Source organism: Saccostrea echinata, unplaced genomic scaffold, assembly GCF_033153115.1.
Source record: "Saccostrea echinata isolate AGI-Se365-2 ecotype Australia unplaced genomic scaffold, CSIRO_AGI_Sech_v1 ptg000043l, whole genome shotgun sequence".
Classification (NCBI taxonomy): Eukaryota; Metazoa; Mollusca; class Bivalvia; order Ostreida; family Ostreidae; genus Saccostrea; species Saccostrea echinata.
This window is the reverse complement of record NW_026889792.1, coordinates 3,623,461-3,767,639: the sequence shown is the minus strand read 5'-3', so window position 1 is coordinate 3,767,639 and position 144,179 is coordinate 3,623,461. Positions and strand designations below refer to the sequence as shown.

General features: G+C 33.5%; 1 long non-coding RNA gene, 1 other non-coding gene and 1 pseudogene across 2 annotated transcripts; all 3 read right to left on the bottom strand.

Moving 5' to 3' along the window:
* Nucleotides 1-68,748: 68,748 nt before the first annotated feature.
* Nucleotides 68,749-120,024, bottom strand: LOC133201231 (uncharacterized; annotated as a pseudogene).
* On the bottom strand, nt 92,879-92,952 carry Trnas-acu (transfer RNA serine (anticodon ACU)). Its single transcript has one exon. It is a non-coding gene; the product is annotated as a tRNA-Ser (tRNA).
* Nucleotides 94,007-96,213, bottom strand: LOC133201376 (uncharacterized). The gene is made up of 2 exons (XR_009723080.1): nt 95,639-96,213; nt 94,007-94,407 (listed from the first exon to the last, which is right to left on the bottom strand). It is a non-coding gene; the product is annotated as an uncharacterized LOC133201376 (long non-coding RNA).
* Nucleotides 120,025-144,179: the final 24,155 nt, after the last annotated feature.

The window sequence follows — 144,179 nt, the reverse complement described above, 5'->3', positions numbered from 1 at the left end:
AGTATTAATTAACTTAAAGTAACGCCATCTGGTTGTAAAATTACTCCTCATCGGAAAAGTTTCAAGAATACTAAAGCAAAAAAAAAAAAAAAAAAAAACCCACATGTTATATAAATACATGTATATCTGAGATCTAAGGCCACATATTCAGTAAAAATATGAGTAGTTACAGAGATGAATTTTAATTCCATATTAGTTCGCCGAAGACATTAGACGTACAAAGATTTTGATTGGCTAAAAATTTGTTTCTAAAATTACATCAGAAAAATATTGTAGTGTTTTTATGGAAAATGAGAGGTGAACAAATTTTATTTATTCACTGCAATATTTAAACACTGGAATTAAATTTTCAAACCCACTCATTTTTTAATTTTGCTCTCTGCCCGGGATTAGCACATATACCATTTGATGGTTGAATTCGACTTTTCCACTCGTCGAGCTGAGTTTTGACGTTGTTTACGGAGATAAAAGAAAATAAAGACAAGCATGCCATATATGGTTGTGTGGATAAATTATCGTAGAAGACATAGGTATAAACAGTTTGCCAGTGCCTGTCCTCTGAAATTGTAAATGAGTGCAATTCTGAGGGAGGGGGTGCCCCGTGTAATTCGGAGTTGGATACCTTGTGTTATTATTATACTATGGGTTAAAAGATTTATAAACAAGTGCCTGTGCAAAAACTATATGCCCCCGAATCTTCAATTACGGGGGCATAGCAACATTTCCACAATGGTCTAGAAGTGGAGATAATGAAGATTTACTATTCCACAAGAAATGTAAAGAAAAATAACAAGACTGTTCCAAGGAACGCTTGTGTCGCCTGCTTTGTAGCTTCATTAAAGGTGTACTAAATAAATCTAAGAGTGGTTAGCTTTTGATTTACTATAAGCATGATGGACTGATAGTTCATGCATTTGCCTGCAGAGAGAGATAGTATAAAACTGCGATAGAATCTGATCCCTTAGTGCCGCTCTGCTCTGCAGGCAACACAAAAAATACACGAAGCTATCAAAGGCCTTTGGATCGCTTAAATTCAAGTGGCAAAACAGGGGGTATACAAAAAAGGGGGGTATACAAAGATAAAGGAGTCGCCCGCGTGGCGCAGTGGTTAGAGCGTTTGCTCTAGAGTCGCCGTGTAAGGAGTTGATCCTTAGGTCGTGGGTTCGATTTCCATTGTGGAACGTGGACACCGGTCCTTCGGATGAGACCTTAAAAACCAAGGTCCGTAGGTGCTGGCACGAAAAAGATCCCTCACTGCTCTCAACGGCCCTGAATGTCGAGTATAAGTCTAAGTTTTGGTGTCTCCATATGAGTGGAAAAATGTTAAACAACATGCAAACAAACATACTGAATTCCTCAACTAGGGTACCCACTTTCGGCAATTAAATATACTTATTATAAATGAAATGATTTACAATTATACTAGTGCTTTCTATTCATATCTATTCACATATAAGAAATCTACATTAGTACCACATTCATTCCGAAATTCCGTATACTTCTTTAGATATGCTGATCATGAAATCAATTCCAAAATTAACCTATTTTTCTTTACTCGAAAATAGCTTGGTCATTCACGGGTATGCTGACGGTGTACACATTGCAGCAAAGAGTTGCAAAGTATTTGCATTAACTATCATTATTTCTTAAGATTTTTTTTAAACTCAAGGTCGTAGGATTAAGTCTTTATTAATTTCTTTTGAGTTAAAGCATTATGACCGTCTTCTTTGGGTTAAAATGCTGTTCAAGGCAAGGGAGATGTAATTTTCGTACGTCTTACATGTAACAATATTTCAAGATTTTCTTTAAAAATTCGACAAAACGAACAAGTGAAAAATGCAATAAATGAAACAGTAAAACTGATTTAAACTTTATAGCCACTATTATAATTTTTTTTCTAAAATTTTAATAGCTAAAAATATATGTTCTTTTTTTTGCATGCTAACATTGAAATGTGTGTTTATTCTTTTTTTCCCCATTGTTTATTACCGTTCACGGTAGCTCAGTCAGTAGAGCACTCGCTCCGTGATCGGAAGGTCGTGAGTTCGAATCTCGACCGCGACTGACCTAAGTCAATAAAAATAGGTAGCAACTGCTTCTTCGCCATGCGCTGGGCACTTTGAAGTGAAAGTTGCGGTGCCTTCGGATGAGACCTTAAAAACTGAGGCCCCGTGTCACGGCAGGCGTTGTCACGCCCAATGGCCCTGAGTGCCGAGTAAAGGTCAACATTTGAAGCCCTTCACCGGTATATGGCGACGTCTCAATATGAGTGAAAAATTCTTGAATGGGACGTAAAACAACATACAATCAATCAATCCTTCGTTTATTTGGTAGGGTTAGTGTCTGTGATGTACAAAGCCAAGAACTACAGGACGGCGTGATAGGCGTACATGTCAGTTTACTGCTTAAAATTGTTGCTAAAGACGGCAAATCTTTTTGTAGTTTACTGCAGTTTACTGCTTAAAATTGTTGCTAAAGACGGCAAATCTTTTTGAAAAAGCTATACTTGTAAAACATTTGCCTCAACAGCTGTACAGTCATGTTGTTTACTAGCGTAAACAAGCTATGATTGAACGACATTCCCCCGGAATGTATTGTATACTTTTTAGATTTTTAAAAGTTGAACCGCTAAAAATGTTGCTGGTAACTTGTTAAGACTCTTTGATTAATTCAGATAAAGTTTTGTAGGGACTGAGTGCTAAAGTTATGTTTTGAGAGTATAGAATTGATTCCGGAAAAAAATCGTCCCGTGAGTCCGGCTTTACAATTTGTGTAAATGATCAGTTTCGAGGAAAGAAAAATGGATAAATTTTGGAATTGATTTCATCATATCTTAGGAAGTATACGAAATTTCGGAATGATCTTTGGTAGTAATGTAGTTTGTATATTTATAAGAGATTTGAATAGAATGTGTAATTCAAAATGATTTGATTTATAAATATTCGATTGGCAAAATTGGTTATCCTATGTGAGGAGTTCCATACCTTTATTTTTTTATACCCCCAGTTCTGTCAGTTGGATTAAAGCAATCTAAAGGCCTGTAATCATACATAAGTCCATGTGTAAAAGTGACAAAAAATATGTACATGAATTAATGTACATAACAAGAGATTATAACTTGACAAGAGATTCCTTTTTGAGATTATGTCCTGCTCTTTCATGTCTTTGATCTCAAAATTATGCATCGTAATTGTTAGTAAAAGCGTGTCTTGAACCAGGGATTAGTTGCTACAGGGGATGTGAATGCAGATCCGCGTTATTATTATTTTTCAAATAAATATTTTGATTCGATTTCAGCAATTATGAAGGCGTTGGCAAAGGAATGTGAATTGTGTGCACCATCTTAAAGAACTTTGATTTAGAAATATTCCGTTTATCAATTTTACAAGTGAATAAGGAGATTAATATTATGACCTACAAGAATCGCTGACAGAATTTTCTTCCAGGATATAAAATCGTGTAAAAAAATGCTATTAATGATAATAGTAAAACGTTTCATTAAAAAATACATCCGTCTAAATGTCAATCAACATTTACAAAAAATTGAAAAATATGAACACTTCCATCAAAAACTTGTTAATTTCACAGCTGGATGAAGGGCAAGATCATGAAGTATATTTTAAGACTGGATAAAACCCACGTTTTTTTCTGCCTGCTACATAATGAGCCGTATCAGTCTTGTAAATGTCGTGGGATCTGATGATCATAAAGTTAATGGTGGGTACGTATACAGAGAAAATATCAAGCAAAGAGACTTCCGAAAAACCGCAGAGATTTCGAACAAGCAGCCGTCTGGCTAGAAAATCTGTCGCCTTTAAAAACAATGAGCTGTATACTGGTACCCACGTATATCTTTTTGAATATTAATGTGGTTTAATGTTGTGCTGTCCCTGACTTTAGATTATTAACTTTTTAAAACACGATTTAAGTATTTGTACTTCAGGATAAAGATTGGAAAGAAAATGCTCACAGCACAGAAAAGCGACACATTATCACACGACATGACATTTTCTATAATCGCCCCTACTAACATAGCTAGGAATTTTCAAATTATTTCAGTTTATAAACATCTTTTTAAAAATATTTTTGAAATACAAAATCTTTACTTAAATTTATGTTAAGAAAGGTGAGAAATCAATAGTTAAACAACCCTGAAAACTGTCCTAAATTACTAGTGCAGAAAAGGTTTTATCAGTACATACATTGTGGCAAATATTTAGTGCAAAACGAGAAATCCTTTTTATCTATAATTAATCACTTAACAAAAAAAAGTTTTCGAGGACAGTGCTATGTTTGTGTACAAAATAATTAGGACACAAAAGGGAATAATTGATATAGTTTAAGAACTAGACTGTAAACTGAAAGAAAATAGGCCATTCAATTATCTGGTATTTAAAATTGTCTAAAATTATATTCTTACGAGTTATGAAGGCTATAGACAGATAACAGAGGTCACAGGCAAAGCAGTATTCTTCCTACGAACAAAGACGTATTCGTAACCTGACCAGCAATACAAGATTTTATCTGTACTTAATCACGTAATATTTATATTTAAAATGTGTAAAAATTCTTTCCAGGTGGTTTGTAATGGTTGGAAATATATACAAATATCGGTGTGGGAGGCGAGTTACCAAATTTCCGAACAGAACATAAATTTTCCCCAAATTTAAATAAATAAAAAAGAAACTATGTAGATCGTGGGTCGATTTGTTAGCGCTAATATATGGGATTGTCCTTCGAAGCCTGGGCTTGGGGAAACAGGGTGATCTTTGTTTCTCCCCCCATTATTGGGGATCATTATCGGAGGGTAAAACTCCCCGACCCGGTGGGCCGTGCAGCAGGTACCCGATACACATTGTTTACAAATAAAAGCACTTGTATTATTTTTTGAAATTGAACCTGGTGAATTTCTTTAATTACGCAATTTCTATTAAATAACAATTTACTTGTTTACTCTTCGCTGGAAATTTGATGTTGGGTTTGCAATCTATACTTTACGGTGGTTACTTGACTGAATTAAATACAAAACGCACTGCAGGCGTTCATTGATTCCGTCACAAAAATCAAATTGCTCTCTAAAATAACCCTCAAGAGGTTATAAATGTTTAGTTTGGTCCCTTTTTGTTACAGTTCATTAATACAAAATATGTTTCATGTTTTGTATATTTACAGAGCTCTTTTAAAAGCTTCATGTAAAATGTGAATTTCTTGTTATTAACTTAAACATTTTTATATATTTATATATTATTTAACAAATATATATGTATCATTTAAAGGTTGCTCTTATACGTGTAGCTATAAATGTAGTATATAATGATTTGAAGATGTAAGTAATACAAAATATATTTACATTTTACATGTACATAATTATGCGTTCATTCAACATTTTCAATCAATGGTTGTCTTCAACTGGGTTAAAAATAATTGTTCTTTTAAATACAGATTTTTTTAAGTATTGGTTTTTAGTTTTTTTTTTATATTTTATATTTTTATTTTAGGTTTGACGTGAGTTAAGTATTTATATCTAAAGCCCCAATTAATCATGATGTTTAAAATGTTCTGTTTTTATTTACTTTTAATGATAAATATAATCATCACATTTATATGAAAAACTTGGGAAGAAGAAACCCAACAGCAATGGATATCACAATGTATATAAATAAAAATAGAATTTAGTAAGCTAGCAATAATATGATATATGAATTGTCTTTCTCTTTTGCAGAGTTTCTTAGCATGACTGTCTGACGAGATAAATAGAAGTCTGAAAAGTCGAACTTCGGAACATGTCATGAAAACCAAGTTTTCCTGTGGCAATGGCTGGAACGCGTGACTGGGAAACCAATAGACAAAATGATCTCTTCTTTTATCTTCCAACCTCTAAGAGTCACGAAATCTAATTTAAAAATATAACAAAGAGAAGTAATTCAAAGAATGAATTGCAGAGTAATCGGAAAATTGGCCACGGGGTGGGGGTGGGGTGGGGGTAAGGAGGGTGAAGATGACGTTGAAAAGGGTGGGTTGGAGGTATTCAACAGTCCGCCCATATTGATAATGTGTACATGTACATATTGTAATTCTTTATATATGTTTGTGTAACGTACATTTTGAATTAAACTTCCAGAAACAGCTCATAGTAAACTAGGTGTTTCCTGGTCCGAAATATCTGACGTTTTCCAGGCCTTTTTTTAACGATTATGATATTTGACGTGCACAGTTTGGAAAACGTCAGATATTTCGGACTAGGTGACCACTCTCTAAAATCACATCCGTCGTTGGGTCGCATATATCACAGTGAAAATCACGTGCTCGAGAATTAGTGTTTTTGTTATAATTCATTATTATTAAATGTAGATATTTAGTATTAAGTAGATCTAGAACTATTAGTTTAAGAGAGATGTTTGAGAGATTGATTGTATGTTGTTTAACGTCTCTCTCGAGAATTTTTCACTCATATGGAGACGCCACCACTTGCCGGTGGAGGGCTACAAATTTTGACCTATACTCGGCACTCAGGGCCATTTAGCAGTGAGGGATCTTTTTCGTGTCAGCACCTACTGCGGCACGGGACCTCGGTTTATACGGTCTCATATGCATTCGAAGGACCGGTCTCCACGTCCCGCAGTGGGATTCGAACCTGTGATTCGAATAATAAGGATCAACTCCTTACTCCATGACTTTAGAGCAGACGCTCTACCCACTGCGCCACGCAGGCGACTATGTGTTTGAGAGAGGAACAAACGACAACTCTGCAAAAGAGATTGTTTAAATTTCAGATTGTATGGTAACTTCATACATTTTCTAAGTACAGTGTCCTGAGCTGATAAACATGTGATATGTATGCTAGTTATTGAAACTCTGTCTCTCAAATTCAAAGGACAAGTTTCAGATTAAATTTTTGAGGTTATTTTTTGCAAAGAAGGGTAAAGGTCAAGTGGACTGTCACGCTAGTATTATATCATGGCAAACAGTGCACATAAAAATGGCACAGACTTGCATCTAAAATGACAAAAATACATGTAAGCTGTATACATGTATCGACTCTATGAACTTTTCTGAAAAGTAGATCAAAGGTCAAGTTCAAAGGTCACAAAGTGGGTAACCCTGATACTTTACAACAGCCATAGTGAAAACCTACATACATGTGCAAAATCCATACCTCTTACAGTTCTCAAGATATAAGGTGTGATAAAAGGACAAACAGACAGACAGACGTCGGGTAAAGTTATCCCTAGCTATAGGTGTCGCTCTGCTCTGCAGGCGACACAATTACACTGAATGTATATAAATGAATATTAAAACACCCTTTCACTGTGCGTTATTACGCCCTTATTGGCTTCGTAATTCATTTTTTACTACGGTTATTCATAATATACCCCCCTTTTCCGCCTTACTTCGCCTTTTTTTTTTATTTTGCATTATATTTATTTCCCCATAAATTGACCCTTATAGGCTTTCGTACAAGTCATCTGCGAGAGATCCTGCGGACAAAAGTGGATAAACGATAAGAATGTACCCAAAGGCTCCTTTTTTCGTTCGGGGTGACTGTCGCGGAAGCTCACTCGATAGAGCGCTCCATCCGTGATTACAAGGTCGATGGTTCAAACCCCTGCTCGACTGACCTAACTCGATAAAAAATACATTGTATAGGTAACAACTGTTCCTTCGCCAAGCTCACGCACTTTGAAGTGAAAGTTTTGGTTCTTTCGGTTGAGACCTTAACAATCGAGGCCCCGTGGCAGGCTTTGGCACAATAAAGATCCCTCACTGTTCAATGGCCCTGTGTGCCGAGTATAGGACTAAATTTAAGCCCTTCACCGGTATATGGTAACGTCTCTATATAAAGGAAAACTTTTGTAAAGGGATGTAAAACAACAACCAATTATTCAATCCTTCGGTGACATGATTGGGAAAAATATGAACAAGCCATTTTACATAATTAAGGAAAAAACCCCCAGAGGAAATAACTTAAAGAAATACAAAAAGTCGTTCTGCCACATTTAAACATTCATAATGTCACTGTGATAGAATCCAGTGCAAAGTATTTGTTGAGCATCGCCTCTCAAATTTCCTTAAGTTAAGGTCATTCTTGAAGTGCACAGCTACTTATATTAGATTGATGTTTACATGGTATAAAAAAGTTTTACCAAATTAAGGAAAAAGAAAAAACTCCGAAAAATCTATGTACCAAAGACCGCATTTCGCACAGTATAATATTCAGCCGGCCTCTTCTCCCTTCCCGCCCATCGGATATTAGGAAAACGCAGAATAAAATCGTCAATGATTGCAGTACATGTATGATGGACTTCTGTTTCAATAACGTTGTACCACGCATACAAATTTCGTTATTTAATAGAAATTAAAAAAAAATACCGTATATATGCGTGGGAGGATCTTTCACACAATTGGAGGTATAAGCTTACACGAGGCATGCGGGATTGTGGCTTTAGTCTTGTATTCTGATTTATATCTCGGTATTGTTAATTAAAAAAGAGAACACAGTAATGCTATCTTTCGTGGCTTGTAATTCCACTTTAGGAAAGGGGCTATTTTATGTATCAAGACATCTGAATTTATACATTATTTCGGGCACAATGAGCAACTCTCGATAAATTTTTAAGGATTCACCATAGTTTCACTACTGTATAATATTTTCATGTAAACTTGAATTTGATTCGTCGAAAAACATTTGTCAAAAACACTGTTATCTTCTGAATATTTTTAAAAGTCGTTTATATACTGATTTTTACTGGAAAATCAAAATAAGTATAGACGACTATAATTTGCAAATAAACATCAGTAAACGACACATAATCCAAGAAATATTGACTGCACAAAAACTATGCGAGTACGATTTACTTTAATTTGTTTTTGTATATAAAATTCAGTATAATGTAATAATTATACTGCATGTAGTTGAGGGTAACAATCAAATTTTGTCACCCTTCGAAACCCATTGTCAACCTCGGATGCACCTCCATTGACAGAGGTTTTCTTGGGCTGAAATTTTTCAATGTTACCCTCTACTATGTGCATTATTTGTACAATACATGACTTTTACAGGAGTTTTGGTGATGATTATGAGAAACATGTATGGCTATTTCCAAATGAAAATGAGTCAATTCTGAAAAAAAAAGATTTAAGTGAATTCAAATCCAAACATTGTCAATAACCCTTTCGATAATACTGTATATAGTTGTTATATTTTTTTTGTTTACATATTGTGTGTGTGTTGTCTACACATAAGACATGAGGAAGAATGCTGCCCTATATAACATAAGAAGGAGTCGAACATTTCCATCTTCTTATGTCTCTTGTTGACTGGCGACATCTACCTTTTATACTTTATCAATATGTAGATATTAAAACTCAAACATTGCACTATTTGAATTGCTGAATTGCTGATCTACATGAACATAAGATATATGATACATGAACATAATATATAAGATAATTTGCAGCTGCTCTGAGCATTAGAGCGTCATTAGAGGATCTATTTAGCTTCTTCGGTAAAAGGGAAATAACTATTGGTAATGTTTTATTTTTTCCTTCATGTTGGGTGTAGGAATTTGAAGATAAATGATTATCTGCATAAATCAGTTCAGTGAAATGGTACACTGTACTCCGGAGAGTGGGATGGACCACATCGTCTCAAGCCACGGTTAGTGGTCCGCTCATAGCTCTCTGCTACTCCAAAATGGGAGAGGGTCGTCCATTTTGGCCGTGGTTTGCGACAATGGATGGGCACTATAAAGGCAAATAGTGACTCCGTAGAATAATGAACCCTGGTCATTATTCGATGTCGAAAATGACCCCTTTGCTCGACCCTTAAAAGCTGCATGCTCCACATCAAGAAAAAGACCCCCTGTAGAGGAGATTATTTTTCTCTTGAGCTAAAAAAAATGTAAGAATTATAAAGCATGAGGCCCGTGGGCTAAAATACTCACTTGGGCTAAATTTAATTTATTCTTTGTATAGTCATCCTTCCGAGTGATGTGTCGAATTAGATAATCTGTCTTTTATGATAAATTGACATTATCTATACCAATTAACACTACGTGGAGATTCTTCTATATTAATTTGACAAATGTATCGCATATTCATGAATAAGAAGTTTTCAAATAAGAATTTCAACTTTCGCATATAAATCACAAGTTTACGAACATAAAAAATATTTAATATAAATAAGATTTAGAATAATAACAACGAGTTTTTGAATATGAATATGAAGTATTTAAATATTAATAACAAGATTTTAAATGCAAAAAAAGTTTAATCTTCTAAAACACAAAATTTGTATTTAATAATTTAACGTTTTACACGTCATTACTTTTTTTTTTAAAACCCATATTACCTATTAATTCGTACGAATGAAGAACTTATTTGACCGAACAATGATCTTATTTGTCTACACAATTTCTGATTCTTCCGAACAAATATATATATTTTTCATCTGAACCTCTACGGCGCCGTACGATTGCATCATATTCAGCATTTATAAAAGTTATGGTCTTCATGGATTTTGTAAATTTGCTAAGGTTATCAAGATTCTTAAATTACAAAATATATTTCTTTACAACATAAAAAATGGAAAAAATAAACGTTATTAAAAACAAAGTCATCATAACGACCAAAGAATTTTCGAAATGCTGACTTCCATCATGGCTGTTGAAAGCCCTGTAACATAAACTTAATTTTTAGCATCCTGCTTCTGTTTAAAAGATTATTGTACTCAAAGCATGCTCTAGCGCGCCGTATAAAGACCATATGCAGGTAATTAGTAAGTGCATGGAGTATATCTATACTTATAAATTAATAAAATTTGCAAATAAACTCCGAAATGGGCGCACTAGAGTTCCTACTTATTCCCCTAACAATGCACTAGATACAAGATGATGTCCGTAAACTATATTTAGATTTCACTCGAATACTAAGTATCGTACATTAAATTAAAAGTCTACTTTCATTTTCTATAAACAGCCATGAAATAGCAAAAACGTTAACGTGAGTACGGTGCCGTTTCCGGTTGGCGGATCTAAGTTACTGACAATATTTAATGAAACTGACAACAAGCAATCGTTTATTTATTTCATAAAAAGTCATCACTGAATTATTCAAACAAAACTTGATTTAAATGATATAAAAAAATAAGTTGTGTTAACCGATTAAAAAGGGAAATGTGGAAATTATTTTCGTCATTCACCGGTCTTAATATTGACGGAAGCTTCTAGAACATCATATAGCACCGAGCCCGATGTTAAAAAGAAAAACGAGGCGATTATAGCTGCATTTTTTTTTTATAAATAAAAAGCTTTTGTGTGAATGGTCATTGAAATAACGGTAAATCATTGATAACACTATAAGTTGTGAATATATTTATATATCGAAAGGCTATTACATATACATGTATACGTAGTAGGTTTTCCTAATAAATTTATCGGTAAAATTTGTATATATTCGATACGGAGAGCATCGTGGAAGCGAACCCGAAGTACAATTTGTACTTCGTAATAAACTGCTTACATGAAAAGAGAAAATTAATGAAGAAGGTATTGTTCAAATACAATTAAAGATGTAAATTTTTGTGCATTAATCAGTACATTTGTTTTTTTCTTCTGAATACTGTCTTTTGTATCAAATACTCGGCCTATTCATAGGGCGTTACAGCCTAATTTTTACACAGGTACTTGGGTATTGGTTTATAAATATGTATGTACTTTATTGATATGTAAAAAAAAATAAAGTACATTTTTTACATATCAATAAGGTACAAACATATTTATAAACCAAGACCCAAGTACCTATGAATTTTATCCCCCCCCCAAAAAAAATCAATTTATCAGTAAAATGTGCTTATTTGCTGCTTTTATCCTTGACGGAAATGAAACAAAAGCATCTGAAGTACAATATCCATAACATAGTATAACAGGTTTCACAATAAACAGAAAAACGTAAAAGTTTTTACAAAAGAGGGGGTTGGTGGGGACGTACATCAACTTCATGCGGGATTTTGAACAAATTTAAGTCCTGCTATAAGCCTGTAAGCTGTCAGTAGAAACTACAATATATTTTCTGTCGGTAGTGGTATAAATTCAATTCCCCGCGCTTGCGCGGGATTTCCTCTTGTCACTATATAAATAAGGAGGAGTTGTGACAGTATACATAATTGTCGGTTTGTACATATTGTCGTCGGCGACAATATGTACCTACCCTCACTGCACATATCGTCGTCCATCGGTACATATTATCAGCGGCGACAATATGTACCTAGACGAGCCTTTTTTCCTCCTGCATAATGTACAGTAACGCATTGGCACATTTTGTCGTCGGCGACAATATGTACTGTGAAAATTTGCACAATTTGTCGCCGATATATTGTTTTGAAGAGTATTTACTAAGGTCAACATGAAGAGAGAGAGAGAGAGAGAGAGAGAGAGAGAGAGAGAGAGATTCACACACATACATGTACACAGACACAGAAGGATAGACAAAGTGTATGGCAGATAAACTAGTAAACAATTTGTATTTATTTATTTAGCATTACTCGCAATATTGAAGCGAGAAAAGTTTTTGGTCGGAAAATTGTCTCCAGGATTGGTGTACACCACTAAGATTTGCAAGATATCGTAATTTTTGATATATCTGATAAATCAGCCCATTTTTTTGGTTATAATATACTTTGAATGTTGATTTTTTTGTTCTCTGGAAAATATTTTTGCTTATTTTTGTACATGTGCTGATATAATTGGGGTTGGGATCGACATTAGCTCACATGAGCTGAAAGCTAAAATGAGCTTTTCTGATCATGTTTTGTCTGTCGTCCGTCTGACCGTCCGTATGTAATCTTTTCACATCAGCTTCTTCTCAACAACTACTTGGCAAATTTCAACCAATCTTGCCACAGAGCATCCGTGGATAAAGGGGATTCAAGTTTGTTCCAATGGAGGGCCATGCCCTCTTTCAAGGGAAGTAGTTAAGAATAAATAAAAATTTAGTGACATGTTTTAAAACTCTTCTCAAGAACCACTGATTGAGAAAAGTTGAAATTTACATTATAAAGTGTAGAATCAGTTTTATTGAGATCATGTCTCTAGGGAGAAGGGTGGGACTACAATAGGCGATAATTTTTTTTTCATAGAATGTAACGGAAAAATTCTTTCGAAATCTTCTCAAGAACGACTGGGCCAGAATAAATATTCGTATGAAAGCTTTCAACTTTGTAGGTGCTGGCAGGAAAAAGATCCCTCACTGCTCAATGGCTCTGAGTGCCGAGTATAGGTCTAAATTTGCAGCCATCCACCGGCAAGTGGTGGCGTTACCACATGAGTGAAACATTTTCGTACGGGACGTTAACGGTACATATATCATGATCATGATTTGAACAAAAGTGATCTTGTTAATGTTTGTTTGTTGTTTAAAGTCTGTGACAGTACATATTGTGGTTCTGCACATACCGTCTTCCATGGATACATACTGGTATTGTCACTGGCGACAATATGTACCGAGAGGATCCTTTTATTCCTCCTGCATAATGGACGACAAAATGTGCAGTCACGTATCGGCACATTTTGTCGGTGACAATATGTACTGCGAAAATTTGCACTTTTTGTCGCCGATATATTGTGTTAAAGAATATTTACTAAGGTCGTGGAGAGAGAGAGAGAGAGAGAGAGAGAGAGAGAGAGAGAGAGAGAGAGAGAGATTTACACACCCTCACACACATACACACAGATAGACAGAGGGATAGACAAAGTGTATAACAGATAAATAAGTAAACAAGTAGTATTTATTTAGCATAACTCGCATACTTTAAGGAGAGAAGATTTTGGTCAGAAAACTGTGTTTAGGATTGGTGTACATCACTATGATACGTCAAGATGCCGTAGATATCTGAGAAATCAGCCTATTCTTTTTTCTCGTTATATATACGTGTACTTGGAAATTGAAATAAAGTTTTTGTTAGGTAGTAATGATTATCTGGAAATTATTTTTTGCTTTATTCTTATACATGTGCCGATATAATTAGGGTTGGAGTCGAGATTTTAGCTCAACAGAGCCGAAAGCTCAAGTGGTTTTTCTAATCACATTTTGTCTATCGGACCTTTGTCTGGTAAACTTTTCACATTTTCATCTTCTTCTCAACAACTACTTGGCCAATTTTAACCATGCACACTTGCCACAAAGCATCTGTGGATAAAGGGAATTCAAGTTTGTTCAAATGGAGGGCCATTCCCCCTTGTAAAGGAAGCGGTTGAGAATTAAAGAAAATTTAGTGAAATCTTTTAAAAATCGTCTCAAGAATCACTGCGTGAGAAAAGTTGAAACTTATGTGAAAACTTCATAATAAAGTGTAGAATCAGTTTTATCGGATCACGTCCCTAAGGGGAAGGGTGGGGCAGTTTTTCATGGTATATAAAGGGTAAATTCTTTCAAAATTTTCTGAAGAACTTGCTACTGGGTCAGAAGAGATAATAACATCATCATCATGATATTTATATGAAAGTTCATTACACAGGGTACGTTTAATTTTGTAGGTGCTGGCACGAAAAAGATCCCCCACTGCTCAATGGCTAGGGTGGGGCCACAATGGGCAATCAAAGTTTTACATAGGAATATACAGGATTGATTGTATGCTGTTTTAGTCCCATTCGAGAATTTTTCACCTCTATAGAGACGTCAACGTATGCCGGTGAAAAGCTTCAAATTTAGACCTATACTCGGCATTCAGGGCCATTGAGCAGTGAGCGTTCTTTATGTGCCAACGCCTAACGTGACACGGGACCTCGGTTTTTAAGGTCTTATCCCAAAGACCGTAGTGTCGGGCGCTTGGTGAAGGAACATTCACTACCTATGTTTACGTCTTCGGTCTGACGCGGAGCGGCGAACGAGAATCAAACCCGGGCCTCCCGATCACGAAGCGAGCGCCCTATCACTAGGCTACCGTGACCGGTAGGAAAGTTCTTTTAAAATCTTCTTTAAAAAAAAAGCAATGACTAGCCAGTGTGGTTTACACACCAATAATATTCACCAAAAAAAAAATAATTAAGCAGCAACATCTTTGGGGCCGCAATATGTGCAGTGGGGGTAAGACACAAAATGTCGCCAGCGACAATATGTACATGTGTAACTTTTTCAGCCGGCGACAATATGTACCAATGGACGACAAGATGTGCATTGAGGGTAGGAACATACTGTCGCCGACAATATGTACAAAACGACAATATGTACCGTCACAAGCCTCCCTGACGTATAACACATGGCCGCAGGAACCGGGGATGGGGTTGGTAAACATAAAATATGTATAATAACAGATAAGATAACAGACAGAATACAACATATAATGAAGAGCAATTCTTCCATTTAGTACATTGGTGGTGTTTTGAGTTTCATATGTAGACATAGGCTTACTTATCTTGATTTAAGATATATCTGTACTCTTAATTGATACAACTTAATGTGCAATCATATGCATTACTATAACTAATATTATACATATAACTGAACACATAAAAAATGTCTGATACATCAACAAGAGGCAGCAAGAGTCGGTGCTAAAGGATATACAGAAATCCACTTCTGCCTCATGTAGAATAAACAGATACATAATCTATGGAAAAGAGTATTAAAAAAATTAATAATAATAATAATAATAATAATAATAATAATAATAATAATAAATTGTATGTTGAATGGCATATGTAAATTATATTAAACTGCAATGGACAGCAAGAGTCAGTGCTGAATTATAGTATTATTATTTTAATTAATCCACTTCTGCTCAATGCAGAGTATACATGTACAATAACATACGCATATTAACAACATAACATACTGTAGTATAGGTATTAAATCAAAGTACATGTAAATGAAAGTCAAGATCAACATGTGACTTTGAATTTGTCTAACTACACATGACTTATAAATTCACACAAATTGCATATATATATATATATATATATATATATATATATATATATATATATATATATATATATATATATATATATATGATAGTATACCATAGAAAATAAAGCTACAAAATGGATGTGCACGTTTAATAATTACATGTCCTCCCCCCCCCCCCCTTGAAATTACATCCTACGGACCTCTACCTGTAAACCACAAACATTCAGTTCTCAGAAGCTTATTTATGTTCGAGTCTTTTTTCCCAAAGATGGTGTTAAAACACGTGAAAGGCAAAAAAAAAAGAGAGAAAAAAAATACGGACAGCACCTGCTACTTTACTACTATCTCGACTAACCGAAAAACGCAGGTGCATATTTTGACAAATGTTGACAAGCAAAGAAGGTTATTTTTTTGTTAAGTGCAACCAGTTTGAAACTTCTGAGGTTAGTAATACCAGTAAACGATTATCTGTCAGTTAGGATACGTCTGCAGTTATCTGGCCAAACCTTTCAGACACACTGTAGAGGTATGGATCTACACCTGTAGTGCCACGGCATGGAAGCTAGGTACACTAAAACGTAATGAAATACATCAATGAAAAGTGTAATTTCTCAGTCAAACCTAGTCTATTCACAATTGGTGACCATGACTCTGTACCGCATTTGCTAAAGAAGGAATAATACAAAGTTCAATCTCCGTAAAAATAAAAGTCAGCAAAAATTCTGAAATTCTCAGACATTCTAAAATTCTTGAAGTAATGTGCTGAAAGCTTTTAATTTCCTCCACTGTATTGCGTCGCACAGTGGGGTCGGTGCATGGCGTAAGAACGGGGGGGGGGGGGACACGGAGGGTGCACAAAAATTAATTATAAATTTGCCGATATATAGAATATTATAGAAAACATAGCTACTAATGCTTGTGACCCCTGAATAATAACGTCTGATGACCTTTATTTTGCTTGTCAAGGAATTTTGGTAGTTGATAGTGCCTCCCCCCAACTGAAAATGTATGGTTGTACCCCCTCAAAGTGAAATTGCTTCCTACGGGCCTGCAGTGTGTTGAACAGACGTAGCAGAGACTGCTTCCCCTTCCTGACAATGTAACTGAGCAGTCACTTTCATGATAAAGTTTAACTCTTGCTGGAGCGTTGTAGATCCGTGAAGTTACCGTTCCTGGTGGAAAGATACTGGCTGGTTCCAGTATAAAATCCTCTGAATCCGAGAAATAGGGGTGGGGGGTGGGTGGGGGTGCCTTTGCCGTCCCCAGTGTTCCTCTCGTCTTGTAGAAACGAATCTCATTGCAGGCAGATGACGGACCACTGAGTTACAACTTGCTGGAACATGTATTTTTTGCGCTTGGGGTAGTTTCTTTATCTATATCAGGGGTTGTGACGGTACATTTGTCGTTCTGTACATATTATCGTCGATGACAATATTTACCTACCCTCACTGCACATATTGTCGTCCATCGGTATATATTGTCGCCGGCGACAATATGTACCTAGACGAGCCTATTTTTCTCCTGCATAATGGACTAGAAAATATACAGTCACGCATCGGCACATTTTGTCGTCGGCGACAATATGTACTGTGGGTATTTGCACATTTTGTCGCTGATATACTGTGTTGAAGAATATTTACTAAGGTCGTGAAGAGAGAGAGAGAGAAAGAGAGACATTCACACAAATACACAGACAGACCGAAGGAGAGACAAAGTGTATGGCAGATGAATAAATAGTAAGATTTTGGTCAGAAAATTGTGTCCAGGATTGGTGTACATCAGTATATATATATAAATCAGCTTTTTTTCTCGCTACATGTACATATACTTGATGATTGAATGTAATTTTTTCTGTTCAGTAGTAATGATTATCTGGAAATTATTTTTGCGTTATTATTATACATGTGCCGATATAATTAGTGTTGGGGTTGAGATTTTTAGATCACCTGAGCTGAAAGCTCAAGTCAATTTCTGATCACATTTTGTCTGTCGTCCGTCCGTCTGTAAACTTTTCACATTTTCAGTTTCTTCTCAAGAACTACCCGTCTAATTTCAACCAAACCTGTCAGAAAGCATCCGTGGATAAAGGGGATTCAAGTCTGTTCAAATGAAAAACCATGCTCTCTTCAAGGGAAGAAGTTAAGAATTAGTGAAATTTAGTGACATCTTTAAAAAAATCTTACCAACCAATGTGTCATAAAAGTTTAAACTCATGTGAAAGCTTTATTATTATGTATTGATTCAGTTTTATTCAGATTTAGACCCTCTGGGGAAGGATGGGGCTACAATAGGTGATCAAAATTTTTCATAGAATGTGTAGGAAAAAATTCTTTCAAAATCTTCTCAAGAACTACAGGGTCATGTGAAAGCTTCATTACATAGTGTATACGTTCAGTTTTGTAGGTACTGGCACGAAAAAGATCCCTCACTGCTCAACGTCCCTGAGTGCCGAACACAGGTCTAAATTTGCAGACCTCAAACGGCAAGTGGTGGCGTCTCCTTTTGAGTGAAAATTCTCGAGAGGGACAAACAAACAAAAACAAAATTAATTTTGTTCAAATCATGACCCCCAGGGGTAGGGTGGGGCCACAATGGGTGGTCAAAGTTTTACATAGGAATATATATGAAAAGTTCTTTGAAAATATTCTGAAAACAGTAAAGCAGTAATTAGTCATATAAATATGGAAGCATCGCCATGCATTGTCAAGCGACATGTTCTGATGGACGACAATATGCGCAGAGAGGGTAGGTACATATTGTCGCCGGCGACAATATGAACAGGACGACAAAATGTACCGTCACAATTACGCTGCATGAAATAGCTTAGTACGAGACACGTCAGTGTGATTTATAAATTACATTCACAAAACTACCAAAAACAAAAAAAAAATCTTTAAGCTACAACATCTGTGGGATAACAACATGTGCAGTGATGGTAACTCACATAATGTCGCCAGCGACAATATGTACATATGTAACTTTTCAGCCGGCAACAATATGTACCGATGGACGACAATAGTGCAGTGAAGGTAGGTGCATATTGTCCCGACGACAATATGTATAAAACGACAAAATGTACCGTCCCAGGGGTGGTCGATTAACTGTTGCCCCGCAGCACGTTGTGTACCAGCTCAGTACCGGCAAGAGCAAGTTAAGCCGTAGTCAGACAGGCGTTTTGACACGGTACATTGTATGTGCTAAGCCTCCTCCCTTGACGCATATTTAATTATGTTGATAGTGTAGTTTCCATGAGAAACGTTACGAAAACTAATAACTTTCATCTTAACGCTTGTAAGCAGGCACGCTCCATATCACAAGCCCGTTTTTTTTTTTTTTTAAATTTTCTTCAATTATCAATTAGTTGTTTTTTTTTATGGTGATCGAAACGCCATGTTATAAAACACCTAGGATAATTCTGAATAACTACTTTGCATATTTCCAAGTAAACTTAATATGTTCAAGTCTGTGTTTTAAAATGGAAGAAACAGGTTCCATAATCTCTTTTTCAAACTCACTTTCTTTTATTTATTTTCTTAAATTTCAAGAGACATTCTTGACACTCGGCAAGCCGTTAATTAAATAAAGGAACTCGAGTTTGAAGGAAACTCGCACTGGTTTTGAAAACTTTTAAGAACAATCTATTACATATCTTAAAAAAGGCAAAGTATTTTATTGATGATGAGAAATGGATTTATATTTTTTTTTAAAAATTAAGTACCCTTTATATATTTAGGGATATTGTTTTATGGACATTGAGAAAATGATATTTTATAAAGGTTTATATTGAGATACTGAATATCATATTTAATTTTTAACATAGGGTACTAGGCATTTACTCCACAAAAAATCTTAATTAGATATTAAGAAATCACTGTTGTTTACGTAAGCGGAAAAATACATTCAAAATATGAATTCAATCTACATTTTGTATTTGTCTTGACCTTGAACTTTTTTTAAAAATCCATACTATGTGAGAACAGTAAAAAACTATGTGTTTATTATTCTATGGATTTAAAAGAAAATATCATAGAAATATATATTATCTGTACATAAGGCGTATTATTCTTTTTGGTCCACATGCATCAATTCGGACCTTCTCTTCCTTCTTACTTATTTTCTACTGAATTGAAATTCTGTTTAATTGTTTATTAATTAGTTAAGATAATATACTAAGAGAAAAGAGAGATTATATTCATACCTCAGATGACAAGAAACTATATTTTCATGGTTTTGTATTTAAAGACAGTTAACTCCACATTTATAAAGCTGTAAATATTTTCTTCTTTTTCTCGATTATCTTTCTTTGAAAAGGAATAAAGTATAGTCATTTAGTGTGCAGAATTATTCAAAGATTAATATCATTACCTAATTTTAATTTGAATTGCTGATTAGAAAATCATATTAATGGGTTTCTGAATTATTGTACTGTAGCGGAGTTACATAAGTATTATTTTTCACTCTTTGACTATTATCACTTTTTTAATATGCACCAACTATTTATGCTTCCCCTATCCTAGGAAAAAGAAATTATCTATCTTTTCAACATTTTTTTTTCTTCTGTACTCATAACTGTTCCATAATTGTAAATCACACTAACCGCTGACCGTACAAAAATTAAATCGGTATTTGAAACAAAAGAGTTTAATTTATGATTCATTTTTAAAGTGAGAAGATGGTTATTTATGGTACAAAGAATATGGTTATTGGTTATTTATGGTATACAGTATATGGTTATAATACATTATGTTAGAATTAAGTACCATAGATTCATGTCACCTTATCTATAGTGGCAAGTTTTGAGGAGGGGGGGGGGGTTATGGGGTTGTAACTCACTCTCTAAATATGCTAGCCTATAGAAAAAAATCCCTTTCTGGCAATGTATGTCTTTCCTATACACAAATTAAGCGTTCTTGCTGTGTGAGACAAGGATTTGAAATTTAAAAGGGTTATTAGGAAAAAAGTGAAAAAGAATCTCTTAAAAATATTTTTTCTTTCATCGGAAATCCTCCTTATAAGGCGTCTATTTACATAATGCATATGTGCATGGTAAATTGGTAATGCAAATTATAGATGTATCTATAATGATCAAGGAAGGGGAGTATATTGCCAGTAATATATATGTGATATATAGAGTATCTTTTAACGAGTGTATCTTCAGATATCAGACGAGGGGGCTTGTTAAAAGTTAAAAGGTACTCTATATGTTTTGTATCATTGTTCTCAGGTATTGAGTTACCCATGATCTATCAATTTCACGTTAATAGCACGTGATTCAACTATATTCTCATGCACTGAGTTAGCCATGATCTAATCAAAATTTCATCATACCATTTTATATAACCAATGAAAAAAGAGCACGTGATTCGAAAAGTATAGCGCGCTGTATTTCTTGAACTTTCTACTTCGTCCATTCATATTCTGAACGCAATGGATGACGGTTGTGATGTTATGCTTTCACAATTCTTATAGACATGGAAACGAAATTATGAAGGAAAATTCCTTAGATCAGTTAGGAAACCAGATGAATGTTGAAGATTCTTTGGGAAGTATGACGTTTGATCTACCGGAACTAAAAATTGAACCTATTATGGATTTCGATATAGGAGATATTTTAGACATGATGGAGACTGTGTTGAGTGCGTTAATTTCACCAGTCCTGAGGTCGACACGAAGACGAAAAATGAAAGGTTTGTACAAGTGTCCGTTCATGAAATTCAGCGTTTGATAGACTCTCAAAAATATCCTAACACTCGTAAATATACCAATGGCAATTTAAACGTTCAAACTAATCAAGGAGTGGGGTGCGGCACGGGAAAATGTCCACTTTTGATCGAGATGAACAGCGATTCTCTAAATTACTGAATGCAGCTATTTGTGTTGGAATTAGAAAACAAGGAATGTCCACCTGGTTTGTTACGCTTCAAGTTTATGAGAGACGAAAACATTCATTTATAAAAATGCGCTTGTGTGAATTTCATTTTGGATTTAAAAATTGACGTGCAAAATTTAGAATTTTTTATGTAGACCTAAGGAAAGGTATACCTTCACTATGTTTAAATGTGTTTGTAACTTTGTATTTTGCTTATAAAGTCAGCTACTTTGTTTATATTCTTTTTCTTTATCAATGTAAGGTCAAAGGTCATTGGAATTGTTGCATCATTACCCTGGCGTGTTCTATCTTGATAGAGCATGGCTGTTAGAGCACAATTAGGCATGGTATTTCAAAAATAAAAAAAAAATAACCAGTGGACATCAAAGGAAAAACACCGCAACAATGATACAAATATATACAAGAAATCAGGAGACGCAGTTATCTCAAGGCCTTCACCGAACCTCCCCAACCCGGGATTAACGCGTATCACATATCATTTCTGAAGGTTTCATTATACAAGAGGCCCAAGGACCTTAACGGTCACCTGAGTATAATGTAATGATCCGTAAATTAAAATAAAATAAGCTGATAAACGAAGCTCTGTTGTCCAAAAGCAAGAGAAATAGGATTATCAGGGATCAGCAAAATATGAATTTAGTACTTAGTAACAAACCTTAAAGTTGATCTATTTATTTGCCTGTACTTAGCACCATTTGTCACTATCCTCATGCAGACTAAATTAAACAGCAGTTCTCGAACACTATTAGTTAACACATAATATAAGTCATATACGGTACCAAATTTGATGCACCAGATGCGCATTTCGACAAATTGTGTCTCTTCAGTGATGCTCAAGCCGAAACGTTGGAAATTCAAAATATTTAAATAAAAAAGACTTGGAAGAGCTGAAAAAGGTGCCAAAGACAAGAGCCAAATACCTCGAAGGATCAGAGCTATGCATGAGGGAGATAATCCTTAATTTTGAAATACATTTTGAAAATTTTACCACAGAAATTAAATATATATCCGTATTTTCAAGCTAGTATCGAAGTACTAGGTTACTGGGCTGTAGAGACCCTTGGGGACTAACAGTCCACCAGCAGAGGCCTCGACCCAGGGGTCATAATATAAATCATATACGGTACCAATTTTGATGCACCAGATGCGCATATCGACAAATTGTGTCTCTTCAGTGATGCTCAAGCCGAAACGTTGGAAATCCAAAATATTTGAATAAAAAAACTTGGAAGAGCTGAGAAAGGTTTTTTCACATTATATTTCAATATAACCTGGTAATAAAAAAACTTCACTGAGAATGCTACAAATTTCACAATTCTGGAAGAGGTATCCTTGATCATCAGAACCATGCATTTAGTTTATCTGCTAAATACCCAAATAATTAATACAATTTCACTATATACTAATAATCAATAGAGCCACGCCCTAACACCAGAACCCCTGACCCATGGGCAAAGATATTCACAATTTTGGAAGAGGTGTCCTTGCTCGTCATAACTATATACTTGGTTTTTCTGCTAAATACCCAGAAGCAGAGAAGAATATTTTTAAAGAATTTATGCATTTTCACTATATGATCAATAGAACCCAGCCCTGAAACCACAACCCCTCACACTTAGGCCAAGATATTCTCAATTTTGGAAGAGGCGCCTTTGTTCATCGTAACTATATACTTAGTTTATCTGCTTAATACCAAGAAGCAGAAAAGAAGATTTTCAAAGAATAATGCATTTTCACTACATAATGATAAGAGCTCCTCCCCTTCTCACAGAATCCCTCATCCTGGGGCCACAAATTTCACAATTTATGAAGAGGCACTCTTGGTCATGATAACCATGCGCCTAGTTTATCTGCTTTATAAGCATGGGAGTGAAGAAGATTTTTATAGAATTTATGCATTTTCACTGTATGATTAATAGAGCCTAGCTCTAATACCAGAACCCTCACCAAGCTGCCAAGATATTCACAATTTTGGAAAAGGCCCCCTTGGTCATCATAACCATACACCTAGTTTATCTGCTTTATATACTGGGGAAGAGAAGAAGATTCTAAAAGAATTTATGCATTTTCACTATATAATCAATAGAACCTCACCCGAACTCTAGAACCCCTGTCAATGGGGCCATAAATTTCACTATTTTGGTAAAGGGCTCAATGCTCATTACAATCATGCTAACAGTTTGACTGCTTGAAGTTCAGGAGTAAAGAAAAATATTTTTAAAGATTGCACATATTTTAATGGTTTACCCCTAAGCCCAGGAGGCAGGGACCGTGATATTTACAATTTTTGTTCCCCTTTACTCATAGATGTTCTATGCCAAAACTGGTTGAAATTAGTCCAGCAGTTGCAGAAAAAAGCTGAAAATGTTCAAATGTTAACGCACGACACACGACGACGGACGAAAACGGATAGCAATAGGTCACCTGAGTGACTCTAGTCTACTCTGACTCTGAGTGATTTCTATGGGGGTCATTTTTCAACGTGAGTGGAGTCGTACAATTACCGGCCTGGAAGGATTTTCTACGGTCGAAAAATGACCCTACCGACCGGGGGTCATTTTTCTATGTAGAAATTTGATCCCCAGTCAATATTCTACGGAAGTCACTTTTCGTCGTTACACCGTCATTTTAAGGTATGTCACCCGTCAGCTTTTTAGAAAAGTTCAGTCAGAACCTTTAACTTCAAAACTATTTATTACAATTCAATTTTTATAACATATTTGAATTACACAATGCAAATCATTCAACATTCAATTAAAAATCTGCTCACAAATTCATAAAGAAGCAAGATTTGTTAGGGACTTTTTCTTCTGGTAGAAAGATATTTAGAAGAAAATTCTTCAAATCTCCACATTTGTTAAATTTCATATCTTGGAACTTTAGCCCCACATGTTTTTACTTAAAGAATATTTTCCCTTATGATATACTAGGAATATTAAATATAGGTCTCAATTTATATTTTTAGAATAAATTTTACACATTCACTCAACAGACTTTGCCAGGAAATGAAGATATATCAAAGAAGTCAAGATAAAATTTACACGTGTTTTGCCTGAAAGTTGCACTTTTTGACCAATATCTCAAAATTTACATCACTGACCCCAACTTTTTCTTTCATTATTTTAAATAATACGATACTTCCAACCGATCAGCACTTAAGTCATAAAAAGTTTGATAGAAGAGAATATTTTATTGCCTATTTAGGTAATTTATACCCAAATATGATACTTTTTAGTGAAAAAAGGTCAGACAATAATTTATGCGCATTAATTTGCATGATTTGTTCAATGATAAATATAATTCAATTTATTTACGTAAAATAAGATTATATTAATATTGCCAAAATTACATGTGATAAAATATGATAAAGATTAAAGTGATTAACCAAAGAGAATTTCAGTGCAAAAAGGTCAACTTAATTGTACCCTAGCTCGGTAAGATGCACACTGACCCCCCACTTTCTTTGCGATTTTGAGTCATGCTATAGGAGTACTTATCTAATATAAAGAATAAAAAAAAATCCTTGATATAACTAATTTCACGAGTGACATACCTTAACACCAATGTTCTAAGTAAATATTGAATGAGAAAAATTCTAAACTTCTTTTCCAACGTCCACGTCAATCACACTAAAATGTCACCGTTAACTCTTTTTTATCACTGGAAACTCCGAAACAGACTGTTTATTGTTGTTATTGTGGACCGTCAGAATTTCCTCGTAAACAATGCACGCAAAAATATATACAGCTTCTTAAGACTAATGCTCCCTTTAAGCAGCCAAGAATTCGTCATGTGCTACGTAGTTGTTGATTAAATGTATTTGCCCTACATACGGCTTGTACGGTGAGAAAATGTACCATAGTCTCCATGCTTGCTCTATACGGATACATACATACATGCTGCTTTATCTCTAGTTGTGTAGATACATTGCATTTATAACTGATTTAAATAAAAGAAAATAGAGATATCGAATTAAAACAATTTATTAAAAAGAAACAAATATCTAGAGCCGTACAAGCATGTGCCACGAGACCCCGTAAAGCTTGGATGGCTTGTCAACTTGTTCCTGTACGATTCTCTGAGAGTTATTTTATAAACTTAAATAGAATTAAATTTAGCACGGAGCTCGTTTCTCTTCATACCAAATGACAAGATTTCATATGTTAGAAATTATCTCATTCAAACTTTTTCATCTTTCAATATTTTTAGCTATCCAAAAAATAAGTTCATGACCTGTTGCCCTAAATATAGCGGCCAGCCCCTTTTTCTTGAGATTACATGTATCTGAGAGCTTTCCTAAGTACACACAACTTTTGTTCTATATGTCTTACCAAATTTTTATCAGTTTAAAAATTAAACAAAAAGCAGCAAAATTTCATGGAAAAAAACTCTTAGAATTAGCCTTCACATAGCTTCCGAACTTAAAAAAGCCTTTAATTTTAATGTCTTGTACAACTACAATGTATTAGTAACAAGTTCTCCAATATTCATATAAATATCCTATAATATAATAAATGTCTTTCCTGAGATTTCTGTTGAACAAAAGACCTCCCAAATATCAATGAAAGGACAATAATTGATAAGGTATATATATATATATAAATAAAAAATAACCTTTTTATGCAATTATACATTGTATCTTCCCTGGAGGTTTCATAGCAATCAGATAAAAGGTCTCCGAGAAATCGCCTGCAAAAATCAGCATGGAAAAAATAAAATAATAAGAAACAGTAGAATAACAGAAGGGTCTTCCGAAGAAAGATCGGGAGACCCCAATAAAAATAGTGGAAAAGTAACCTAAGAATAAAAAGAAAATGATCATAAATGTTCAAAATAACACTCCTTCTGTGCAACTAAATAATTATTCCACGAAAAGATTCTTGGTATTGATGTCCTACTAATGGCACCTTCACAGTAGATGAAATAGCCACTACAATTATATTCAAACACCCTTTTAGAAGTACATTTATAAACATGCTTCAAAGATATACATGTATATGTTCATCATGGTTTCTTGGCATGCTTCTATTGGAAAACAAGTATAAGTAAGCAATAAAAGCCCTTTGACCTCATTTTGATTTAATCATTCCAAAAGATTTCAACTACATGTTTTAATTCTAGGCCCCTTTGTAGCAAATGTCTGTACTTATTTACATGTTCATTTATGACTGGTGACTTGGTGATTTACATGCAATCCTTTGAATGAAATGTTGTAAGCGCTGCATCCAAGTGGTTGCTATTTTGATAATTATAAGATTTTCAGTACTCTGAAAAGCAGTAACCTACTTCTACATATCAATCATATGATCATCTGAGAATCTGGAATGAAATATAACTGTATTTAAGAAGACAATAACATGAATTCATACTTTAATGAGTTTACACTGAGCAAGAACATGTACACGTGCTTCCGATTTCAGAAAAATTGTACAATTCTGCAAATTAATACACTGTCATCACTATTTGATAAGAACAGGAAAAATAACAAATTGATGCAATAATGACACATATATATTCCCTCTTCATTATCTATGGATGATTATGAAATATCTATGTAATTACATGAATGAAATAACTTTTTCAATAAAAATGGAACTCGTAAATTTACTTACATTGTCATAGGCCATTTGCAAAATACATGTAATTTTGTTAAATACATTCTGATTGTACACACAAGTACTCTGAAGTTGATATGAAAAAGGTGCTTGAGTTTATGATTGACCATGTTGGAGGACCTGGTTTTGGATACCAGGTCTTCCAACAAGCTATTGGAATTTTCATGGGTACCAATTGCACCCTGTTATTAGCAGACCTATTTTGTATTCATATAAAGCAGAATTTATTCAATTCGAGTTCGAGAATTTTTCACCCATAAAGAGGCGTCACCATATATTGGTGAAGAGCTTCAAATTTATACCTTTACTCGGCACTCAGGGCCATTGAGCGGTGAGGGTTCTTTATCGTGCCAACGCCTACCGTGAAAGGGGGCCTCGGTTTTTAAGGTCTCATCTGAAAGACCCGCAACTTTCACTCCAAAGTGCCGAGCGCTTGGCGAAGGAACAGTTGCTACCCATTTTTTTTTTTATCGATTTAGGTCAGTTGCGGCCGTGATTCGAACACAAGACCTTTCGATCACGGAGCGAGCGCTTTACCGACTGAGCTACAGTGACTGTCAAAAAGGTTATATAAATGTGAACAAATGAACAATACTGACAATACACAATAATGAATGGTTTGAATTTGAGTAGAGTTATTCACACAAACTTATAAATATATGCTGTTAGCTAAATACAAATGTACTTGATATAAAAGAGGGAAAAACATACAATATTGATATAATTTGATTTGAGGTGTTTTCGTGTTTTTTCTAAATATAAGGAAAAACAGCTTGTAGATAGGATGTTGTTGCGGAATCCTTGTTTCCATGGATAACATTTATTGGGTAACCTGTCTCCTTCTTCTGCCGGGCCATTGATATTGACATATCTGGTTCCATACCTTTGCTTGATCCATCCAGCTTTCTTGAACATTTACGATCTGGTATAAGATTTGATGGATGGCACGGATCTTCTAAGCAAGAACTGAATTACTTTTTCTGATTCTTTCCCATTGATGCATAATCTGAAACCATGTGTTCATGGAACTTCATTCACAGAAGATAACTTGTTGAGAGTTATGAACATGTGTCCTCATTAAAACCATACAATCTAAAATCTATCCACATTATACAAAAAATATATAAATATATACAAATTATATTTATACAAACTATACAAATATTATAGCATTCATCATCACTTAATGGGGAAAAAATAAATGCAAACTGTACTTTAGAGAGCTCACCTGTATTACTGTCATAGTTCCAACCTGCACCAGCTGTCGATCTCTACAAGTGCCCATCAAAGGTTACTTCAATCTTCAAAAGATACAAAATACATACTTATATGTAACAGCTAGTTCATGTACTTATTTTTAGAGAACCAAAATTTTCCACTGGGCAGGACAATCAACCAAGCTTAGCAGTCAGCAGATCAGTCAATATTTTTGCTATTAATGTTCTTAGTGGAACATACATAGCCAGTCAGAGAGCATATAAATAAATCAGGAAGAAGTTTTGAAAAAAAGGCGTGATACTAACGCCAAGATCTAGAGTTCCTGACTTTAAAACCCCCCTCCCATTTGTCCCACTTTTAATTCTTTTTCAGATGATTAAATTTATTAAAAGTTTATGATAAAAAAAAAATCATTGAAATCTATATAGGGGGAAATCCACTTGCAGCATATTTAACAAAACTTTGTTTGTTTGTAAAAGGGTTTAAACATTTGTTTCCTGCATTCATGATTGATATTTGGATTCTATCCAGGCTTTTTTTTTTGTGAAAACCAATTTTCAGTGAGGAATAACACTAACTGTCAATCATTAATTGAAACTATTTCATGATAATGATAAAATTGCTTTTCTGATTGCATGAAAGAAAGCAAAAGGTTTTTTTTTTGAAAAAAAAAATTAAAAAGGCATGCAGTTTGATGACAGTTTTTTCTGCATCGTGGATATTTGTCTCACCCTGATCTTTTTATTACTTTAATATCGCAGCTGTATCAGTGAGTTCATTAACAACTGTCAATAATTGTGATGGAATTCACGATTATAAACTACAAATACACAAAATTAAATACTGTATACAGGGTTATTTTCGCCCCGTTTTATTTTAGCCGGTTCACACTTGCAAGCGATTATGCCCAGTTTTTTTTATTTTAAAGTCACCCAATCACAGTTCTGTTTAGGAAATTATACTGTGTTCTTTGGATTCGCCCCGTTTTAAATTCGCCCATCCCTGAGTAGGACAAAAAGGCGAAAATAAACCGGGGGCGAAAATATCCTTGTATACAGTATATAATTACCTGATGTTAACCATATCAAATGCTCCGTGACTTTCTTCCCTGTTCGGAATGCATCGAGTTTAGCAGGATGCTTGGATAAAGTCTATTCTTTCTTTTTTCCTCGATGTCATTTATAATATGTTTAAGTGAGTGGTAAAGTGCATAGTGTACAATACATCTGATTCTTTGCTCCGATTTCCTGCTGACTGTCCGTGCAACTCGCCCAGATTCGTTTTGAAAATAAATTATTCCTCATAAAATTATTGTCTTCAATAGTGCATCACGCTCATCGTCTTGAAAATGTCCGTTAAATTCTTAAGACTCCTACGCTTTTGGTTATACGATTTTCTACCGAAAATGTCCCTTGTTTGTTCCTAATATCAAGTTAGACGGACAAAAATTCGTTTGCAAATGAATGCTTATCGCATTGCTATTTCAAATTTTGCCGATTTTAAAGGATTTCGCGATTCGTAAGAGTAATTTTCCTGTAAACGCAAACTTTACCTTAAACTAATTTTGACTACAGAATGTTCCGTTTACCTGATCAATACATAGGGCGCAAGGGCGGGTGTGAAGGGTCAACAGGGGATGCTTACTCCTACTAGGTACCTCATCCCACCTCTTGAATATCTTGGGGTCGGTGTTTTATGTTCATTTGACAAATTTGTATTGTTTGTTGTTTTTTAAGTGAATCACTGTTCGTTATCTTCACCTTCGAAGTGCCCGCGCTTATACACATTCACAAATGTTAAAATTAGCAAGACAAACTTGACAATTGAATAAGATTTAATAGTGTAAATTATATTGAGATATAATTTAAAGATGGTTTAAAGACTGGTAGCTTAAAGAAGACCTAAGGACAGCTAAAAAGAAATTTGGATAATAAGCACTTAAATATTGCTTAATGGTCGCTTAAAGAAATTAACCTCTTTAGGCCACCTTAGAGTCGTCTTTAAGTGAATGCAAAAGATAGTTTTTCGTCCTGTGCAGATTCTGTACCGCAGACTTCTATGTCTGTGTTAGATGTGGCACCAATCTGCTACTTACGAACATTTTCATAATCATCTTCAATTTTGTATGGTAACTCAGGTACATTTTGATTTATATATGCCTGTGTATTTTCATAAACTTCTTCAAGATCCTGTTCTCTTAACGTAAGAATTTCTTCTGGAATTGAATCATACTTTTCGCATTCAACTCCATATCCTGTGATCTGTTTTTCCTCTTTTTTTACTGGAGTATAAAAAAAAGATGACGAACACTGTGAATTGACTGGTTCATATGACTCGAGTTCATTATCTGATTTAACGTCATTTGATTTTTTCCGATGATAAATGAATAGAGTAAATGCTATAATACACACTAAAGCAATTGTGGCAATTGTAGATGCAATTGTCAAATTTTCCGAAGATAGCTCTACATTTGAGTCATGAGTAGCATTCTGACTGCTTTCCTGTGTTCCACTGTAGCCTGTAAAAGACAATCAGCTCTTTCAAAGCTTTAATCAGCACATATATATATATATATATATATATATATATATATATATATATATATATATATATATATATATATATATATATATATATATATATATATATATATATATATATATATATATATATATATATATATATATATATATATATATTAAAACCATTTTATAATAGTTTAGAAAGAGTATACAATAATAAAAGTATATATATATATATATATATATATATATATATATATATATATATATATATATATATATATATATATATATATATATATATATATATATATATATATATATATATATATATATATATATTAAATGCAAATGAATATGATTAAGTTTGAAAATTTGAAATTCAAAATGTCGTCCTTGCTTTTTTAGAATCAGATTTTAACCCCCCCCCCCCTTAAATCTTGTTTATAATTTTGTATATCTTGTTAGTAGAGCTTAAAGAAGAGGTATACATGTCGTATTAAGGTTAATTTAAGTAATAAAGAACCTGTTTGAAATATGCATCCGGAAGCATGATCGCAGATATCAACGTTGCAATTGCACAGTGATTGGCATTGTTCACCGTAGTTGGGATATCTGCATGGCGAAGAACAGTTGCTCCCATAAAAGCCAATTCTGCACACTGAAAATGAAAATAAAAGGAGCTTTAGTTTAATATTTCATTTATTCTTTCATTAAGACTTTCTTTATTTTTGCTTTAACACTGTGTTAATAGAGAAAAATATTTTACTTTGACAGGTTTATAAATTTTCGTCCCAAAAGAAATCGAAACAGCAATTCTTTATCTCTTCTCTGAAAAAGAGAGACAGAGATATGATTTGTTATTAATATCATACTAAGTATTTGTTGATGAAATATAACAACTTTATTTAGAAAATGTATATCATCTTCGATCTCCATTTATTCCGATTCAGCATCTGCAGCATCTATTTACTAATTCACAATTATATGAAAACGTGTACCCTTACTAAGCCCCCCCCCCCCAAATAAAATTAATAAAATAAAATTCAACGAAGATTAATATTAAATATTTGTTAACATATAGAAATAATTAACTCTATTTCCAAAAACATTTTTCTTACACTTTTGTTATGTAATTCAACATTTTAAAAAATATTTTTTTTTCTAGATCTCTTACACACAAATATACACGCATAAAAAGGAAGCAAAACCAACGCATATTGAATTGCTATCAATAGACTCTCTCTCTCTCTCACACACACAAACAGAAAGATAAACTTTTACTTGTAGCTAATGATGTGATACTTCATTATCAGATAAATCTTTTTACATAAAAATATCGTCGCCCGCTGGCGCAGTGGTTAGAGCATTCGCTCTAGAGTCGCGGAGTAAGGAGTTGAACCTTTATTTCGCGGGTTCGAATACCACTGTGGGATGTGGAGACCGGTCCTTGGGATGAGACCGTAAAAACCGAGGTCCCGTGTCGCAGTAGGTGCTGGCACGAAAAATATCCTTTACTGCTTAATGGCCCTGAGTGCCGAGTATAGGTCAAAATTGGCAGCTCTGTAGCAACCGCTTATGATTTAAAAAAAAAAAAGCCGCTTAATGATAAAAATATCATTAAGGTTGCAATTGCAACGCTTAATGCTATAAATTCTTGCATTAATAGTTGACATTCTTAACCGCTAATGCTAAATCGACGCTTAATGATAGAATTTTATCATTAAGCGTCAAAAATGCAGTGCAACCCCAACGCTTAATGAAACAAGGAAATATCGACATAATCGACTGCTAATGATACAAACTTAGGTATCATTAAGGTTGCAGTTGCACCCTTAATGATAAAAATTTACCCCCCCCCCCCTCCCCCCCACCCCCCTCCCCCCCACCAAAAATAAAAACCCAAACAAACGGGGACTGGAAGTGAAATACATGTTATTTTGTGTGAATTTGTATTTTTTTGTCTATCAAATTTTATTTCTGAGAGATCTTTACTGGTGAGATATTTAAACCAATATCAGCCATCCCCCTCTTTATCTGCTATGACCAAATACGGTGGGTATTATATATATTTCAGTCCGAGTGAATTTCCTTGCGAATTTTCGCACATCATATGATGTCATTTCAGAATGAAATTTACAATTTAAATACTTCAAATAAGATTAGAATGCATAGTATTGGAAAATATAGTTTACCGACGCTAATACAATTCTGCTAAATGCAAAAAATTACTATGCATGGCCTTGCAACATTCAGACTAAAACGGGTTAATCACTTTCAATTTTTATTGAAACTAAAGTTTTTAACCTCAGATTAATTTTTGACGTATCATGCAAACGAAAGACCGCTATCCATTCGACAACCGAAGATTGTTTAGAATGTGCATCAAAAGAGGAGAGGGGAGGGGGTGGGCGGGAAATAAATCATAAAAGGATTCATATACATTCACTATAAACCATAGTATCAACAAACACTCTGCATAAAGGAAATGTATGTATAATGTGCTATAGAATAAAGAGCAGGATGTATCCTAGTGTCTTAGGGTCAGGCAATCAAAAAGTATGTTCTGCTTTTATGGTAAAATAAATAACGGCACCACAAAGCGGAGCATCCTTTGTGAAAGAGCATATCTATTAGAACAAGAAAACATTCGACAGCGATCCCGATGCAAATTACTTCACTTTCATTTCGCACTCAAGGACAAACTAACGTTAACCCACACACACACCCAATACAAAAAATACTATAGTTAACTATACTTTACTATAGTTAACTATAGTGGTAACTTTGACACTATGAAAACTAAAGTTAACTATAGTGATAACTTTTACAATTTGCTTTACTGTAGTGATAACCATGAATCCTTTGATTTACTATAGTGATAACTATGAAAACTTTGATTTACTATAGAGATAACTCTAAAAACTTTGATCTGCTATAGTAATAACTATGAAAACTTTGACGTACTATAGTGATAACTTTGACACTATGAAAACTTTGATATACTATAGTGTTCACTATGAAAACTTTGATTTATTAAAGTTATCAATCAAATATACTTTATTTCATTGTATTTAAGGTAATTCTTTACGTCTTGTTTACATACTTTAACATTAAATTATCTTATTTACTAATATAAAAAAGGCCAACTTAAATATTCAATCTAGAAATGTAATCCAGTAGAAGTCTTTGAAAACCATAATTTTTCTTCAAAAAGTATAAAATTAAAAATAGAATTGAGTGCTAAAAATGAATTGCATGCAAAGTGCATGAAATTATTTAAAATAGAAGACATCAATAGATATCCATCGTAAATTGAGATAATCTGCAAAGCTGGAAAATACCAAATATTAGGAAATTAATTAACTTCTACATGTATCACAGAAAATTATATACAGTAGTAAAAAATGTTAAACTTTCAATTTCTTGAGGCTTTATGTCTAAAACCTTTATAAACCATAATGCTGACTTTGAAACTTTGATTTAAAATAGTGTAAACGTTGACACTTTGATTTGCTATAGTGATCGGTATGAAAACTTTGATTTACTATAGTTTTCAATATGAAAACTTTGATTTACTATAGTGATTACTTAAAAAACTTTGATTTAATATAGTGATAACTTTGACACTATGAAAACTTTTATTTACTATAGTGATAACTTCGACACTAGGAAAACTTTACTATAGTGATAACTTTGACACTATAGTGTTAACTTTGAAAACTTTGACTTACTAAAGTGATAACTTTGAAACTTTGATTTACTATAATTTTTTTGTAAGGGACATACACACACAAGCGCGTTACTATATCCCCTCCAAATCCGTTGCGATGGGATAAATATGGAGATAATGAATAGAAATCAAGCTCAAAAGTCCATGTAATGATGCAAATTGGAAGCAGAGGAAACACGCACTTCTAAAAGCATCAGAGATGGGATCAGGTGCCATGGAGGAGTAGGCATCCCGTGTCGACCGGTCACTCATTGTCAGAATCGGGCAAACAGATCTAGAAAAAAATCCATAGACAATACAGTGTGTAAATAATGACCTAACAATTAGTATGAAAAGCGTCAGTCAACATTCGACTTAATGATGGATTATACTTGTTTTTGTTTGTTTGTTTGTTGTTTCACGACCCTCTCGAAAATTTTTCACTCATATGGAGACGACATCACTGCCGGTGGAGGGCTGCAAATATATACATATATTCGAATTCGGTACTCAGATCCATTGAGCAGTGCGGGTTCTTTTTCTCGCCAACATCTGCGACACAGGACCTCTGTTTATACGGTCTCATCCGAATGACCGGTCTCCACGTCCCGCTGTGAATTCAAACACGCGACCTAAGGATCATCTCCTTACTCCGCGACTCAAGAGCAGACACTCTAATCATGGCGCCACGTATGATTGTATATGTTAATAAGGTCATTGTATCGACCATAGAACTTGCGAAAAGTTGACTTCAAACGAGATTGTTGATGTCCTTGTTTCATTAACTTGTTTGTCAATAGCTTGCCTCTTTTTTGTCTTTATCAATGTTATACAAATTGAATGGAAATTATTTATCACCATTTATAAAACTATGGAACAATCAAGGTCTCTTATTTCAAATATATGCAGATTAATTATACAGTTTAGGAAACTGACAATACAAACTATAACGTCACTTATTTTCTTACTCTGGAATCTTTATCAAGTTCAGCAATGTATGGCATGCAATTGACTTATTGTTTTAAAAACAAATAAAAGTAGTTCTTCAGATATTGTTTAGTAATAACGATTAACTAGTAAGGTTTTACTTTTAAACAGCCGATGAATTTATCAAACATGTAATATTTACCAATCTTTAATATAATTATTTTTACGATGTGGCATTCATTAATAGTTGTGGATATAATATTTTTATTTATATATGATGTCGACTGGTCACTCATTGTTAGAATCGGACAAACAGAAAAAAAAATTCAAAGACAATACAGTGTGTAAATAATGACATTTGGTACATTTCAAACAACAAATCACGTGTGACTGTCATAGAGTGACTGTTCCGGTGCGAGCTACTTCAATAATCATAAGGTGAGAGGGCCCGGGTTCTAATCCCCGTTTGTTCGTCATGTTTTCTCGCTTCCTGTTACAAGCTCTTAAGACAAAGTTTATGTGTTTTTGTCCGTCTGTTAAATACTTAAGACGGATATCAGCAGAAGACGTTTCATATAAGAGTGTTACTAAATACGCGATTCCAATATGCGTGTGTATCATCTCGCAAATAAAATGTTTCTCTAAAAAAGTGATAAACCAGTTAGTTAGTTACATGTAGTTAGTTAGTTGGTAATTATTTAGGGTTATATTGCCCCCACATGAAAATTTCACGTTTACAGTATGTTATTCATCAATCACAGACCAAAAAAAAAAAAAAAAAAAAAAAAAAAAAAAAAAAAAAAAAAAAAAAAAAAAAACTACACGTGTCTTTTATATGAGTACATTTTAAAGGGCATAAACAATGTTGAAATATATGAGTTTAATATTTACACCTTCATGCATGTTCAATATTCTTTTGTCAATTAAAAAAAAACAAACAAACTTTTTCTTCAGTGTAGAGTGGACCCTTAACAATTCAAAATTTCATATTTTACATGAATTTTAGAGCGACTCTTAGGGATTTACCCGGCGTCTGTCCGTCTGTCTGTCTGACTGTCTGTCAGACCTTGTATGTTGAGAAATTTATGAGATATTGATTTGATTTTTGCTGGTACTTTGGCTTTTGTAAAATATCAGAATTACTGACCTTGACATTTGTATCTGACCTTTGACCTATTTTTGTTTGTAGAAAATGGTGCTGATATGCAGCATTTTGTTTAGATTTGTTAGGTAAGTCACTGCTCTTTAGAATGTGTACTGTTTGTCATAATAACAGCGTTAAGGTTACAGACCACTTGACCCTGACCTTTGACATATTTTTCATAAATACTCCAGTGGATAAATTTAACTGATGTCTTCTGAATATAAAAGGCAGTGCTTCAATATTTAGCATATGTTGTGAGCTTAAGACATTGTACTTTTAAATTGTATGATATAAATTTACCGCAAAAACTGAAATTTAAGTACTAGAAGATATACAGAAATGGATCTTTGTACACTGACAATTGCAAAAAGAAAAAAAAAATGAAATCTTTCTCGTAACCAATCGAATCAAACACCTTTGGATAAAGTAAGCCATTATTATTTCTAGTAATTTCGGTTTTATTATTCGTTTTAGTTTTGAGGGTGGAGGAACCATGTTTCCATTTGATTGTCTTATTTTCTGATAAATGCTTTTCTATCGCATTTTTTTCTTTGCAGATAAATGGAAATATATGTAAGCAGCTGGCAACTCCTAGCTTTCTTTTAAATTTACTGATGCTACACTAGGGGACACATGTTCTTTAAAAACTTCTATAGTTGAAATATTTGAGAAATACTGTGGCCATTTTTTTTTCTTTGGAGCCGGGGGAGTGGTGCTGGTGATGGAGAGGTGGGGGCTGGATAATTTTCTTTTGTGAAATTCTTTTATTTTGCGATTTAGACAACTCTGTTCTCTCAATATTGATTTCAATTCAAGTACTTTCTCAAATGACAAGAGAATTTTTTTATCAGCACTTTTCATAGCGCTATTGAATTGTAGTAGGGTGTTACGGGGCTTTGTTGTGAATTTATCGATTACTATACATTCTATGCTTATAATCAATCATATAAATTGGTTCTAGTGTTTTAAGATAAAACTTTTAGAAAATATTTCTCCAAATTATTCAAATACATTCGAGCCCATCCCTACACTCCCTTTCCAAAGGACAAGCACAATTATACAATTTTGGTCCCTTATTTGATATAAAAAAATCAAAACATCTTGTTAAATTGTGATACCTTGCAGTTTAGAATTTAAATGAACTTATTTTGATTCAAAGCGAATAAATGGAATCTACAACACTGTGCCAAAGTATGAAATTTTTGCAAAATTCCTCCATTCTGATGTAACTTCATCAAATTTGAGATACTTTTCGCATTGGGAAACATGGTGCACAAGCTTGTCTATTTGAGATTTTCATACACAAAATGCATCTGATACATGTACTAGTGCATAAAATATATAGATCTGGGTGATAGACAAGCTTGTGCTCTGTATTTTCTTCTTTAAAAATGCGCTGTAAAATTTATGAAATTTGCTTAAAAATGAGATTTGGAAATTGTCATATTTTGTGACCAATCTTCCTATGACTCTCATGTATCCCATATCCTAGAATCAATACTCATTATGTAACAGGGATGACAACAAGTTTTAAATGATGGACTATTGCTAAAAAGATCCTAAACCATGGGCCAAAAATGGGTCTTACCCTATCTTGTCCTTTGACATCGAATAGTGACCGGAATAAGTTAACACTCTCTCTTTCAAATATCCAGAGCTTTAAGAAGTTCTCTAGATTAGAAAATTTCAGTAATTATTATATTCAGTAGCACAATGGCAAAAACGATCTAGCAACTGATAGTGTATTGCAGTGAAAACTGTCTAATCCGTCACTTATGCAATCCGTTTCACTGTGAATTCAAAACCTTATTTAAATTCCCATTTTACAGTTTTTTTTATGTCTCTTACACTGTTAAATCCAATACCCTCTCTATTCCGACACAAATGTCAGATTAGACAAGTTTCAGTGCACTTTTGTTAGGTTTACCTTGATGAGTTATAGATCAAGTTAGCATTTCGGTCCGCTTCATTGATTTTTGACGGAATTCTGGCATTTTCAATTTTTAACGGGAACCAGATTACACTTGCCGGTAGAGAACTAGTATTTCTAATTCCATACTTTCAGAATGCTTGTTCAGATTCACATTGGTTGTTGGGAATATTTAAAATATTCAAAACTGACATATCATTTTGTAAGAATTTCCTTCTTAAATAGGGATCTATAAGTTGGATTACCACTTGTAGAATTAAATCCAAGTTCCTCTTAAATACAATTAGAATAATGAGTCTTAGAAACAATACAATGTTGTTACATGCTTTGTCAGCTTAGAGCAGTACATACTGATCGTTTACATGTAGTTTATCTAATTCTTTTTTTCACTTCTGAATTATTGAACACAGAAGGATAGATGGTTTTCATATTGCTCCTCAATCGCTTAACGAGGTTCGCTCCTGAGCTTTTGAGCAGATTTTTATCTTAACCTATATTTCAAAAATTCTGCATAATGTTTTAATTCTTACAATAAATTTGGATTCTACAATGCCAATTTAACTATATTCAGTTAAAACTCCATGATTAAATTGCATACCAAAAGTATTAAGTGAGGAACTATATTTTGTGGCGGAAGGTTTTCTTAGAAGAAAATGATCATTTTTTCTCTTTCGAAGTATTCAAAGTATGTTAAGTTTGGATTCCTATTTTTACACGCAGTCTGCACACATAGTTATTTTGTGCAGTGGACTGTTTTATACTGGTCCTAAATTATCTATTAAATATACTGTCATGAATTCTATCATCATATTTGATAAATATAGCAAATATTTTGTGAAAATGAAGAAAAAAAATAGCCCTAATTTAAGCTTAAAATTAGCACTATTTTAGTTATATCTAAAAATTAACATCACAGACCCTCACTTTTAATTTTCTTTTCTGAATATATACGATACATTTAACCATTCTTCTTAAATTCAGTAAAATGTCATTACTTTCAAATGATTTTTTTGCTTGTTAAATTTTTAATGCCAGATAAATGAAAATGTTTTAGTGCAAAAAGGTCAAATAATTGAACATGCGGAGTAATTTGAAAATTTCTTCATTGTCACAAATTTTAATGTGTCTATTTCAGATGAAATAAGACTGTTTTTGTTCCCATAATTTATTTGAACAAAAAATATTGGAGGAAAAACTTTAAAATTTGATTTATGTGTAAGACGTATTTACAGTGCAAAAAGGTCAAACTAAATGATCTGTAGTGCCAAAAGAAGCGCATTGACCCCCATTTTTTGTTTTGATTTTTAAATAAAGCTGTGTGTATAAATTCTAAAAATATACTTGATAAAAAATTCTCATTACTTTTGATGGCAGGATCCAACCTCTTTAATGCGAGATTTTAACATAAATCTGATACATTTAATCCATTCTGACAAAGTGTCAAGGTCTTTTTCACGTCTGGTCCCTCGCCTGGTGTGATTGTGCAAAGAATTCATAATATCTATGAAATTATTACGCCAGTCGAAAGATCGGGTTCCCTAAATTCTGGCTTGTTTAAAATTAGTGATTTGAGGTCCTCATTATTGAGTTTATTTACGTCACAAGTAATATAATGTGTCCAGCAGGAATATAGTTGTAGGGTGAAAAAGAACATGAACACGATGGAGGATTACTTTGCTCAATATCCACGCTCTGTAAAATTTTCTTGTAATTAAAATGTTTGAAAACAATAGTCAGTGTATATTTGTAGGAAATACTGGGTGTACTCCAAGTAAGAAAAGTTTACGAACTACAGTCAAATCGTTATCTCGAACTAGATGGGACTGAAAAACATCGAGATAACGAGGTTAAACTGCATAAAGAAAGATAGAGTAGTTGGAACTTCAAGTGACTTCGACATATCCATGCCATGGAATACGATTATTCGTGTTCGAGATAATGAAATTCAACGATATTTAAGGTATTCTTTAAATATATACAAACTTATAAAAATATGTTCAAAATCTACTTACATGTACCTTTAGCAAGCACTTGAATAAACTTAAAAAAAATTGAAATATCCGGAAAAAATAAAAGTTTTCCAAAAGGTCCGAGATCAATGGTCTAAAATAGTAGTGCTAAGGTGTTTGAAATTATATTCCAAGTGTGAAATATTCATGCCGCTCTTTAAATATATATGATTGTAGGAAGTAATCGAAAGTTATAACTTATGTGGTTTTCAAATGTGCAGGAAAATGTAAATATACCATACGGTGATCAAGTTCTAAAATCCTTTTGTCGTGTTAGATTAAAAAAAATCAATTGAATAAAGTAATAAAGTATTATTTACTATATTGTGAATTATTTTTTCTTAAAAAGGTTATATAATTTTCTTCGTTATTTACACACTGAATTGTCGACTGACTATATATATATATATATATAGTTCAATTATATAAATCTAAACTAAAATGCGCCAATTAGAAAATTAAAATTACGCATTTCTCTATTAAAAAAATCTTTTTTGGCATTCAAACCCAGTATTTTTACGATAATGGATAGGGCTATTGCCATAATTGTTACAGGTAACAGAAATCGAGAAACATGGGACAAGCGAAGAAGGAGTATCATAATATGATCACTTTGGTGTACTAGTATTATATAAGAGTTGCTGATTTCTTTATAGGATCTTAATAGGACAAACAGAGACGTAATATAAACCATATTTTGATTCATTCTAAATTGATTGGAGAACATACGGTTACTAAGAGTTAGATTTCGTCCTTTTAACAATCGAATATTAATCGTTATCTCATAATTGCATCACATATATCCTTAGAATAATCTAAGAGAGAGAGAGAGAGAGAGAGAGAGAGAGAGAGAGAGATGATCACAGTAGGGAGTTTAAATTTAGAATTCATAAAAAAAATTGATTCTATAACTGTTTCATTATGAAGAAATCCAAAACCCTATGAAGGAAAAAAAATTCGAACAGGAATGTAAATATAAATTTAATTCTGAATTTAGCCCAAGTTCGTCCTTGGGACGAGATTGCGCAATGCACTGCTTCCGTGAAGCATTGTTAAAAATGTATATGTGATGGGAAATCGTTCGAAAGTCCGGAAATCAACAAAAAAATATTCATGGAACAAACAAATGCACCATGGACTTAATTAGTAAAGCTTGTATTCAAAGCATCGCAGGTTTGTGTATTTTTTCTTCAACAGCTGTGACATTAATTCCCGTACTAACAACAAAAGAAAGTATTTTATTATATAAATAGATGACATGGGGTTGGAAAAGGATTCTTCAAATATATCCATAATTGAAATTTACATTCATTCAATTTTTTTGTTCAACCTTTTTTTTTAAACCAACAGTGGTCGTCAGAAAATATGTTTAATATCCTGTGAGATAACAAATAAAGATAAGCTATAAACCATATCAAAATGTTCTGCATCTTACTCTTATCTGTAGATGTATTTTCATGTTTTTCCCCATTGCTACCATGTCTTCCTCTGTTAGATCTACAAACTCCATGAATGAAAATGTAATTATGTCATTAAATCTTTTGAGTCTGTAGCATTTATCTGGTTGTTCTTTTTTGTTGTTGTTTAACATCCCTCTCGAGAATTTTTCACTCATATGGAGACATTACCACTTGCCGGTGGAGGGACAGGGCTTCAAATTTAGACCTATACTCGGCACTTAGGGCCATTGAGCAGCGAGGGATCTTTTTCATGTTAGCACCTACTGCGACACTTGACCTGGTCTGTGGCGGTACATATTGTCGACCACCGGTACGTATTGTCGTCGGCTGAAAAGTTACACATGTACATATTGACGCCTGCGAAATTATGTGCCTACCCTCACTGCACATATTGTCGTCCTACAGTTAGAGTTGTCTATGGATTTTTTTTGTAGTTTTGTGAATTGTATTGGTGTGTAAATCACACAGTCAGGTCTCTTAGGCTATTTCATGCAGCCCAATTGTGAGGGTACATTTTGTCGTCCCTCGGTATACATTGTTACAGGCTCTAGTCGCCGGCGACAGGATTTGCGTGCCCTTACTGCACATATTGAGATAAAAATGATGAAATGGATGGTGATGATGAGGAAAGTAAAGGAGGCTAGGTTGAAATAGTACATATATGTACAGATATCATTCATTGTAATATTTATCCGAATGCATCCATGTATTAAGGGTCCTCCACACCCCGTGACTTGTGACGTATATGGAGAAAAAATACTTTTACTTCCGGTTTTATATAGTTTGTGCACTGACGATTTGACTGGCACCGCCTGTAAGAGAGTCTTATAAACGCTTTTGATATAAAGGTTTTGTCAAGGAAGAGTATGTAGTCAACCGAGAGCGACACCCTGATCATAATGAACACATGGAATGATCACGGCGTGACCGAAAGAAGAAAAAATGTCGATTTTTTCAATAAAAAACAGCAGACGTTTGAGTTTTTGTAGCATAATGATTCGTAAATAACAGGTATATCTACTCGAAAACGTTTAAGTTTACTTATACTTACAGGCTAATAAATCCATTGCGATATCGTCAACAAGGTCTGTAACAGACTGTTTTGAAAAGTTGATATTATTGCACACTGATTTGTGCGTTTCAATAATGCCTATCTTATTGTGTGTTTATAAATATTGATAAAGTGTGCATTTTATATCTGTCCTGTTCAGTTGTGAATAACGAGTTACTGAGTACATGTATGATGACGAATGCGGAGACTTGCCAAAGTTTTTGAGTCCTGGGTAACAGGAAAGATAACTCTAAAACGGAACTTTGATACCACAGATTTTGAAAATAATTTTTCTAAATCAATAAATTTGATTTTAATTCAATTTTTTTGTTGTAATTTATTTCATTAATGTTTTTTCTATACTATCAGGAGTCTTCCATAATTTTTTCTCAATGTATTTTAGAGTAAGTGAGTTATATTTATTTTTTATAACTTTTATTAATTTTTTTTAAAAAATATGTTCACTGATAAAATCAAGTTTTTGTAGTTGTTTTCTGGGCTTAATAATATATTCCAGGAAAACACAAAATTTGTTGTGCTTCGTGGGGAAAAAATCTTAAAACTTATGACATTAATTTTTTAAAAAATCAGTATAAATTATATTTCAATTCTAGGCCAGTTTTTAAAGGTTGATATGCTTGTTAAAAGTAATGCTCAGAAATATGAGGATATAAGTTGGGGGTGTGTGGAGGACCCTTAATTCAACTTTAAAATGAATACACTGATATCCAGTCAACTAAAAGTTTTAATCAATTTCATATTGAAGATATTGATATTATCTATATTATCTATAGAAGCGATTTTTAAACAAGAGGCTCATGGGCCACAACGCTCACCTTAGACAGTTTGGCTCTGCTGTTTTGCATAAGATTTTTTCCAGTATAGATGTATTCGAATGTAAAATTTTGATTGCCTTTTATGACCCCACCCTAAACACGGGGCCGTGAATCGAACAAAATTGACTATACTCTACCAGAGGGTGTTTCCACTTTAATATGATTCATCATGGCTTTTGCTGTTCTTAAGAAGAGGAGTATGGAAGATTTTTCTCTATGTAATCCCTAGTGTGGCCCCTGATCTATGAGGACAATGTTCAGAACAACTTACAACCTAAACTACCCAAGTAAGTTTCCCAAGTTTCATCTCTTCTCGTCCAATGGTTCTTAAAAAATTTTTAAAAGATTTTTCTTTGCATTTCAATATAAAACTTTGATTCCCTATAATGGCCCACCATACCATGATCTGAACAATTTACAATCATTGTACATGTACCCTAAGAAACTTCTAACTAAGTGTCTACTTTTCTTGTCCAGTAGTTTTTGAGAAGAAAAATTTGAACGATATTTCCTATACATTTCAATGTTAAACTTTCATCCCCTATATTGTGGCTTCACCCTAGTCCCTGCTGTCATGATTTGAACAATTTACATTCTACGCTATCTCAGGAAGCATTCAATCAAATTTCATCTTTTTTGATCCAGAAGATCTTCAGAAGATTTTGAAATGTTTTTCTACATATTTCAACATAAAACTTTGATTCCTTATTGTGGTCACACCCTACTCGGGGCCATGATTTGAACAATTTCAAATTAACACTACCTAAGGTAGCTTCCACATAAGTTTCAGCTTTTCTGGCCTAATGGTTCTTGAGAAGATTTTATAATGATCCTACCTTATTTCTGCTTTTTCTAGATTATCTCCCCTTGGAGGGGGCTTGGCCATTCATTTTTATGATTTAGGATTCCCTTTATCGAGGGATGCTTTGTACCAACTTTGGTTAAAATTTGTCCCCTGGTTCTTTAGAAGGAGTGAAAATTGTGAAAAGTTTACAGACGGACGGACGGACAGATGGACACCTGACCACGGGTGATCAGAAAAGCTCACTTAAGCTTTTAGATCAGGTGAGCTAAAATGTCGACCCCTTACCAAAATAATATCTGTACATGTATAAGAAAAACCCAATAAATGTTTCGTAGATATTTATTACTACTGAAGACAAATTGTAACAGCTTAATACATATAATTAGAAAAAACACCGATCCTGGACACAATTTTCTGACCAAAAAGTATTGCGATGACGACTGGTCAAAGCTTAAGATAACAAACAGCGATATCTAAAAAAAAAAAAAATCTATAATCTGTCTGTCTGTCCCCCTCCATGTGTGTGTGTGTTAGTGTGTGTGGGTGTGTGTGTGTTTTGAGTTAAGTATTCATATCTAAAGTCCTTGTGAAATTAAATTATGATGTTTAAAATGTTCTGTTTTTATGTACTTTTAATGATAAATATAATCATCACATTTATATGAAAAATTTGGGAAGAAGAAACCCAACAACAATGGATATCACAATGTATAAATAAAGATAAAATTTAGTAAGCTAGCAATTGAAAAGTTGAACTTCGGAACGTGTGATGAAAACCATTTTTTCTGTGGCAATGGCTGGAACGCATGACTGGGAACCCAATAGACAAAATACTCTCCTCTTTTATTTTCCAATCTCTAGGAGTCACGAAATTTACTTTTAAAATATAACAAAAAGAAGTACTAGTAATTCAAAGAATGAATTGCAGAGTAATCGGAAAATGGGCTGCGGGGTGGGGGTAAGGGTAAGGAGGGTGAAGATGAGGTTGAAAAGGGTGGGTTGGAGGTATTCAACAGTCCGCCCATATTGATAATGCATACATGCAATTTTTTAATATATGTGTAACGTACATTTTGAATTAAACTTCCAGAAACAGCTCAAAGTAAATTAGGTGTTCCCTAGTCCGAAATATCCAGGCTTTCTTTAACGATTTTGATATTTGACGTGCACAGTCTGGAAAACGTCAGATATTTCGGACCATGTGTTTCCAAGCACATCACCACTCGACTGATAGAATCACATCCGCCTTTGGGTCGCGTATATTACAGCGAAATCACGAGAAATATTTTTTTGTTATAATTCATTATTCCTCGGCTAATTTTGCCCTTTAAGGTAGATAATTTAGTATTAAGTAGATCTAGAGCTATTAGTTTAAGAGAGGTGTTTGAGATAGGAACAAACGTCAACTCTACAAAAGAGTTTATTTAAATTTCAACTGCAGTTTGTGTTGTAACTTCCTAGAGTTTCTAAGTACAGTGCCCTGAGCTCATAAACTTGTGATGTGAATGCTAGTTATTTAAACTCTGCCTGTTAAAATTCAAACGACAAGTGTCAGATTAAACTTTCGAGTTTAGCCATTGTGAAAAGCTATATATATGTGCAAAATCCATACCACTTACAGTTCTCAAGATATAAGGTGTAATAGAAGGACAAACAGACATACAGACGCTGCGGGGTTAAGTGATCCCTAAGTGTCGCTCTGCTCTGCAGGCGACACAATTACACTGAATGTATATACATGTATATGAATATTAAAACACCCTTTCACTTTGCGTTATTACGCCTTTATTTGCGTTATAATTCCCTTTTCACTCCGGTTACTCATTAAATACACCCTTTTCCGCCTTACTATGCATTTTTATTTTGCATTATATTCTTTTCCCCATAAATTGATCCTTATAGGCTTTCGTACAAATCATCTGCGAGAGATTCTGCGGACAAAAGTAGATAAATGATAAGAATATAACCAAAGGCTCCTTATTTCGTTCGGGTTGACTGTCGCGTAGCTCACTCGGTAGAGCGCGCCCTCCGTGACTACAAGGTCGATGGTGCAAACCCCGGCTCAACTGACCTCACTCGATAAAAAATACGTTGTATAGGTAGCAACTGATCCTTCGCCAAGCTCACGGCACTTTGAAGTGAATGTTTCGGGTCTTTCGGATGAGACCTTAACAACCGAGGCCCCGTGGCAGGCTTAGGCACAATAAAGATCCCTCACTGCTCAATGGCCCTGTGTGCCGAGTACAGGACTAAATTTGAAGCCCTTCACCGGTACATGGTGACTTCTCTATATAAAGGAAAATTTTTCTAAAGGGATGTAAAACAAGAAACAATAATCAATCCTTCGAGTGACATTAGGAAAAATTAAGAACAAGCCATTTTACATATTTAGGGAAGATACAGAGGTTATAACTTAAAGAAATACAAGAAGTCGTTCTGCTACATTTAAACATTCTTAATGTCACTGTGATAAAATCCAGTGCAAAGTCTTTGTTGAGCATCAAATTTTGTAAAGCTAAGGTCATTCTTGAAGAACACAGCTACACTGTACTAATATGACAGATTGATGTTTACATGCTATGAAAAAGTTCAAATTAAGAAAAGAAAAACAACTCTGAATAAACTTTGTACCAGATCATTAAAGAATGCATTTCGCTCAAGTCTAAAATTCAGCCCCTTCTTCCACCCCGCCCATCAAACATTAGGAAAACGCAGAATAAAATCGTCAATGATTGCAGTACATGTATGATGGACTTCTGTTTCAATAATGTTCTAACACGCATACAAATTTTGTTATTTAATAGAAATAAAAAATATGTGTGTGGGAGGATCTTTCACACAATTGGAAGTATTAGCTTACACGAGGGATGCGGGATTGTGGATTTAGTCGTATATTCTGATTTGTATCTTGGTATTGTTAATTAAAAAACACTGTTATGCTATCTTTCTTGGGTTGTAATTCCACTTTAGGAAAGGGGCTATTTTATGTATTTAGGCATCTGAATTTTACACACATTATTTCGGGCACAATGAGCAACTCTCGATAAATTTTTAAAGCATTCGCTGTAGTTTCACTACTGTATAATATTTTCATGTAAACTTCAATTTTATTCGTCGAAAAACGTTTGTTAAAAACACTGTTATCTTCTGAATGATGAAACCATGCATTCCAGCGCAATAGAACTTAAGTCGTTTACTGATATTTTTTTTTACTGAAAATCAAAATATATGTACACGACTATAATTTGCAAATAAAAATCAGCAAACGACACATAACCCCCCCCCCCCAAAAAAAAAAAATTAAAAAAAATTAAAAAAATACGGACAAGTTCAAGTTCATTTATTCACCAAAAACCATCTGAAATATACCTTAATTTGTTTTTGTAAATAGCAATCAGAATAAAATTATAATTATACTGCATGTAGTTGAGGGTAACAATCAACATTTGTCACCTTTCGAAACCCTTTGTCAACCTCGGATGCGCCTCCATTGACAAAGGTTTTCTTTGGGTGAAAATTTTCAATGTTACCCTCAACTATGTGCAGTATATATACAAAATACATGAATTTTACAGGAGTTTTGGTGATGATAATGAGAAACATGTATGGCTATTTCCAAATGAAAATGAGTCAATTCTGAAAAAAAAAGCTTTAAGTGAATTCAAATCTAAACATTGTCGATAACCCTTAAAATAAAACTGTATATAATTGTTACAGTAATTTTTTAAAAATATTTTGTATGTATGTGTTGTCTACGTAAGACATGAGGAAGAATGCTGCCTATATACATGTAACATAAGAAGGAGTCATATTTTTCTTCTAATATCTCCTGTTGACTGGCGACATCTATCTGTTATGCTTTATATATATATATATATATATATATATATATAGATACACTAAACGTATATATATATATATATATATATATATATATATATATATATATATATATATATATATATATATATATATATATATATATATATATATATATATATATATATATTCTAACATTGCACTATTTTTATATTTTATTGCAATTGCTGTGAGAGCATCTATTTATCTTCGATAAATGATCTACAGAAATGGTGCAATGTAGGTAGTAGAGTTGGATGGGCCAGTGTAAAGGCACATAATGACTCCGTAGAATAATGACCCCGGTAATTATTCGATTTCGAAAATGACCTTTTTGAGCGACCCTTAAAAGCTGTATGCCCTACGTCAAGAAAAAGACCCCCTCCCCATAGAGAAGCAAGGTTATTTTTCTTTTGAGCTAAAATAAATTACGTATTAAATAGCATGAGGCCCGTGGACCAAAATGCTCGCCTGGGCTACATTTAATTTAATCTTTAAATAGCCCCCTTTCTGAGTGATATGTCGAATAAAATAATCTGTCTTTTATGATAAATGTGTCATTAAATAACTTTTTACTCCTGCAAAATGGACAAAAAAAAGTACAGTAACGCATCGGCACATTTTGTCGTCGGCGACAATATGTACTGTGAAAATTTGCACAATTTGTCGCCGATATATTGTTTTGAAGAATATTTACTAAGGTCATGAAAAGAGAGAGAGAGAGAGAGAGAGAGAGAGAGAGAGAGAGAGAGAGAGAGATTCACACACATACATGTACATACACAGAAGGATCTATAGACAAAATGTATGGCAGGTAAACTGATAAACAATTTGTATTTATTTATTTAGGATTACATGTACTCGCAATATTGTAGTAAGAAAAGTTTTTGGTCGGAAAATTGTGTCCAGGATTAGTGTATACCACTGATTTGCAAGATACCTTAATGGCTGATATATATCTGTTAAATCGGCCTATTGTTTTTTCTCGTTATAATATACTTTAATTTGAGACTGAATGTTAATTTTTTTTGTTCAGTCGTAAAGAATATCTGGAAAATATTTTTGCGCTATTCTTATACATGTGCCGATATAATTAGGATCGACATTTTAGCTCACCTGAGCTGAAAGCTCATATGAGCTTTTCTGATCAGTTTTGTCTGTCGTCTGTCTGACCGTCCGTATGTAAACTGTTCACATTATCAACTTCTTCTCAACAACTACTGGAGTAAATTCAACCAATCTTGCCACCCTTGATAAAGGGGATTCAGGTTTATTCAAATGGAGGGCCATGCCCTCTTTCAAGGGAAGAAGTTAGGGATAAATGAAAATTTAGTGACATGTTTTAAACATCTTCTCTAGAACCACTGCGTGAGAAAAGTTGAAACTTACGTGAAAGCTTCATTATAAAGTGTAGAATCAGTTTTATTGAGATCATGTCCCTGGGGGGAAGGGTAGGACAACAATAGGCGATCATATTTTTTCATAGGGAAAATTCTTTCAAAATCTTCTTTTCAAGAATGACTGGGTCAGAATAGATATTTCTATGAAAGATTCACTACATAGTGTACATTCAACTTTGTCGGTGCTAGGTCTAAATTTGCAGCCCTCCACCGGCAAGTGGTAGCGTTACCATATGAGTGAAAAATTTTCAAAACAACAAATTTGATCTTGTTTATGTTTATTGTTTAACGTCTGCGACGGTACATATTGTCGTTCTGTACATATTGTCGTCGTCTACAACATGTACCTACCCTCACTGCACATATCGTCGTCCATTGATACATACTGGTGTTGTTGCCGGCGACCATATATACCGAGACGAGCCTTTTTTTCCTCCTGCATAATGTACGACAAAATGTACAGTCACGCATCGGCACATTTTGTAGTCGGCGACAATATGTACTGTGAACATTTGCACATTTTGTCGCCGATATATTGTGTAAATTGTGCAAAAAAATATATACTAAGGTCGCGGAGAGAGAGAGAGAGAGAGAGAGAGAGAGAGAGAGAGAGAGAGAGAGAGAGAGAGAGAAAGGCGTAGCAGAGACTGCTTCTTTTTCTTGACAATGTAACTGAGGGCAGTCATATTCATGATAATGTTGAACTTTTGCTGGAGCATTGTAGATCCGTGAGGTTACCGTTCCTAGTGGAAAGATACTGACTGGTTCCAGTATAAAATCAGTCATCCCCGCTCCTCTGAATCCGAGAACGGGAGGGGGTGTCTTCACTGTCCCCCCTCTTGTCTTGTAGAAATATATCTCATCGCAGACGACGGACCACTGTGTTACAACGTTGCTAGAACATGTATTTTTTGCGCTTGTGGTAGTTTCTTTTTATATGTTAGGGGTGATACATGAATTGGTGTCCCGTAGCACGTCATATACCAGCTCAGTACCGGCAAGAGCAAGTTAAGCCGTGGACAGACAGGCGTTTTGATTCGGTATGTGCTGAGCCCCCCTCCTCTGACACATATTTCAATATGTTGATAGAGTAGTTTGAAGGAGAAACGTTACGAAAGCTAATGACTTTCATCTTAACTCTTGTAAGCAGGCATGCTTCATATCACAAGCCCGTTTTTTAAAAATTTTCTTCCATTATCAATTAGTTGTTCTTTTTTGGTGATCGAACTGCCATGTTATGAAACACCTAGGACAATTCTGAATAACTACGTTGCGTGTTTCCAAGTAAACCTAATATGTTCAAGTCTGTGTTTTAAATGGAAGAAACGGGTTCCATAACCAGTTCTGTAACCTCTTTTTCAAACTCACGTTCTTTTATTTTTTTTTTTAATTTCAAGAGACACTCGGCAAGCGGTCAATTAAATATAGTTTGAAAGAAACTTGGATTGGATTTGAAAACTTTTAAGAACAATCTTTTACGTATTTTAAAATAGGCAAAGTATTTTATTGATGATGAGAAATCTTAAAGAAATCACTGTTGCTTACGTCAGCGGGAAACACCTTCAAATAAAGTGAAATAGTCCCAATAAATTAAAGGGACCTCTATTCTAGGTGTACGTGGTGCAATGTTATGGATGGAGTGAATATTGATTGTCACAGTCAACTAAACCTACGTGTACGTATTTTGGGTTAGGTATATTTTGCTCTAAATTTTCTCTTTTAAAAGTCGCACAAGGCCACAGACACTCGTTTCTGTATTTTTTTTTAAAAACCCATAGTATGTAAAAACAGTAGAAAATAGGTGTTAATTATTCTATAGATTTAAAAAAAATATTATAGAAACGTTTCTGTACATTAGGCGTATTATTCTATTTGTTCCACGAGCATAAATTTGGACCTCCTTTTCCTTCTCACTGACTTTCTACTGAATTGAAATTCTGTATAATTGTTAACTAGTTAATTAAGATTATATACTAAGAGAAAGAAAATTTTTATTCTTACGTGAGACCTTAGATGGCACGAAACTATATTTTCATTGTTCGGCATTAAAGACAATTAACTCCACATTTAAAAAGCTGTAAATATTATCGCCTTTCCTCGGTTATCTTTCTTTGAATAGGAATAAAGTATCATCATTTTGGTGTGCAGAATTATTCAAAGATTAATTTCAAGACACTGATTTTAATTTAAATTACTGATTAAAGAATCATTTTAATGGGTTAATAAATTATTGTACAATAGGGGAGTTACATAAGTATTATTTTTCACTCTTTGACCATTACGATTTCTTAATTAAGCACCGACTTTTTTATGCTTCCCACATCCTTGGAAAAAAATTATATTTTCAAAAAATTTCTCTTCTGTACTCTCTTCTGTAACTGTTGCATAATTGTAAATCATGCTAACCGCTGACCTTACAAAAATTAAATCGGTACATGTATTTGAAACAAAGGGATTAATTTATTATTGATTCTAAAAGTGGGAAGATATAAGTTGTTGGTTATTTATAGTATAAAGTATATGGTTATAATATCTGAACTTAGGTGGTGGAAAAAAGTGTTGTGAATTTCTGTTTACTTCACACAGTACACTCGATAATAATAAAATAATGAATTATTTTCTTCTCTATATGTGACTTTTCATGTTTCTGTTGATACATATAACAAATATTACCCTCTCTTAGATTATAACATATAAATTGCAAGGGCGGATCCAGCTTTTAGTAGAAAGGGGGACAATAAGCGCCAAAGCTACCCTCCCTTCCCCCACCCCTCTCCGATTTTTTTTTCAGCAGAAGCAGAATTGTGCATTCTGTGCTGTATGTGCAGAATAATAATTTTTTTTTCACATAAGTCATTGAAGAACAAATATTAAGAAATATACCCGTTGTCATGTTATAAATTTGCCTATACTTGATGGGAATAAATTCAAAATTAAGAACATGAGATTGAAATTTTTTGTTGGATTAAGGTCCCTTCTAGAATTTTTCACTCATATTGAGGAGCCACCACTTGCCGTTGGAGGCTGCACATCTGCAAGACACTTGCAGTCTTGCAAATGATGAAATGGCTACTGCGTAAAAATGAGAAATTCTGGTAATCAGGTTTTGTAAAATAAAAAGATCGTTTTTTAACTCCCATTTAGCCCCCAATGTGAAAATGAAAATTCCAAAATCATATGCATATTACACGTCTACAGGATTTTCTACCAGTTACCTTTCAAAAGATGAAATGGATACTGGGTAAAATGTATGAGAATAAGGTTCCTGTAAAACGTCGTTTTTGACCCCAATTTGGCCACCTGGGTGAAAATGAAAATTCTAAAACCTTATTGTACATCTACAGGACATCACCAGTCATCTTGCAAGAGATAATTTAGCCACTGCGTAAAATGTAAGAGGTATTTTGGGAACCAGGTTTTTGTAGAAAGAAATGTCGTTTTCACCCCCCCCCCCCACACACCCCCCGATAAAAATGAAAACTATTTCACAGTTAAGGCGAAATGGGAGCACACCTTTGAATTGATAGAGGGTATTCTGTGAATACCTAATAAGTTTTAGGTGTGTTCCCATTTCGCCTTAACTCTGAAATACAGATATGAAAAGGTAAAAAAGTACTAAGGCGAAATGGGAATTTCTTGAAAATACCATTGTAAAACAAACACTGAAAATTCTTGAGGTGCCTCAACAATATTAGTTAATTACACACTTAAATAAGAAATATAATTTTTTGATATAAAATGTCAAATTCAACTTGGATTCTACAGCCATCGTACATTTGAAAAAATGAATAATAAAAAAAATTAGATTCAACTTAAGAATTAATTGGTCACTTCTTCATTTATAAGTGGACTTACAGGAAGAAGAAAGTGTGACAGACGGACGGATTAGGATAACAACAATACAAGTGTACCCGAACTTTCTTTAGAAAGTGCGAGTATAATTAGTGAACATTAAGGGTGCAACGATAAACCGTTTGACGGTATATCGCGGTATATTTTTCCACGGTTCAATTCACGATGCGCTAAACTGATATCGCGGTTCGGTTCCATCGGTCCAGAATTATCCGAATCGTTCGTTTTGTTTCCTTTTTTACAATTTCAAAATGGCTTCCGCGCAAAACGTGAGGTCGCCAATATAACGCATTAACGGAAGTTAAACTCAACTCCAGGATCTTACAGACCTCAGATTTAACACTGAGAAGGACTTAATGTGACTATACGTTATAGATGTTAAGACAAATGATAAACCCTTTAGATCTAAACGTATTCTTTGGTAATACACGATATTTCATCACGTGTGTATATCGATGAAAATTCACTGTCTTGTTGACTAAAACGTGTTAACACGAGAAATATGACAACTGGTTTTCTACGTAAATAAAAGGAATAAAAGAATGAATGTCTTCCTTTTTCATTCCAATTTAAAAGGAAGATTATAAGGAAAGGTCCCCGTAGTTCCCTGTAAATGTTCATCATTGGTTTAGAATATTGTCAAAACTCAAAGATGTACCCAACAATCCAAAGCAAGTTAACAAAATTTTATTTTAATTATTATCAAAAAAATATGAACATTTTATATAACCCTGTCAAGTTTAAAAAAAATATGACAAACTTGAAAGTCTTTTTAACCTTGTCGTGTATCGTGATACATATCGTATCGTGAACTGAATACCGTGATACGTATCGTACCGTGAGGTTAGTGTATCGTTGCACCCCTAGTGAACATTTAATGGCATCTTTGAAAACTCTCTTCTTAAGAACCATTGGGCCAGAAAAGATGACACTTATGTGCACGTGGAAGCTTCATTTCAGAATTAGATTTAAGTTTGTTTAAATCATGCGCCCTGGGGATCGGGTGGGGCCGGTGTAAAGACGAATAATGACCACCGGTCATTATTCATCGGCGGAAATGACCCCCAGTCATTATTCGACGTCGAAAAGTGACCCTTTTGTTCGTAGAAAAAGTGTCATCACCCTAAAAATATGCATACCATACGTGAAGAAAATGCCCCCGTAGAATAATGACCCTTTGTGGATTTAAGTTGAAATCTTTAGGGGGCCCCAAAAAAATTGAGAGACTTCTTGGCCAAAATGCTCACCTGAGCTACATTGGGAACACATTGATGATATGTTGATCTCATTACATTATACAATTTATTGCTGGTTTTAAGGTCAAGGCGTTGATCCAGAATCTAGAGGAGTAAAAGATTTATCAAGACCAAAGGGCGAGGTGAACATTGTTTTTCGAAGGTGGAAAATTATCGTACTGACAGAGAAGACAGCAATAAATGTTTTATTTTATCATTCAACGATTAAATTGATACAAAATGATTAAGCAAACATGTCAACTTTCTTGTTTGCATTTGCTCATCAAATCCTAGCCAAACACAGTGAGTTATCGGAGTTAACATAACCATGACCAGTATTAATTTTGCATTTGAAATCTATTTTTGGTGCAATGTAGAAAAAAAAATATCAGACATAGCATCGAAAGGGGAAAGGGGGCATTATAAAAGGCAAAAATGACAAGTTACCTCAGAAATATATTTGATGAACCCTCAAATAGTTTATTGATGTAAGGGGGATTTCCTCTTACTCTACTGTATCAAAAGATTGGGGGTAGGGCAACCAGACTTGCAATGAACATTTTTAAGCAAAAAAAAAAAAAAAAAAAAAAAAAATGTGTTATTGAAAATGGAAGGGGGAGGACACCTCTGTGTTATTGAAAATGGAAGGGGGAGGACACCTCACCCCATCCTGATTCTATGCGCCTGAATGTTATGTTCACCTTGTCCTCTCCAGAAGAATATTTTTAACTATACTGTATATAAAACAGGGGGTGGTTACAAGACTTTAAATGCACATATTCAAACTAGAAATTACTAAAATTTACATTCAGAAAAAGTGGGGGGGGGGGGGGGTAGACGGTACTTATTGTCGTTTTGTACAACTCTCACTGCACTTATTGTCGTCCATCGATACATACTGTCACCAGCGCACATATTGTCGTCGGCGAAAAAATGTACAGTCAAGGTCGGCATATATTGTCGTCGATATATTGTTTTGACGAATATTTTTTTGAGAAAGGAAAGAGAGATGGACAAACATACACACACACACGGAGGGAGACAGACAGCATTACTCGCAAAACTTTAGGGAGAAAACTTTTTGGCCAGAAAATTTTGTCCAGGATTGATGTACATCACGATGATATGCTAAGATACCGTTATTCTTGAGATATTTGATAATTCAGACTATTCTTTTTTCTTGTAATATATACTTGGAAATTGAATTTTTTTTTGTTCAGAAGTAATGATTTTTTTTTTGCGTTATTCTTATATACAATCATATGCCGATATAATCGGTGCTGGTGTTGACATTTTTAGATCACCTGAAGTGGAAGTTCAGGTAGCTTTTCTGATCACATTTTGTGTGACCGTCCGTCTGCCTGTAAAATTTTCACAATATCAGCTTCTTCTCAAGAACTACCGGGTCAATTTCAACCAAACTTGTCACAAAACTTGTCACAAAGCATCCGTGGAAAAAAGGGATTCAAGTTCGTTCAAATGAAGGGCCATGCCCTCTTTCAAGGGAAGTAGTTAAGTATTAGTTAAGATTTAGTGACATCTTTTAAAAATCTTCTCAAGAACCACTGTGTCAGAAAAGTTGAAACTTAAGCGAAGGCTTCATTTATATGAAATTTATATGAAAGCTTAATTGTAAAGTGCAGATTCAGTTTTATTCAGATCATATCCCTCGGGGTAAGGTGTGAGGTGTGATCAAAGTTTTTCATAGACTATTTAGAAAAAAATTCTTTCAAAATCTTTTCAGAAACTACTGGGTCAGAAGAGATGATACTTATGTGAAAGCTTCATTACAATTTTGAGGTTCTGGCACGAAAAAGAACCCTCACTGCTTAATGACTTATTTACATACAAATGACTTTTTTTGGCTGGTCAAAAAAATTCTGAATTGCAACCCCCTCCCCCCCCCCTTCCGTTCTGAAATTTCTGGATCCATTACTGAGAAACAGCGATAGGCCCATGATTAGTGATGTTTACATGGAAGCATCTACAGGTAGCGCTGATTCAAGTATCTTTAAATCAAACCGGGCTTTGGTGGGGCCACAACCGGCGATCAAAATTTTACATAGTAGGAATATATGGGAAAATTCTTTAAGAATTATCTTCTCAAAAACAGCAAAGCAATGATTAGTCATATTCGTATGGAACATTGCAGTGCATTGTAATGCGACGTGTTCTGATGGACGACAATATGCGCAGTGAGTGTAGGTACATATTGTCGCCGACGACAATATCTACAAAACGACAATATGTACAGGGGCAATCTCTCCCCCTTCTCCGATTCTTTGTGCCTGAATATTATTTTCACTTAAATGGAATTCGGATGCATGTGTAATAACTTTTCAGAATTGTTTTCAATCTATTTTTAGTCCAATGTAGGAAAAATAAATCCTTATGGTCACCTGGAAGGTCAATAAAATGGTTTGTCTTTGATGATAAATTGAAACATTAATCTACTTCAATATACACTGTATTGAAATGTTTCCATATTGATTTAAAAAATGTATCACTGTTTTAAAGTGAATTTAAAAAAAAAAATATTCCTCTTACATGTATGTATCCTATTCTCCGATGACCATGTTAATTACAAACTTGAATGTACATTATACTGGGATTCCTCTTTATTACTTCTTTATTTTTATAAAGAAATTCCCATAGACCACTGTTTATAAATAAAATTGAATGCACATTATACAATTGTATATATTTCAGACATGCAGAAATTTTATGTCCTTCTTATGTTTGCCACGACTGCTTCATATTTGGACTTTCTACTGACTATAGACGATAAAGACCAACTAACAACTAAATTGTCTGATAAACGGGATGACTTCAGCTTTTTCTATCGTCAACTTTCCTTATTTATGTAGTAAAATTCCGCTATCATTTGCATATGATGTTTACGTCTACTAACTTATTCGATACCTAAGAGCACGATAATTTTTAAATCGAGGCAGGCTACAGACAGATACATGTAAGTTGATGTTACGGGGGTTTCAACAACCTCGTGACAATTGTTTGGCCATTGTTTTTATACTAAATTCGTCATCGGAATGTTTCGTTTACCTGATTTATTCATAGGGCTTATGGCGGGTGTGACGGGTCAACAGGGGATTCTTACTCTTTCTAGGCACCTGATCCCACCTCTGCAATTTTCGGTGGTCCTTTTTTATGCCCTGTAACAGAATTGTATTGTGGATATTTTAAAATCATCACTGTTCGTTATCTTCACCCTTTTTTCATTAGGAAATATTTCCACAGTATGTCGTTCACACGAGATTAACATGTATCATTTGCGATGCATTATACCTCTTTTGCACAACTTTTTATGTCATTAAAATATATATATAAATATTACATTACATTGCATAACTTTCCGTATTTATTTCCGTAAACTTATCTCATTTATTTTTTTTTTCTTCACTTTTATAAAAAAAGTTGATCATACTCAAAGCATGCTGAATATCTTGGGAGACATGTTTACCATTGAAAAAGACAGAACATCCCGCTTGTCTATTATTTAGATATGAATGTCTATAATCAGTCAAATATCTATATATGAACAGTCATAAAGAGAGATTACATTAAGAGTTACATGTATAACCAATAGTGGCCATTTTCCGATTTTCAGTATATGCTGAGAACACAGTAGGCTTGAAATATAGAAATATGCATACAAATGTAATGCTGTTTTTTGCATTTTAATTGCGTGTTTAATTGTCCAGTGTTGATCAAAAAGGGCATAAAGAAGAATTAAACATTGAGGTTCAAACCTTGGCATCAATCACCTGTTATAAATTTTGTATCACTCTGTTGGAAAAGGGGTCATTTTTTTTTATAGGAGGCATATATGAAAAATTACTCCTAGGGCTCTTTTTCTACAAAAAAATAATTTTTTCTACGGCTTGGGGTTATTTTTTTGTCGTTGAAAAATAACACCGGTCATTATTCTATGGGGGTCATTATTGGTCTTCACACCGGCCACAATACATAGGAATATATTGGAAAAATCTTTAAAAATCTTAATCTCAAGAACAGCAAAGTCATATATATTACTTTCTTACATGTAAGAGTTTTCTTTAGTGGTTTGAAAATAAATTATAAATTTTGATATGGTGTATCATATTTTATGAGTCTGAAGAGGTGTCACTCTTACCCTTAAACGGACCATCAAGGAATATCTTTGATTTGCATCTTTCCTTCTACATACAGAAACCGGTCACGGTAGGCTAGTGGTAGGGCGTTTGCATCGTGATCAAGAGGCAGGGGTTCGATTCTCGTTCGCCATGCTGCATCAAACCTGAGGCGTTCACATAGGTAGTGACTGTTCCTTCGCCTGGCATGAGAAGTGAAAGTCACGGGTCTTTCGAATGAGACCTTAAAATTCGGGGTCCCGTATCATGATAGGCACGATAAAGAATAATGACCCTGAGTGCAGTGTAAAGCTCTAAATTTGAAGCCCTTCACCGGTATATGGTGCCGTCTCCATATGGGAAAGAATCATCCTACGTACAGAGGAGACACGCCACAAGTGATGTGATTGATTCTAATTCGATTTACAACATAGGAAAACCAACTGTTTCGTAATTTTGATTTTACAGGTACATGTAATCTATATTAATCTTAAATTTTGAAAGCAATAAGTATAAAAAAACAGTTTATGACTATCCGCTTAAATATACAAAACAGGCAAATTCTGGACACTTCGTAGTGTTATTTTTCTTTAGTACAAATAAGGAAAAACAAGCATTTAAAAAGTAAAAAGTTTCTAATCTGGTATCATAAAGAAATGGTCATTTTGAGTCTGTCTGTGGACTATTTAATTATACGTGTATTTTCATATATTTCAAGTCTGTAACAGTCTAATGATTTCCTGTTAATTTGAAAGTCTTGGAAATATCTTGCGGAAGTTGTACATGTGCCTTCCACTAAATCTTCCTGAAAGGAATGAAACGAGCTAAATTCAGAATCAATGTTACTATCAGGTTCCTCCCTCCGCTCAGACCTTTTATGTTTCCTAACCAGGGCGATGATTACAGATACAAATATCAATATCAGAGTTAAGATAATAGATCCTCCAATTATAATGCTAGTTTTGAATATCTCCGGAGAAGATTTGTCCAATCTTTGTGTTGTTGTGTTCCATTCAATGATTTTTGTCTTTAGAAATGTCAGGGGAATTTCTGGAAAAAAAATGAAATTTTTATCGACAAAATACATGTAATATACAAAAGAGGCAGGCTGCATCAAAAACACCACTGGGCATCGTCGGTCATTGTCCCGATGTTTTAAGCGCCCGAGTATGTACTTCACACGTATACGATCTTTTTTCATTCAAAGAGGGAGGAGTAGTTGGCCATAATTTAGTTCCCAAAACGGTCACCGTTGGCCAATGTTGGACTAGCCTGTTGTAATGTAAAACTTAAAAACATGGAAACAACAACACACACTTACCTTAAATTACTAGTATTTCGTTATGTATCCTTTTGCTTTGATTACGGCTTTAATTCTCTTTGGAATACTTTGATATAGGCTTTTTATATAATGTAAAGGAAGTGATGCCCAGTTTTCAGTCACTACTCTTTCAAGATCTGGCTTGTTAATTTCATTTATGCGGCGTTTGATGTGGATTTTCAAAACTCCTATGCATTTCTTTTACGTTCTGGGCTTTGTGCAGGCCAAGGTAAAATGGGAATATTATTGTCTGCTTTCCAGGCATTACATTGTCTTGATCCCTGGCAAGGAGCATTATCTTCTTGAAATATCCAAGGATGGTTTCCAAAGTTTTTTGTTACGACTGGCCACAAATATCTATCCAAAGTTTCAATATAAATATTGGAATTCATGTTTCCATTAATACATCGACCCATTTTGTTAGCAGACGATTATCAACAAACAAAACGGAAATAAAATTAAGAAAATAAATTTAAAACCAAAATCGATATTTATGCTTATATCCGGATGCAGAAAGGTAACATTTTTAACGTATTGGGAAACTAAAAAACAAAATACCATCGCCAAACCCAGTCACGGAAACATCGGCGGCCAGTTTGGGAACTTAATTATGGCCAACCACATCACTAATTTCATTGAAAGAATCTTTACTTGAAAGTTGAGTCTATTACATCGGAATAAAATTACCATTGCGATCAGATTTTCAAAAACAATCGCTCCTCCAACGGGAATGTGTTACCAGGACCTTGTTTGTGAATACAACCTATCGTTGGATTGTAATTTGTCTGTACATTTCTGTTTTTAATTATGCTTCTTTTATATTTTTTAAAAATGAATTTTTCAATTACCTGTGCCTGATTGACATCCAGAAATATGATTACAAGCTATCTCGGAACAGTTACACAAAGATTGACATCTTTCTCCATAGCTAGGAAATCTACAGGGATTCGAACAAGTACTGCCGTAATAACCGACTTTACAATCTGTAAAAAAATATCGAATATGATATGGATATTGAGAAACTGCCTCAAGCAGATCCTGGTGGTACAGTAAATGTCATTAAAATTTATTATTATTTCAAATAATTTTAATTCCTTCTGCAAAATTTCAGGAAAAAAAAAATTAATTTTCAGAGTTGTCATATAATAAGTGTTGAAAGCATTATATTGGAGGAAATAATATTACAGCTTAATTCTCAATATTACGTTCTATAAGAAGTAAAAGGCAAAACACTTATAGTGTGTACATAATTATGCAATTGACAATTTTGATCAAGTTCAATTTATTCTCTAAAACCATTTAATGGTACATAAGGTACTATGTCTAAAAGACTTTATACAGGATGTACTTCAAATATACCATGAATGAATGATTATTTCACTTACATGTAGCATTATGAATTAATCTAGAATAAATAATCATGCTTCAAAAACTGTTTATAGATAATACCTGTACTTGACCGTCTTAATACCTACCTGACCTATTTCGACATCCTTCTGCTTTATCACAAAAGTCCTTTGCACAGTTGCATTCTTTCTGACATTTTTCCCCATAGTTCGGATATCTGCAGGGATTAGAACAGTCTTCGCCGAAAAAACCTATTTTGCACTCTGATAAACAAATTTTCTTATGTTTATTTACTTTACAATTGAATATTTCTGAATAAAAAATCGAAACATTCAACAAAGTAAAATCGAAAGTATACCTGCGCAGGCATTTGAATCATTATTCCTGATGCCAGGGACACAGCAGTTTTTATTGTTTCTAAAAATTTAATATTTAGTACCACTGATACATTATAAATAGTCAAAACCATGAAAAAACTGAATTCAAAATCATCAATTGAGAGAATTTACCGTGTACAAGTTGAGTCTACAATGGTAACAATATTGTATAAAATAACAAGAAAGATGTTTATAACCTCCATAATCGAAGTAAGTTTTAATACGGAAGGAAATAAGCATGATCTCTTCATTTTATATCAATATCCTGTTATGGTTATCATGGGAACGAATTCAAGTTATAATATACTTGTGATCAGATCGCTGAATAGCGCTGTTACAAAACAAAACGTAATAATGCCATGTAATAATTGAGATTATTACATTTTTTAAAAATATTTTTTTTAAATTATATGTCAGTTAATCTAGTAATTATAGTACACTCTTTTCAAATCGTTTGTTTCTCTTTTAAATTATTTTGCATCTATTTCCTATGAATGTAGGAATAGAATGCTGTTATCGAAGGAGTGCAAATACAGTTTTCTTTCCTAGCTAGTAGCCAGTTATTCCCCTTAGATATATATAAATCATGAACACTCAAATTAATCGCTCTTTTCTCTTCATGCTGCAACAGTAAGGATGATGCAATTTTTTCATTTCAAGTTGAATTCAAAATCTCCAATTATTTTCAATCCGAAACCCACCCACTCCTTTAATCTTAATTTTTGTAGGCATTTTTGTTAGTCGAAACATGGATACTGCTTGTTCTATATATTTCAGGATATAACCATCAACGATCTTCACATCTGGCATGGCCGACACATCAGAAGCGTAACGAGCGGCTTTTACAATATAATTTGTGAAATATGAGATTTGAAACTGACCTTGACCTCTGCACCTCCCAGTGTCAAGGTCACATTGATTTGATGTGTTGAACGTTGACCTTGAGTCCAGTACCTCCCAGGATCAAGGTCACCTATGCATTGGTTGAACTTTGACCTTGAGTCTTGCCACTCCCAAGATCAAGGTTACGTATTTGATATGATATATTGTTCATACTTAATATCAGACGTGCCCTTAATCGCCAATAAACTTCATAACAAATATTTTCTGTATTCATTTGCAATCTCTGAGATAATATCAATGTATATTGATACATGTACATAAAAAAAAAACCTCAAATTATTTTTCGTTCATTTTCGTTTAGACGTCTATGTATATGTTGGTAAACCTTTTCCGCGTATCATGAGATTTGATGCCGAGCGAAGGGAACAAATCTAATATCGAGGAAAAAGATTTACGACATAGCTTGTACATGATCTACACTAGAAATTGAACTCTTTGTGTTTCTATCTTATCAAAACTCTTGTGTGTTTCTTGTTATTTAAGTAAATGTAATAATGATTTAAATATGACTGGTACAAATCTGTACAGGGCCAGGTGTGATAAATTTACCCTCAAGGAGTTTATTTACCTGTCTGCAAGAAGTCAGGTGACATCCCACAGTGAGTAGTTTTCAAACATAATTAGGTTCATTTCTGCATATTCAAAATCGCAATCTACATGTATAGGAAGACATTTATTTCAGTTCTAATGGACTTCAGTCAGGAACTTAAAATTTCTTGGACATTAGTAATGATTTCTTATTGGATGTAGAAAAAGACTCCAAAAATGGTTTCCTGATGTTATTTCTCAAATTGCTTCAGAAAAGAAAACAATTCCACAGAATTTATTTGGAATTTGTTAAAAAAAAAAAATCATATCTCTTGAAATCAAAGACAAGATCGTGAGTAAACTTATTTTTTACACTATTGGACATTATTTCATTTTTGCAAAACATCGTAGATAGTCAATAAATTAAACCTTGCTTTTCTGTTTTAATTTTGCCCAATGTACTAGAAGATTAATGTCAGAGAGAGGGAGGGAGATAGACAGATTTTTTTTACTAATTGTTTAGTACCTCAGGCCCAGTACTCTTTGCTTAGTGTTATTGACCCTGTGTCCACGAATATAACCTATCATTGATAACGATAGTTTAATATTTATTCACACAATGGTAGAGCCACCCAACCATGAAGCTTGAGCTTTGAGTGTACTTAGCTCAAAGTACACACGTATTACGTAGCTTATTTACATATCCAATTATTTTTCCTTAAGATTCTTTGCAAATTAGAAAAAAGTTCTTCATGTTCTCATGAACTACCGTGGGATGAGTAAGAATATTTCCATTGTGACGTGATTGAAGTCAAAAATTAGTGCAAACTTTATTTTCAAAAATGATGTTGAAAAACAAAAATATGTGGCAAGTCATCAGAAAAATTATGTTAATATAAGATATGAATTTAATTTTTGAGAATTCATAAGGTACATGAACTACAAAGCTTCACGCCTGCATATTTATAAATATGTAGGCGTGAAGCCTCGTAGTTCATGTCCTCATGAATTCTCAGAATTATAAATTCATCTCTTAAAATACCTTTGCCCGACATGTGAATCATGTACTAATCTAAATGGAGGAATTCTTAAGATAAATCCATTTGAGGCACATTCTTATGAAAGTTAACACGCCTTTTCCTATATTCCAAATTACACCCATACCTCCCTTTCTAAGGAGGAAATTCTTCAAAATCATATGTCCGTTTAAGATAATTTTAATATTCCCAACAATAAAAATGAATTTGAATTACCATACCTTTACTGGATTCCTAAACTTCATAAAAATCCTTACAAACAAAGAAACATAGCGGGTTCCAGTAAATGTTCTACCAAGCCTCTTTACTCCTCACTAAAATATTTACTGTAATGAAGGAGAAAGTTCAGATGTGCTGTTCAACAGTATATTCGAGAAGTAGTGTAAATCAGATGTGGATACTTAAAAACTCCAATGAACTTTTGGAAAATTTAAAATCACAAAATTTTACTAAAATCAATAGCATCAAAATGAACGACTTTTCAACACTTTATACAACCATTCCCCACGATAAATTGAAGTCCAGGATTTTGACATCATAGACAGCTGCTCTTTCAATAAAAATGGAATTCGTAAGTATACTGACCTTGTCATTTACAAAATTATTTTGTTAAAAAGAACTCTAATTGTACACACAAGTACTCTGAAGTTGACATTAAACGATGATTGAGTTTCTGATTGACAATATCTATGCAGTTTTAGAAGATCAGATCTTCCAACAATCTGTTGGAATTTCCATGGGTACTAATCGCACCCCCTTAATAGCAGACCTATTTTTGTATTCAAATGAAGCAGAATTTATTCAAAAACCTCTACATGAGAGGAAGAAAACACTTGTTGTGGCCTTCAACTCGACATTTAGATATATCGACGACGTATTATCAATTAACAATAGTTATTTTCATTCATATGTCGACTCGATATATCGCAGTGAGCTTGAAATAAAAGATACCACATATTCTGACACATCTGTTTCATATTTAGATATTTTACCAGAAAAAGACGTTAATGGTAACCTACCAACAAAGCTTTATGATAAACGTGATGACTTTAACTTTTCAATAGTCAACTTCCCTTACTTATGTATATGTAGCAATATACCCTTATCACCTGCATATGTGGTTTATGTCTCTCAATTGATTCGATAGGCAAGAGCATGCTCTACATATGAACAATTTCTAAAACGAGGCACGCTATTGACAAGCCAGTTGACGAAACAAGGATATCAACAGTCTCGTTTGAAGTCATCTTTTTGCAAGTTTTTCGGTCCATACAATGACCTTCTCAGCACATACAACCTATCATTGAGTCAAATGCCGACTGACGTTTTTCATACTAATTGTTAGGCCATTATTCATACACTGAACTGTCTACCAATTTTCCGGTTTTTGTTTCCCGATCATGACAAGGAGCACACGGCGGGTGTGACCGGTCGGCAGGGGATGCTCACTCCTCCATGGCAATGATCCCATCTCTAAATTTTGAGGTCCGTGTTTGCTCTGCTCCAAATTTGTATCGTTTCATTGGACATTCGAGATTGAATACTGTTCGTTATCTTCATACTTCATTGAACTCCAGGAATAATTTCAATAATATGAAAATAAATCAACATCATTTACATGTATCTATGCAGGATGTGGAACAGATAACAAGAAAGGTAATGTCATGATATCTGGAATAGTTGAAAAATATATTGTTATTTGATATTTAGTAATCTATGAAAGCCTTTAAGTATCAATTGAAAAAATAATAACACGAACTATTACAGATAATTATCTCGACATTAAAAGAAAAGATTTTGTAAAAACGTAGAAAGATCTCGTAATTACGAAAAAAATCTAGTTTGTTTTTAACGTACTTTTGAGAATGTTCACCTATATTGAGACGCCACCATTTAACGGTGGAGGGCTGCAAATTAAGACCTGTACTCGACACTTACGGTCTTTGAGCAGTGAGGAATCTGTTTTTGTGCCAACACCTTCTGCGACACAGAACCTCGGTTTATACGATCTCATCCGAAAGATTGGTCTCCACGTCCATGGTTCTCCATCATTCAAATTTAACTGTGGCGCAAGACTTACGCTAAGTGATAATAATCGCGGTCAGTTCGTGGATTGTACAATTACATGTAAGCCAAGCACTGGGCTTAATTAATGTAAATTAACGGTTTAGCATCAGAAAATGGAAAACGGTACATATTTTTGCGATTTATAAATTTTCATACCTTTATCTTCTATATCATGATCGACGACGGTCTTACCCTGACGCTAATATTTTACTGTGGCGGAACTATGGCGCTGATATTTTAACAGTGCGCCGAGGAATTTGACTGGCGGGGCCACCACGTTAAAGGGCTGATGGAGAACCCTGACATCCCACAGTGGGATTCGAACCCTCGACATTAGGATCAACTCTTAAAACGCCACTCTAGAGCAAATGCTTTAATCACTTATCGCCACACGGGTGACAAAAATTTTTCGTAATTAAGAGATAATGTACACATTATGGTCACATCATATTGATAATTTTTCTCTATAGAAAAGTTTCTCCCCTTTCTTTGTAATGCTGTTTTGATCATTTATGCATTTTCACTCTATAAAACGTATTTATACTATCAACTTTTTAATATGACTTCCCTTGGCAGCTAAAATGGAGCTTGGAGACGAGTGTCTCCCTGAAATAATGTTATGCATTTAGAAGGACGAGGAAAGACTTCATTCATTAAGTCTAGATTTGTAGATAGAAATTTGTTGATGATCACCGGTACCATTTAAAAAAAATTCTACCAACGAGTAATCGGTTACTCAGTACTAGCAAAAAATTCCTATCATCGAATACACCGAATCTTGAGTATTTAAAGAGAGAAAAAGTAAAACTAAACAATAGTTCTGCAATGTTTTATTAATTCTTTGTTGTTAAACGTCCCTCTCGGGGATTTTTCATTCATATGGAGAAGTCCTTATCATTATTTACTAAGCACATACGAATTTCAAAGATCATCGTATCGTTATCTCAAATTCCTAGCTTGGATTTTGACTCCATCTTGATTTCACAAAAATTTTATTAAGTCTTTAGCACCATATTCAGTGACATGCACTGTTTTGTTTGTAGACAATGTCACAACATACGAAGGTAGGTTTCCCACGGCCGAAGGGTTTCTCGCCAAAAACAAGTAATTATTTACAGTGAGTGAGGGGTGTCAAGGTACATATTTTCGTTTTGTACATATTGTCGGCGATAATATATACCTACTCTCACTGCACATATTGTCGTTCATCGGTACATGAACATATTGACGCTGGCGACATAACGTGCCTTACTCTCACTGCACATATTGTCGCCCCACAGCTTAAAAATGTTTTTGATGTTTTTTTGGTAGTTTTGTGAATGTAATTTGTGTGTAAATTACTTGGACGTGTCTCGTATGCTATTTTGTTCAGCGTGATTGTGACGGCACATTTTGTCGTCCTGTTCATATTCTCGCCGGCGACAATGTGTACCTTACTGCGCGTTTTGTCGTCTATCAGTACATGTCGCATTACAATGCATGGCGATGCTGCCATATAATTATGACTGATCATTGCTTTGCTGTTTTTGAGAAGAAAATTTTTCCTATGTATTCCTCTGTAAAACTTTGATAGCCCAATGTGGCCCACCTTAGGCCGGGGGGTCATGATTTGAAGATACCTGGATCTACACTACCTGAGGATGCTTCCATAAAACATTGCTAAGCATGGGCCTACTGCTGTTCTCTGGTGATTCCGAGGAGGGTGTTGGGGGAGTTGCGGCGCGGTTCAGAATTTTTTTGACCAGCGAAAAATATTTGTGTGTAAAGGTGTGTTACTGTAAATGGTAAGTAAATTAATAAATTATGAAATTTTACCTGTGGGCTAAATTGAGAGTATATACAAATTAAACAAGTTGAATTAACCAAAGCAAAAAAAAAAAGGGGGGGGGGAGCCCTTCACCGGCATATGGTGACGTCTCCATAAGGGTTTAAAATTTCTCGAATGGGACCTTAAACAATATGCATACAATCATCCTACGTGGAGAGGAGACACGCCTCTAGTGATGTGATTGATTCTACGATTCGAATTACAACATAGGAATATCAACTGTTTCGTAATTTTGATTTATCGAGGTAACATAATTATTTATCTTAAATTTTGAAAGCAATAAGTAAAAAAAAACAGTTTATGACTATCCGCTTAAATATACAAAACAGGCAAATTCTGGACACTTCTTAGTGTTATTTTTCTTTAGTACAAATAAGGAAAAAAGCATTTAAAAAGTTTCTAATCTTATATCATAAAGAAATGGTCATTTTGAGTCTGTCTGTGGACTATTTTTAGTATATGTGTATTTTCATATATTTCAAGTCTGTAACAGTCTAATGATTTCCTGTTAATTTGAAAGTCTTGGAAATATCTTGCGGAAGTTGTACATGTGCCTTCCACTAAATCTTCCTGAAAGGAATGAAATGAGCTAAATTCAGAATCAATGTTACTATCAGGTTCCTCTCTCCGCTCAGACCTTTTATGTTTCCTAACCAGGGCGATGATTACAGATACAAATATCAATATCAGAGTTAAGATAATAGATCCTCCAATTATAATGCTAGTTTTGAATAACTCTCGAGAAGATTTGTCCAATCTTTGTGTTATTATATTCCATTCATTGATTTTTGTGTTTAGAAATGTCAGGGGAATTTCTGGAAAAAAAATGAAATTTTTATCGCCAGAATACATGTAATATACAAAAGAGGCAGGTTGTATCAAAAACAACACTGGGCATCGTCGGTCATTGTTACAATGTTGTAAGCGCCCGCGTATGTACTTCTCACGTATATGACCTTTTTCCATTCAAAGAGGGGGGTCGAGACAGTAGTTGGCCAAAATTTAGTTCCCAAAGTGGCCGCCGCCTTTAAATGTTGGACTAGCCTGTTGTAATGTAAAACTTAAAAGCATGGAAACAACAACAAGTACTTACCTTAAATTACTAGTATTTCGTTATGTATCCTTTTGCTTTAATTACGGCATACTTCGATATAGGCTTTTTATATAATGTAAAGGAAGTGATGCCCAGATTTCAGTCACTACTCTTTCAAGATCTGACTTGTTAATTTCATTTATGCGGCGTTTGATGTGGATTTTCAAAACTCCTATACATTTCTATTACGTTCATATCTGGGCTTTGTGCAGGCCAAGTTAAAATGGGAATATTATTGTCTGCTTTCCAGGCATTACACTGTCTTGCTCCGTGGCAAGGAGCATTGTCTTCTTGAAATATTCAAGGATGGTTTCCAAAGTTTTTTGTTACGACTGGCCACAAACATCTATCCAAAGTTTCAATATAAATATTGGAATTCATATTTCCATTAATAAGTGTAATTGTTCCGACACCATTATAGGTAATACAGCCCTAGAACATAGCAGAGATTGTACCATGCTTCTCTCTGTCCTTAAACATTCCTGTGCATTCTCAAATTAAACGTTCATAAGATTTTTTCCACGCATAATTTGTTTTTGTCCTCTCCAATTACAATGTACCACTTTTGTTTTGTCACTCAAAATTACTTTAGACCAGTTATTTTCAACTGTCCAACACAATTTCTGTCTACAAAAACTGATTCGCCGAGATCTGTTTTTTCTCCTTATCGTGATTTTCTTAGAAACAACACTCTTTTATAATTATTTTCAAACAATCTTCTACAGACCTTAAAGAAATATTTTCAACAGAATTGCTGTTAAATTTATTTGTGAGGTCTTCCAAGGTCTGCCTTTGGTTGTTCTGTACCATCCGAAAAAGTCGACGATCGGCTCTATTGTCAGTTTTTCTCCGCCTGTCAGTTCTGGGAAGGTTTTCGTTGTGTTTTCCCTTTCTTTCACTCGTTTTGTAAATTTATTTATAGTCCTCGGTTAACTCCAGTGATTTTCGAGATTTGATGGCCTGCATAACCTTTTTAAGATGAACTTTAGGGATGTTCGATTTTATTAGTATACCGGTATGTCCTGATTTTTTATTGCTCGATACGTATCGTGATACGGAGACTGAAATACCGGTATTCAGTTCTTATAAATTCCGGAAATGATTTATGTTTTCAAACTCTTAAAGGGTTTTATCACGTATCTAAATTTCTTTAAAATGAAACACTATTATACTCTTGAAACATATCGTTTAATTATGAAATAATTTTGGAAACGGTCGTAATTAGACAATAAAACGCCCGTAATATAGGGTCCTCGAAGTAAAAATCTCCACTAATTAGATAGGGGTCATGTGGTACTGAAACGTCATAGGTGTCAATGGTCAATTAGAACTCGTAAAGCTTATCGTCAGAAAAAATATATTGAATTTACATTAAATAAATAGTCTACACGATATGGCCGGTTCAAAGTTTGACATCGGCCATATTCCTTTGGTTATGGACGGTCAATCTTTTATGTATGAACGTCTACCAGAGAGAAATAACTAGAAAATATGCCGACAATTGGAGAGGTCACCGACTACGAAGCCGTTTACAACACGGGACTTCTACTGAATAGAACGAATTACTAATTAAAAGGTAAACTTCGTAAATATTTATAAATATGGGAATTTTAAATTCTCCTTCTTCATTATTTCAATTATTTATATACAAATAAATCCTGAATATCTTCTTTCTGTTCCAGTAATGAACATCATATACTAGAAGTGACACTTCTTCAGTGATGCCGTACGCCATTACAAAGTTACCACTACTAGATTCTATGCGACTTTTAAATAATGCGTGTTGGAAATTTATTTTTCTTTAAGAAAGGTATCTTTTCCTTGAATATTTTAGAGTACAGAAAATTCGTGATCGGGCATAAACGATTGTTCTGAATGGAGATAAACGCCGTCACGTTTGCAGAAAAAGGCTCTTCTTTCATCTCTCGACCAAGTCCAGGAAATGTGGAAAAAATATTCCTAAAACGTTTTTTGTGCATATTTGTGCATCCTAAAGCCACAAATTATACCTTACTAGATTTTAATGATCCAATTATCTCTTAATTATTTTCTAACAAGTTTAATAGATGCAACAATGAACCCTATTGTATACACAATAAGTACTTCGCTTGACCAGGTTTGACACCTATGATGTCAGAGCAACGGCGCGAAACATCGGCGATCAAAATATGCATATTGAGAAACTTTGAATCGCTGAAGCATCAAAAATATTAATTTCTAATCAAAGAATTTTTAGTATATGATTTAAATAACATATAAACTTTGTCATATCAAAAAAGTTTGAGACGTGATAAAAACCCTTTAAACTTCAATTACAGGAACTGTAAAAAATGTTGTTTAAATAGTAAAACAACGGCATCCTAGCATCCAAACATGCTTTATTAATATTTGTATATGGGCCTAAATAAAAACGAAAAAGTGAAGTCATGTTTTCATCTATATTTGTTAGAAAAATCACGGAAATTCATTTAAAATCAAAGTAAAATTATGTGAAAAAATATCTTCATTTTATCATGAGGCTTTTGGAAAAAATCGTGATTTTATCACGATACAAAGTTTTTGGCGATATCCATTACTAATAAACTTACGATGATTTTTCTCACCTCCGGTGTCAAATCTTTTCCACGGCGACCCACTTGTTAGCAGACGATTATCAACAAACAAAACTGAAATAAAATCAAGCAAATAAATTTAAAACCAAAATCGATATTGGTGCTTTTATCCGGATGCAGAAAGGTAAGATAAGATTTTTAACGTATTGGGAAACTAAGAAACAAAGTATCATCGCCAAGCCCAGTCACGGAAACATCGGCGGCATTTTTGGGAACTTAATTATGGCCAATGTTGTAAAATAGTAAAACAACGGCATCCTAGCATCCAAATATGCTTTATTAATATATGTATATGGACCTAAATAAAAACGAAAAAGTGAAGTTATGTTTTCAACTATATTTGTTAGAAAAATCATGGAAATTCATTTAAAATCAAAGTAAAACTAGTGCTTATTGTAACGGGAACCGTTACAGATGTTCCCCAAACGGCTCCCCAATCCCTTATGATGCCTTATTCCCTACAAGCTTCAATAAATTAGACAATACTTTTGTAATATGGATGGACACTTTATTTATAAGGGTATTTCATTGGAAAACTACTCCGATATAGCCATATGGGTATTAGCCAATCAAATTTCAGCGCATGTGCTTGCACATGCTTTCTACATTTTTCACAATAATTTTCTTATAGTGTGTCACAATACATACATTTGTGTTAAACATTAAAGAATTTCATTGAAAAATAAGAGAGATGTAACCCTTTAAGTATTAGCCAATCAGAATTCAGCATACGCGCATGCATGGCCTTGCATTCAATTTTGATAGTATCGTAATGTAGGAGCTCTATCTGCCTATCCATGTCGTAAATTTCATCCTGTTTTGTTGAAAACCAAGGGAGTTATGGACATTTAAAGTTTCAACCAATCAGATTGCAGCACACCTGCATGCGCGTGTTTTCAAGAAATTTCCTATATAACATGTTGTAGCACCTTATAATATATACTTATATTCTAAATATCAAAGTATTTTGTCAAAAAACAAGGAAATTATTGAGATTTTTGTATCAGCCAATCAGAGACGAGCGTACGTGCATGCGCGTGAGATCACGCTAATTTGACCGTGTTATCTTGTCAAGACTACTAATATATCTTTATATTTTGAGTTTCAAAGCAATTTATCAAGAAATATAAAAGTTAAGGCTTCCTGAAGTATATCAGTCATTTCACTCATTGCACTTGCGCGCACGTGCATGCATGTGCGCGCAAAATGACCTTCGTTCCGAACACCTACACAACATGCCTATTAACCCTAAAAAGGTTTCATGTCAATCGGATGAGTGGTTCTATGACAAAAAAGTACCGGAGAAGAAAGTAGAAAAAAAGAATAATAATAATAATAAGAAACAGAGTAAAAACAATATGTTCCCAAACTTCGTTTGGGGAACATAATGATGTGAAAAAATATCTTCATTTTATCATGATACTTTTGGAAAAAATCGTGATATATCACGATACAAAATTTTTGGCGATATCCATTACTAATAAACTTACGATGATTTTTCTCACCTCCGGTGTCAAATCTTTTCCACGGCGACCCACTTGTTAGCAGACGATTATCAACAAACAAAACTGAAATAAAATCAAGCAAATAAATTTAAAACCAAAATCGATATTGGTGCTTTTATCCGGATGCAGAAAGGTAAAATAAGATTTTTAACGTATTGGGAAACTAAGAAACAGAGTATTATCTCCAAACCCAGTCACGGAAACATCGGCGGCATTTTTGGGAACTTAATTATGGCCAACTACATCACTAAATTCATTGACAGAATTTTTAAGTGAAAGTTGAGTCTATTACATGTATATCGGAATAAAATTAACATTGCGATCAGATTTCAAAAACAATCGCTCCTCCAATGTGTTACCATGACTTTGTTTGTGAATACAACCTATCGTTGGACTGTATTTTGTCTGTACATTTCTGTTTTTGATAATACTTCGATTATATTTTTAAAAAATGAATTTTTCAATTACCTGTGCCTGATTGACATCCAGTGATATGGTTACAAACTCTCTCGGAACAGTTACATAAAGATTGACATCTTTCTCCATAGCTAGGGAATCTACAGGGATTCGAACAAGTACTGCCATAATAACCGACTTTACAAGCTATAAAAAAAGATCCTGTTGGTTCAGTAAATGTCATTAAAATTTATTATTATTTCAATAATTCTAATTCCTTTTGCGAAATTTCAGGAAAAAATTAATTTTCAGAGTTAAAAGTGTTAAAAGCATTATATTGACGGAAATAATATTACAGCATAACTCTCAATATTACGTTCTACAAGAAGTAAAATGCAAAACACTCATAGTGTGTACATATGCAATTGACAATAAAGATCAAGTTCAATTTATTCTATTTAAACATTTAATGGTACATAAGGTACTATGTCTAAAAGACTTTATACAGGATGCACTTCAAATATACCATGAATGGATGATTATTTCACATACATGTAGCATTATGAATTAATCAAGAATGAATAATTATGCTTCAAAAGCTGTTTATAGATAATACCTGTACTTGACCTTTTTAATACCTACCTGACCTATTTCGACATCCTTCTGCTATATCACAAAGGTCTTGTGTACAGTTGCATTCTTTCTGACATTTTTCCCCATAGTTCGGATATCTGCATGGATTAGAACAGTCTTGGCCGAAAAAACCTATTTTGCACTCTAATAAACAAATTTTCTTATGTTTATTTACTTTACAATTGAATATTTCTGAATAAAAAATCGAAATATTCAACAAAGTAAAATCGAAAGTACCTGCGCAGACATTTGAATCATTATTCCAATGGATGCCAGGAAGACAGCAATTTTTGTCTTTTCTAAAAAAATAATATTTAGTACCACTGATACGTGTACATTATAAATAGTCAAAACCACGAAATACTGAATTAAAATCATCAATTGAGAGAATTTACCGTGTACAAGTTGAGTCTACAATGGTAACAATATTGTATAAAATAACAAGAAAGATGTTTATACCCTCCATTACCGAACAAAGTTTTAATACGGAAGAAAAAAAAAGCATATGATCTCATCATTTTATATCAATATCCTGTTATGGTTATTATGTGAACGAATCCAAGTAATAATCTACTTGTGATCAGATCGCTGAATAGCGTTGGTACAACACAAAATGTGATAACGCCACAATATGTAATAAACTGAGATTAATACATTTTGCGTTGTAACACATAGCTTTCGTATTATATGTCAGTAAATTTAGTAATTGTAGTACATTATTTTGTTTCCCTTTTAAATATTATTATATTTATACATGTACGTGAAAAAACCCTCAAATTATTTTCGTTCATTTTCATTTAGACGCCTATGTATATGTTGGCAAACTTTTCCATATCATCCAAACTTTGAGATTTGATGCTGAGCGAAGGGGCCAAATCTAATGTCAAGGAGAAAGATTTACAACATACTAAGTATATGTTTTACACTAGAAATTAAACGCTTTGTGCTTCTATCTTCTAGTTTTTATGGACTTAAGTCAGTAACAGGATTTCTTGGACTTTAGTAATGATTTCTTATTGGATGTAGAAAAAGATTCCAAAAAAGGTTTCAAAATGTTATTTCTCAAATTGCTCCAGAAAAGCGAACACTTCCGAAGAATTTATTTGGAATTTGTTTTAAAAAATCATATCTCTTGAAATCAAAGACAAAATGGTGAATAAACTTATTATTTTACACTATTGGGTATAATTTCATTTTAGCTGAATTATCAGTGACACAGCAAAACATCATAGATAGTCAATAAATTAAACTTTACTTTTTCTGTTTTAATTTTGGCCAATGCACTAGTTGATTAATGTCAGATAGAGGGATAGAGGGATAGAGGGAGAGAGATAGACAATTTTTTAAAACTAATTATTTAATACCTCAGACCTAGCACTCATTGCATAATGATATTGACCCTGTGTCCACGAATATAACCTATCATTGATAATGATAGTTTAATAATTATGCACACAATGGTAGAAACACCCAACCATGAAGCTTTGGCTTTGAGTGTACTGAGTTATTTGGTAACAGTGAAATATATGGAGATAACGAAAAGTGTTCAAGCTCAAAAGTCCATTAAACATTACAAAATAGGTGCAGAGCAAAAACGGACCTCCAAAACATCAGAGGTGGGATCAGGTGCCATGGAGGAGTGAGCATCCCCTGCCGACCGGTCACACCCGCCGTGTGCTCCTTGTCATGATCGTAATAAGGGAAAAATCCGTCGACAATTCAGTGTGTAAATAATGGCCTAACAATAAGTATGAAAAATGTCAATCAGCATTTGACTCAATGATAAATTGTATTTGGTGAAAAGGTCATTATATCGACCATAGAACTTACGAAATGATGACTTTAAACGAGACTGCTGATATTCTTGTTTCATCATCTTGGTTGTCAATAATTTACCTCGTTTTAAAAATTGTACATACGTAGAGCAAGCTCTTGCGTATCGAATCAACTGAGAGATATTAACCCCGTATACAGGTGATGAAGGTATATTGCTGCATAAGTAAGGGAAGTTGACGATTGAAAAGTTAAAGTCATCACGTTTATCATAAAGCTTGCTTGTAAGATTAGCATTAACGACTTTTTTAAGTAAAATATCCAAATATGAAACAGATGTGTCAGACTAGTAGCATCTTTTATCTCAAGCTCACCTGGATATATCGTATCGACATAAGAATGGAAATAACCATTGTTAATTGACAATACGTCGTCGATATATCTAAATGTCGAGTTGAAGGCCACAGCAAGTGGTACCTTTGTGCGACATGTGAATCATGTACTAATCTAAATGGAAGAATTCTTAAAATAAATCCTAAAACTAACACGCCTTTTCCTACATGTATATAATCACTTTGACTCCGGGAATAATTTCAATGATATGAAAAAAATCAACATCATTATATATCCAGGATATAAACACTCCATTAAGGATTTGGATCAGATAATAAGAAAGGTAAAATCACGATATCTGGAATAGTTAAAATCATTTTATGATTTAACATTAAGTAACCTACGAAAGCCTTTAAGTATCAATTAAAAAAATTATAACACGAACTATCCCGTGATTACAGATAATTATCTCGACATTAAGAGAAATGATCCTGTAATAACGGGAAAAGATCTGGTAATTACGAAAAAAATCTAGTTTGTTTTTCAACGCCCTTTTGAGAATTTTTCACCTATATTGAGACGCCACCATTTACCGATGGAGGGCTGCCAATTAAGACCTGTACTCGACACTTACGGTCTTTGAGCAGTGAGGGATCTGTTCTGTGTCAACACCTTCTGCGACAAAGGAGCTCGGTTTATACGATCTCAACCGAAAGATCGGTCTCCACGTCCATGGTTCTCCATAATTCAAATTTAACTGTGGCGCAAGACTTACGCTAAGTGATAATATTGGCGGTCAGTTCGTGGATTGTACAATTAAATGTAAGCCAAGCAGTGTGCTTCACTAATTTAAATAAACGGTGTAGCATCAGAAAATGGATAACAGTACATTTTGGGATTTATAAATTTATACCTTTATCTTTAACATGATCGACGACAATCTTACTCTGGCGCTAATATTTCGTGGCGGAACTATGGCGCTGAAATTTTAATTATGCGCTAAGGAATTTGATTGTGGCGGGACCACCACGTTAATGGGCTGATGTAGAACCCTGACATCCCACTGTGGGATTCAAACCCGCAACATTAGGATCAATAAGAATCAATTCCTAACATCACCACTCTAGAGCATATGCTCTAATCACAAATCGCCACACAAAAATGTTCCGTAATTAAGAGATAATATACACATTATGGTCACATGCTATTGATCATTTATCTCTATAGAAAAGTCCCCCCCCCCGTTCTTTGTAATGCTATGTTGATCATTTATGCATTTTCATTCTACAAACGTATTTATACTATCGACTTTTAAATATAACTTCCACTGACAGCTAAAATGGAGCTTGGAGACGAGTGTCTCTCTAAAATAATTTTATGTATTTAGAAGGACGAGGAAAGACTTCATTCTTTTAGTCTAGATATATAGAAAGAAATTTATTGATGATCACTGGTATCATTTTTTTTTTTTTAAAAAAGTTTGTCAACGAGTAATCGGTTACTCGAGTACTCGTCAAAAATTCCTATCATCGAATACACCGAATCTTGAGTATTTAGTGAGAGTAAAAATAAAACTAAACAATAGTTCTCCAATGTTATTATTATTTTTTGTTTGTTGGTTAACGTCCTTCTCGAGAATTGTTTACTCATATGGAGAAACCCTTATCATTATTTGCTAAGCACATACTAATTTCAGTGATCATCGTATCGTTATCCCAATTTCCTAGCTCGATTTTTACTCCGTCTTGATTTGACAACAATTTAAGTCTTTAGCACTATGTTCAGTGGCATGCATTGTTTTGTTTGTAGACAATGGCACAACATACGAAGGTAGGTTTCCCGCGACCGAACGGCTCCTCGCCAAAAACAAGTAATTATCTACAGTGAGTAAGGGATGTGATGGTACATATTTTCGTTTTGTACATATTGTCGTCGGCGATAATATATATCTACCCTCACTGCACATATTGTCGTCCATAGATACATGTCACGATGAAAAGTTACGCATGTACATATGTCGCTGGCGACATTCTGTGCCTTACCCTTACCTCACATATTGTCGCTCCACAGATATTGTTGCTTGAAAATAGTTTTGTTTTTGTTTTTTGGTAGTTTTGTGAATGTAATTGGTGTGTAAATTACTTTGACGTGTCTCGTATGCTATTTTGTTCAGCGTTATTGTGACGGTACATTTTGTCGTCCTGTTCATATTCTCGCCGGCGACAATGTGTACCTACCCTCACTGCGCGTTTTTATGGCGATGCTGCCATATAAATATGACTGATCATTGCTTTGCTGTTTTTGAGAAGAATTTTTTTCCTAATTCTTCCTATGTAAAACTTTCATAGCCCATTGTTGCCCCACCCTAGGCCCGGGGGTCATGATTTGAAGATACTTGAATTTACACTACCCGAGGATGCTTCCATAAAAAACATCGCTAAGCACGGGCAAACTGCTGTTCTCGGTGGTGATTCCGGGAAAGGGGGGGGGGAGGTTGCGGCGCGGTTCAGAATTTTTTTGACCAGCAAAAAAAAGTAATTAGTGTGTGAAGGTGTGTTACTGTAAATGTTAAGTAAATTATTAAATTATGAAATTTTACCTGTGGACTAAATTGAGAGTATATACAAATGAAACAAGTAGAATTAACCAAAGCAAAAAAAAAAAAAAAAAAAAAAAAAAAAAAAAGTTTCAACTTTACTGACATTCCTGAGAAGATTTTTAAAAGATGCCACTAAATTCTCACTAATTCTCAACAGCCTTTTTCCCTTGAAAGAGGACATTACCCTTCATTTAGACAAACTTGAATCCCCTTTATCCACGAATGCAACTTCTGGCAAGTTTGGTTGAAATTGGCCCAGTAGTTCTTGAAAAGAAGCTGAAACAGACAGATGGACGACAGACAAAATGTGATCAGAAAAGCTCACTTGAGCATTAATCTCAAGTGAGCTCAGGTGAGCTAAAAATGCCAACCCCAACACTACTTATATCGGAACATGTATAAGAATAACGCAAAAAATAATTTCCAGATGATACTTACTACTGAACAAAGAAAATTAACATTCAATCTCCAAGTATACATGTATATAACTAGAAAAAAAGGATAGGCTGATTTATCAGGTATCTCAAGATGTACGGTATCTTGACATATCATAGAGATGTGCAAAAATCCTGGACACACATTTTTGACCATAACCCCTTCTCCTACAGTATTACGAGTAATGCTAAATAAATACTACTTGCTTACTCACTTATCTGCAATACACTTTGTCTATCCTTCTCTCTCTCTCTCTCTCTCTCTCTCTCTCTCTCTCTCTCTGTGTGTGTGTGTGAGGGTGTGTGTGTGTGTGTGAATCTCTCCCTCTCTCTATCTTTTCACGACCTTTGTAAATATTCTTCCACACAATATACCGGCGACAAAATACCTTTTGTCGCGGACGGCAAAATGTGCCGATGTGTGACTGTACATTTTGTCGTTCATTATGCAGGAAGAAAAAAGGCTCGTCTCGTCACATATTGTTGCCGACGACAATATGTACCGATGGATGACAATATGTGCAGTGAGGGTAGGTACACTGTACATATTGTCACCGACGACAGTATGTACAAACCGACAATATGTACCGCCACAAGGGGTCCTTTAAGGGAGGTACAGAATTACCTGCATAAGGAAGATTGAATATAGACCACAAATATTTTAATTTCATCAAGGATTATAAAGATAAAATTGGTACATCTGATTCTATAGTTATGGATTGCAATTTTTCTCGATAACAATGGTCGAACCATGAACATTGCACCTGAATGTACTTACATTTAATTTGATTGATTATCATTCCAAAATTGCATTTAAATAAAAGTCGAATATTTATGATAAGTATGTATATTTCACTCAATGACTTACGTAAAATAGGCAATTAGATCCTAGAATTACGTTCAACCAAATAGAACCTGATAGAACAATGTTTGATCGTGAAAAAGGATAGTAAAAATGTGTTATTTTTCCGGAATTTCGACCGAGTACTCAAGTACTTGATCAGAAAGGCAGGCGAGTAACCAGTATTAAACTAAAATTGATCGATTAGGCAAAATCTATTTCAAAAATATTCGAAAGAAATCTTGTCTATATTTTTAAAGGAACTGTTTTTAAATCTCTTTGTACTCATAGTGAACTGCTAATGAAAATGCACATTTTTTGCCTTAGGCCATTCCAAGTTTTTCTATGTTTAGCGTCCGCGTGCGCCTAGGTTTTTGACACCCAATATCAGAAAAATAAACAAACAAACAAAATCTGGAGACCTGAAACTGATTATTTTTGTCAAAATCTTTGAATTTGCCAATTTCTCTAAATACTTGTCTACAATATGTCATGTTAGGTAAACTTTAAACATTTAATATCCTGATTTTGCTTAAGAATAGATCTTTTTATGAGAAAAATAGATTAATGAAATCATCCTTTGATTGACCTCATTTTTATGATTATAAATTGTTAGTTTTATTTCTTGGTTTGTGTGTTATATGCGAATAGGTAGGTAGGTTTTTGAAAGATGGGTGGACGCTAAACAGAGAAAAGGCTTGGAATGGCCTTATATATATATATACTGTAAAAATTCAGTATAATGTAGATCTCATTCTTATATATTTAATTTAGGCCTGGTATGTTTTTTGCGATTTCTCATTAAATACTTTGATTACAGATGAATGCTAGAGATTCACATGATTTGATGAAATAATTTCATTTTCATTTCTAGATTTTGTAGATTTAACAGAGGAAGACAAATTAGGGATGGGAAAATAAGAAGATACATCTACAGATAAAAATAAGATATAAAACATAGGAATATGGTTTAGAGCTCAACTTTGTTTGTTAATTGAAGTAGATATTACTAAAGTAAGATGAACCCTTAAAAATATGCCAAAGTTAGTTTGCTTTAGGTTACTATAGTTAACTAAAATTAGCTATAGTTAATTCTTTGATGCTTTTATAAATTTTAAATTTTAAAAAGTGTTTTTAAAAATTAAACTTTTTGTTTAGAAAGCATATATTTTAGAAAAGCATGTATACTCATGAAATAACTGCCGAGTTGTCGCTGCTTTATTCTAACATCTCAATGACGTCACCCGCGTGTGGCAGTGGTTAGAGCCTTTTCTCTAGAGTCGCGGAGTAAGGAGTTGATCCTTCCGTCCCAAGTTCGAATTCCAATGCGGGAAATGAAGACCATTCCTTCGGATAAAACCGTATAAACTGTGTCGCAGAAGGTGCTGGCACGAAAAAGATCCTTCACTGCTCAATCGCCCTAAGTGCCGAATTTATGTATAAATTTGCAGCCCTCCATCAGCAAGTGGTTGCATCTCCCTTTTAGTGAAAAATTCTCGAGAGGGACGTAAAACAACACACAAACAAAAACAATGATTATTTGAGACTATAAATGCATGACCAATATTAGAAGAATCTTTTAATGTAAAATTACAGCTACTTATCATAGGAAGTTGTGTAACTTAGCAAATATTTTGTCTCTTTTATCCCTAAGAAAAACTACAAAATTTAAAAATCTGTAACAGATACTTTCACAGTATCTTCTTCTTCAAACCTCTCTTACATTGTATGCAATAACCAACTCATCTTTTGAACTATAATTAACTACACCGGTAGATCTGCAAATAGATTTCAAACTGATTATTATCATCAATGGAGCCAAATAAGAAATAAAAGTACTTTTTTTAACAAAAAACGTGGTTCCCAGATCTCTTCTTACATTTTACGTTGCAGTCAATTCATTTTTTTGAATATGATTAATGGTGTCCTGTAGATATACACTAAGGTTTTTGTCCTGACCCAGAACTTCTCTTTATATATATATATATATATATATATATATATATATATATATATATATATATATATATATATATATATATATATATATATATATATATATATATATATATATATTGTACCAAGTAGCCATCTTCTTTCGGACGATATGTGTGATGTTCTAATAAAAGAAGATGTGCAAAAGAGGATTAGAATTTACTGTCTTCCAAAAACGGCTCTGTAGTTGTACCAATTTATTGACTAACGCTTTATGCATGTCTGATTCCAGACAATTATGTGATTAAAGAAAAGAAGAGGCTTAGCGCTTTTATTTTCTAAAACAAAGTTTCATATGAGAGTCCAGATATTTTAAAACAGGCTTTGTGAAATTGCTATGTTCTTGAATGTTGCAAAACATGCTTCACCGAAGCAGTGCATCGTGTTATCTTGTCCCTTAAGGACAAACATGGGCTAAATTCAGAATCAAAATTATATTCTAGGTCTTTTTTCCTTCTTTGGGTTTTGATTTTGTCTGTAAATAAACATTTATAGAATCGAACTTTAACATGAGTACAAGATTTCAACCCCAAACCCTACTCAGAAAATGCTTAGACTATCTATCTATCGATCCATTCATTCATCCATCAATCGATATCTGTTGTGCAATATATATATATATATATATATATATATATATATATATATATATATATATATATATATATATATATATATATATATATATATATATATATATATATATATATATATATATAAGCACATTTTACAACAACTCTTAAACTAACATAACTGCCCTAAGTGAAGAAATATCAATATAGAAAGCACAACGAAATTCACTTTTTATAATTATAAGGATACCCACTTCCGCCCTAGCCCGAATTTGAACTCTCGACCTACGGAATCTGTCTCCTAGCAGTACGGGGACAGAGCGCTAGACCGATCGGCTATCTAGCAAGTCAAAATGTTCGAATCCTGATGAAAAATATTCTTAAACATATCTTATAGAAAAAATTAACATCAGCTCTCCTTAATAATGTATCAGTGTGCAATAATCACCTTCATCTAGTGTTTATGTATCTCAATTAATTCGATAGGCAAGGGCATGTACAATCAAACCAAGCTATCGTAAGTCAGGCTATTGACAAATAAGTTAGAAATACTATAGTATCCACATCTTCTTTGAAGTCAACGCTTTGCAAATTATATTGTCATTATAATGACCTTGTTTGCAATAGCAATTTGTTGTTGTTTAGACTTTCAATTATTGAATTTGAAGAGAAAATTTGAACATAACCTAAGATTGGGTAGCTTTTACCCCAGAGAATAGAGTTTGTAATAAGTGGCAATCACCCTATGTTCTGAAGGTAAACTTTTTGTTTTACTTCGTTATCAGTTGCTATTAACGTACCTGAGATAATTTTTATGTCTGGTTTAATTTTCAAAGAAGGAATTTTCACCACCTATTGCGATCCAGTTCTAACCTCCGGCTCTGTACTTAAACATGCTTATGATAATAAGCTTAATTAATGTGTTCATTTTCACTAATGATCCATTCATTCTTGAAAAATATTGTTTTGTATATTAATTACCAGAACATATCCATTAGTACATTTTTCTTAGAGGTTAGCATCGTTATTATTTTAACAAACTTGAATCCACATTTCTGAGAGAAATTGTTTTGTTCATCAGAGTTATTTTCTTTGCGACCAAAACATTTATTCATATGAAGGAAGCAAAATAAAAAAAAATGATATTTTTTAATACAAATTTGTCTTGAAAACACTATAATACATCTATCCATTTTAGAAAAAAAAAATCAACAAAGATATTTTTTGTAGCATAAATACTATTATTTCTTAGTTGAAAATTCAGAGAAAAATTCAGTATTTATTTACACAAATAAGGGCAATGAGGCATAGAAGCGAAAGGTAACACCATAAAAAAGTACAATACATTATAATTCATTATTAACCGCATTTTGTCAACAGAAGAACAAGATGGAATAGGAGAAAGAGCTGGAAAGGAATGAAGCGTGGAACACAGGCTCGGAAATGGTGAAGAACATCAAAGATACACTATTCATGGCAAAGCAAACACAATTGTCTTCTGTCATCTTATTTTAGTTCATCCCGCAATTTAAACGCATACGAAAAATAAACGTTAATGTGTCTGATATATGGTTCAAATGAAGTTCACTGATTTAGTTACATGTCACGCCTGCATCTTCTCTATGGAAGCAGTTATGGATTCCAAAAGGTTGGTGTGTACAATCCAAAATATCAGACTCTGTTCCATTACAAGCAACATTGTCCAACCAGATTGGACCAACCCCTCTTCCAAAGAAAGCATCTTTGTGTGCCGTAGCGTTTCTGATTTAAACAGAAAGGAAATTAAATCGATAGGAAATTAACAAGCACTACGTGATAGATATGACCTTCATTCAAGAGCATGGTACACTATCAGCTCATTAACATAATATTTCAATTTATTTTAATCAAGGGTGTCAGTCATGACCTGCGTACTTACCATTTCACATGTCATAGATATATTAAGCTGTGAAAGCGACATCAATCAACCAGACTTGTAAGAGATTAATTAGGACCCGACAAGCAACACAAGAGTCATCAAGAACAAGAATCAATATGTCTTAGAAGCACAACACGCTAACTGCAATCTAATCACTATTTGCAAGTATCTGAATCCAACATGCTCAAACTGCATGAAAACATTCAAAAGAAACTTTCCAAAATGCATTCAAATGGGTCATTGGACAAGGACATTTACAAATGTCTTAGTGACAAAAAACCTTCACTCAAATGTGAGCATTTATATCTTTTACAAAAACCCACAAAATACCTGAAACATTTACAACGCTCTAATGAATGGTCAGTGCAGCATTAGGAAATTTCCACCTGGTAGACCAATTATCTCGCAATGCGATACGCCAACAGGGAAAATGGGGTAATATTGTGATTACTTTCTTGTCCCTATATTACAAAAACAATCAACTAAGATTAAAAACACTACAGACTTTATCAACAAAATTGAAGGCCTTACACTACCAACAAGCGCATTATCAATAACTTAGGATGTGATGAGCATGTACACAAACATGGAACTCAACGAACTTCTCTCTTGTGAATGAGGCCTACTCACAGGCCAATAAAACGGAATTAGATATTCCATATCCTAACCCTAAGGATCTAACGTTCTTACTGAAATGCGTCTAGGAAAATAATTACTTTGAATTTGACGGAAAATATTACAAACAAATTATAGGAGCAAGCATGGGTGCCATGCCAAGTCCAGAGACCTGTGATATCAGAATGTATCAAATCACACAACATATTATTGCACAATTCCATCATGCTAGCAAAATTATCTTCCACGGCAGATACCGTGATGATGGTTTCATAATATTCAAAGAAACCCAACCAGAGATAGAAGAATTCTATAATATTGGCTATCACTATCACAAGCAACTAAGATTTACATTTGAAATTTCTTCATCTACTGTGAACTTTCTTGACACTACATTTTACAAAGGACTCAAATTTCAATATTTTAACAAACTTGACATCAAGTCATTTACCAAGCCAACAAATAACTTTCAGTATCTACACAGAAAGAGCGCTCAAAGCCCAGCTGTTTTTAAACGATTCATTAAAGTAGAATGCATTAGACATGCAAGAAATACTACTGACCCTTTAATATTAAATGCAACACTTAATAACTTCAAAACGCTCTTATCAAAGCGAGGTTACTCTACCTCAGAAATTGATCGTACTATCAAAGAAACGATCAACATAAACCGATCAAAACTCATCCTTAAAAACACTAAAGAACAACCAATACGTATCCCTACAGTATTGGTTACTAAATTTAACCCTTGCATTAAAGGACTGAAAAAAAAAGAATCCTGAAATATTGGAATATCATTCTTAGAAATCCAGAATGCAAAAATTCTCAACCAATCATCGCTTACAGCAAACACAAGAACATAGGCAACGAGATAATCAGGTTTCACTTAAAATAAACATCATATTATGTGTCTGTGGCCCCTGATGAGGCTACTTAACTGCCGAAACACTCTACAACTACTTGCATAATTCAAATTAGTCGGTTTTATAAAAAAAAAAATATTACTGTAAGTGTGGTTCGGAGTGTCGGGTCCTAATAAATATCTTTCAACGCTGTTTGATTGATGTAGCTAATTTTCACACTCGAACATAAAAAATGATGTGTGTCATAAGCATTTACAAACGTTTTGGTCGATCATTAGCAACATTCTATTCACTTTGGAATCCATTTCAAAAAATAATTAAAAAAAATCCCCACTATCAAGCAATTACATGTATATTTAAAAAAACATGTAAATGATAAGCTATTGTTTTCGTATTACATATATGAAGAGATCAATATAGAAAATTTCACTTTTCTTATATAGGATGTTGCATCCCTTTACCCAGAAAATCCTAACATGCGACAAACAACAGTTGCGTCGTTATCATCCCAGCCATCATCACACACAGTTCCCCAGGTTCCATTTTTATGCTTTATCTCTACTCTTCCTTCTTGGTAAGAGGTACCATTGACAATCCTTATGTCTGTAATTAAATTGATGACATATAAATGAAAACGCTTTAAAAAGAGTGATAAAACAAGTTGTAGGTTCTTTAAATGCTGTAATGTACTACTTGGGAGTTTAGAGCTATAAAAAGATTGTAAATTGCTATATACAACTCATTTTAAAAAGAATGTGCTGTAATTCATTACTTACATAGGGAGTCTCTGTATTCGGTTTAGGTCGATTACAGTTTTTATCCATGATTGAAACATCCGGCAAATATAACCACTTACACGCACATGATTTGCGACGGACAACTGCATGTAAGTTTTCTGTGCACTGATTGCTTTAACACTATATAATTATTTTAATTTTCTTAGATCACCTGAGTCACTCCATTTTTGTCTGTCGTCGTGCGATGTGCGTTAACATTTGCACATTTTTAGCTTCTTCTCTGAAACCGCTCAACCAATTTCAACCAAATTTGGCATATAGCATCTATGGGTAAAGGGGAACAAAAATTGTGAATTTCATGGTCTCTGCCTCCCAGATGGGGCCTGAGGGGTGGGGCTAAAACCACCAAAATTAATGCAATCTTTAAAAATCTTCTTCTTTACTCCTGGACATCAAGCAGTCAAACTGTTGGCATGATTGTCATAAGCATTAAGCCTTCTACCAAAATTGTGAATTTCATGGTCCCAGGATTAGGGGTTCTGGTAACAGGGATGGGCACTATTGATTATATAGTGAAAATGCATTAATTCTTTGAAAATCTTCTTCTCTGCTCCTGAGTATTAAATAAACTAATTAAGTACATAGTTATAATGAGCAAGATTGTCTCTTCCAAAATTGTGAATTTCATGCCCCAGGGTCAGGGCTCCGGTGTTAGGGGATCTATTGATTACATGTATATAGGGAAAATGCATAAATTCTTTCAAAATGTTCTTCTCTGCTCCTGGGTATTTTTCAAACAAAGGAAGTGCATGGTTATGATAAGGAAGAATGCCTCTTCCAAAATTGTGAAATTCATGGCCCCAGGGTCAGGGGTTCTGGTGAAGGGAGGCGGCTCTATTGATCATATAGTGAAAATGCATTTTTTTTTTTCCAAAATTATATCTTTTTCTGCTACTGGTTATAAAGCAAGGAAACAAGTGTATAGTGATAAGCAAGGGTGCTTATTCCAGAATTGTGAGCTTATGGCCATTGGATCAGATGTGTAAGGATGGGGCTTTATTTATTTAATAATATAGTGAAAATGCATTTCTTTGAAAATTTTCTAGGCTTCTTGACATATTCGAGGCAAACAGAGAAAAGTTTTAATATGCAAGGGTATTTTTTACCAGAATTTTGAACACCTGGACCATTTAATCAAGCTTAAGTGTTCTGGTCCTGGCCAGTGTTTTATTAACTTGTATTCTGTTGAGCAAAGTTATTCCTCTCTGTCATTCACCTTTGATAATAAATCCCTGAAAATAATGTATTTGAACGCTTAATAGAATAAGAGAATTATGCAAGAATATTTATTGTATAATACAAAAAGGACTTTCATAGTTTTAATGATCAGGTAGACTTGGAAATAATAGATGAATAAAATTGAGACAAAAATAACTTATTTTTTAAATTGTTCTTCAAAGGCCAAGAGAGGCCAATGTGAGAAGTAATAATATGGGGTTAAAAAATAGACAGTTTGTTAATAGTCTGTATGGTAATAGTGATAAATGGGGGACAGATAGATACTAGACCAATTAATTTGTTGATGCAAATCATACTATTTTTCTTGCTTTTGGGCAACAAAGCTTCATTTATCAGTTTATTGATCCTCTAAATTGTTGTATTGTACTCAGCTGACCGTTAAGGCCTTTGGGCCTCTTGTTTCATTACCTATTCGAAATGTAAAAGGTGGAAATATCACACAGCAACAATTTTTCAAATTCCCACTCACCAAGTTTTTTCTTTAAACCACGAAAATTGGACCCCAAGAAAATATTTGAATTTACAGTCTTTCTGAACTTTAATTATTGCAATTAAGTAATTCTGTCGATTTGCTAAATAAGAAGTGTTTTTTTTTTTTTTTTTTTTTTTTTTTTTTTTTTTTTTTTTTTTTTGCAATTTTATAGATTTATTGAAGAAATATGTCTTGATTAATTCAAGATCAGATCTTATTTGAATATCTACTAATATACTGTCTCTAATCAATTCCAATAAATTCATGTATGTATTTAAAAGTTTTTTTTTTGTATAGTTTATAATTTTTCTCCTCATATAATCTTCTTTGTCTTGATTATTTCGAGATCTAGCTACATTGAATTTTTGCAAGATGTGTAGGTCACCTGTGATTGTAATTTGTTTCCGACAAAAGTCTATATTTATTCTCTAATTTTAATATCGTCATCAGTTTTCATTCTAATTTTATGTTTAGTTGTATTGAAGTTTTTTGCAGACTCGATAAACCCAAGAAACTTTAATTCTTTGTTACTGAGTTGTAATTAGAGTTTATACCTAGAATAACTTTACCTTCAAGGACAAAGTTCTGTTTCAAACCTCTGCTATGTTTGCTTTAAAGATACATAACACAAACAAAAATCTGATGCCTGGATTGATATATATTTTTGACTGATTTTGAATGGAAATGACATAAATAATAAATCCCTAAAATATAAAGAAATCGTAAATTTTCTTTGGTGCTAAAATTTGCGACTTCGTTTTGTTTTCTCTATAATTCTATACAAAATTTTGCACATAATTTTAACATTGTGACAAAATCTCACAAAATTTTCCCACTTTACACGGCAAACATTATTCAGGTTACCTATTTGAATATATATCTATGAAAAATATTGCTGATTTCTGAAAAAAGAAGTTTGTATTATTCATCCTTAAGTTATATTTATTGGATAGCCAGTAAGCGGTAACCGTTATGTAAGTTTTCGAATAAAACTTAACCTTCACGGTAGCTCAGTCGGTGGAGCGCTCGCTCCGTGATCGGAAGGTCGTGTGTTCGACTCATGGCTGCGACTGACCTAAGTCGATAAAAATAGATAGCAACTGTTCCTTCGCCAAGCGCTCGGAACTTTGGAGTGAAAATAGCGGGTCCTTCAAATGAGACCTTAAGATCGAGGCTCGGTGACACAGTTGGCACGGAATAATTCTGAGTTGTTAAAATAGGTGACACATTTTTAATGACCTTGACAAGCACTTGTATATGAAAGGTAACGCGGGGTAACAAAATATGCGTAAAGCTTTTGACTGCATAGCCGTAAATTATGAAAACTAGTCAGGAGAGCCTCTTGGTTACTAAAATCAGTGTTCAAAATTACTCAGTCGTGAAATGTATGATCACCTGCATATTGATGATGGCAGGTTTATCAAAACCTTTAGATATACCCTTGATGTACTATAAATACACACATTGTTTTTCGATAATTACAGACGATATGAATTTCTGAATTTCTTGCAATCATGGTACGGCTGACGGAAGTTTCATAGGATCTGGCTTTTGCATTGCCTAAATTAAAAAAAAAAGGCAACAATAGGTTGTGCTTCAGTTTGTTTTGAAAGAAGATGGGCGTACTTGGCGTGCGATCTGCAGGAATAATGTGTACGAAACATTATGGTTTAATTGTCCACGATTTCGTCGGCTGACCAGAAGTGGACAAACTTTACAAAGTTACGCACAAAGAAAAATGTTTAGATTTTAAATTGAAGTAGCTTTCAAAGGACAAGGTTCATTTGATATAATATTTGGCCCTGAGAATTTCTAAAAATTAAAGTTTATACTGAATCAAAACTTTACATTGAAAATAAAGGTTGGATATATGCTTGTTAAAAAAATAAACCCAAACTTTGAGAATGTGTCCCCTGTATACTGTTTATCCGTGGTCAAATCATGCACGGAATACGTATTTCCGGAAAAATCGTTAAAAATCAGGGACTTAAAAGCATTTTTCGATAGGTCCGCATCATATCACCACTTTGAAATTTTCACAAATGAAACATCGATATGAAAGCAATTTATATGCATAAAATTACGATGGTGATATTGTGCGGACCATGTTTATTTTCAGAATATGTGTTCATTTTACAGCATGCAATACACATACATTAGACGGTCATTTGCTAGATATAAATAATATTGAGAATATACCTCGCCACCATCGCTAAAAAAAAATCCTTTAATGTCAAGCATAAAATCATAACATCAATATTACGAAGATCTGGTATGTATTAATTCTTTACATGTTGTTCGAATTCTGATACATTAGGCCTATATTAGTCTATCTACAGCATCTTACTTCCGCGCCCCTTAAGTAAGCGACAATGGTCCGAGTTAGACTACAATCTTAATGTTAGGTGGTTAAAGAAAGTAGCAGTTCAGAAAAAAATGCAGTATTTACACTTGTCGTATTTATAAATGTTATTTTACATTCAGTTTATAACCCAGTGCCTGTGTCCATAATCATCTCAAGCTGAACATTAAAACAATTTATACGTCATTTTTGAAAATTGACGTCACAATGGTTTCGCCGATCTATTTGGCCTGTTCGGAAAATGGACTATAAATTTACATGTACATGGACATGAATATTTTGAGCCATTATAGTGAAAATTAGGGGCTAACTTTCTAAGATAAAAGACAACTTGGCAAAATATCACTATAGATTTAACAATGCACCTCTCAGTGTAAAATATGTGAAATGTAGATCAGTTCCGAACATAATCTAGATTGTCATAAATCTTTTATCAATGACTTCAGTTACCTTTTTTGAAGAGTTCCATAAAAATTACCCGTAAAGCCATATACATCACATAAATGTATTTTGGTCACATCATTTCTCGAGATGGTCAAAAAGGGGTAATGTATAGCATTTTATGTACTTAATAAAATTAAATAAAGGTTAGGTGTAATCTAAAATGATAATAATGTAAAAAAAGAAGTAAACAATTAGCTTGAGGGGGGTGGGGGGGGGGTGGGTGGGTTATAAAATACTACATGAGTGATGATATCGGATGAAAGGGGGTCAGGTCCAATTGCTCTTCTTATATTCTTAACATTACTACATATAGATTGACAGACTTATGGAAACTGTATATGCATGAAAACATAATGAAGAAGTAACAAATGGCAGAAGATAAAATAAGGTTTTTTTTTTGAATGTGTAGTATGGAAAGGAGGAATGAGTTAATATACAATGAAAATTCACAAATATATATATATAATGAAAAACATATGGCTGGACCGGGAATCGAACCCGGGACCCCTGCATTAGTAGTCAGGTGCTCTAACCACTGAGCTATCCAGGCCGATTTCCTCAGTCCAGCCTAAATTCCTACATTCCTCCCTCCTTAAATAGTCTTCGCCCCCGAAGACGCAACACAGGTTCACCTTGCCAGGACTTAAAGTGACAGTACGGCGCATCTCATCAAAAAACTGACTAGATAAAATTTTCCAACAAGATTTGGAATTTTTTTACTACTTATAAATGTATAAACTTTCAGAAAATTACAACTTTTACAATTAAATAATTTGGATTATTTCATTAAAATTAATAGTTATTTATGGGACGTAAATATATACATCGCAACGTGTTCGGGGTTCCACATTCCATGCTATGCACGCATGCGTAGTTTTCATAAAAAAAATCATGGTTTGAGAGGGAATCCCGGTAGGCCTGCTACATTGACAAAGTCGACTAAAAATAAAAAAAAAACTGAAAATAGAACTTGAAAAAGCAACTTTCCTGACTAAAATTTAGTTTGGGGATTAATATAATCGCTGGATAAGGAAGAAACGGGAACTCGGCGACACTCACGCAGGGCTCGCGAAGGTTCTATTCGACAGGTTTGTTGATACTTGTTATCATTTCTCATTTTTCCGTCGCTTTCAAAGAAAAAAAAATAGTGTAAACTCAGCATAGAAAAAACATCTTTGACTTATAAACATTGTTGCCATTTGAAATGGTAATTTTTTTTAACTGTGCAGAAAAATATTTTGTTTGACATTTGCCGCGATAACGTATGATTAGTTGGTTTTTCCTTTCTCGGACCCCAATACACAAAACGTCAACATTTGTACTTTTAATTCTTTTAAATTCGCCTGAATGCAGACTAAAATCTTTACGACTATTATTTTAGAATATTTACATTTGCAAATGTTTTCCCTTATATAACATTACTCTGAGCAATACGTATCTATAACTGTATAAATACCTATACGGGGTCAACAGAGGTCATGGATGTGCGTATGAATATTTATGAAAACTAGGTTAACGGCACTATTTTTACTAAGGCAATACACATTTATCGATCGCTTCCGCTTATTGCAGAAGTCTAAAAATAGATATAACCAACATCACAAATTGTATTTATCGTTTTATTTGTATTCCAAGCAGTGGACTCAATCAATAATAAAACATTTCTGCAAAACAATGTCTTATTCATGTATGTCTAAATTTTCGTCTGCTACACTGACCCCAGGTCACTCTAATGTAAACAATGGCTGAATTTGGCAACTTTGATATGGGTGACGCAGAAATGTACCTTCTGCTAGACGATGACATATTTGCATCACTAGATCTTTCCTTTATGGCACCTCTGAGTGTTGAGGAAACTAATGAAATGGAGAAAGAGCTGAAAGTATCAGATATGGAGGGTCTGCCATGTCCTGGTGTGCCTGTTCATACACCCCCACCAGCAAAGAGATTCAAATCTATCTCCGAAAATGAAATGCAGAACTTTCAGGATGCAAGGCAATCTGTATCTACAAAAAGAAACACAAAATGGGGAATCAAGTTGTTTCAAGGTACATTTCACAAGTCAAATCATATTATTGTCAATATTTTAGCTGGTTTGCTGTTTATTTGATCACATTGAGCACAAAATCATGAGTAAAATATGAAATATAATAGTTAAACCAATAACCATTTAGTAAAAGTTTACAACAAAGAAAAGTTGATCCATGATGATTATGATATGTCCGTGTAAGAGAGGCAAGTACATGTTCTATTGTATATTATCTATATGTACAATGAACAGACACACTCACCACCAACAAAGACACACGTGTAAAAACTAAAATACTATACCTAGAGTAGACCAATATGCACAACAAGTGCACAACAAATAACTTGTATGAAATACATGTATCCAATAACAATGCAAACTGCATTAAAAATTTCTCAAAATATTAATAAAATTTGAATCAAATGACATGCAAAAACTTGAGGAAAATTGTTAAAAAAGTAAATAAATAAAACACTGATAAAATAAAAAATTCAAACACTGCAAGAAATATTTCCAATTAATTTTTAGATTGGCACTTGGAAGCCTTTGGTGAACATCTTGACTTCTTGACAGTCACTGCAGAATTGCTAGCTAACAGATTAAGAAAGTTTTATTGTGAGGCAAAGCCCAAAGAATCGAAAAAACGGTCTGTAGAACTTACTGAAATACAAGCAGAAACTTACCACAAAAACTCCTTGAAAAGTCTCAGATCTGCAGTAAACAGGCACCTGCAGGATTTGAGTAGGTCGATTGATGTCGTAAGAGACAAAGAATTTAAAGCTGCCAATCACACCCTTGATGGGATGTTAAAATGTATGACAAAAACGGGGGCTTCAAGGGCCACAAACCACAAAGAAGTAATCCATACAGAGGATTTACAGAGAATCTCCTCCTATTTCAAATGTGCACCATCTTCTCCTATTGTTCTGCGACAATGTGTGTGGTACAACCTTTCCATTCATTTCATTTCCCGTGGTTTAGAATTTCACCATCAGTTACGCAGGGACTCATTTATGTTCCAAAAGGATGAAAATGGCCTACAATATGCCACACTTAGACATGAAACGCAACAAAAAAATTTCCAGGGTGGCATTGGATGTCATGAAGCCCCTTCGGACAAAAGAATTTATGAGATACCAGGGAATGATTTGTGTCCAATAAAGATGCTTCAGCTTCTGATGAGCAAAACAGATAAAAATGCTACTCACCTCTTTAATTCATGCTTTAAGGATGCTCTCTCTCTTCCAGGTCTGCAAGAAGTGTGGTACACTGATAAACCTTTAGCAAAAAGGTCATTCACAGGATTCATGGCCGATATATGTAAATCGTCAAAATGCATGAGGACCTACACACCACACTGCCTCCGTGCCACAGCCATCACAGCCATGAGTGATGCCGGTTTCCAAGCACGCCAAATCATGTTTATGTCGGGACATCGAAGCGAGGCGTCCTTGAAAACATATAACAGAAATCTATCGAATCAACAGAAGCGTTTGGTGAGCTCATGTTTGTCAACAATCACAAATCCCAGTGACAATTGTCCCTTACCCACCTGTACTTCCACTTCTACATCCTCTGCGATGTCAGTTCTTTCAGGAGATTCATCTGCGTCTTGTGTTCTATCAATGAATGAATTGCCTACACCTGTCGACTGCAGCCCTGTTCTTCAAGTTCCTCCACCTCAGTCTTCTGTTAACTCAGTAATGTCCACGGAATATCTTTCAAAGTCAGTCTTCAACAACTGCGTCTTCAATTTTCAAAAGTGAAAGGGCGCATAACAACTGTAACACTGCGCACCCCATTCGCAATACGTTTTCAACAGTTTTTCAAAAAACTACCGATTGAGACATAAAAATGATTTTTTTAGTTATAAACTCTTAATTTATTTATATTTCTTTGTTGATACCTTTGCCCTCGAGCTTTATTATAATTAAACAGTTTTACATTTGATGGAACTTTGTTTTGTGTTTACGTCATTTTGAACGAAGCGTTATGTAGGTCAATGTGAAATGTATGGAAACGTGTTGCAAACAGAATTCAGCAATAGTTATCGATCACAAATGTAAATATAAGTAATAAGGTATCATTTTTAAACATCTATCGGGCTATAAATACGGGTTGGTACGAGATCAAATTTACCATAAAGCCCTTCGGGCTTTATGGAATTTGATCTCGTGACCAACCCGTATTTATATCCCGATAGATGTTTAAAAATGATACCTTATTTCTTAATTATTTTATCAGAAAGTTATGATAATTTGTGTTTTTGAAAATTGCTTTCACCTAATATTCATTATAACTGTAAACTCTACAGTGTAGGCACGTGCCGTTTTAGAATTCACGTGGTACAAATAAACAGATCTAAGATTGCTCAAGTTCGTACGACCCTTGCTTTTCCGGCAGATTCTAATTAGGTTAATTTTGTTTGAGTAGAGAATATTTCTGTTTCTCAAACTGCTTACATCAACTTTACACCTTATTTCTTAATGACATATTGGGTAAATTTGGATGAAAAAGCACACATTTTGCAGCCGTACTGTCGCTTTAACATTAATTACATGTATATTCATTATATTGCCTGAACAAGGTAGGCCACGGCACCATCTGTAGTATGGAAAGGAGGAATGAGTTAATATACATTGAAAATTCATAAATATATATATAATGAAAAACATATGGCTGGAATCGAACCCGGGACCCCTGCATTACTAGTCAGGTGCTCTAACCACTGAGCTATCCAGGCCGATGTCCTCAATCCAGCCTAAATTCCTACAATTGTCAAGAATCACGTAGTTTACTTGTGCTCCTTCTGTATTAATATCCAAAAAGTATTGCCTATTTGCGCGCACATGCAAAACTGAAATTCTGATTGTTTACTAAAATAAATATTAATCTTTGCTAAGAAATGATAAGTATATATCCACGGATCTCTGTGGATAAGTGAAATATTCTCGAACTGTAATGCAGTGATCGTAGAAAATATAGTTGATTTCATTCTTGTTAATTGTTTCAACTGAATGGTAAAATTGAAATAAAATATAAATAGGGTGTCATAGAACATAGAAAATGATTAATGAATGCACATACAATGTATAAGCATCGGATTTATTATGAAATGGATTCCTCGGTGCTGGATTTTGTAGAAAATGTCGTTCTCACAGGTTATTGAAATAATGACTTCCTGGATATCAATATCAACAATCTAGTACGTATTTCAAAGACGGGTCCAGCACCCTCCCCCCCCCCCTTTCGATTTTTTTTTTTTTTTTTTTTTTTTTTTGCTTGTGTGCATTTTCTTTGTTTAGCCTGTTTATACTCTCAATTTATCCATACGTAACGTTCTGGCACGTAGTTTCAGTGCTGATTCCGATTCGAAAAATGTTTCATGTCGAAAAAAAAAATGTGAACCTGCCCCCTTCATGGGTAATTGGTAAAGTTTTACTTGAAATTTCATTACCACGATGAACATAATGATACTTTTTTTCACGTCAACCCCTTTTTTTTTCCTTTTTTATTTTTTGTCATCTTTAAAATATACAATTAATTATCAATAATTATTTACTAAGTAATTACTAATTACTTATGCCTTAATTTCTACGCCTACTATACGTGATATAAGAACTATAAATATTTCATGTAATCAAAGTCCTCTTTGAATAGACCCCCCCCCCCCCCCCCCATAGAACATGTAAAAAGTATCAACTGTACTGCCTGCTTCCTTTCCCCCGAGTTACAAAATAAGATTAATATTGCTTTCTGTTTGTTATGAACAAAGGACCATCTATTTTCAAGAGTTCAGGTTCACAATATTAGATTGACGTATTCTTAATATTATATTAGTATACAGTTAAAGTATAATTATCATTGAGGAAGTTAGCAAGTTCCAGTTCCCCATGGCCAGGACTATTTCCCGAGGTGAAGCCGAGGGAAATAGTCCTGGTCGAAATGATATACTTTTAGTCCAGGTCCAGATGATATACCTTTAACTGTTTTTTTTATACCGATACAAACGTAAAATGTAGAGGATTCAGATAGTGTGATTTCAAAGCAGGGATTAGCTCACTGAACTAACACATGGACATTAGTCCATTCATATATCATACCAATGTAAAAGTAAAATCTAGAGGATTACGGATAACCGTGAATTAGCTTTCGAAGCAAGGATTAGCTCACTTGACTGACACACGGGGATTATTCCATTCTTAACGATTTCTAGGGAATTAGTCACATCTAACGATCTAATGTTATATAGGGAAAAAATCAGTAGAGGTTTAATAAACCAAGATAAAGTAATTGAATACTGTATTTACATATTGATTACCAATTTAATAAACAACAGTGATTTCTGTTCACTAACACTCGATTGTATTTGAACAATTTTCCAAGGGAAATAAGGCAGGCACTTTATCCTGGAAATGAACTAGATTAGCTCATAATGTACACCTTTATATGATAAAATGTTCTCAAAGTCTAAAAAATGTTTTCCCTTGGTGTTTAGAGCTTCCTTAAAACACACGCTTGCATAGGTTGTCGTTACAAAGGTATATCGATTACTTAGAGGAAGCAGTAAGAGATCCGAAAAGGGGGGGGGTTATCCGGACACCACCCCGATAAATACCCACCACTTATATAAAATTCATATAGCAAATTACCAAAAATATGAAGGAGGAAGGGTCAAGTAAACTTTGTAAAGTTGGTAAGACATGTAGGAAGGTAAAGTGACATCCCCCCTTTCAAAATAGGTTTTTCAGGTTTAGGTTAGTTTTCTTTTCTTTAAATAAGGTTTTGTCCTTTGGGTCGATCTTTTTTTTTTTTTTTTTTTTTTTTTTTTTTTTTTTTTGAGTTGGTGTGGAACACCTTTTTCTGGGAAAAATTACAGGAAAATTCCTCAATTGCGCTGTCTAATTTTTCCGCGATTCCACATTGCTTTTCCGCGAAAAATCCTTCTTTACCCTGAAGTACTAGTGTTTTTTTCTTTTCCGCGAAAATCTTCTCTTAACCAGGTAGTACATTTTGCTCCTTGTCTACCACGGGGATGAATTATTGTAAAAGTCTCTAAAACATCGTTAATAGACCAGGTAGATTGTAGGTCATCGTCGCAATAACCTATACATCTTCACAATGTCAAGGTTTTGAGAAAAATTCCTATTTAAAAAGGTAGTGAAGAGAAACAATATCACAAAACCTTGACAATGTGAAGATGTATAAGTTAATACGTAGAAAATGTCGTTGAAACATGCTGTCTGTTCAATAACCCATAGATCCTAATATATTCATGTGTCGGAACAAGCTTCAATTTTGAAGAAAAAAAAAGGTAAATTAATTGCTGATAACTTCGATGTTGGAATATTTCCGAATTGCTGAAAGAAAAGAATAAACGAAGGTTCACATCCTTTCCTTTTTTAAGGATGGGCTCTACCTCTGGACAGTGCAAATAAAATATTATAATAGGTAGATACAGGTAAACTTATGTAAATCAAACCACAGAAAAGCAGTGTCAAGTAGGGAGCGTAAACTGGTTTTTTTTGGGTTTTTTTGTTTTTTGTTTTTTTTTTTTGAAAATATAATGCAGATAAGCAGGAAGATATATTATTACACACAAAATCATTTCCTTGAACACCTGCAATCAAAATCCAAGAAAAAGTTAAACGGTCCTTTAAGTCTTTTTTTACAAAGCTTGGCAATTACGGATCGTTAAGTTAAAAAAATAAAACCAATACTTTGCTTCGCAGCTATGTTAAGGCTTCCCGAAGCTTTAAAATGCGCTCAAAACATAATATGTCATTGCGAGGTCGGTTTTGGTTTTAATTTATAAATATTGAACTTTAGTACTTCCAATTTATATAAAGGGTTTCCTCGGCTATATATTAGTATATTTGTTATGATATCACATGACTTTGTTGATCACGTGACGGTCATTTATAATTTTTGGAAGTGTTTCATATAAATCGCTTCGGCGCAGCTGATTAACACAATAATTATTTACATTTTGTTATATAAATAAACTCATCGTATCCTTGTGTATCCGAAATGTGCTTGGGAAAAGTCATAGTATTACTTGGGTACAAAATATTTCCTGAGAAATTCAACTTACCTACAAATTTGAGGGTATTTTCCACACAATATCGTAATCTGTATTAAAACAAAGCCAACACACATTTTTCCCAAGCAAGATTCAGTTAGAGAACAACCTCTTCTTACAGATTTCCACAAAAATTCTCAAATTAATCCTCATTAATCACCTGCGCCAGACTCTTTTATACACACAAAACAAATTCTACCTCCAACCACGGGTATAAAACAGAGTACATTTCAAAAGTATATTTTTCATAAGCATTTTGAACATGATGAATTTCAATCAAGGGTAGGTAAGCGGTGTATTTTTAAAATATTCGGACATATAAGACTTAAAAAACCTTTAACGACCCGTGAATTTTGCAATAGCTATCTAGCATTTTACATGCAGTTTGAAATAAAGTGTAAAGTTCATGACACTCTCCCCGTCATAACACCTCAAGTTTGCAGTGACCTGACGTCATTTTCCATTATGACGTCATATTTTGGTAGTTCAGAGATGTGAAGGCACAGAGTGCACTGTCATATTCTACGGGAAGCCTTAACCTACCTGCGTTGTGCCAAAGGGGGGCTCGGAAATTCAGAAATCCGCTTAGAATGTACTCTACATGTACACCCCTTTTTTCCCTTATGATTCAAAAATTTTCAAAGCCAACCATACCAATTGATTTAAGATTTGTCTTTAATTATGAAAAATAATTTAGTAAGCATGGAACTAGTATGTTATCACATGTATATCAATACATCGAAATGTACGTTTATATGAAAATGAGTTTTAATATACGTACATAGTAAATATACATGTAAGCTGGATTTATTTTAAAACATGACGTCCCATTCTTGTTCATGACGTCGCATAAAGCAACGTCAAAATATCACAACGTTATCGTAAACTATGCTACTTTTACGTTTATATAAAACATAAATAAAGCTTTGTGCATGCATATATTGATAATTTCATGAAAATATACACTCTCTTAAAGAGTTTCAAGGAATATTATTTAATTTTGACACGGGGCCAAATTTTGTACCAAACGCACCTTGTCCTTTGAAATATTTTAGTCCACTTATCTTAATAGTTACGATAACACAGTAATACTTCACATAAATAACAAGAAGACATTGATGTAACCATCAATTGTCGCCCGGGAAATAAATAAAGTAAACAATGGAAATGAGTCTTGATCATCAAACCGCTTCGATATTTGTGAAAAAGGCATGCGTCTATATGATGGAGACGATAGTCGAGAATATTTTGAAAACTTATAGTCGGATGAAAATCGAACAAAAACGATACCCTTTTAAACTTTATCAATTCCTCAAGTAAATGTTGGCTGCATAAAATATAATTTGAAACCAGACACATGCATCACCTATTTTCAAAAATGTCTTTCACTTAAAGAATATAAAACACGAACTGTGTAAAGTAATTTTTTACGTTTTTATGCGATAAGTAAAATTCGATGTTCTAAAAAAAAGGGACCTGTCGTTTTTTCGATAGTAAATGATAAGTAACTTTATATATTAAATATGAAAAACATATATATATTTACAGATTCACTTTATGGAAGTAAATATATTGTGTATCTCGTAATTTATAAAGGGAAAGAACATTCTGATTAACAATCTTTTTAATGTTTAGAAAACCTTTAATTCTGAATAACTTCTCCCACCTCAATCCCCATATACCAACACTTAAACATATATGTATAGAGCAGCCCGGTCCTCCGGGCTGCAATAAACACCTAACAAGATAATAGGGTATGATGTATGAAATGAAGTTTCAGTAGGTTTGAAAAATTGCATTCGCTCCCCGTGCAACTGAACCAAAATTTATCTCTTCTGAAAGTTATAATTCAGTAAATAAAATTCAACTGATAAACGACTTGATTGTTTGTATTAAAAAAAAAAGCTCCATGCGAGGATCGAACCAAAAACTTCTCGACTGCGATGTGTGCTGGACTTTTAACGCACACTACTAAGCTATCATCGCTACACAAACACTCAGGAATTTAAAATGACAAAGAAGCAACGCATTTAATTATTGGTATTTTTCTTTTGGGAGGGGGTCATTTTTTATAGTCTCTGGGTCTTCTCTCCATTTTTTACAAATGCTTGTTCGTTTCTTTGAATATTCATTTGAATGCAAATAAAATTTTAAATGTGCACAACTTATAACTAAGAAATCTTCCGATACAATTTGCAGTAAATTATCATAGTGACGCTTGATTGATTGATTGTATATTGTTTTACGTCCCGTTCGAGAATTTTTCTCTCATATTCAGACGTCACCAAATACCGGTGGAGGGCTTCAAATTTAGACCTTTACTCGACACTCATGGCCATTGAACAGTGAGGTTTCTTTCTTTACCAACGCCAACAATGACTCGGTTTATAAGGTCTCATCCGAAAGACTTGCAAATTTCACTTCAAAGTGCCAAGCGCCTGGCGAAGGAACAGTTGCATTTTTTATCGACTAAGGTCAGTCGCGGCCATGATTCAAACACACGACCTTCCGATCACGGAGCGAGCGCTCTACCGACTGAGCAACCATGACAGTCTCGTAGTGACGAAGTCTGTTTATTAATTGTGTTGAAACGCAAAGTTGAAAGTCATTGTATGTGACATGTTAATTGAGATGCTTTTCCCTAATAAATCTTTCAACTAAAAGTTAAATACTATGCATGTTTTTTCTTTAATTACTGTTATTAAAGGAAATTGAACATTTTTTAAATATTCGAAATGTGTACCGCTATTTGTACATAGATTTATTTATGTGTACTTTCAATTAAAGTCTACAAAGAAAAATTCTCATATTCCAATGAAAAATTTTGTTTGTTATTTGTGAATCCACATTGCTGCAGTAGTTTGTATTTTGATATGCGAAATTATTCTCTAATCCGTTTTTTTTTTTTTAAATTGCTTTGTTAGTCATACGTAAATTTCTTTGTTCTGTATTGTTAAGCTGCTCGTAAGCAAAATGAATCAATAAATGAAAGCATAAATAAATAAGTAAATATATAAAATAATACACATGTATTGATTTAAGAATAGGCTAGACTGGGTATAGAGAGTATAATTAGATATAGTTTGACATGGATACCAAATCTGAAAGAGAGACAAAAGGACTCTGAAAGGAGGACATCAAAATAGAAATGAAAGAATTAGGGTGAAAAAACTTCACCAGAGTTTCGCGTGACAGAAGTCAAAGGAGAAAGCTTTTAGCCACCTTATTTGCAGAATTGCATGAAAAGAATAAGTAAGTAAATTTAATTAATAAACTTTAATAAACAACACGAATAATAGTAAGAGACTTTACTTATGGCCAATGGGGCCACAAAGCTCACCTGAGTCACTGTAGTCCTGCTGTTTTTCATCCCTATATATTCATTTGTAAATCTTTGATTACAAATTGGACCCCCTCTACTCAAGGGACATGATTTAAACAAACTAGAATCTAAAGAATTACTCATTTTTTAATTATCCCTTTGGAAAAGGACATATCCTTTTATCTGAATAAAATCTAAATCCCCATTAACTAAGAATGCTTTGTGACAAGTTTGGTTGAAAGTGGCCCAGGGATTCGATAATGTTAAAAGTTTACAACAGACGGAGAGATGAAGCCTGAAAAAAAATGTGATCAGAAATGTCCTGTTCACATGGAGAATTTAATTCGAATTAAACTTAAGTTACTGCGAATTAATGCCCTGTTCACACGAAGAGTTTAATTAGAATTAAACGTAAGATACTGCGAATTAAATTTGAACCGCGTTCACACGGAAAATTTAATGCGAATTAGTTTAATTCGAATTAGTTTACTGCGCATTAAATTACTTCGCATTAGCTCCGTGTGAACGCTTAGCGAAGCTAATTCGAATTAAATTCTGACGCATGCGTAATGGCAGAATTAAGTCACATGCCACATATCGGTGGTCAGATATAGGTACTTGTACTATTTTTGAGTGAAAAACTATAGGAAAATTATGTTAATCACTAAAATGTGTACAGACACTATGACATTATGTCAAATTGATCTGCCTTACATAGGTGACGTGATTTGTAAATGACGTCATAATAGCCTTACTGAACAGCCCTACTGTAGAAATAAAATTTTAATTCGCTTTAGTTTACTTCGCATTAGCTGTCGTGTGAACGCAATTTAATTCGCATTAGTTTAAATTCGCATCATTTTACTTCGTATTAATTTACTGCGAATTAAACTCTCTGTGTGAACAGGGCATAAATTTGAACCGCGTTCACAAGGGAAATTTAATGCGAATTAGTTTAATTTGAATTAATTTACTGCGCATTAAATTACTTTGCATTAGCTCCGTGTGAACGCTAAGCGAAGCTAATTCGAATTAAATTTTGATGCATGCGTAATGGCAAAGTTAATGTCACATGCCACATGTCGGTGATCAGACTTGGGTACTTATGCTATTTTTTTTAGTGAAAACAAAGGAAAATTCCATTAATCACTGAAATGTGTACAAAAACTATGACATTATGTCAAATATGGATCTGCTCTGCATAAGGTTACGTGATTTGAAAATGACGTTATAATACCCTTACTGAATAGACTTACTGTAGAAATGAAATTTTAATTCGCATTAGTTTACTTCGCATAAACTGTCGTGCGAACGCAATTTAATTCGCATTACTTTAATACGCATTATTTTACCTCGCATTAATTTACTGCGAATTAAACTCTCCGTGCGAACAGGGCAAAAAGCTCACTTGAGCTTTTAGCTCCGGTGAGCTAAAAACCCTAAAAGTAAAATATCAGGATACCATTGCAAATGTTACAGCCTGTGAATTCAATTGAGTCCCCAGTACAGTTTTTCCCGTTGTATTGTGGACTGGGATTATTACAGCTACGAGATCGGTTACGTGAGCATGTTGCGGTACATTCTCCCCATTCACTCCAAATTCCCCATCCACCATCAACTGAAAAAAATATATATTTAGGTTTGTGGGAATTACATTGCATTTATAAATACAATGAATCTGACTCATTAAGAAATATTTATAGAGGATATCTATATTGTGTGATTTGATACTTGCTTTATCCAATGGGTTTAAATGGTGTATATTAGCGAGGCTTGCTCATACGATTTTCGTTTTAAACAAAACTTCGAGAATACCCCTGTGAATCTATGAATGATTTCAATCAAAATCTATGACGTCACACTGTTGACGTGACATGCCGAAAGAAAGTTATTTGTAGATCATGTACAAAATATGAAATCTTTGAATGATATCTGTTGCGTCCTTTAAAACGCATGTGGCATTCTGTTGGAGATTTATTTCATACAAACTTTAGATCGACTGGAAGTTGTAAGAACCGAGGAATCATGAATCTTATTCTGAAATCATTCTGTGTACGCAGCGACAATGGCAATGCTACTGCCAAACTACTTGTAGATCCATGGAAAGTCATAAAGTGTAATGTAAGAAAGCATTGCTGAAAGTGGCTAGACAAAGGAATCTTTCACCACCAAATTAACTGCTAGGCAAAACGTTTCCTAAGAGAAAGATAGTGAGGGGGTGGGGGGTAAAATCCGTCATTGTAGTAGCCAGTAAGATACATGTGCATGTTTTTTTTCTTTAGCAAAACAGTTTTTGTAATAAATCAACATTTATCTCGTTGTCCCCATTAAAAACTGTGAGAAATACACAGTAGAACAGGCTTAAAGCGAACAGTCTTATAAAAAAATTGAAGATTATAGCAGAGTGAATTTCAATCCCCATGGTTTTAAAATATATTGTGAATTTAACGGACACAACGAATTATTTTTATAACGTCTCATCTCTTTTGATCAGCAATTAACTATAGCAAAGCATCAAAATGAAATCAAATGTAGTAGACAGTCCAGCAACTTGCATCTTCATATGTAGCGAGTTTGATTATTTGATCCTTTCTAGTGTTGCTGTCACGTATGACGGCAATTATTATTTCGGAGTATCAAATTAGAGTTAGGTTTGTCACAATGTCATTCACTCCAGCACTTTACCCTCTTGGCTGGAATTCATATGATACATGCAATATGGCTTAAGTCCTCTCATCTATCCCTCTGTATTTTCTACGGTTACGTGGTACAGTGTATGGCATCTCTCTCCCAAACCAAAATATACTGCTTTATTCAGTTCGACTTGTTTTGACTATCTTTTAAAGGAAAATGTACCTTTTACATAAATGAAATTAGATTATTTTTCTTCTGGAAGGACTTGCTTAAAAATTGATTGTAAACTTTCCATTGAATAATGTATTGAGATTCCAGAAAATTTATTCGGTTTAATATGTAATTACAATTTCGAGAAGTCGATGTTACTTTAAAGTTTACCTTTGTAGGAAATAAAACATACCAGTACAGTTGTACGTATTAATACGGATATAATATGTAGTCGATAATTCAGATTAATTTTTCATCTTTAAATGTATATATCATGATTAAGCTCGAACAGCAGGATATTTATCTCAAATAGTTATTCTTTTCAATGCACATACCTGTTACTTTAATGCAGACATATGTGTCCATCTTTGTGCGGATACATTTGGATTTGTAATTGCATGAGATTTTTCCACATTTCTTATCCCTGTAATCAATCTAAACGGCAACACATTCGTATAAACATTTAAAGAGGCCAATGAGCAACCACGTTCACCTGAGTCAATATGGCCCTGTTCTTTTTATCAGCAGATTTTTCCTATTTATTCCTATGTAAAACGTTGATACCCCATTATGACCCCACCTACCCCCGGGAGGCATGATCCGAACAAATTTGAATCTACAATACCTGAAAATGTTTCCTTATCAATATGACTAATCATGGCTTTGCTGTTTTAGAGACGATAATTTTAAAAGATTTTCCCTTTACATTCCTGTGTAAAACATTGATCTCTCATTGTGGCCCCACCCTACCCTCGAGGGGTCAAGATTTTGAGCAAACTTAAGTCTACACTACCTGAGGATTCTTCCTTGTCAATATGACTAATCATGGCTTTGCTGTTCTCGAGAAGAATAGTTTTAAAGATTTCCCCAATATATCCTTATGTAAAAGTTTGATCCCAAATTGTCCCTCCTACCCCCTGGGGACCATCATGATCTAAACAAACTTGAATCTTCACTACCTGAGGATGTTTCCATATCAATATGACTTATCATAGATTTAATGTTCTTGAGAAGAATTTTTTCCCTATATATTCCTATGTAAAACTTTGATCCCCAATTGTGGCCCCACCTACCCCCCGGAGTTCTGATTTGAACAATTTCGAATCAATACTATATAATGAAGGTATCACAAAAGTTTCAATTTTTTGAGTCCAATTGTAATTTAGAATAAGATCGTTAGATGATTCCACTGAATATTTCCTGATTGCTAATTATCCGCCTTGAAAGAGGGCGTGACCCTTCATTTGAACAAATTTGAATCCCCATTACCCAAGGATTCTTAGAGATAAGTTAGGTTGAAATTGACCCAGTGGTTCTGGAGAAGAAGTCGAAAATGTGAAAAGCTTAGAGACAGACGGACAGACGAACGACAGACAAAATGCGATCAGAAAAGCTCACTTAAGCTATCACTTCAGGTGAGCTAAAAAAAATATTAAAAAATTGAAGGTTATGTTTAATTAAGTGAAAATGAGTTTCAAAATTGCAATGCATTTATAAATATTGTCAACACACGCATGATATAAACACTAAGTTTATAATGTTATATTATTGTCTATGTACGAAAGCCAATTTAGGACCTACCGTATAACAGGTATTTTCTGCGGTTGTCCAATTTTTGCAGAAATTTTGTGGATAGGACAAATCCGCAAAAATTACAATCACAAAATATTTTGCAATATTTCTTCAGATATATATTTTATACATGCAAGTATGATAAGTGGTGCGTATGTCACAGGATTCTCATTAACGCAAGAACCTGCGTACTGGGCGCAGCAAAATTATTTGGGACGCAAGGTTCTTAAAAACGATGTATCTGTGTTCATTATATCTGATAATTCTTAGAGTTTGGTGATCATACCCAGTAAATAAATTTTTGCGTTATAATGCAACCGCAGAAATTGAAAACGCAGAAATTAATTTGCTATCTTTTATGGGTTAAATCGCAAAATTTCCAGGCGCAGAAAATACCCGATATACGGTATTTAAAAAAAACTGGAATTCGATATAACGAATTGTCCAGACTGTTAAAACGAATTTAGTTCGTTAAAAACAATTTTTCGATTTTATTTAAACGAATGTAATCTGTTATAACTTTGTTCAATTCGTTATATCAAATTTCTGCAAATTGTAATAAGGAATTTATTTTAGCACACTAGCAGTCCTATTAAATAAAATCATGTATTTAAAAATGACAAGTGATATGTCTTTATCATAAATATTATTAAAGTTTTTATTGTAAAATTTAGAACTATTTGAAATTTGCAGTTTTCGAACAGACTAAGCGCGTAAGATATGAATATAAGTGATTGAAAATAAAATGATGCTTCAATCCTCGTGTGGACTTTAGATTTTAAAGATTTAAGTTAATTTCTTTTATAGTTTTTTGCCTTAGTAAGTTTCGCATACAAATACCACGATAACCACTAATTTACGAATACCTTAAACAATATTGATTATCTCTTAGAAATAACTATATAGTTTTTTTTTCGAGAGCTATCAATAGATATTTACTAGATTATAAATAATTTTCCTTTTGTAAAAAGTAAGTGCTACATGCCCTTATATATTTACTTAATAAGGTGTTGTTATGTGAAGTAGAGATACAAATTACACATTTTATCAATATATTAAAGTTAAAAAGACATCTTAAATACTTACAATATTCTGTATTTCTTTGTATATAAAATTGCCGTCATCAACTAAAGATAAACTCCAATTTTTTTTCTGACTGTTCAATTCACACAAGAACATCTTGGGGCTGAAATTAATTGACAGACACATGGCAAAGGCCTCACATTCCCTAAAACACATCTGGAGTCCTATGTCATTAAGCACTGCGAAAGGAGAAACAGGTAATCTTTTTCCAGTCTCCGTATTATCGTTCGGTTTAGTACATCTATTGGTTGCGAAAACGCACTGGAATGAAAGAAATAAATTAAAAGTTTTTCTTAATTTAGTTTCAGAAGGCATGTTGGAATCTGAACCGAGTTGTGAGTGAGACAAAAACTGCAACTTAACCAAGGATTCTCATGATATTAATATACATTTAACTTTTTTTTTTAAATTCATATATCGATTTACTTATTGTTTGAAAGAACATAATTTTTATGTACTGAATAAAAGATAAGATATATTCATTGTCATTCTTTTTTAAATGTGAAACGATTCTCCAGGCTATTTCCCTGAACTACGTGATAAATGAATATAAAAATCAAAATTTTATAAACCATGGAAATTTGAAAGCAGTACACCCCATCTCTACCGTACTATCCAATTTGATTGGAACCTTGAACATAAAGTAACTTGGATGCGTTATTGTTGAATTGAATTAGGAATTAAATATAAATGCTATTTACATCTCCAGGAAGGGTTCTCTATTCTTTGATACCTGGAAATTATTATAAGGAAATATTTTTGAAAGCAAGTTATTGACGCTTAATTGGTGCTTCTTTAATTTTTTTTCCGTATAATTACGGAAACGCAGCTTATCGTCTTTTTTTCCCCGACTGGCATTTGTTCAATTCGTCATTAAATGCTGCATTGTAGTTAAGACAATGTCCTAGCTTTTGAAATGTATAACAATTGTTTTGGTAATGTTTAAGTCATCTTCATGACTATTCAGATGTCTAACTCACACATCGGCTATTTTGACAAGTATGTAATTTAGTAACAAAAGAACGATTTTACGTATATTGCTATACACAAATAGAAGAAAAAATATTTTCATTTTTTTCTTTTCAGAACTAATAATTTCTTTCAGAAAAAGTTAATTTACAGAATATCTGATGCGTATGTTACAAATTACAAAATCTTGCATCAGGCTTTAGCATAATATACCGGGTAATAAAAAATCTGTTTAAAATAATGATGATATTTTGGCAGTAAAAAATGCTTAAGATAATATAAAAGCAATATTTTATTAGATGTAAATATTTTTTTCTAAGGAAAAGGGGACCTTATGTTTCAAACAAACAAATCTATTTAGTGAAAAAATCAGTTATGTTCAGTGCCTCATTCCCTGCTTGAGTATAGTAAGGCCAAAATAGGGGTTCAAGGTTTTTAAATTGGACTACATAAAAACAATTTTTTTTAAAACTTCTCAAAAAAAAAAAAAAAAAAACAGCAAGTTGTGGATTCCTTATTCCAATCTGCAAGCTCCCCAGGAATTGCATATTTAATTTCTTCAAGGATTTGGGCCATTCCAAAATAGGAATAAAAAATTACACAGGAAATTTTACACATCTTACTGCTTCATAAAAAAAATCATGATTTATAAGTACATGTACCATAAATGGTTTTTGACAGTATGTACAATTAGTTGGACGATGTAAAAATGTGAAAGATCAAAGTTACTTATTGCGTGATTGAAATAAATGTTCAATTCTTTACTTGTCTTGAATGGGACGTAAAACAACAAAACAATCAATCAATCAATTCGTACCTGTATACTTTAATTTAAATTCGCTGCCATGTAAATACACCAGCTGAACTAGAAGGTTCTTATCAATGCAGAAAATTCTAGGGGAAGGGATCTATTGATCGAACCTAGTTTAAAAGACCTGATATATCCTTTGAGGTGCAAGTACTTTGGTACCATAGGAACGACTTTAATAATATGCGAGTATGTTAAGTCAAAATACACGTATTAGCAGAAATGTGAATTATTTTCTAATTATTATAACTAACTGTTGGTTCATGTATAAATCAAACACCACCACCACAACAAAAAAATCTAGATTATATTGATACATATACGTCTCGTAATTACAAAGAGAAAAAGATCTTATTTTAATTAGATCGTGTTGAGTAGGTTGTTTTGATATGAAAAAAGGAGAGCATTAGTGGTAGAGTTAGTAACACTTTTCATAGAAGATAGTATGAGGGGAGGGGTACTGGCAAATAAGTAGATGTTATAGGGATTTCAACAACCTCATTTTAAGTAAGCATTTCAAAATTTTATACGGGCGTTATAATGTCATAGTTTGCAAGCACAATCTCTCATTGTATCATTGGATTATATTACAGCTTACAATTTCTTTATGCCAGTTGTTAGGCCATTGTTTTATACATAATTACTCCGTGTACCTGATCAATATATATAGTTTAAGGCGGGTGTGACCGATCGACAGGGGATGCTTACCCCTCGTAAGCATCTGATTCGATCACTGGAGGTTCCAGGAGACCGTATTTTATTCCTGTTCACAAATTTGTATTGTTTTTGAGAATTTTTAGATCATTCAATGTTATTAGGTATGGAGAGTCTGATTAATATACAAGGGCTAAAGCTGTAGTGTAAAATTAAAGTTACTCTCAATTTTGAAGCTTGATATAGTATTCACTAAGTACGTATCTGATGATATTTTCCGTTATTGTTAAGATTTGTTAAGATATGAAGATTGTCCCTCCACCGGTATATAAAATACTTGTATTGCCCGTGGTGATAATATGCGAAACATTCACTATATACAAGTGAAAAATAGTTCAATATAGATTTTATATCAAAACCTTTTCACAGTTAAAAATAAAATAATGTGTATTTTTGCGATAGGTCTTTAGAAAATTCGAGACCTTCCGTTCTTAAGTACTACATGTTTAGTAAAAATTGACAATTTCGAATTGATCATGTATCAGAATTCATGTTAATCTAAAGAATAAAATTATATTCAATGAACAGGTCAGTAGGAAGAAAAATCAGTTCTTTTTGTTTTGTTTCTGGAATCAAAAAGACAAAAAGGTCAGCAGAGTGACGTTCTTAAGCTTTGTTTCCTAATGTATAGAATCTGTTCGCATATATTCCTGTCCCCTCCCCCTCCCATTTCCCTCACCTGGTTCCTACGGACGCGGTGAAATACAAATAAAAATGTGTTATATACATGTACATACACCTGTGTAATTTTTGAATGAATAATTCATAATTGTTAACGTCAACTAATAGTTTCAAATTATACTGTTGAGATGTGGGTTATACGCCTTTAGAACCCGAATAAATCAAGGAAACCAGAAACTGAAATTTTTTTTACAAAATTTAATAAACAAAACAAAAATAACTTTTTACAACAAAATAATTAAAAATAATAGAAATGAAATGTCTATCTGCAGACCGTCCTAGGAAGTATCCTGGAAAGTAGGGTTAACTAATCACAGCACCTCTGCTTAACATTTTCAGAATCTTGGTGTTGAATTTCCTCACACGTAATTTTCACAAATGAAACATTGAATATAAATTCACAAATAACACATAAATCACTGTTTCCTAAACTTTCATAATGCTGTGTGGATTATCTTTTGGTTTAATCAATATAATTTTCAAAGAGTGGAATTCTTTTGAACACATAACTTTATAAATGCTGGTCCCGAGTTGTTCGTCAGGGCTGCCGTATCTGACTCTCTCTCACATGTGCTGTTGTAAATGCATAACCAAGACTCTCCCTCTCGCCCTGGACTGGCTATTGTATCAATGGAATTTAAGTACCCCGCCCAAGACCTGTGTCATTTTAGAAACGGGACGAAAGCCCGAGGAAATAGGACACTGGGGAAAAATAGTAAAAAAAAAACCAACCATACTAAATATGTAGATTCTAACTATATAAACATATTTTACAAATTACATTTTCAATCCCGTAAATACCTGATGTACTTTTGAGCACCCGCCCCGGCTACTTCAGAACAAGCCAAACAGGTCTAATCGTGGCTGTAACTTCCCGGGTACTACCCGAACATGAGCTCTCAGGTAGATAAAATTGCTAACCGAGGGGCTCCCCACAGGATAAAGACCAATATCTATTATCACACGATAGGGGTATCTTAAGGGCAAAATTTAGTTTGTTACATATACCATATACTGTTTATGTCAGCTTCTGTTAAAAAGCAGTCACAAAATTAAATATAAGTAATAAGGTATCGTTTTAAATCTTTTATCGGGATATAAATACGGGTTGGTATTCCTTCGGGCTTTATGGATTTGATCACATGATCAACCCGTTTTTACAACCCGATAAAAATTTGAATTGAACATATTTTATTGACAAAGAGTCAAAAGGATAAGACACAAGTTCAAAAAACTTAGATAGTCTTCTCCTAATACACATTTTGTAAAATTGCCAAAATAAATTACATGTATATATATGGTCTACTACATATACATAGTAGTAATAGAAAGAAAATAAGATCTTTAAATGTACAAATATAGATTTACAATGGTAAAAAAATTAAGCTTTTTTGAAAAACGACCACATTCATTTAGAAACGTTTGAATAATCTTAAAAAGTTCAGCATTTTGTTCAATAGTAAGAGAATCATCACCCCATAGCATTAAATGTACATCTATAACATATAAGTTATTAAATGACAGTAGCGTATTCATTAAGGAGTTCCTGGCATTTGCATAATTTTTACAAGCAAAAACAGATGGCATGCATCTTCTAGTAGTAAACATGAACAATTTGGACTAGTTATTAAGTTACAACGATGTAAGTCAGAGTTTAAAAATACAATGGTGTCTCAATATTGTATCAATTATGTTCAAAAACCTTTTTCCATATGAAAAATATTTTTGAGGTTTTACAATATTGTTGTGCAGACAGTTCTTAAAAATTTTAATAGAAGTTACCTCCCTTGCTTTAAGACTAAGAGTTACATTTAGGAGTTGATACTTATATTGCGGATTTGAATCCCACAGTGGGACGTAGAGACCGGTCCTTCGGATGAGACCGTAATTAAGCGATAAGACATTTAAAAATGAAACCTTATTTCTTAAATAAAGCCTTACTAATTCTCCAGCTATGAAGAGAGAGAGAGAGAGAGAGAGAGAGAGAGAGAGAGAGAGAGAGAGAGAGAGAGAGAGAGAGAGAGAGTCATACTCTAAATTTTTATTACTATAAAAAAAATTTACACTGACGACAATATTGTGATTGGGTTTGTTTATTTTCATCTTTTTACATCTATTCGGTACCGTTGCCTTCGTGATAATGTTTGTTTTTTGTTTAATGTCCCTCTCCTCTGGAGAATTTTTCATTCATATGGAGACGCCACCACTTGCCGGTGGAGGGCTGCAAGTTTGAACTTATACTCGGCAGTCAGGGCCATTGAGCAGTGAAGGATCTTTTTGTGCCAGCACCTACTGCCTCATGGGATCTCGGTTTATACAGTCTCATCCGAAGGACCGGTCTCCACGTCCCGCTGTGGGATTCAAACCCGCGATATAAGTATCAACTCCTAACTCTGCGACTCTAGCAAACGCTCTAACCAATGCTACACGCGAGCGACGATAATGATGTTACTGAGGAAAAGAATTTGTGATAGACTCATTTAAGATAAAGAAGTATGATAGACTCATTTAAGATAAAGAAGTGTGATAGACTCATTTAAGATAAAGAAGTGTGATAGACTCATTTAAGATAAAGAAGTGTGATAGACTCATTTAAGATAAAGAAGTGTGATAGGCTCATTTAAGATAAAGAAGTGTGATAGACTCATTTAAGATAAAAAAATGTGATAGACTCATTTAAGATAAAGAAATGTGATAGGTTCATTTAAGATAAAGAAATGTGATAGGCTCATTTAAGATAAAGAAGTGTGATAGGCTCATTTAAGATAAAGAAATGTGATAGACTCATTTAAGATAAAGAAATGTGATAGGTTCATTTAAGATAAAAAAATGTGATAGGCTCATTTAAGATAAAGAAGTGTGATAGGCTCATTTAAGATAAAGAAATGTGATAGGCTCATTTAAGATAAAGAAGTGTGATAGGCTCATTTAAGATAAAGAAATGTGATAGACTCATTTAAGATAAAGAAATGTGATAGGTTCATTTAAGATAAAAAAATGTGATAGGCTCATTTAAGATAAAGAAGTATGATAGACTCATTTAAGATAAAGAAGTGTGATAGACTCATTTAAGATAAAGAAGTGTGATAGACTCATTTAAGATAAAGAAGTGTGATAGACTCATTTAAGATAAAGAAGTGTGATAGGCTCATTTAAGATAAAGAAGTGTGATAGACTCATTTAAGATAAAAAAATGTGATAGACTCATTTAAGATAAAGAAATGTGATAGGTTCATTTAAGATAAAGAAATGTGATAGGCTCATTTAAGATAAAGAAGTGTGATAGGCTCATTTAAGATAAAGAAATGTGATAGACTCATTCAAGATAAAGAAATGTGATAGGCTCATTTAAGATAAAGAAGTGTGATAGGCTCATTTAAGATAAAGAAATGTGATAGACTCATTTAAGATAAAGAAATGTTATAGGCTCATTTAAGATAAAGAAATGTGATAGGCTCATTTAAGATAAAGAAGTGTGATAGGCATTAAGCTAAAGAAGTGTGATAGGCTCATTTAAGATAAAGAAATGTGATAGGCTCATTTAAGATAAAGAAATGTGATAGACTCATTTAAGATAAAGAAATGTGATAGGATCATTTAAGATAAAGAAATGTGAAAGGCTCATTTAAGATAAAGAAATGTGATAGGCTCATTTAATGGTAAAGAAGAGGTGTAAAGTATAGTTTGAATGAACTAAGGGGATCATTTAAAAGGGATAAGAAATCATATTTTTATTGTTAAGTATCAAAATACCGTCAACTCCACATTTATAAAGCTTTAAATATATTTTCCTTTCCTCGGTTATCTTTCTTTGGATATCTAATTTCAGAGGAATTAATTATTGTCATTAGTGTGCAGAATAATTCAATGATCTATTGACATATATTTTCCTAATACTGACTTCAATAAATTATTGATTAAGAAATCATAAGGTGTTCATGAATTATTGTATTGTATGAGAGTAACATATGTGTTACATTTCACTCCTTTTCTATTCAATTTTTTGCTTAATTTGCACTGACTGATTATCCCCTTCCTTAAGAAACTATACTTTTATCTTTTAATATTTACTTTTTTCTTCTACTCCCATGAAGTATATCATATACAGTACCAATTTTGATGCACAGGATGCGCATTTCGACAAATTATGTCTATTCAATGATGCTCATGCCGAAACGTTGGACATCTAAAATATTTAAATAAAAAAGACTTTGAAGAGCTGAAAAAGGGTTGCCAAAGACTGGAGCCAAATACGTCGAATGATCAGAGCTATGCATGAGGGTGATAATCCTTAATTTTGAAATAAATTTCTCAATTTTACCAAGGCAATTAAACATATATCCTTATTTTCAAGCTGGTACCGAAGTACTGGGCTGTAGAGCCCCTCGGGAACCAACAGTCCACCAGCAGAGGCCTCGACCCATGACTGTTTCACTTTTCTTAAGTGGTTTGAAAATAAATAATAATTTTTGAAATGGTATATCACATTTTCTGAATCTAAAGAGTTGTCCCTATTTAGCTTTAAATGAAAATCTTTTAAAGGAATAGCCTTGACGTGGAAACAGTTGTAAATTTTTTGCATTGATTTTTCACATACACATGTAGTAAATAAATGTAGATGTAAGATCTTTCCTTCTTCGTAGAGAGTCACGCCACGAGTGATGTGATTGATTCTACGATTTACAACATAGGAATACCAGCTGTATCGTAATTTTTATTTAAAAATGTAACAAATTTACCCATATATTTTGAAAAAAAAAGAAAAAGAAGTTTATTTCTATCCATTTAAATACTAGTATACAATAATAGGCGAATTCAGGACGCTTCACAGTCTTGTCTTATTTTTTCCTTATACAAATAAAGAACAAACATTCAATATCTTTTTTTCATTTATGATAACATGATCATTTTGAATCTGTATGTGAACTATTCTCCTGTTTATATGTATTTTCATATATATCAAGTTCGGAACATTTTAACGACTCCCTGTAAATATGAAAATCTTGGAAATATCTTGCGGAAGTTGTACATGTGCCTTCCACTATATCACCTTGCAGGGAAGGACATGAGCTAAATTCAGAATCAACATCACAATCAAGTTCCTCTTTTCGATTAGACCTTTTATTTTTCCTTACCCGGGCGATGATTACCGAAACAAATATTGATATCAGAGTTAGAATAATAGATCCCCCAATGAGAATGCTAGTTTGGAATTTCTCTGGAGAAGAATTAACCGCTCTTGTTGTATTGTTCCATACAATGATTTTGGTCTTAAGAAATATCGGGGGAATTTCTTAAAAGAACCGATATTTTAATCGCCTGAATAGAATCAATTCCTGTTTTTGAAAATTCTTCATTCATAATTAAAAATAAGAATTTTTAAAATACCTGTGCCTGATTGACATCCAGTTATATGATTACAAGCTGTCTCGGAACAGTTACACAAAAATTGACATCTTTCTCCATAGCTAGGAAATATACATTGATTCGAACAGGTCTTGCCATAATAGCCGACTTTACAATCTATAAAGAATAATATCGAATATGGTATTAAGAATCTACCCCATGCAAAACTTGGTGGTAAAAGAAATGTCAAACAATTCGTTTACTTTTTTCAAAAAGATTCACTTTATCCATACAATGACCTTGCCCATATACCAATTAATTGACCAAGTCCAAATGTCTCATTTCAAACATCAATATACATGTAAAGCAAAGACTTATTGCTTTCAATTCCTATTAGTTTCTTCTGAGAGAGTCCAGGTATTGAAAAACAGGCTTTGTGAAATTGCCTTGTTCTTGAATTTTGAAGAAAATTGGTGTATTTGAGTACATTCAAAGACGTTAATGGTAATCTAACAACAAAGCTTTATGATAAACGTGATGAATTTAACTTTTCAATCGTCAACTTCCCTTACTTATGCAGCAATATACCCTTATCAACTGCATTTGGGGTTTATATCTCTCAGTTGATTCGATACGCCAGAGCATGCTCTACGTATGAACAATTTCTAAAACGAGATAAGTTATTGACAAACAAGTTGATGAAACAAGAATATTAACAGTCTCATTTCAAGTCATCATTTCGTAAGTTCTATGGTCGATACAATGACCTTGTCAGCAAATACAATCTTTCATTAAGTCAAATGCTGACTGACTTTTATCATACTAATTGTTAGGCCATTATTTACACACTGAATTGTCGACGGATTTTTCCGTTATTTCCTGATCATGACAAAGAGCACAGGGCGGGTGTGACCGGTCGGTAGGGGATGCATACTCCTCCATGGCACCTGATCCCACCTCTGTTGTCTTAGAGGTCCGTGCTTGCTCTGCTCATATTTTGTAATGTTTAATGGACATTTGAGCTCGAATACTGTTCTTTATCTCCACATATTTCATTCAGTAAAGCAATAAAATATGAGCCGACCCCTCGATCCCCACCCCCAAATAATAAGAATAAAAAAAAATAGAAATAAAACATGGATTATAATCATCTGAGACAATTCTTTCATTATATATTTGAACATTTTGGATCAGAGGTTGGGGCCTATGCCAAATATTGAAAAAAGCTTAGGTTTTGGCCATTTTAAAGAAATTTTCAGGGTTTGGGGATAATAACGCAAATTATGACGTCATAATATAATACATTGACTAGCAAGAAAATTACATCATTTCCAATAGATATGCAGTCACCAAGTGAAATTTAATGTATATTCAGCTAAAACTGAGCAGTTTTGATTTCTCACAGGGCCATTAAAAAACCCTTGTTCATTTAGAAATTAATTAAAGGTTAATTTTGATAAATATCAAAAGCATCTTATCAAAATATATTAAGAGATCAAATCTCAACATTACGTTTCGCAAGCAGTAAAGACATATTATCTGCTGCTCAAATTTTTAAGCAGTGTTCTAATAGAGTGTACAAATGCTATTCTGATCGAAATACATGTACATCATGAATGGATACACATTTTACATAGCATTATGATTTAATCGAAAATGAATAATCATGCTTCAAAAATGTTTATAGATTATACAAGTAAATGTAATTGACCTTCTAAATACCTGCCTGACCTATTTCGACATCCAACTGCTATATCACAAAAGTCTTCTGTACAGTTGCATTTTTTTGGCATCTGTTCCCATAGTTCGGATATCTGCAGGGATTAGAACAATCGTGGCCGAAAAAACCTCTTTTGCACTCTGATAAAGAAATTTTATTATGATAATAATACATTAAGAATAAACATTTTTTTAAATATAAAAATCGAAATATTAAAAAAAGTAAAATCGAAAGTACCAGTGCAGACTTTTGAATCTTTATTCCAATAGAAGCCAGGGAGACAGCAATTTCTAAAAAATTAAATTTTAGTACCACTGATACATAATAAAAAAGATCAACACCATAAAAAATCAGAATTACAAGCAGCAATGGAAGAGTTTACCGTGTGCAGTATGCGTCTACAACAGTACCAATATTTTATAAAATAACGAGAATGATGTATATACTCTCCATTATCGAACTAGGTTTAAATACGGAAGAAAAAAAAATACCTCGTCATTTTATATCGATATCGTGCTATATGTATGGTTATTATGAGAAAGAATTCAAGTAATAATATACGTTTTGATCAGAATGCTGAATAGAGTTCGAATTATATGGCAGTAAATCTAGTTATTGTAGTACACTGGTATCGTTTTATGGAAGGAAATGCCGCCAAAACAAGCCGTAATTTATTTAAACTTCAATATGCCAACAAAGGAATTGACGCAATTAATATATTTGTTTGTTTGTTTGTTGTTTAACGTCCCTCTCGAGATTTTTTCACTCATATGGAGACGCCACCACTTGCCGATGGAGAGCTGCAAATTTTGACATATACTCGGCACTCAAGGCCATTGAGCAGTGAGGGATCTTTTTCGTTCCAGCATCTACTGCGACACGAGACTTCGGTTATACGGTCTCATCCGAAGGACCGGTCTCCAAGTCCCACGATGGGATTCGAACCCGCGACGTAAGGATCACCTTCTTATATCGCGACTCTAGAGCAAACGCTCTACCACTGCGGCACGCGGGCGACTGCAATTAATATAAGTAATACTTTAATCACAAAAGAGTCCAGTTTTGTATTTCACCATATTTCAAGTTGAAGACTACACCTTGTATTTCCTACATATACACATTGACTATTGCTTCCAAACTTTTTAATTACAAGAAAACTATACGAAACCTGGATATCAAATATCTGAAACATAATCCTCCCTCGTGTTCATGTTCTTTTTCACCCTACAACTATAGTGCTGCTGGACACTTCATTACTGGTAACGTAAATATAGTTAATGATGAATACCTTAAATCACAGATTATAAAGGGACCGAAATTTAGGGAACCCCGATCTTTCGACTGGCATCATAATTTCCTAAATATTATGAATTCTGTGGAAGATAACTCCAGGCGATGGGCCAGACATGAAAAAGAAGACCTTGACACTTTGTCAGAATGGATTAAATGTATCAGATGTATGTTAAAATCTCGCATTAATTATAAGTGATCGATGGGCAATATGAAAATCATCTTTACTTCTGTAGACAAAAATAGACGCCTCTTACATCCTTAATTATATCCCTTGGCAATTTGCATGACCTTAGTTGCTTAAACTTTTATCAAGATAAAATATAAATGTCATCACATGCAAAATATTTAATTTGTAGATACAAAAGTCGATCGGCACAAAATTCAAATTTATAATTTGATTCAAGATATGTCCTTGCGATATTGAATTTTGTATATGACCTCTATGCAGTACACATTATATGCATTTATCATGTGACTGTCAAATAAGGTGACCAAAAGAAAAAAAAATCAATATAGAGTTTGGTATACTGTGTAAGCCATGTGATAATATAATAGGTTTACAAAAATAAATTAAGTTAAAAAAGGTATTTATTTGTTAACGTCTATATTCCGTTGATTTCTTTATAGTTCGCCTTAACAGTGCTGCATCTACTCTTTAGTCATTCTCTATCATTTGCATTAAAATGACTTTTTAAATTAAATGATTTTTTTACCTTGCAAAATCATCAAAGCACAATCCTGAAAAAAAAAAAAAAAAAAAAAACAAGATGTGTTTGTGAAACAGTGATGCCCCAGTATGGCGGCCCATGGATAAGGCTAAAGTTTCTCAAATGCGAGAAAACTCCAGGGAAGGGATAATTATATATAAAGAGATAAAAATGTTGGTACCAAAAGAAGTGTCTTCCCCCCCCCCCCCCCCAAAAAAAAAAAAAACATGTGAAATATGAAAGCCCTAGCACCAACTGTTCAAAAGTAATGGCTAAGGTTAGAGTTTTGCTAAAGTAGGTCAAACTCCAAAGCCAAGAAAAAGGGTGAAAATAAATGGTGCCCAAGGGAAGGTCTTGTTACAAAGAATATACATGTGAAATATGGAAGACCCAGCTCCAATTGTTCAAAAGTTATGGCCAAGGTTAAAGCTTTTCAAAAGTAGGTCAAACTCCATGGATAGTTGTTTTTTGTTGATTTCCAGCTCGTGACTATTGATGGATTTTTGATCGATTTTCCAACTTGTATAGATATTTGACAATGCTTCACGGAAGCTGTGCATTGCGCTATCTTGTCCCCAAAGGATATACATGGGCTAAATTCAGAATCAAATTTATATTCTAGTTCCGTTTTGTTTTCCTTCTTTAGGTTTTGGATTTCTCCAGAGAGATACATGTACTATCAATCTTAATTATGAGCACAAGATTTCAACCTCCTACTAATATGATACCACGATTATCTCTCTTTCTTTCTTTTAGATTATTCTAAGTTGTGTTGTGCAAATATGAGATACGATTAATTTTTGATAGTAAAAAAGGAAAGAAATTTAAGGCATGATTAATGTATTTCGCTAATTAATTTACCATGAACGAGTTTGACTCAAGCTAAGGTTTACATGTATTTATCAATAAGTTTTATTACGGTATGTTATTTAAATTCGTCAGCTTTTTTTTTTTTTTTTTTTTTTTTTTTTTTTTTTTTTAGAAAAGTTTGCTGAGAACACTTAATTTCAAAACTAATTTATTCATTTTAAATTTATTTAATTACAATTCAATTTGTATAGCATCTGAATTAAACAAATCAAGTTTTACAATATTCAATTTGAAAATTGCTCATGAAATCGTAAAGAAACAAAATTTATGTCTTGTGGTGGAGGGATATTAAGAAGATAATTCTTCAAATATACACATTTGTTTAATTTGATATCTTGGAACATTAGAAATACATATTTTTACTCAGAGAATTTTTTTCGTTATTAAATGCTAGGAATGTTATATATAGGCTTCAATTACTATTATTAGAACAACTTTTACAGATTCACTAAACAGACTTTCTCAAAGCATGAAGACAAATTAAAAAGGTTAAGATAAAATTAAGCTTGTTTTTGCCTGAAAATCGTATATATTATTTCAAAATCGACATTACTTGCCCCAACTTTTTCCTTCATTTTTTGAAACTATACACTACTCTTAACATGATAACACTTTAGTAATAAAAAGCATGATACAAGAAGATATTTTATTGCCTGTTTAAATTTTTAATACCCAAAATATGATAATTTTTAGTGCAAAAAGATCAGGCAATAATTTACGCGCGTTAAATTGCAGGATTTTTGTTCCCCCCCCCCCCAAAAAAAAAAAAATTATTAAAAGTATTTTACATAAAATCTGATCATATTTATTGCCATGACTACATCTTGTAAAATATGATAAAGGTGAAAGTGATTAACCTAAATGTCACAATTTAAGTGCATAAAAAGTCAACTTGATTATACCGTTGCCCAGTAAGATGCACACTGAACCCAAACTTTCTTTAACTTTTTGAGTCCTGCTATATGAGTAGTTATTTAAAATATACTTCTCAATAATCCTTTCAGGAGTGACATACCGTAAGGTTCTATAAGTGAATCAACTTCCTTTATTTAATACATTATAGATAACATTTTAAATATCATATACCAATTTTCAATTTTGGGGGTACAGTACCACCTTCTTACATAAGGCATTGTAATATTGTGTAGGGATATAAGATGATCTATTATATCAGAATTTGGACTGGATGAGGTTCGTCTGAGTCTTATATTTTATTTAAAACATTGCTCTTTTAAAACAGATATATTTTAGATAGTTTAGATTGCACATTGGTACACACAAATATATTTATGATTGATTGCTTGTATATTGTTTTACGTCCCATTCGTGAATTTTTCACTCATATAGAGACGTCCCCATATACCGGTAAAGGGCTTCAAATTTTGACCTTTACTCGGCACTCAGGGCCACTGAGCAGTGAGGGATGTCTAATCGTGCCAACGCCTGCCGTGACACGGGGCCTCGGTTTTAAGGTATCACCCGAAGGACCCGCAACTTTCACTTCAAAGTGCCGAGCGCATGGCGAAAGAACACTTACTACCCATTTTTTATCGACTTAGGTCAGTTTTAAAAAAGGTCATTGTCTGCATGAAATCTGATATATTTGAAAAACCGTCACTTTTGAAATAAAAGTTCATTTCAAAATTTGGTTTGTTTTTTGTTTCTTTTTTAAATTCATTGACAAACATTGAGTAACTATACAAATGAACCCTATTTATATTGAAAACATTGCTGTGACGTCATTAAATTGTCTTGAATTAAGTACTTTATTTTTTAGAATGTACTGCAAATAGTCCAATTTTATTGAGAAAAGGCCAATAATAAAAGTAATATTGGACTGAAAGTAAGAGCCAGAGAAAAAAACCCCAAAAAACTAAATTGTTTGAAAATAATTATATTACATATTTATTTTTTTAATTTTCAAATTAAATTGAAACACTCCAGAAAAAAATTACATAATTGGTCCTTCATGAATACACATCTCTTTCGAAATCATATAGATAGTTATAATCCATGCCACTATCGATCAATTTAAAGACACTTAAGTCGCAAGCTCACTGTTACATCCCTAGCAATGATTTTTATTTCTTTGACTGATCCAAAAGAAACACTTTCATTACACTTCACTTTCCTTGGCTCTGATGTAGACGTTGTAGACGATTTCTGAATTAAATCGCTTACAACCGGTAATTGTTCCTCAGATGTGCGCTTGTATTCACGAATCGCGGAAGACCAGTGTTCAGTTTTTTTCCCACTATAAGTTGTTCGTCAACACCGGCAGCATATTGGCGTGTGGCAGCAATACCCATCAAAACCTGCTTCTTTGAACATTCTGACCACAGTCTGTTGTAGGAATATTACGCCTACCGGGATGCTGTCGTACCATACATTCTCCCTAGGCGATTTTTTTGTCTAAGATACAATGCATCACATTTTCCATTGTTGGTGCTACAAAACATTTTTTTTAAATTTACAAAAGGCAAATAAAAAAAAAAACAAAAACAAATAAATCAAACATTTTAAAAAATTTCAACATATTAAGTAGAAGTTGTACAAAAATTGATTAGATAACTTACCGTAAACTCATGTACTTTTCAAAAATCTCTCAAGCTGGGTAAGATCTTCGTAGGCTCTTGTAATTTTAGGTCCAACCTTTTGGTGATTAAGACCTTCTGAGTTGTCTGCATGTCGTTATTTTAAGTCCGACGCTTTGTTTAGATGGGTTTTTTCATTTTGAAACTTTTGAAACGTGCCGCATTGTTTGGAACTCTTTGTCCTCCAGAAAACTGACGAATCGTTCACTTGATCTCAGATGATGTTGTATCGAGATAATTATTTTGTAAATTGTATTCGGGTTCGTTCTTTTCCTGCCTTATTTCCGACTTAAAAGTATGAAACATTTCAATGCTGAATTTATCACTTATTGTAGGTTAATCTTTGTACAAAGTTTCATTAATCTATGACTCCGGGTTTCTACAAAACTTCGCTTGTCTACTGAGTTTTGGGACAACCCTATTTCATATATATATATCGAAAATGTGGATAAGTAAATAAACAAAAAATATTTCAATTAATAAATACAGAATGCAAATTAAATAAAATCTTAAACAGTTCAATGTCTAAATAGCCAACATGACTGAAAGCGCTACCATTAAAAATTTTAAAGTTCATGCGTGGGACAGGATTTTTCATATTTTCAGAAGCCTAAGTAAAAATATAAAAAAAAATCCTGTCTCTCGAGTGAAGTAAATGTCATATCCAACTGCAAAATATCGAATTTTCTGTTGATTACATTTTCTTTGATTTTCTTTTGGCCTCTTTCTTTTCGTAACACTGTGTCATAGGCTGTGAGTCATAATTGAACAGTTGAGACTTCATAGCTTAGCAGCTGTGAGATTGAAACAGTGTAAACAGTGGATTTCATCAACATATTTGGAGAAAATTTAAGAAATAAAGTTTGCGTTTTCGTGAATGTTAGAGGATAACCTCCGAGGTCTATAAATGTTGTTTGAAATATAAAAGCCAAGGCTTTAATATTTCAAACAACATTTGGAGAACGATGAGGTTACCCTGCATCATTCACAAGAAGAACTTTATTTCTAATCTATTAACAGATCTAAAATACTTTGATCGTTTCCTTTATAGAGAAACGAGTTAGTTCACAATGTCGCGATTAGGGTGTTCCATTTCACACCAGAGGGCCAATTTGTTTATTTATTTGCGCATCGATTGATACGGTCATGAAGTCAAAAGCTGACTGACGCTTTTCATACCAATTGTTAGGCCATTATTTACACACTGCATCGTCGACAGATTTTTTCGTTATTTCCCGATCATGACAAGGAGCACAAGGCGGGTGTGATAGGTCAGCAGGGGATGGTCACTCCTCCATGGCACCTGATCCCACCTCTGATGTTTTAGAGGTCCTTGTTTGCTCTGCTCCAAAACTTGTATTGCTTAATGGACTTTTGAGCTTGAATACTGTCGTTATTTTCATAAATTTCATACAGACGATTTTAGCTTTCGTTGGATTAAAAGTAACCTTTAATTATTTATAAATTTGTTTGTAACATATATTGATTAACTTATATGAACGTAGAATAACAAAAGCAGCTGTATATTATATTGATTTATTAGTAAATTAAAAGTATTTTATTGTTTTATTAGTAAAATAACGGAGTATAAACTTTGTGGGGAGGTCCGTGGAAAAGCCAAATTCAGCTATAAAATCAGCTGTACAGGTAGCTGCAGAACTGTAGCGTTATGGTTTTATATTTTAGTCTTTGACCATAACGATAGATCCCGTAATGTATAAATAAAGTGCAATTTACGGCGCAAGATTTTCTGCGCACTTTGGGATGTATTTCGCCACTTTCCAGCATTGGTCAATCAACGATCTTTCATCCCGTTATTGTAGACATATTTTTTAACCAACCTGTATATTTTATGCATCTCCTAACTGCTTAGTCGCCCGCGTGGCGCAGTGGTTAGAGCGTCTGCTCTAGAGTCGCCAAGTAAGGAGTTGATCCTTACGTCGCGGGTTCGAATCCCACTGTGGGACGTGGAGACCGGTCCTTCGTATGAGACCGTATAAACCGAGGTCCCGTGTCGCAGTAGGTGCTGGCACGAAAAAGACCCCTCACTGCTCAATGGCCGTAAGTGTCGAGTATAGGACAAAATTTGCAGCTCTCCACCGGCAAGTGGTGGCGTCTCCATATGTGTGAAAAATTCTCTAGAGGGACTTCAAACAATACACGAACAAACAAACAAACCTAACTGATTATAGTCGTCTCTACAGACCAATAAACACGTTATGCCATCCAACAAAAAAATTCACAACAAGCGAGTTTATTGGTCTGTAGAGACTTAATAATTTAATTTTCCATCATTAAGTGTAAAAAATAAGACTATCTCTCCTTTGCAATGATTTAAAATTGAACGTATTTTAAATGTAAAGTCAAGCGGATTGATACGTTTTTGACGTAAGTCATCGTGACATAGGCAACTCAGGTTATACGATATATTCTAATTTTTTTTTATCCAATCAAATGCGTTACAACCAAAATTGAATTACATGTATATATATATACTACAGTTTCAATTTCTGTTTAAACAGCGCGTCTGTGCCCATCATACCCTAAATTTCTTTCCTGAGTGAAAAGTAACATAATCACTGTTGAGTGCTGCAAACGTGAACCTGCTTTCAATTCGGATCTTCCCTAACAAAAAAATACTATAGTAAACTATAGTTAACTATAGTTTACTATAGTTTACTATAGTACCAAAGTAAAAACTTTGGAACTTTGATTTACTATAGTGAAAACTTTGGAACTTTGATTTACTATAGTGAAAACTTTGATTTACTATAGTGAAAACTTTGAAACTTTGATTTACTATAGTGAAAACTTTGGAACTTTGATTTACTATAGTAAAAACTTTGGAACTTTGATTTACTATAGTGAAAACTTTGGAACTTTGATTTACTATAGTAAAAACTTTGAAACTTTGATTAAGTATGATAAATCCTGTGGAATTATGTTTTTGATTCCCATTCTTTACATTTCATGATATTTCAAGTTTAAGATTCATAAAATCTTTAGAGAATATTTTAAAAACCCGACCCCTCCCCTAAAAGAATAATGTACAAGATATGAATTTTAATGTAAAGGTTGTCGCTTACGCCGATAAATAAGCAACATTTATTTCAATGTATTTAATTTTAATGTTATGCAGATGTTACGCAAGTCTTATTCATGGAGAAAAAAAATAATATACTATAAAAAAAAAATGTGTCATTTAGAATCAAAATATCTGTTTCATCAGTTTCAGTCAGCATGATTTTTTTTTAAATTTATAAATGTAAATATTACATTTGAATTAACTACATTGTATATATGAACAAAGGTGTGCAAAAAAACCCCAGTCCCAACCAACCCCATATCCACCCCCTCCCCTACAACGGCTAAATAATAATAATAAAAAAATAATAAAAATACATAAGTTGCTAAACTAATGGAAAAAAAAACCTTTGAAACTTTGATTAAGTATAGGTAAAACTTTGAAGCTTTAATTAACCATATTAAAAATTTGGAACTTTGATTTACTATGGTGAAAACTTTGGAACTTTGATTTACTATAGTGAAAACTTTGGAACTTTGATTTACTATAGTAAAAACTTTGGAACTTTGATTTACTATAGTGAAAACTTTGGAACTTTGATTTACTATAGTGAAAACTTTGGAACTTTGATTTACTATAGTTAACTATAGTAAACTATAGTTAACTATAATCTACTATAGAATTTTTTTGTTAGGGTTACCCCGTCTACTGAGTTTCAAGTTTCTTTATTTCCTGAAGCCGTCGCCAGCGTGGCGCAATGGTTACAGCGTTCGCTTTAGAGTCGCGGAGTAATTAAGGAGTTGATCCTTACGTGGCGGGTTCGAATCCTTCTGTGGGACGTGGAGACCGGTCCTTCAGATAAGACCGTATAAACCGAGGTCCCGTGTCGCAGTAGGTGCTGACAGAAAAAGATCCCTCACTGCTCAATGGTCCTGAGTGCCAAGTATAGGTCAAAATTTGCAACTCTCCACCGGCAAGTGGTGGCGTCTCCATATGAGTGAAAAATTCTCGAGAGGGACGTTAAACAATAAATAAACAAACAAACAAAAGAAAGAAAGAATTTCCTTAAGCCACCTGGCTCATTATATATATAATCTGCATATGTCAATTAAATAAAATTTTCAACTAAAAATGGAAAATGCGAGAAATGATTGAGAAGTTATTTATGTCTTTGATACTTCAGGTTGCTTCATTTTTTTATTGAAATAAAATTCACTATGTGTGGTTAAAAATAAACAGAACATTACTGATGTCTTTCTTAATTACTGGTGCATAAATAAAGACCTTATTTCAGAAAAAAAACTACATGTATCTATGTGGAATATCAATGCCATATGTATTTGAATACAATTAACCGGTTAATCGGTCGGGACGTCTTGTGGTTAACCGATTGGCAATTCTGTAATCAATTGTGATCCCTAATATACTGATAATAATGGGATTTTGAACTTGATCATCGATTGGTATCTTCACATTTTCCTGCACATCTGAAATTCATATAAGTTACAATAACTTTCTATTACTTCCTTCAAATATACATATGTATATATTAAGAGCGGGATGAACATGTACTTGAAATAAAATTCCAAATACCATTAGCGCCACCACATAAGCCCATGGATCTTAGACCTTTTGGAAACTTTTATTTTTTCTTGAAATTTCAACATTTTTTCAAGTTTATTCTAGTGCTTGCCAAGGGTAAGTAGAATTTCAATATATTTTATTAGAACATACTTATCTGTCGATAAAAGTTTTTCTTTGGTTTCACGTTCTTTTTCTGTTGTATCCCTTCGAAATTTGTAGAAATGATTGATTGATTGATTGTATGTTGTTTTACGTCCCTTTCGAGAATTTTTCACTCATATAGAGACGTCACCATATATCGCGATCGGTGAATGGCTTCATATAAGACTTCTGCAGGTCCATTGAGCAGTGAGAGTTCTTTATCATGCCAACGCCTACAGTGATACGGGGCCTCTGTTTTTAAGGTCTCATCCTAAGGACCCGCAATTTTCCCTTCAATGTGCCGAGCGCTTGGCGAAGGAACAGTTGCTACCTTTTTTTTTTATCGACTTAGGCCAGTCGCAGCCGTGATTCGAACACACGACCTTCCGATCACGGAGAGAGCGCTCTACCGACTAAGCTACCGTGACGGAAATTTGTAAAAAAGAAAAACGGTAAAATTTTTTATTCTTGGCACATTTTCTAATGTATTCGCTGACGAGGGTTTACTGGTCTTTCATTTTTCTAATATGCCATCGGTGTACGGTCATTCTATGTCTCCTTGAGTAAAAAAATATTAACATAATAGTATGGGGATCATTTCCAAGTTTGTACCATTTTTTATTTATTTCACACACAAATATTTGCTAACTACGAAATTAACAAAGGATTGACAACTTAAAAAAAATAATAAAGGGTAAAATGTTCAATTTTTCATACATGAAATAAATAAGCCATTCTTCATTTAAAAAATGAAAGGAAAATTAGGGTAGTCTCAACTATAGTGAAAAGGGGACATTTAAAAAAAGCTAGAAAATAGGACTACAAATTTTATATATAGTACATGTACCTAATACGAAGGTTATTCGGAGATTATTGAAACTTTACTTTTACTCCATAATGGAAAGAGAGAAATTCATTAAAATTCATCAACATTTAATCAAGAACAAAGAAAACAAATGTGCTAAATTTCTAGTTAATAGGATAATTAGATAAGTCCTGGTGAAAAAGCTTGCATTGATCTCCGAAGTAGCATCGCCAGGTCATTTTAATGTCACGTCACCCGTGGTTCACCCTCACGATCAGGAAGCATTAACTCTTCTCTTTTTTGCCATCAATTAAAAAAAAATTGCTAAAGATCAGACTGTCTATTTTCTTACAAGATTTTTTAAAAATTAATATGATGTGTACTATTGCTACAAGTGTCATATACAGTTCGACCAGCAACATGCAGTACCAACTTTTGCACAGCAGGTCAACATTATTTAGACCGTTAAAATTAATGCCATCCGGCGCCTTTGTTTTCACTCTGGTTGAATGATTCTTTGATAATCATTTGAGATCGATTATTTTTTATGTCCTTTTTTATTGTGAGATAAAAAAAAACCCAATGAAAAACAAATCCCTAGACATGTTTCTTCGCACTCTGTTATTATTTTAGCAGGTCTTTTAGTCTGAACAGGCATTCACATCAGTCCTACACAAAATTTTAGGTTAGCTTTCTGCTCCTCCTTGACCTCAAAATTTATTTTGACGTCAATACGTCATGCTTTTATTTCTTGATAGTGTTTGTTAATTTTGAATATCATAGAAAGTTTACAATTTGTTAATATTTTAAAAATTTATTATTTGTATTTTTATTATTATAATTTATAACCAAAATAGGTCCAAAATATATACCAGTCCAGGCATCCATTTTTTTGTTTGTATCATCTGTCCTTAAGGCCCTATCTACTTGACATGTTCTTACATTTTCAAACAGCATTGTTTCAAACGCGGCACGGTACCCCGATTTCCGTCACATCGCATGGTTTATTGCGAAAAAATATCTCGCAATTCTTGCATAAGTTGGGATTTCGCATGTAAAAACCTCATACACATTCTTGCATTTCTATCAAGTAATATGTTTTGATAAATATATGCTTTAATTAATAACTACTTTTTAACATAATTTATATTGAGAACATTTAAATGTTGATAATATTCTCTTCAAAAATGTTTATATATATATATATATATATATATATATATATATATATATATATATATATATATATATATATATATATATATATATATATATATATATATATATATATATATATATATATATATATATATATATATGGGGGGGGGAGGTTAATCGACAAATACTTGAGTATATAGAACTTATATCAAGTAATACTTTGCTGTTTCGGGTACTACTGGAACGAAAATTCAAAAACCTGTCAAGGTAAAATATATTTATACATGCACAATTTAAATGCAGGGTAAAAATAAACTTACATGATAGAATAAATAAAGATATTAAACTAAAATTCCTTTTGTTTTCATTTTCAGAGTGCAGAATAGGCTTTTATGGAAGTAACTGTTCTTTGCCATGTCGACATCCCAACTACGGTGTACAATGTCAATCAATGTGCAATTGCACTGTTGATATCTGCGATCATGCTTACGGATGCATATTTCAAACAGGTTTTTTTTTTATAACTTAAATTAACCGTGATACGACATACCCCTTCTCTAAGTTCTACTCACAAAACCGCTACGACCGTATTCATACAAAAATATAAATAAGATTTAAAGAGGAGTAAAGGAAATGTTTTTAATTTCAATTTTTCAATCTAAACTTAATCATTATTTAAGGAAAAATTAGAAGAAATAATTTTTACCTTTTCTAGACTATTATAATGAAAATGGTGAAGGTAACGAATCGTTAATAGTTATTTTTCCTTTTATTTCGAAAAGTAAAAGTATATATACTTTTATATATATATATATATATATATATATATATATATATATATATATATATATATATATATATATATATATATATATATATATATATATATATATATATATATATATATATATAGTTGATTATTTCTTTTACAGACTTCAGTGGAACATCCGAAAGCAGTCAAAATGCTACTCATGCCTCGAATGTAGAGATAACTTCGGAAAAATACGTTCTTGCACCTACATTTGCTACAATCGCTTTAGTGTGTATTATAACATTTACTGTGTTTATATATCATCGGAAAAAATCAAATGACATCAAATCAGAACTTGACTCATACGAACCAGTTCGTCATGAAAATTCACAGTGTTTTCCATCTATTTCATGTACTTCAGTAACAAACGAGAAAATACAAATCACAGAATATGGAGTTAAATGCGAAAAATATGATTCAATTCCAGAAGAAATTATTACATTTACAGACCAAGATCGTGAACAAGATAATGACAACACACAGGCATATACAAATCAAGAAGATGTACCTGAGATACCATTGAAAACTGAAGATGATTATGAATATGTTAGTAAAAAGCAAATACTTGAGATCGCGATTACATAACTTAACGGAACTCTTTCGCGGTGGAGGTAGGAAACGTCAATTAGCTGGGGGCAACGTGCAGTTGAATACACTCGGATCGGGAAATCAGTCACTGTAGATTTTTAAAGAACATATATAAAAGAAGTCCTGGTGAAATATCGAGCTTAATGTCTGGTGTACAACATTGATAAAATTTAGGAGATTGATGCTTCTTGTGTAATGTTACAATTCTGTTGATATTTTCAGCTAAGCCAACTCTTTCAATTACAAATTCAACTATTTCTTTCCGATAAACGTGATTTTGGAAGTCTAAATATTCCGAATAAGATGACTTACTATTGGCAATACATTGTACTTTCAGCATATTCATTGTTCGAAGCATTCGATTGTCACTAGCGTAAAAAAATATGTAATGCTCCGAAAATGACTTGAGATTTAGAGCTTTCTTGACTTTGTCGCAAAAGAGCAACAGTAAGTTAGATAACCACGAGGAAATCGCGATACTAACTTAGTAAGTATTTGTATCATATCTGATAAGGGCATTGAAGTCTGCAGTACAAAATCTGCGTAGGACGAAAAAACATCTTAAAGCATTCGCTTAAAGATGGCTTAAAGGGGGCTTAACGAAGTTCATTTCTTTATGCGACCATTAAGCCACCTTTAAGCTGCAGCTTTTAGGTGCTCAATGTCCAAACTTCTTAAATCCATCATTAAGTCATTTAGATCCTTAAACTACCTTAACGCAACACTTAATCAGTCTTTAAAAGATCTTTAAACTACGTTTAAGTATCATTTACGCTAATAAATCTTATTTAATTATTAAGCTTGTTTCTTTTATTTTAACATTTGTGAACGAATTAAAAAAAACACGGGCACTTAAAACTGGTCCTGTTATTTACTTTAAAAATTAGTTTGTTTAAATACATGTTGTAAAGCATTTTTTATCCATAAACAAATACTTTGTAATTAAAAAAATATGATACATTATATCGTTCTTTCGTGAGTGGAATCCTGAATTTATTTTAAGAAATACTGTAAGATGGAGTTCTTATCTTTCAAAATTAAATGAAGATTTTGAATATTTTGTACATCGAACTTAGACAAAGGAAATAACATTTCCTTTGTTTTGACATAAACTCATGTTGTTATCTCTTTTGATCGGATCATTTTTTTTCTCTGGTACAATTAGATAAAAAGAAAAACATAGATTGGCTTAGAATCCCACGGTCGGTCTCGCTTCTACATGTAGGTAAGATAAGCGAGACCGACCGTGGGTTTCCGACGATGTTTGTATTAATATGTGCTTTACATGTACATGTAATAACATTCAATTACGTTTCAATTTAAAAGAATACGGAAATAGGGATTTATGTTTTTTTTAAATTGATTGAACGAGGCCGAGTCTAATTATTTCCACCCTAGATATTTTGATAAATTTTCTTGAATGAATTTTACTATTAGTACTGCGGCATAGGTAACCAATTGTGCATTTTGTGATAAAAGCACCATTTTTGGCACAAATATAGACATTCACATTGTAAAGAAATCTGGATATTGGACAACTGCAGAATCAGGCCCTGGAGGCAATGGCAGCCATTTCACAAAATGGCCTCTAGAAATTACGGTTATGGTTGACATTTACTAAATTCTTTCATGGATTTCACCTACTATCATGGTTAAAGATAATAAAAAGACTTTATGAATTATTAATTAAAAAAAATATTTAATGCTTTAAATAATATGCATATGACATCACTTTTTAACATACTATACCATTGGTTTTTTTTTTCATAAAATGAAACAAAGATAAAGTCAAAACCATATTTTCCTCCACCTAAATTAACATTGAATAAATAAATTATCCCTTTACATAGATATAATTAAATAGTAAAAAAGAGACTACAAACAGCATGTTCAGTTATCAACATCATTTGAATTCAATACTACAGTCTTATCTGTCCTGTTATATATGTCCCAAGTGGTCACAATTACAATATTCACAATGTTTTGATATTATAAAGTCCATATTGAATTTAATAAAAAATTAGCCCTTCACATTCACACATGCTAACATCTGAGTTAGGATATTTTACATGCGATCTTAGTTTTATGCCTCTCATCAAATGACAAGAGAAGTAGAGGGAATCTGCAGAAATCTGTTTTATTGTCGTCTATAAGAAGGAAGTCTCAGCAGCAACCGGCTTCGCTTTACTCTTGCTACATTTTTCAAGGAAATATAATATATGCAGTTTTAACTAGGTCTAATGTGATACTCTTCATATTTGCTAGGAATTGAAGGAAGGTCTGATGACCATTTGGACAATGATATAAACCATCCAGAGTATATAGTTTGTCACTGGAGCCTCAGGCTACATGCCCTTTGTGAATTTCCTACAAGCACAGAAGAAATCACTTTCGGTTCTAAGATGAAGATTACAGCCTCCAGAGAATGAGGCTAGACAAGCTTGATTCTTACACCGAAAGAAATCTTTGAGGTTTCCTTGTTTTATTTGACAAACAATTGAAGGTATAGAAGGAGATTCACGTCGTATTTGAATGAATTCAAATCCTTCTATCCTGATACTTATTGCTTGATTTTGTATTGCTAGGAATTTTTTGCGATGAATAGAAACATGGCCGAACCGAATAAAGACGTTCCTTGACTAGATTCTTCAAACTTATCTTTTCCAATTCTCTTCACACGTTTAATGCAGAATGGTCTGCCAGCTCCATATTATCTAGAACTAAGAGGTCATTACTTAATTTTTCAAAGGGATTGCTAGTCATTGATAAAGCAAGAGATCAAACAAGGTCTGTACACTTGGAATTTGATATTGATGACATTTTTTTTTCTGTGGGACCATCATGAAACTCCTGTATTAATATCTTGTCCAGCTACGATCTGCCTTCCATCAGAGAAGAGCTGATTGTTCATTGGTAAGGAGAACAGTTTTTTGTCATCCTTGATATATGCATTCTTAGGTGTTTGTATCTGATCAATAGGAATAACAGAGAACACCCCTTTGGTATTTTACACTGTAAAACTTTGATCCCTTTCTTCATGGTTTACTTTAGGGTGTTTTAATGTGTCGCTAAGATGAGCAGGTATCCAACAACAGATTGCAAGCTCTGTAAGAGCTGGAAATGATCGAAGCTGCAAACTTAAAACGAAGTTCAATGCACAACAGTCTAACAGTACTTAAAATGGGGATAGGGTTGATCCCTTTCTTGGCAGACTTTTTGAACTCCAGAATTTTAATTTCAGTTTCTGCGAATATCAGTCAATAGCAGTCATTAGCAAGTTGCTGAAGTATGACATATGAAAAATCTGAACAGTAATCAAGCTCAAAAGTCCATTGGAAGGTTACAAATTCGGGCGGTCAGCAAACACAGACCTCTAAGACATCAGAGGTGGTATCAAGTGCCATGGAGGAGTAAGCATCTTCTGTCGATCAGTCACATCCTCTGTGTGCTCCTTGCCTTGATCAGGTAAACGGAAAAAAACCGTAGACAATTCAGTGTGAAAATAATGGCTTAACAACTTGATATACATATACACAAGACAGAGACGGTAAGATCATGAGCTCTTCTTGAATAAGAAACATAGGATGCATGTGAGAAAAGGGCACCTGTCCCTGTAGTCGTGACCGCTGTTTTTGAAAAATGACTGGATGAATTAGTAAACCCAGCCATTCACATATAGGAATCTGATGTAATTACCTTTAACATGACCCCTTTGGCCACAACGCTCATCTTTGGCCTTGCTGTTCTTCAAAATTCTCAATTCACATGAAATTTTTTACCACATACTGTGGACCCATGCTAGCCCAAAGGGGCCATAACATTTGAATCCACACAACATTGGGATGCTTCAATAATAGCGTGGCTTGAATGGCTTGCTGCCAGTTCTGGAAAGTTTCTTTGAAAGATTTATTGTATAATAGTACATGTACATGCATTATATAAAATTTGATTCCCGATTTCAGTCCCATCTTAGACCAAGTGTCAACAATCTGTTGAGCTACACATTTTATAGATAATTCCGCAAATTGTTACTGAAACACATGAATCACACAACTTGGAAATGTTTGTATTTAAGCATAAAATTGTTTGGCCCTGTTACTCTAGATTTTTTTTTTGATTTCTTATACATTCCTATGTAAGACTTTAATCCCTTCTTGTGGCCCAAACCAGGGACCATTTGTGAAAAAAATATTGAATATGCACTACTTAAGGATGCTAGCACATTTATTTCATTAACCAAAGTCTTGTTGTTCTTGAGAGGAAGATTTTAAGTTTTCCCCCTAGATATTTATACTGCAGAACTTTAAACCCCTTTTGTGGTCCACCCTACCACAAGGTGCCTGATTTGAACAAACTTAAATCAATAGAGGATTCCTGAAAAGTTTTTTTTATTGCTCAGTTATCTCCCCTTGAACAGAGTATGGTCACTGGAGTAAAACAATCTTTACTCAAGATTGGCATCACGCTTAATGGCAAGTTTAATTGGACCAAAAATTTGGGAGAACATAAAAAATTGAAAAGTTAAAGATGACAACGATGAAGACAGTTAACGGAGAAATTAGCTCGCTTGAGCTTTAAACTCAGGTGAGCTAAAAAGTTCTCTACACATATACAGATACATTTACAAACTTTTCAATCAAGTAGCTACTATAGTTTTACAGAAATGTGCTTGTAAATGTGGCGTATGACGGCCATTTTGATAAATGGCTACCAAAATTGTCTATGATTGTTCAATGAAGTGGCCGAATATCCAAAAATATTTGTAATATATTACTCTACCGATACACTTAATCTCACACTTTTATCACAAAATGCACAATTATTTGAAAATTCTCAGCTATGCCGCATGATTATATTATATTAATTATTTTAAGATAAAAAAAATCAAATGTTAACCATCCCGATTTCTTAGGGGGCCATTTCAAAAGTTGTCAAATTTTAGTATTAAACCCTATGGGAATTTTTTTTTGGAAAAGCGCCAAATTATCACTTTTTTTCATGTTTTTTGTATTTCTGCCCTAGGGATTTCCTTTTCAGTCAAATACATGAGTTATTGTAAAATATCACCAATCTTGATATTTCAAAAAAGTTGACCTTCTGGCTTGATCTAGGAATTATTAAAAAGTTTATTTTTTCCAATGCCCAATACCTCTAAATTTGCCATATTGCGGCACACATGTTGTATATAACGGCGCAGATAAATTAATTTGGTAAAAAATAACGATGTTTAGATTGCTGGTATGTTTCTTTTGATGTTCTGTCAACAGATTTTTAATAAAATGTCCATGGACGTCTTGAAAAGTCAAGCGAGTCATGCGTCATTCTATAGCATCATGCATTGCTTAGAGAACCGGAAAACAATGACGTCGTGAAAGCTATTTCAGCGTTTAATCCTGATAATTGTCACATTTTAAGACCCATAAACGTTACAGATGATGTAATACAATGTTAATTTTGTATCAAAATTTCAATACTTAGGATAAGTGTTATGTTGCACCTACGAATGCATGAAACTAAAAAGCTGTGTAAAGTCATGCGCACTCGAATTAGACTCGGTCTCGTTAACAGATTAATGAGAATAATCACTCTTCATTTTCTTTTTACATTAAATGAAAATAGAATCAACGATATGTTATTTCTAAATTTATTTTCAAAAGAACAGCCGATGAGATTAAAGGTGATATCCGATCAGAATAATACACAATGGGAAGGCCAGTAAAATAAACAGTGTATAGTAGCGGACAGGTTAGACAACAGATCTTAGCAAGGTCCCCCCGATTCGCTGGTCATCTAACAAGAAGCTTATATATCATGAAAATGATCAGGTTTCGGTGATCATTATTTTTTTGTTACAAAACTTTAAAGGCAACACCATTAGATAACAAATTAAAGATCAAAATGATAAGCAATAAGACAATTATTTTGACATCCATCTTGATATAAAAAGAATTTAAACTGAAGACACTCTGTTTAAAAAGTATTTTAAAAAGATAAATATTACGCAAAGATTGTTAAATTATTTATAATTAGCACATAAAACCTTAAATATTCCTGGCATATTTATGAAATTATAATCTGCTTTTTTTCTCTCCCTCTTAAGCGATATTATCAGTTTTAGGCCCAATTAAAATTATGCAATATGTGTTTAATTTCAATCTTATGAGAACTAGGAATACATGATTTAGAACTTAGTCATAAAATCTTATCATCACACCGAATTCCTCAGTTATATAGTTTTGACGTAATATTAAAGTGTATATATTTCTTAAAATAAACATACAATGGAACCTTTACATGTATTAAGAAAATACCACTTTTATCCAAAATTAAATCTCACACAAATTTAGTCAACGATATAGATTGAACAAGGTTTGTTAAATGCAATAGTTCATAAAAAATAAGAAAATAACAGAAAAAGTTTCTTTTATATCCTATCCTTCAAAGTCTTTCCTGTTAATATTTAAACATGTTACAAGTTTCAAGTTTTTTTGGGGGGAAACCCAAGAGACACTGAAGGACAGCACTTCCCTAGACAGATCTAAAATAAAGCGCCCTCCTTTTATGTTTGTTTTTTGTTTTTGTTTTTTTTTGTTTTTGTTTTTTTGTTTTTGGAATAAAAAAATGTCACAATAAATGAGACCTAGCAAATACGGGAGATGACTAACCTCCGTAAACCTTCCTTTTCTTCAAATTTTCCTTTACATCTATATGCCTATTTGCAGCAGGGTTGTCAGCTACAAGAAAAACACCCTGAGTACCGGTATTTGAACTTCCCTTACTGAAAACCTGCTTATCTTTCCTCAATATAATTTTAACATAAAAGCGTCCATTGATGGTCCTTCCTTTTTAAAAATTTTATCATTGCTGACAACATTTGAGGGATAGAAGATTGGGCTTTCATAATTGACATGTGCGTTACCTGTGACAAGACGTCACCAAATGTACAATGATTTTGAACCACATGATCTCTATCTTGAAGTTTGACCGAATTTTCAAATTTTAATATTACTGATAACTTTTGTATAAGAGAACATAGGGAATTTATATTTGACATGCGCATTACAATATCCCATAAATGCCATAAACCAATAAGACACGGAAAGCGGATGCCACAATTCTTTGAATTTTCTTGTTTCTAATTCAAGATTTCTTTTTTATGAAAGATTCCTTATAATGTAAAGAAATACATGGTCATGTTCTCTTAGCCGCCATTGTGTATGTGGACAAAATTCATAAATCAATTTGTTTATCAGACAAGTCTGAAAGCTATAGCTACTTATAGCTTGAATCTCTGTGCGATTTAACAGTTCATATCCAGAAATATAATTTATGGTTTTTTTCCATTAACACATGATATGATGTAAATGTCCTTGATGGCGGCTAAAATTAATAAATGACAAATAACATTTTACATGAGATATTTATAATTCTTGGTTATAACCATATAAAGACACATGTAATGATTTAGATAAAATCTTCAAAGTGTGTGCCAAAGTGCTTTAAGGTTTTTCTAATGTTCCTGCAACTGAATAATAAAGTATGGCTAACATTTTTTGTTTACCCATTTTTAATGTATTTTCAGGTTGCATGTAATCCAACATAACTTTTAAAATTCATACACATTAGGTTTAAAAAGGAAAATATTAAAATTTCAATTTCAAGGAACCTCTACCGGACACATTACCTACCCTTCAGATTGCTATTGGTAATAACTGGTAAAGGATGTGTTTGTATAGGTATTAATATCCTTTTGACTTTTTCCACTCAAAATGAGAGTGAAGTATATATTCTCTTTCATTTTGAAAGGCATAGCACGTTGTTTTTTTTAAATCAGTGAATTTTTTTGCACTTGTCCTACCCTGGTACTAAATACATAATACTTGGACTTGGTCCGTAAGAAGGGAAAAATATTTAATTTTGTTCTGAAGCATGTTTTATCAGTGGTGGATAGGACTTAACCCTTATCTGTCGATATTCTTTTTTTTCTAATTCAGGAAGTTTTTTTTATGAAAGATCCCTTCTGTTACACAGAAATACACGGTCGTGTACTCTAAGCTGCCATTGTGTATGTGGATACAGACAAATATACAAAACATTTTTGTTTTACCCTTCATTTTTCTTTGTCAGACAAGTCTGAAAGATATAGCAATTAATGCTTGAGTCTGTCTGTGTGTTGTTTAAGAGTACATATTAAAGAATATAATATATTAGTTTCTCCCATTAACACATAATCTGATATTTCCATTCCCCACATAAAATTCTGACTCCGCACCTGTAATAAACTATTTAATATAGAAGTAAAAAATTTGCAATACAATTTATTTTTAAAACAATTTATACAAAAAAAATATTTGCTCAAAACATTAATTGAAATCAATCTTACTTTTCTTCATCTTTCCCCCTTCGATATGTCGCTTTTTAATTTGAAATTTTGTGTGACATTTGAAAGTAATGAAACAAGCTAATTCAGAGAATTTGTATCCCCCGCTTAAGGAAAAAATAAAAGAGCATGCGCAGTTCGGGGAGGGGGGTTCCGACTTTGTAGAATTATTAAATGTATACATGTATATTGAAGCAAATAAAAAATTCCGATATGATATGAATATAAACAACTCCCTGTGGCCTAAGGAAGACCTCTGTTGATTTTGAGGTCAAAAGGTCAAAGTTCAAGTTCGTAAATTCATGAAATATATGGAGATAACGAACAGTATTCAAGCTCAAAAGTCCATTATACAATACAAAATAGGAGCAGAGCAAACACGGACCTCCAAACATCAGAGGTGGGATCAGGTACCATGGAGGAGTGAGCATCCCCTGCCGACCGGTCACACCCGCCGTGTGCTCCTTGTCATGATCGGGAAATAACGGACAAATCCGTCGACAATTCAGTGTGTAAATAATGGACTAACAATTAGTATGAAAAACGTCAGTCAGCATTTGACTCAATGATAAATTGTATTTGCTTACAAGGTCATTGTATTGACCAAAGAACTTACGAAATGATGACTTTAAACGAGACAGCTGATATTCTTGTTTCATCAACTTATTTGTCAATAATTTACCTCGTTTTAGAAATTGTACATACGTAGAGCATGCTCTTGCGTATCGAATCAACTGAGAGATATATACCCCGTATGCAGGTGATGAAAGGTATAAATCCCGTCTGTGTGTAAACCTGTCGTTTCCGGGCGATATCTCAAGAAGGTTTTGAGCTTTTGCAATGAAATTTTATACCATAACTCCCTATGGCCTCTCTTGCCCCTCTCAAAGTGTCCCGCCACGTTTTTTTTATTTATTGTATTAAAAGTCGCTTGGCACTATTTTTAGCACAGGGGCATGTGGAGAGTTATTACGTATAATACAGGTTGTTGGCGGACTTTATATTCTAATTACATCTATTAGAACTGTTTAGTAAAGGCTAAATTAGACAACATTTATTGTGTAAAATTTTTACAATATCAAACGTGAATATAAACATTATATGTGACTTAATGTTTGCATTTAATTTACTGTATAATCAAGTTTCTCTGTTGTCTAGTGGTATGTTGCTCGCTTAGCAAGCGAGAGGCCTGGGTTCAATCCCCGGACGATTTCTTTTTTTTTTTTTTTTTTTTTTTTGGGGGGGGGGGGGATTTACTAAATGATACTATTCAACATGTGAAATAAAAAAAAAAATTATGATGTCTGGCGTGTACAAAATCATTATTACAGTGTGATAAATATTCTGTATATTAAAAATAATCTTCTATACATATATTAAAGAATAAGCAATCAAATCTTTATATCCATATTGGCATTTTTTTAAATTTACTTCAATAAACATGTATACATTTAATAATTAAACAAATACAGGAGGCAGGTTGACAGCCTCCCTCAAAACTGCGTATGCTCTTCTTTTTTTCCCTAAGCGGGGGACACAAATTCTCTGAATTAGCTTGTTTTTGACAACCGTCAGTACTGTCCATATCAAAGATCTTTTTGTAGTTCATTATGTTAACTGTTCACATGTTGATTTGTTCAATTGTTAAACTCTTATTGAAATAACATACCCCATGTGGGGGCTTTAGTGAAAATAGTTTCAAAGTTTCAAAATGTTCTATTTCTTCAGCCTGTTTTGGGCAGTTACATGTTAGTTTAAGAGTTCTTGTAAATTAAGTGTACTTTCAATAATATGTTTTCATTGCAATGTGTACCGGTGTTGTAAAGTAGAATTCCCCCATAGCCAGCTCCCCCCCTCCCGGAATCTGTACACTAGAGTAGGATTTCCGCCCGAGGGAAGTCTCACGATATAGAGCTAAATTTCCCCTCTTTGTTTCTCAGAGTAGAATTTCCCCTCTTTTAGCAGTGCTTACATAATATCGAAAATATTTTGGTTAATGTTTATATGAAAGTCAACTGATTTTTTTTTTAATGGAAATAGGAGTGTTTGTAATCAAGAATTGTCAAATTTAGTATGAAATCTTAAATCATTGAGCCTAAATCATTGAGCATTAAACCAAGAACGTTAAATCATAGGAAATTGTAAAATTAATCACTCAAAAATCGTAAATCTCGAAGTCTCAAAACCCTCTCTCGGCGCCTCTTCACGAATTTTAGAATATATATCAGGCCACCTTTAGTGATTTGATAATTTGTTTGTCCTCTGAAAGGCCCAATATTTTACCTATGGTTCGATCCTTTTTTACAAGCAGTGTGTGAGATAATTCTAAAGTATGTTATTAAAGGTTCCACATACTATTCTGTGAATATTTGAATCGAGTTCTTCAAGAAGAAAAAAGATAAAAAAGAAAGAAAAAATAGAAACAATGCTTTTGCAAGCCGAAGCATAAGTATGTCTCCTCGACCCCAGAGGTGTTATATTGGATTTGAAAGCAGAAAGCAAATACTCTCTTGAGGTTTTTGCAAAATGTCAAATTTTGAAAAAAAAATATATGACTCATTCTAAGCTCCATCGTAACTGCAGCTATTTTGTATATTTAAGCATCAGAAACTCAGAGAGACACTTATATATCAGTAACATGTAAATGTAGCT